Source organism: Molossus molossus, unplaced genomic scaffold (genome assembly GCF_014108415.1).
Source record: "Molossus molossus isolate mMolMol1 unplaced genomic scaffold, mMolMol1.p scaffold_m16_p_14, whole genome shotgun sequence".
Classification (NCBI taxonomy): domain Eukaryota; kingdom Metazoa; phylum Chordata; class Mammalia; order Chiroptera; family Molossidae; genus Molossus; species Molossus molossus.
This window is the reverse complement of record NW_023425349.1, coordinates 33380830-33511236: the sequence shown is the minus strand read 5'-3', so window position 1 is coordinate 33511236 and position 130407 is coordinate 33380830. Positions and strand designations below refer to the sequence as shown.

Below are 130407 nucleotides of genomic sequence, written 5' to 3'. Positions count from 1 at the left end.
ATTAATTTTTACGTGTTCTCTGTCCTTATAGACTGAAAACTGCTTGATGACAAGAGATCATGTCTCTCTTGGTCTTACTGCGTTCCTGACACCCAGCCCAGGGCCTGGAGTATAGTGAGCGCTCAGTCAATGTTTGTGGGAATGGTTGGGTGAGTGAACAAATGGATGGATGACCTCCAGCAGCATAATGACTCAACATGAAATGTTTTTATAAGTTAAAATTTTTATTTTCAAAGTATAGTTAATTGTGGGAAAATGTTCACAAGATGTTAAGTGGAAAAAGTAGGCTTCAACACTTAAAATGACCCTATTATTGTAAGCTATATACATATATATTTATTTATATAGGCCTACAGAAAAATATCATAGTTGGAAAAATATAATAGTAGTTGCCTGGGTAGTAAAATTGCAGATTGTTATTTTCTCATTTATACTTTTCTTAATTTTCTACAATTGGCATATAGCTTTATAATAAAATAATAGACATTATTAAAAATACTAAGCAAAAGAAAATATCACAATACTCGAAGTTTATGGGGGAGTATGGGAGGACAGTCTGTCTAATTCCATGAATCAGGTGATTTAGGTTGAGTTACTAACTTCTAGTTAAGGTGGGAGTATTGTCACTATACAAAAGGAACAGTTTTAACTTACTGTTGCTTCAGTATAACACACACACAAGGAAAGGGCACAGCCCTGGCCAATGTGGTTCGATGGTTAGAGCAGCAGCCCCTGAACTAAAGGGGTGCAGGTTCCATTCCTGGCCCTGGTGGGGCGTGTGTGGGAGGCAACCAATTGACGTGTCTCTCGCATTGATGTTTCTCTGTCTCTCTCTTCCCCTCCCACCCTCCCTTCCACTCTCTAAAAAAAGCAATGGAAAAAATATCCTCTGCTCTGGCCGGTTTTGCTCAGTTGTTAGAGCTTTGGCCCACGGACCAGAGAGTCCCGGGTTTGGTTCCTGCTAAGGGCACATACCTCGGTTGTAGTTTGTCCCTGGCCCTGGTTGGGGTCATGTGGGTGGCAGCCAGTCGATGTGTCTCTCTCACACTGATGTTTCTCTCTCTCTTCCTCCCTCTCTCCCTCCCGCTCTCTCTAAAGGTAAATGCAAAAATGTCCTCGGGTGTGGATTAACAAAAAAGAACAGAAAAGAAAAGGGTGCAAATCATAAGATGTACAGCTCGCTGAGTTATTACAAGGCAAATACACTGTGTAACCATTGCCAGGTCAGAAAAACGGACTGTTACCACCAGCATCCCAGAAGCCAGCTCTAGAACATAGCTGCCTGCCTTCTCCACAGAAGCACTCTCTGGGTTCTGCAGGAACCCAGGCTCAGGCCACCAGGCAAGTTTGGGGAAGCCACTGGGAAAGCAAGTAGGGACACCTCTGGGGGAGGGGGAGAACCTGCTGCCACCCAGCCTGCCTCCCACACTGGGAGCACCTGGCCAATGCCAACTCATGATACCAAGATCTCTAAAGGCGGAATGCAACAACACATAAAATAAAATTTAGAAACACCTCCAGACTCTGTTTCTCTTATCTTCCCTCACTGCGTCCCCCACTGTGACCCCAGGGAAGGGGCGAGGTCAAATGCCACCACAGCAAGGACATGAGGCAGGAAAAGTTCTTGCAAAGACAGAGTAAGTCCACTTCTTCCAGCCTCGCAGACGGGGCAGGAAAACGGGAGGGGCACGTGGGCGATGAGCAAGTGAGCCAGTGAGCGTGACTGTTTCTCCCTCCCAGGCTGAAAGCTGGAGTGTGGCTGTGGGGAGCTGACGGGTTAGAGCGGATGCCAAAAGCAGAGGGGGTTTCACACAGTTTACCATTCGGGACCCCTGTCTTAGTGTGTTCAGGCTGTGTGGCAAACTGCCACAGCACTAGTGGTTTGTAAACAATAGGACTTTATCACGGACGGTTCTGGAGACTGAAGGTCTGAGATCAGCGTGCCAGCACGGTGGAGTTCTGGTGCGAGCGCTCTTTCGAGCTGCAGACTGTGGCCATCTGGACTCGTGGTGGTGGAGAGCAGGGGAAAGCCAGCGCTGTCCCGACTCCTGAACACCAACCCCATGCCCGGGAGAGGCCTGCACCCCCTGACCTCACCTACTCCTAATGACTGCTCTGAGGCCCCACCTCCAAAGCTATCACATTGGGGGTCCCCAGTGTGATAGGGTTTTAACAAATAAATTTGAGGTGGGGGACACAAACATTTAATTCAGAACAATGCCTCACAGGATGGGCCCCCTTTGCCCCCACCCCATCAACATGGGGGGGCTGCAGGAATGAAATAAATGGTCATGTCATTGTTAGGCAGACAGACAGAGGCTTGAGCTAAATTTCCTCACTGAATAGCAAGGGGATGGAGATCCCTCTGGGAGGGGGGATTGTGAAAACTTGAGACGTTCCTCAAATGTGGGGGTAAGTATAACACTATTTTGCAGTGAATAATCCATAGTATCAGTTCCCAGTGTGAGGTGCCATGGGCGTGGCTCCCTCACTCCCCAAGTGCTTCTGTTTCTTTCAGTTTTCCATCAGATTAGGGTGAAAGCTTTAGTTAGGGTGACTTCTTATCAAAGCCCCTGCAGCAGCTCAGCAGGTGGACTTGCCCCCCACTTGCTGGAGACAGAGAACCTCCCCAGGAAACACCGTCCTGTCTCCTCCCCCAAGAGGAACATTTTCTGTGCACAGACGCAGGCTTCTCCTGGCAGACGCCGGAAGGAGCAGGCTGTGGAGTCAGCCAGAGCTGTGTTTGAACTCAGGCTCTGCCACTTACAGCTGATGGATCCTGGACACATTACTTGCATTTTGTAAGGTTGATGATACTTCCATAGAGATAACACTCAGAGGGCTGTAACCGGGTTGAAGGAGATTCCCTATGAAAAACGTACATCCAGCTCCAGAGACCAGGGTGACGCAGGCAATGGTGGAGACAGTGTATCAGTCTGACGACTGCTCTGCTTGTAGTGTTATTTCACTTCCTGAAATCAACATTAATTCATTTTTTTTAACTTAGCCTTGTCCTCACCCATAATATTTGTGAAATCACAGGTTTAATTTTATAATTATATATATTTTCCAATGCACAGTAAATACATTTAGTCACTATTCAAGAGATATTTAAAGTGCCTTTTCTAATCCCAATAGGATTAACATGCTGGTTATAGATCTTTTTCTTTTTTCTTCTTCTTTGTATTCATTGAGAGAGAGAGAGAGAGAGAGAGAGAGAGAGAGAGAGAGAGAGACATCAATTTGTTGTTCCACTCATCCATGCATTCATTGGTTGATTCCCATACGTAACCTGACCAGGGATCAAACTGCATCCTTGGCGTATCAGGACGATGCTCTAACCAACGGGGCTACCGGGCCAGGGCCTAGACCTTTTTCTAACATACATAATGAATGCAACCAGGCAGTCATTCATTCAGCACATAGTAGAGAACATCCTGGCATGGCTCCAGGCTCTTGAGCACCCAGACCCCAGTTTACCCCAGACCCCACTCATCCCTAGGACTGACAAGATGCACGACTTGCCACACTGGTTAGGAAGCTTTGTTTTGTGTTTACCAAGGAGCCCAGTCAGGGGGCACTAAACCCCAGCCTTGGGTTGGGGGCTCTCTTCAGCTCTTCCTTTGCCTGCATGCCATGGGAGGGAAGCTGGAAGGTGTGGGGGAGTCCACTTTAGGGCCTGGGCATTTTGTTCTTGCTTTCTGCCTAATTTTTCTTCAGAAGTGACTGAAAGAAAAATTGACTCAAGCCTGCTCCGTGGGTTTGGCATTGTGAGTGTGTGCGTGTGTGTGTGTGTGTGTGTGTGCGCGCGCTCCCCCTTCACTTCCTCTTTCCAGGCAGCTCTATGCATAAGTTGGCTCAGGAAACACCTCCCCAGGAGGTCTTTTCTTTTTCTCATTCTTCACATAACATATCTTTGGGCTCCAGAGGGCAAGATTCCAAGCAAGGTTCAGATTGGGGATTGTTTCGTTGCCACCTTTAGGCTAAGCCAAGAGCTCCAACCCACCTTTATCAGAGGACATCATACGGTGCACCATGGGACACCCCACACTGCTTCAACGACTACAAGGCTCCCCCTGCAGTGTGACTTGCCAAGCCCCCTCCTTCACTGGGGCTTGGCTTTGTTGATTATCTCCTCTGCCTTTTGCCTTTTCCGTGTCTTCCTTTCCGTAAGGCCCTCCTCTCTGTGTGCCCACATGTTCCTCCAGGGCAAAAACAAGCACAGTGACCCTCACCAGTCCTCGCACGCCAAGGCCATCTCTTCCTTCCCTTCGTGACACAGTACTGGGAGACTGGGTCACACTTAGGGTCTTCGCTTGCCAGCCACCCATTCATCCCTTCATCTGTCCAGTTTGTCTTTAGGCCCCGCCACCCTCCCGAAACTGCTATCCTCAAGGTCAATAGCGACCTTCTCGTGACCCTCATACACCTCTGCAGCCTGTGGCGCGTGGACCCTTGGCGCCTGTACCCGAGGGCCTTGTGTGGCTCCTTTGGAGGCTTTTCCTGCCTCGTCTTCTCCTCCCCCAGAATGAGGGCCCCTGGAGGCTGCTTTCTGGACTCTCTTCCTCCCTCCTGCATCTGTCCTCTCTCGGAGCAACGCCTCTGTGCCATCTTCTGCTTCATCACAGCACACCTTCCGCCTCTGCAAGAGAGAAAGGCTGCAGCACTTGGTTCCAATCTCATTCCCTTTCAAAGCCCAGAACTAAAAATAGAAATGTTGAGAGCCTTATGACAAGGCCTCTGGGAAGGTCAGTGGGAATAACTCGGGGTTTCAGAAAGGAAGCGTGATCCCTGGGAGTCAGGCGGTTCAGAACAAGGAGATGCGTAAAGAATAAGACCTCGCAGACCAGCGGCCTTGCTTCCTATCGACAGGAAGCAAACTGGTCAGCTGTCAGGCCAGCGTGCAGAGGGACCTGGTTTCTGAGAGATGTCAATCAAAGCTTTGCGTAATAGACTTAGAGACTTTGGTCTCCCCTGGGAGACCTGGGGACCAGGTGGGAGTGTAGTAGAACCATTTACCCAGAAAGAGGGGCTCTCGAGCATAGGCTTCGGGAGCACACACCCACCTTTCCTGTCCCCCTCATTCCCCCCAGGCATGTTGCCTTTGCCTTTCTCTCTCCTAAGCTCCAAGTGCCCTTCTTATGCTTCTGTAACTTGTTTCCTGAGTCTAGGCAGCCCAGCTGGCTCACTTCTACTACCTCTGTAACTTTCTAAACTTTCTCTTATAATTTGAAAAAAAATAAAAAGAAGGGCTCTTGAGGCTTCATGTCAGAGTGACCAGAACTCCTCAGATAATGTTGAGGGGAAAACAAAAGCTTGAGAAGTGTTCCAGGAACAGCCCGTGGGCAGGCACTGTCCCTGCTGCTATTTCCGGCTCCCTCAGCACCCCCAGGCTGGTCGCTAGTGCCTCCGAGGGGCCTGGGTGGCCTTACTGATGGCCTTATATCAGGTGATAGCAAAACCTGTTTGACGCCTTTGTAGCCAATTAATATTTGACGAAGGAGACAAAAACACACAATGAACTAGAGACAGTCTGCTCAATAAGTGGTGTTGAGCATATTGGACTGATATGTGCAAAAAAATAAAATTAGACCACCTTCTTACACAAGAATAAACTCAAAGTGAATTAAAGGCTTAAATGTTATATTTGAAACCATAAAAATCCTAGAAGAAAACATAGGCAGTAAAATCTTGGACATATCTCATAGCTATATATTTTTATATCTTTCCTCAGGCAAGAGAAGTGAAAAAATAAACAAATAGGACTACATTAAACTCAGAGTTTTTGCACAGCAAAAAAAAACCAAAAAAAAAAGCAAAAAAAAAAAAAACCCGTCAACTAAATAAAAAGACAAACCACTGGATGGGAGAACATATTCACCAATGATATATCTGAGAAGAGGTTAATATGCAAAATTTATAAAAAACATAAAACTCAACACACACACAACAATCCAATTAAAAATGAGCAAAGGATTTGTGGCCAACAGACATATGAAAAGATGCTCAATGTCACTAATCATCAGAGAAATGCAAATTAAAACCACAATGAGATATCACCTTACACCTGTCAGAATGGCTATCATCAGTAAATCAACAAACAAGTATTAGCGAGGGTGTGGAGAAAAGGGAACCCTCCTGCACTGCTGGTGGGAATGCAGATTGGTGCAGCCACTGTGGAAAGCAGTTACCTCAAAAATTCAAAGTGGAACTTCCTTATGACCCAGTGATTCCTCTTCTTGGAATTTACCAGAAGAAACCTGAAACCCTAATTCAAAAGAATATGTGCACCTCTATGTTCATTGCAGTGTTACTTACAATAGCCAAGATTTGGAAGCAGCTCAAGTGTCCATCAGCAGATGAGTGGATAACAAAGCTGTGGTACATTACACAATGGAGTACTGCTCTGCCGTAAAAAGAAAGAAAATTTTACCCTTTGAGACAGCATGGATGGGAGAGCATTATGCTCAGTAAAATAAGCCAGTCAGGGAATGACAAGTGCCATATGATTTCACTCATATGTGGAATTTAATGAACATATTGAATTACCAAGCAAAATAGAGACAGTCTCATAAATAGAGAGCAGGCAGACATCTCTGGTGGGGGTGGGGGGAGGCACGGGGCATGGGGAGCAGGGTGGGGAGATTGAGCAGATCAGAAAAAAAAGAGAGAGAACTCATGGACATGCGCAACAGAGTGGTGACTGGGGGCTGGAGGGAGGGGGGTGGAGGTGGAAGAGGGCATAGAGGGAATAAATGGTGATGGAAAAGATAACATAAAATTTATACATCAGTGGGCTCTGACTGAGGCCGATAGAAAACTCTCTTATTCAGAAAACAGGGGCCCTTGGAGATAGTGAGGGGCACTTTCCTAGAGCCACCCACCTTCACATGCTGCTGGAATGTGAAGTCCAAATGGCCTGGGCCGACCTGCGCATGTACTGAGGGAAGAGGGAGGTGGGCTACCCGTCTCCCAGTTACAGCCGCCGCCTTCAGAGGCAGCCTGGTGTGTCTGCATCAGGCCGGACTAGGCAGGAACCCCCAGGCTCTGCTTTATTACCAACAGATCTTTGTTAATAAGTTGCAAAACCCTAACACACCAGCCTGAGCTGTGTGTGTGTGTGTGTGTGTGTCTGTTGTGTGTATGTTCCAGGGGGAACATGTTTATGAGACTATAAAATAAAAATCAAGCATGCAGCTTCTGGTACTCACCTCCTCCCACATTCACATAAAAATTACAACTAAACTACAGAACGACTATTATACAGAACCACCTGAAATAGAGCTGAATGGAAGTCTTACAACTATGAAATTAAAGAAGAAGCCACAAGACTGGTAGGATGGGGCAGAGGCGCTGCTGGGTTGGTTCCACACCCACGCATGGAGGGTAAAAATCAGGAGGGACACTTCGGCTGGGAAAGTCTTCCCTGAAGAACAAAGGGGTCCTTGTCACACACCAGTTCCCCCAGCTCAGGGTTCCAGTGCCAGGAAGAGAAGTCCCCATAACTTCTGGCTGTAAAAACCAGCGGGAACTGAGGCTAAGGGAGGCTGAGGCTTCTGGAGCCCCAGGCAGCTCCTCTGAATGGGCCCGCGCACAGACTCACTTGGACTTGCTCCCTCCAGGATCCAGCGTGGGAGAGGCAGCTTGAAAGGCACCAGAGACATACGGGAAGACCTGAGTAGTTTAGCATTGGGGTGAGAGCTGGACAGGCAGCTTTCTCCCTGACAGATGCGCTGACGAAGGCTGATGTTCCTTTGGTGATCCCTTCCCCCATGGGGGAGGCAGATGGCCACCATGTCTGGGACTGCAGCAACCTGCCTCACACTGCTCCGCCCTGGTGATTCCCTAAGGCCCCGTCCCACTCAACCTTTGGGCCCACCCAAGCTGTTTCCAGTGGCTTTACCATAGGATTGGCCTGTCTTGGTTCCTGCTTCAGATTTTCCTAAATTCTCTCAAACAAGCAGCATCTGGCTTCAGCAATCCCCGTACCTCTCGCTTAGGTGGCCCCAGGCCCAGCACTAGAAGCAGCCAACCTTGGTTCACAACTTGTCTTTGCCTGCGCACATCCAAGCCTAGCACAGGAAGCAGCTATTTGCAGATCACTTTGTAGTTCATGCCTGGTGGCCTAGAACACAGGCAGTGGCTGACCTTGCCCCAGAGCCAGCACACCAGTGGACAGCTTCAGACCACAGTGAAGCACCACCACCCAACCATCTCCACAAGCAACATACTCAAGGACTCAGTGGGTACCAGAGCCCTGCTGAAATAAGTCTTGCTCTGTGTGTATGGCCACTGCACAGCTGATCCTCCAAGGGGGTCTGATCAGCCAGTGTAAATCCTTCTTATTGACGTACCAACAGCAATCAAGATTCAATTACAACAGAAGGGTATACAGTCCACACGAGGGGTGTACCTGAAGGGCAAGCTGGGATGATCAGGGAGGCTCTGCCACTGGGCCCTGCAGAACACCTACTAAAATAGGCCACCCCACCAAGCCTAGGAGACATAGCAACTCTACCTAATACATAGAAACAAACACTGGGAGGCAGCCAAAATGAGGAGACAAAGAAACATGTCTCAAATGGAAAAACAGAACAAAACTCTAGAAAAAGAACTAAACAAAACAGAGATAAGCAATCTAACAGATGCAGAGTTCAAAACACTGTTTATAAGGATGCTCAATGAACTTAGTGAAGGCCTCAAGAGCATAAAAAAGGACCAGTCAGAAATGAAGGAGGCACTAACTGAAATAAAGAATAATTTACAGGGAATCAACAGTAGAGTAGGTGAAGGCAAGAAGCAAACCATTGGTTTGGAATATAAGGAAGCAAAAAACGCTCAATTAGAAGAGCAAAAAAAAAAAAAAAAAGAATCCAAACAAATGAGGACAGTGTAAGGCGCCTCTGGGACAGTGTAAGAAACTTCAAGCATGCCAACATTCAGATAATGGGGTTGCCAGAAGGAGAAGAGAGAGAGCAAGAAATTGAAAACCTATTTGAAAAAATAATGACAGAAAATTTCCCTAACTTAGTGAAAGAAACAGACATACATGGCCAGGAAGCACAAAGAGTCCCAAACAAGATGAACCCCAAGAGGCCCACAACAAGACACATCGTAATGAAAATGCAAAAGGTTCAAGACAAAGAGAGAATCTTAAAAGCAGCAAGAGAAAAGCAGTTAGTTACCTACACGGGAGTACCCATAAGACTGTCAGCTGATTTCTCAAATGAAACTTTGCAGGCCAGAAGGGTGTGGCAAGAAATATTCAGAGTGATGAAAAACAACCTACAACCAAGATTACTCTATCCTGCAAAGCTGTCATTTAGAATCAATGGACATATAAAGAGTTTCCCAGACAAGAAAAAAATAAAGGAGTTCATCACCACCAAACCAGTATTATATGAAATGTTGAAGAATCTTCTTGAAGAAAAAGAAGATAAAAAATATGAACAATAAAATGGCAATAAATACATATCTATCAACAATTGAATCTACAAACAAAATGAACAAGCAGAATAGAAACAGACTCATAGATACAGAGAACTTTTTGATGGTTGCCAGATGGGAGGTGGGTTAGGGGGGATGGGGGAAAAAGGCGAAGGAATTAAGAAGTACAAATTGGTTGTTAGACTGATGAACCTCAGAGGGAAGGGGTGTGGAGGATGGGAAGAGATAAACCAAAGAACTTATATGCATATATGCATAACCAATACACACAGACAACAGTGTGGGGAAGGCAGGAGGGGGGCAGGAATGGAGAGGAGGGGGTCAATAGGGGAAAAATGGGGGACATCTGTAATACATTCAACAATGAAGATAAGTTTAAAGACATAAAATAAAAGTAAAATTAAATTTAAAAAATCAAGCATGCACACACGGAGAGGAGGAGAAGATGCGGATGGCAGGGTGGAGTGAGCACTGAAGCCAGGACCGGGGAGCCAGAGGAGGTAGGTAAAGCCTGAAGAGACCTTCGGGGCCTACAGCAGCAGAGCCTTTATGCAGGATCTCTATGAGCCGTCCCCTATTTCCCAAGAGACATGTCCAAGAGCAGGAGGTGTCGGCCAAGTGGAAGACAGAGGACTGTTGCCCAGGCAGGCCAGACACTGACAGAGAGCCCACCGTCTGGGAGCCCGGGGGCAGCTGTAGACCCCGAGCGGTGTTGCAAACACTGCACTGTCTCTGCCTTCCCTTTGCTTGCTCCTCTCTCCTGTTAGAGAGCGGGGCCAAATCAAACAGAACGATTTAAACCTTTTCCCCTCCAGACTGTCTTTTCTTTTTCATAACAATAAACTCATTTTTATGAACTAGAGTGGAGAATAGAGAAGAATACAACCCAGCTTTTACTTTTTAGCATTATGCCATTTCCTATCAGATCCTGTAGTTGAGAGTTAATATCCCAGATGCTGTGGGATATTAACTCATGTTTCTAAGAGGAACTTGATTTCCCTGGCTCTGCGGGGGGGCTGCCTTGCAGCAGTGGGGTACTCTTTGGGAGTCACCCTATTTAGGTCTGGATGTAGGAAGGCAGGCACTGACGTGGACTAAACTTAGCACTAAATTTCCTCTCTCTTGCTCAGGAAGCTTGGGTGTGTCGGCAGGTCAGTTGTTAACTGAGGCCTAAATAAACGGGGTATCTCAGAAAGCCTTCAAGCTGTCCCGTGTAATTAAGGGCACCTGCCAAAGCACTGGCACCAGTTTTTCTTGTTTATGACTTTACTCTCGCTGGCTGCTATTTCACGAACGTCTTTACTGAATTGTACACCCATATTTATGGTGTGAACTTTAACCACTGGGGTTCGTGAATCATTACTATAGTAATGATTCCACTTATATGACTTGATCTACAGATGGATGTTGCCTAACTTACCAAATAGCTCCTCTATTCGCCTACGAAATTAGGACAGTACCTAACACCTATTTCAAAGGCTTCCAGATAATTGAGATAATATATGTAAATCTCACCTAGCACAGTAAATGACAATGTACATAGTAAATGTTTTTTCCCCTTCCTTTCTAGATTCTCATAAAGCATCTGTTTAAAACTCCATTTAGAATTCTCAAAGTGTTGCCAGCAAGACCACAGTTAGGATTTCTGGAAACTACTTTTGGTCCACTAATAAAAATTGTGGCATTTCCTTTCTTCTGATTAACCCAGATGCTGGAAAACCTATAGGAATTAACAGTGTTAAAGTATGACTTTTCAAAAACGTGAAAATATGATTTTTACACAAATATAAAATGACATGTGTCAAAGATTATGCATTATCGATGGGCATCTTACTGGTGGCCCTTCCTTATGAGGGCATCAGTAAGATGTTAAGACTGTGTTGAAGGAGAATTTGAGGAACAGACGAAATGGTTTTGCTAATACATGCAAAACTGGTTGATACCAAAACTGGTTGATACCTAGGTGCAATAAAATGCAATGTTTGAGTTGTTTTTTTTTAAATTTTTATTTATTTTTTTGTTACAGATATTTCACCTTTTTTACCCCATTGGCACCCCCCTTCCCACCCCACCCCCACCCCATCCCCGGCTTAGTTGTCCATGTCCATTGGTCATGCATACATGCATATAAGTTCTGTGGTTTATCTCTTCCCACCCCCCCACCCCTTCTTTTGAGGGATGTCAGTCTGTGCCCTACTTCCATGTTTCTGGGTCTACCGTATTTGAGGTTTTCTTTTCTACAGAGGAGAAACATTGTATCCTTACTAGACAAAATTCATGGGCATCACTATGGACAAGAACTTGTTGCATTTGTCAATTTTTTTCCCATTAATCCTCACCCAAGGATATTTTTCCATTGATTTTTAGATAGAGTGGAAGGGGGGAGGGAGAAAGAGAAAAAACATCCATATGAGAGAGACCTATTGATTGGTTGCCTCCCACATGACCCCAACCAGGGCCTGGAATTGAACCTGCAACCCAGTTACGTGCCTTTGACCGGGAATCAAACCCGAGACCCTTTGGTCTACGTGCTGACACTGCACCCACTGAGGCGAACTGGCCAGGGCTGCATCCATCAACTTTTTACAAGTTTATTTAAACTCTTACAGGGATGGAAAATAGCTTAATCAATAAGAAATCAGTCAAATTGCACAAGCCTCTAGAGTCAGAAAATCAAGAGATTCCAGGAGGCAATGATAAGCATCCCACTGAAAAGAAACCTAATAATCTCTGTTGCCCATTTCCATGTCTTGGACAATTTTCCCCAAAGATACCTATTCTTATAGGATGTGGTCTAGGAGGGTGGCCTTGGAATTTTCTCACTCTGAATTGGGGACCACAAAGTTAACCTGGCACAGCCTAGGTCTAGACGTCCGGGCCCCTATTATAGCCACTTCCTTCCTCCCCGTCTCTGATTACAGGAATTCTCCTCTCCGTGGGCCATGCTGGGCATTAGGGAGAGGGCACATGGGCAGACAGTCCTAACATTAACCGTGTGCTTCCTGTATTTGGTAGCCCAAGGGTATGTGTAGCACTGTGCCTCAAGGTTTCCCTCCACACTCTGCTCCATCAGTCTGCTCTCCTGCTTTGCCCTTGCAAACCCTCAACCCATGCTGAAGAGATCATCAATATAATGTTCCAAAGTTCACGCATTGTTCTGTTAAGCAATTCATCACATGCTACCTTGGAATACTTCTTGTATCATATTTTTCAAACTTGTACAATTTTGAAAAGTGTTATTTCTTGTGTCTTCAATTAAATTGTTCTTGAATAGCTGGAACTATTCCCCTCTACCACCACCCAATATCAGGTGTTAAATGTTCAACAAGTGTTAAATTAGGTGTTTAATTAGATGTTAAATAAAAATTGATTGACGGGATAGATAGAAGGTATTAGAATAGAGTCCTTCACTGCTCAGAAAAAGCCTTTCCCTTTCCAGTGCCTTCAGAACACTATGAGAACTACTTACCAGAGCGCTCACCCTCGCCCCCACCGCCACCTGCCCCTGCCGTGCCCGGTGCTTGCCCCGGTACAACACTGATTTTTGCATCTCTTATCTACTCTCCCGATCTGAAATGCTCTTTTCCTTCACCTTCTGGGCTTAACTCACATGTCTTCTCTTCCATGAACCTTCCAGATCCCTCTGGTTAGAAGTTACCTTGTCATTTGCTTGTCCCTAAACAGCCCTAGTGAGATGAGACGGATGCGGCTGTGGAGCCAGACTGCCTGGGTCCACTCACTACTTTTGTGACCTTTTTGGCAAGTTACAGAACCGTTCTGCGCCTAAGTTTTCTAATATAAAATTTGATACTACTGGTCACCTCATAGGGTTTTGTGAACATTAAATACATTAATACATGTAAAGCACTTAGAGGATGCCTAAACATCGTGATTGCCCAGAAGTTAGTTATTATGATTCCTTTTGGAGGCTGTCATAATTTTTTAAATTTTTTTGACAAATAAAAATTTTTATTTTATTTATTTTTATTTTTTAATTTTTAATTTTTTTAATATTTGTATTTTGTGTCATAATTCTTTCCTGGTGTCTCTTTTGGTTAGTTCACCCTGTCTTATGTTTTTAACTTTTTACATTTCTGTCTCCCTCATTGAAGTAAGCTCCCTAAGGGATGTTTAGGGAACATTGACTAAATGAACGAATAAATTAAACACTGGAAGAATGGTAAACAAATCTTAATAAAAAAATCAGACCTTTCGCCCTGGCTAGTTTTGCTCAGTGGTTAGAGTGTCAGCCAGCGGACCACAGAGTTGCGGGTTCAATTCCAGTCAAGGGCATGTACCTCGGTTTCAGTTCAGTCCCCAGCCAGTCGATGTGTCTCTCTCACATCGATATTTCTTTCTCTCTCTGTCTCTCTCTCTCTCTGTCTTCCTCCCTCACTCCCTCCCACTCTATCTGAAGATAAATGAAAAAAATATTCTCAGGTGAGGATTTAAAAACAAACACAAAATCAGACTTTTTTTTTGCCCTCACTTGAGGACAGTTTTGCATTTATCTTCAGATAGAGCAGGAGGGAGAGAGGGGGGAAGAGAGAGAGAGAAACATCAATGTGAGAGAGACACATCGAGTGGCTGCCACCCACACGACCTCAGCTGGGGCTGGGGACAAACCGCAACCAAGGTACATGCGCTTAGTGGGAACCGAACCCAAGACTCCCCGGTCCGCGGGTCGACGCTCTCACCGCTGAGCCAAACCGGTCAGGGCAAAATCAGACTTTTTGGTCATTGTATATGTGACTTTTGAAAAACCACCTAACTTTTTGAGCCTCTGCTTTGTAATTTCAGGCATCTGTTTGATCTGGAGGGTAATGTTTGGATAGCCCTGACCCCTACAGACTTGGATCTTTACCTCAGAAACTCTCATGGCGTATTTGTTTTCTGGGTGTAAGTCAGAATAGTAACTTGAGAGTCAATTTGTCTTGTCTTCTAAAATCCACACACAGTTAATTATTTTCTAAAATTTACACATTTAGTTAATTTTTTCCAAATAAAAGCCCTAGGTTGGAGAGAAGGAACAATATCTAGCAAGTTATGTGACCTTGAACGATTTGCTTCCTCAACCTGGTTTTCTATTTCCTCATTTAGAAAGGTGATTTTGCTCTGGCTCGTGTGGCTCAGCAGTTACAGCGTCCACCCGCACACTGAAGGGTCTCGGGCTCGATCCCAGTCAAGGACACGTACCTGGGTTGCAGGCTCGATCTGCGTTCGGAAGCACCAATTGATGTGTCTCTCTCACATTGATCTCTCTCTCTCCCCCACCCCCGACTTCACTCTCTCTAAAAATGAATGGAAAAATATCTTTGAGTGAGGATTAACAAAACAAAACAAAACAAAAAAAATAAAAGGAGGTGATTTCACTATTTGTGAGGACTGAAGGGTTTGGACCACACATTCAGCACCCCAATTCTTTTATCCTCACCTGAAGACATGTTTGCATTTATCTTCAGATAAAGTGGGAGGGAGAGGTGGGGGGGGGGAGAGAGAAACATTGATGTGAGAGAGACACATCGACTGCCACCCACACGACCTCAACCAGGGCGGGGACAAACCACAACCGAGGTACGTGCCCTTAGCGGGAACCAAACCAGGACCCTCCGGTCCGCAGGCCAAACCGGTGAGCCAAACCGGCCAGGGCAAGCACCCCAATTTTTAAGACTGTCATTTGACGGACAGGCCCCAAACGACCTAGTTCTGATAGCCAAGGGGACTGCCTCCATGAGTCCCACAGCACTATACCAAACAAAGAAGCAGGGTCTTTTATGTTGTTTTTTTCTCCTTCCATAACCCCTACCCTGTGGCAATCACTAATCTGTTCTCCATTTCTGTGATTTTGTTATTTTGAATATGTTGTGTAAATAGAATCACACAATACATTACCTTTGAGGATGGACTTTTTTTACTCAGTGTATTTTCCTTGCGATCTCTTCAAATTTTTTGCATGTCTCCAGAGTTTTTGTCATCGCTGAGTTGTATTCCATGGTGTGACTATACCACCGTTTGTCTAACCATTCACTCATTGAAAAACATTTGGGTTATTTCTGGTTTGGGGCTATTATATACAAAGCTGCATGAACATTCGTATACAGGTCTTTGCTAAATTATAAAATGCTTATGAAAGAAGTAAAAGGAAACCTAATAACCCATTTTTAAGGGGGAATCAACTCAATTTCTTCAGCTGAAAGTCATAATTGTTAATCTAATATTAGCCGCCTTGAGGACTTTTTATGGGAGCCTCCTCTTAACAGAAGTCCTTCTGCTCTCTGAGCTGAAACTTTTATCCTTTTATTATATGGCAACAGAAAAGATCTTTTACTGTGGTTTAGATCTTCTTCCATCCTGGCCACTGTCCTCATCTCTACAGTTTAGTGTTAGGATCAGTGGGTTTCTAAGGGCTGGGTGTGTCCTAGACCAACATGGTCCAAGAAGCAGTTTTTAATGGGCCACCCAAAGCCATCTATAGATTCAATGCAATCCTTATCAAAATGCCGATGACATTTTTTACATTTCTCACAGAAATAAATACAAAATCTTAAAATTTGTATGGCACAACAAAAACCCCAAAGAGCCAAGGCAATCTTGAGGAAGAATGAAGCTGGGGACATCACCCGTTCTGATTTCAAACTATATTATAAAGCTATAGTGCCCTGGCCGCCACTATCTTACATCACACACACAAAATCAACTCGAAATGAATTATAGACTTGACCCGGAACCATAAAACTCCTAGAAGAAAACATAGGGAGTAAGCATCTTGACATTGGTTCCAGCAATGATTTATTAAACTTGACTCCAAAAGCGAAAGCAACAAAAGCAAAAATAAACAAGTGGGATTACATCAAGCTAAAAAGCTTCTGCATAGGAGAGGAAAGCATCAACAAAATGAAAAGGCAACCTATTGAATAGGAGGAAATATTTGTTAACCATTCATCTGATAAGGAATTAATACCCAAAACATACAAGGACATACAACTCAATAGCATAAAAAACAAACCACACAATTTTAAAAATGGGCAAAGGAGGGGGAAGGGGCAGGTAGAAGAGGGTAAAGGGGGGTAAATGGTGATGGAAGAAGACTTGACCTGGGGTGGCGAACACACAATGCCACATACAGATGGTGTATTATAGAATTGTACCCCTGAAACTTATATAATTTTATTAACCAGTGTCACCCCAATACATTCAAATAAAAATATAAATAAACAAATAATTTTTTAAAATGGGCAAAGGACCCAAATAGACATGTTTTTAAAGAAGACATACAGATGGCCAACAGGTGTAAGAAAAAGGTGCTCAACATCACTAATCATCAGGGAACTGCACATCAAAACCACAGTGAGATATCACCTCACACCTATTATATTGGCTATTATCAAAAAGGCAAGAGCCCTGGACAGGTTTGCTCAGCAGTTAGATCATCGACCTTTGGACCAGAAAGTCCCAGGTTCGGTTCCCGCTAAGGGCACCTATCTCGGTTGCAGTTTGTCCCCGGCCCCGGTTGGGGTCATGTGGGTGGCAACCAGTCGATGTATCTCTCTCACATCAATGTTTCTCTCTCTCTCTTCCCCTCCTTCTCCCTCCAGCTCTATCTAAAGATAAATGCAACAACAACAACAACAACAATAATAAACAAAAAGGCAAGAGATGACAAATGCTGGTGAGGTTGTAGAGAAAAGGGAACCCTTATACACTGTTAGTGAGAATGTACATTTGCACATCCCCTATGGAAAAAAGCATGGAGGTTCCTCAAGAAAATAAAATAGAACTACCATATGACCCAGCAATCTCGCTTCTGAGTATATATCCAAAGGAAATGAAATCACTGTCTCAAAGTGATATCTGTACTCCCTTCTTCATTATAGCATATTCACAATAGCCACAGTATCAGGACAACCTAAGTGTCAGTGGATGAGGGATAAAGAAAATGTGCCATATATCCATATATATTTGGAATACTATTCATCCTTAAAAGAGAAGAAAATTTTGCCGTTTGCAACTACCCAATGAAACTGTAGGGTAGTATGCTAAGTAAAATAAGCCAGACAGAAAAAGACAAATACTAAATGGTGTCACTTATATGTGGAATCTTAAAAAAAAAAAAAAGACAAACTCATAGAGACAGAGTAGTACAAACTCTCAGTGATAAGATGAATAAGGTCTGAGAATCTAATGGGGACTGTATTGCTAACACTCTATCACTGAAACTTGCTAAGAGAGTAGAACTTAAGCATTTGGTGAATGGGTGAAGAATGAATGAATGAATGAGTAAATGAACAAATGAATGCATGAAAGAAAGAAATACCTGAGGCCACCTTGATTCCCTCAGGTGACCAGGTTGTGGGGTGGGGTGCCATCTGAGCCATCCAGAAAAAGTTCTGTCTGACGGACAGGTTTTTAAATCCATTGCAAAAAAGAGCAGAAGCGGACATCTGCCTTTTGTGGGTAGGCGCTTGTTCCGCCTCGGAGCTCTGTGTGCAGGAGAGAGTGTGACCTTTATTTCCCCTGCATCCGGTCAAAGAGGCTTTCTGATTAATATTCAAAGGACACGGAGACAATAAACATAAGCAAGCGTCTGGCCTGGGCAGAGAGAGGTTTCAGGTTGGATCCTTTTCTCCAGTTTTAGTAGTGCCTGTGACAGGAAGGTACTATTCAGTCTTTGCCAAATGACGTTGGAAGCCCCTCCTCTTGGGGTGCACCAGGCGGGGCCCTTGAGGAAGGGACAGGCAAGGCCAGGGGAGCGCTCTGCTGCCCGCCGGGCACTGGCAGCTTTGGAAAGTTCCCCCATCACAGGCCCAACTGCTGCTCTTTGTTTAGACAAACCTTTCTAGAGCTAGAGAGAGGCAGGGACAGTCATTGCTATTCTGGGAGAGCCCCAGGCCTAGTGGATGCTGACAGGCCGGGGCTTGGAGTCTGACACTGTCTGTCTCCCAGCTGGGTCACGGGGGAGTTATATACAATTCCTGCCTCTGCCAAGTCAATCTTAATCTGAAAATGCCAATCCTCAGCGCTGTGGGAACAGCACCGAGAGGCCAAAGGACCGGAGAGAGAGAGGGAGGGGAGAGAGAGGTGGGAGCCTGGCGTGGGGCCCAGGCCAGCACTCCCAGGCCAAGGGCGTGTTGCAGACAGAAGTCTTGACTTGAGGACTCACAGTCAAAGTTCACAGATGGAACTGAGAACGTAGGCCAGCCCTGGTAGGTTTGGTTCAGTGGTTAGAGCATCTGCCCAAGGACCAAAGGGTCCTGGGTTTGATTCCTAGTCAAGGGCATGTACCTGGGTTGCAGGTTCCATCCCAGGCCCCAGTCGGGGTCATGCAGGAGGCAACTAATTAATGTCTCTCTCTCACATCGATGTTTCTCTCTCTCTCTCTCTCCCTTCCTCCCTTCCACACTATCTAAAACATGAAAAAATATCCTCAGGTGAGGAATAACAACAACAAAAACAATGTAGGCCCTGGCCGGTTTGGCTCAGTAGTTAGAGCGTCGGCCCACGGACCGGAGAGTCCTGGATTCAGTTCCCACTAAGGGCACGTACATCAGTTGCAGTTTGTCCTGGCCCCGGTTGGGGTCATGTGGGTGGCAACCATTCGATGTGTCTCTTTCACATCAATGTTTCTCTCTCTCTCTTCCCCCCCCCTCCTGCTCTATCTGAAGATAAATGCAAAAATGTCCTCGAGTGAGGATAAAAAAAACAAACAAACAAGGTAGGCTACACACCATTATTAGAGAACCAGTGACTTTGTCACAACTAGAGTCACAGATACTTTTATATGACATCACAGTTTTTGCAGAGGCCTTGAAATTTCTCTTACATTCATTGCTTCTTCAAAATTACAGTCGTTACCCTGGTTGGTTTAGCTCAGTGGTTAGAGCGTTGGCCTGTGGTCCAGAGAGACTCGGGTTCGGTTCCCACGAAGGGCAGGTACCTCAGTTACAGTTTGTCCCCAGCCCTGGTTGGGTCGTGCAGGTGGCAGCCACTCGATTTGTCCCTTTCACGTCGATGTTTCTCTCTCTCTCTTCCTCTCTCTCCCTCCCACTCTATCTGAATAAAAAATGCAAAAATGTCCTTGGGTGAAGATTAAAAAAAAAAGAAAGAAATCACAGTTGTTATTAGACCTACTGCTAGATCTTGGCACTTAATGCATAAATAAAAGGGCATTTATTTTCCATATCACAAATGTGTTGATATTTCGATAACTGTATTTCCACAAGACTGGTTCCCTCTATAGTCTTTGTGCTTATTTTACGCATCAGAAACATCATTCTGAGAAGTGTCAATAGGCGTCACTATTCTGCCAAAGGAGTTTATGGCCCTCAGAAAGGTCAGGGACCCAGAGCAGCAGCCAGCAAGGGGAGGTTCTGAAAACACAGGATTTGTGGAGTTCCGTTTCAACATCCTTTGCAGAAGCCACAAAGCCCTTTGTTGCTCATGTCCATTGCCCTGGGACAACTGAGAACAGGATGGAGATGGGGAGAAGGGTGGGAGGAGGGCCCTGGAGACACAGAGAAAAGGGAGGTCACAGCTGACACTCTCAACCCCATCCCCCAACACACTGTACAAACGAATCTAAGCACGAAAGTTAGAGCTGAACCAGCGGAGGCTGACAGGCCCCAGCCCTTCCTGAGGTATCTCTCAATCTGCCACATCACCTGGCTCCTTGGCACCTGTCTGCTTAAAACTCTCAGCCCTCCTAACGCCTACCACCTGCTGGGAAGCTGCCCGGTCTATTGAAATACTCCCTCAGGAAGGTAGATGGCCACTGCTATTTGATCACTGAATGAGTGTATGAGCCAAAGCTCAGTTCTGAACATCCAGTTGAACTTTGCGGTTTCTCTGGTTCATTAAGAAGACTGGCCATGTGTCAAGAACATGTTGACTCTGGAGCCACACCATTTCTTTAAGTCAGTCCTGGGGGTTGGGAGGGTGTGGGCCAGAGGGGAGAGGCTGTGCGGGTAGCTGCCTGCCTTAGAACTGCCCTGGATGGCCCAATACCAACCTCAGGGGGTTGCCAAGCTGAGGCCGGGTAAGCAGTCACCAGACTGACTGCACCAATTGTCCCCTAGGTACCCCAGCTGACTGCAGATCAAGAGAAGGGCCTCGTGGGAGGCTGCTGTGGTGCAAGAGCCTCCAGGAGGCTCATCTGGCCAAGGGGAGGTGGACACAGGGCCAGAGTAAAGAGAGTGCTTGCTTCATTTTCCTAGGAATCCAGTGCTGTAAAAACAAACCAAACAGCTCTGCTCCCCACGTACTTGCTGAAGTGCAAACAGGTGCATTGCTAGCGAGGGGAGGGTGAAGGAAGAAAAAGTCCCCTTGCATGAACCACTCATGGAAAAAACATGGTACCAGCTACTAGGAAACCTGGGTCCCAGTCCTGGCTTTGCTTTGACCCCTGGCTTGACCTTGGGTAATGCCCTTGCCCTAGTGTGCTTCAGTTTCCTCATTGAAAAGTGAACCAGCCCTGGCCAGTTTGGCTCAGCGGTTAGAGCATCGGCCTGTGGTCCAGAGAGACCCGGGTTCGGTTCCCGCTAAGGGCACGTACCTCGGTTGCGGTTTGTCCCCGGCCCTGGTTGGGTTGTGCAGGTGGCAGCCACTAGATGTGTCCCTTTCACGTCAATGTCTCTTCTTTCTCTTTCTCTCTCTCTCCCTCCCATGCCATCTGAACAAAAAATAGAAAAATGTCCTCGGGTGAGGATAAAAAAGAAAAAAGAAAAGTGACCCAACCACTGAAGATCAGTGCACTGGGGTTGAGCGAGGAGGCATGAGAAGCTTGAGTTAAGGACGCAGCAGGTGGAGTCTGGAAGCGAGGCTCACACAGGGAGAACGGAGGGAGCAGTGAGGTGAGCAGGTGGTGGGTGCCTAGCCAGGAACAGACAGGACTCTCAAGGTGCCCGTGTCCCACTGACCGAGGTCCTAAACGCAGTCCCGGTCCCCGTCTTGGCTGGAGCCCCCTCCTGGGTGTAGGCGGCCAGAGGGAGAGCCTGGTGCTGGCGGCGCCTGCGCGGAGGAATGAACCTGCGGGCTGCAGTCCCGCCCGGCTCGTCGGGTTCCGTTTCAATGAAAGAGAAGAGGGATATAAAGCTTGTTCTTTCGGTATCTCCTTATTAGTGGTAATTGCTTCTTCACATTATGTCATTTCAGCTTATAAAACGCCCTACTTTCAGAGCAAGGGAAATCTGTCCATAAATGTTCACAGCAGTATTATTAATACTGGCCAACATGTGGGAACAACCCAAATGTCCATCAACTGAGGAAAGAATAAACAGTATCTGATATATTCATTCAATCAAATAGTTGGCTATAAAAGGAAATAAAGTAGTGATACAAGTTATGACATTCATTCATTCATTCAGTGCTGTCTTTGGATAGTTTCCTGCTTCTAAAAATAAAACATTCTTATTGCAAAAATTTCCAACATACTAAAAGCTAAAATCCATGAAAATAATGTTTTCCTAGTACTACCCTGGAGTAAACAATTTGTTCTTAGGTGTTCACTGTATGTACCTTTTTATTCCTTTGTTTTCTCTCTCTTTTTGGGTAACATAGGAACACATTTATTTTGGGCAATATAGAAATATTTGGATTAAAACATCAGTGAGTTCCTTTCCACTCTTTTCGATCCCTACTTCCACTCCCCTCTGCAAGATTACGGCTTCTATCCTTCTAGACTTCCAAATGCAGGGAGCTCGCCGTCTGAACGCCTGCTGTCCAGCACCGGCCGGGAGGCAGCTCCTGCCAGATCCTGCCCCCGCTGTCTCCCAACGTCCAGGGGCTCACGTACGCCCTCTAGTCGTCCCTGAGTATTCCTCTCACGTAGCTTTAGGTGAGGGGGACGTATTTCTCCCTCCGCATTGGGAGTATGGGGGAGGGTGGCGGAGGCCTCCGCGCCCCAACAACCCTCCAGTCTTTCCTCCTCTTGCAGGTTGAACGTGGTGAGCGCTGATGCCAGAGAGGCTGGTTTTCTGGTGTCCTAGCATGTCCTACGTAGGTGGTGCGCCCTTTCTTGGGGCGCAGGGGTACTAAGCATCTGAGGTCGCAACTGAAAAAGAGACAGAAATAATCCTACTTTAATGCCCAGTCACATATACCATCATTTATTTAACCAGCTTTCACTGAGGAACACTGAGTTGTTTCCTGTGAGTGTGTGTGTGTGTGTGTGTGTGTGTGTGTGTGTCCCACCCCAGCGAGGCCACCAGGGGACAGGTCCTCCAGGCCTGCTGTTCAAAACGGGAGAGGCTCCCTACTGCGCATGACCAGTGTACGCCATGGGCCGTGAGAGCACCACGCTGCTTACAATTTTGGGTAAAAACAAAAGGCTGCTGTAACATAATTATTCAGTACTTAATATAAGAAGGATAAATTGGGAGACATCAAGCACATGTGTTCTTTACAGTGAGCTGTTCAGGACTTTGGTGCCCAGGAGATGCCCAGTCATTCAATATCCCCCTGGGGATGTTCTTGCCTTCTCCTGTGCCCCTAGGGGCACCCTGAAATGTACTGCTGTGGTACGTTTCCTCCAAGATGGCTTTCAATGACTCCTACCTGCAGTATCCACACCCTTGAGTAGTCCATTCCCACACTGTGCTAGGTATGGTCTATGTGACCAATAGGATATGGCAAAAGGGATGGCATGTCTCTTTCAGTATTAAGTTATGAGGTTACTAGGTTATAAAAGACTTGAGTTCTTTCTTTCTTGATCATTTGCTTTGAGAAAAGCAAGCAATCACGTTAAGCAGCCCTATGGAGAGGCCCATGGGTGAGGCACTGAGTGCTGCCAACAACCATGCGAATGAGTTTGGAAGAAGATCCTTCAGCCCCAGCCAGCTCTGCAAAGACTGCAGGCCCCCTGACAGCTTGGCCAGCATCTGACGGGAGACCCTGAGCCAGAACCACCCAGCTCAGCCACTCCTGGGTTCCTGACACCCAGAAACAGTGTGATATAATACATGTTTGTTATTTTAAGCTGCTATGCTCAGTTTAGTTTTTTAAAAACTTTATTAAACATATACTATATGATGGGTGCTGGGGACTCAAAGATGAGTAGGTTACTATCTTTGACCTTAAAAAACCAACTGATAGTCAGTGATGGAGAAAATATATAATCAGAGGTAGTAGTGTTATTATATAGAAAGCACCATGCCCTGGCTGGTTTGGCTCAGCGGTTAGCGCATCAGTCTGCGGTCCAGAGAGACCCGGGTTCGGTTCCCGCTAAGGACACGTACCTTGGTTGCAGTTTGTCCCCGGCCCTGGTTGGTCATGCGGGTGGCAGCCACTTGATGTGTCCCTTTCACATGGATGTTTCTCTCTCTCTCTCTCTCTCTCTCTCTCCCCCTCCCTCCCTCCTACTCTATCTGAACCAAAAATGGAAAAATGTCCTCGGGTGAGGATAAAAAAAAAGCACCATGTTAGAGGTGGGAGTGGAGGGCTTCCTGGAACAAATGGCCCCTGGGCTGAGCCTTCAGTGGACAAGTAGAAGTTTTCCAGACAAAGAAAGGTGGAGAAAATGGTCTGGGAAGAGGGGGGTGCATGAGGAAAGAAGTTGGAGCAAGAATGCGTGTTGGGGAATCACAAATAGTTTCCATTTCTAGGGTGTAAAATGAAAAGTTGAGAGTAGCAAGAAATAAGGCTTGGAAGGCAGGGAGGTACAAGAGGGTGCTGGGGACCATGCAAAGGGCCCTGGGCTCTATCTAGGTCATGGGGCTCCAGCAAAGGAATGACACGTCAAGGTTTGCCATATGGAGGTTGGATTCAAAGGAAAAAAACTGGATCATCAAGGATTCACAGACCAGACGGAGCAACCTAAATGGTCAATAGCAGAGGAACATTAAATGAACTGTGGTAGCCCATACAATGGATTGTTATCCTGCTGTTAAAAATCACTTTTGCAAAAGACTACTTATTGATAAATGGGACAGTTTTGACTCCTCCTTTTTATCTAACATGCTGGGTGAGTATCCAGCAAGACTTCAATTTTCTATTAAAAAAAAAAACCTATCAGAAAAAGCAATATATATGATTGAATAAAGTAGTAATTAAGAGAGAAAGGAAGAGGGCCTAAACTAGGGAAATGGAAAAAATAAGGCAGAGAGGAAGGGGCGGAGCAAAGAAACTAGGAGGTACAGTTGCGACGAGGTGACTAACCAGGAGGGGAGTGTGAGGAAGCGGAGGGCCTCAGGAGACTGGTTTGACTCAGTCAGCTTGAGTGGTTTTGCTGATGATGGAACCACTGACCAGTCCTGAGAACACCAGGTGTTCTGAGATGCCTGAGAGGCTCAGGTCATTCCTGAGTGACAGCTAAAACCAGATCCTTGGAGCTTGGTTGAGTCCTGGCCGGGTATATCTCAGTTGGTTAGTGGATCATCCCAATACACTAAGACTGTGGATTCGATTTCCGGTCAGGGCACATACAAGAATCAACCAATGAATGCACAAATGGGCAGAACAACAAATCAATGTCTCTCTCTCTCTCTCAAATCAATGAAAACAAAACAAACAAACAGAAAAGACATTGGGTGAGAGAACTCCTGTGTTTAGGGAAAGATTTGAATGAATGGTCTTTCAACTCAAAACAGTGCTGCTTCTGTTTAAACACTGGCACTGTTCAGACAAATGGCTGTGTTTATGAAATCATGAACCCAGAAGACGTGTGTGTGGTGATATCAGCTAGGATTATTCTGCCAGTTACAAACGGAGCAGCCGGAAGTCAGAGGAGTGTGGCCTCCAGCCCTGCTCGATGCAGCCGTCCACATCAGGGAACATTTCTTCCCAGTGAGCTTTTGCCTTCTGCAGACAGATTCACCCTGAGGCTAATTTCCTTTATGCCTGCAGGGACCTATGCTTCCCTGTTTACATCCAAGGAGACAGAGCATTTCTGAGACAACATCCCAAGTGAGAACCTGGAGCTTCTCCTTAACTTGCACTGGTTAGGCCGTGTAACCTCCTCAAACCCTGTGCCCAGAGGAATGGAAGATGCTCCCTGGCTCCCCCGGCATGGGGCCCACCTTGAAGCTAGGACTGAGGTCAACTCCCTCCTACAGACACAAGGTCCATGGAGAAGAGGGGGCTAGGGACTTTTAGGAAGAAGGAATGATGGGATGGAGATCCAGTAGGCAATGAAAAGTGTTCATTAGACAAAATGTCTAGATCTGCAAACCCAAGAGCTTGCCTTGTCCAGAGAAAGAGGCTGAATCTTCTGTTTTAGAAGACACCGAATGTTCTAGTCCCTTTTGGGAGGAGAGGACAAAAGAATTGATTTTTCATTCAATTCTGGGTTTCAACCACCCATTACCAATGTGTGAATGATTCCAGAATCTTCGCTCCAGAACGTTATCCCTTTGGGAAGGAGTCAATGGGGAAGGTGTCAGTTCGGAGCCTAACATGTGGGTGGCACCATTGTTAGCACGTCTAGTTGCCCTAAATTGTTTTAGTTCCTTTGATCCTGGGAAGCACCGTAGTATCTTCAGTTGACAGATGAAGGAATTATGCCCAAAGAGATTAAGCAAATTACCCACGGACACATAGCTTTTGTGGCACCTTCCCGGTATTAGATTCCTCAATGCATGGGAGTGGTGTTTGCTGAGTCAGAACTTGGGAAATGTCACAAGGTCAAGAGTGGTTCATGGAGCCTGAAAGCTGAGCTGCAGGTAGGACAAGAACCAAGGGCTGAACAGCCATCAAGATTTTCTTCTTTCGTCTCCACTCATCTCTGCGTTTCTACCTCATTCTTCTCTCCTGCGGCAAACAGACTTTCTCTGCTTCTTCAGAACCTGAGGCAGAAAAAGTAGCCACTTAAATCACTGTCCTTCGCTTTCTCCTTCTGTTCCGAATCCTGGAGAAGGCATACCCACTCTACCAGGGTGAGTGCCACCATCCAGATGGGCGCTCCCTGGCCCTCCGCTGGGCGGCGGTCAGCCCGGTAAGGCCCCAGAGAGCTGAGTGGATAACCCAGCAGCACTGTTTTCTTTGCAGACCGGCCACAGGGAGCAGCCTCTGCGCCCAACCAGCAGGTGCGTTGCTGTGAAAGGAGCTTCGGGGCTTCTGCTCCCCTGGACGCTTGCTTTTCCTCTCTCCATGGTATTATGTCCACACAGCCCCAGGAGGGCTGAGAATCCTTAAGGAACTACTTGGTGGGACCTCAGAGTTCCCTGTCACATCACTGTTTGATGGAATTCTGGGCCACTTCCTCCAGCATGGCCTTTGGGTCCAGGTTGGGTTTGGGAGGTGAATTCCGAGATGAGTCATGGTGAGCCAGCCCCGGGGGACCGGCAAGGCCCTCTCTGAACAACGGGCCCTGCTGGACCTGGGCGGTCAAGGAGCTGATGGCATGTGCTCTGTGTACAGGTCAGGGCTTGTCCTGACTGTGGTCTCGTGCGTGTGGTATGTGGAATGCAGCTCTCGCCCTGCCCGGCTAATGGTGACCCGCATCTAACCCACTCAATACACAAACCCGGGAAGAGCAGTTCACTCAGAACTGGGGTCACGGGCAGTCTCAGGAGCCTCGCTGGATGTCTCAGCACAGGGTGTCTGCTCCCCGCTATTGAGAGCCATGCAGAGCTGGGCCCCGATCAGCGTGCTCCAGTGCCTAGCAGAGGCAGAACTGGGCCCCAGCCAGCCCTGAAGGCAGCTCATCTCAGCTGACACAACTAAGCTTCTAACACGCCATGGCCTGGCTCCTCCCCAGAACTCCAGACCTAGTCATGCAACCATTGCCTATCTGTCGTCCGCCCTGGTGTGTGTCCCTCACAGGGTGTCTACAGGCCGAGTCCTCATCTTTCACACAGACACCCCTCTCCCACCCTCACTTTGGTCAAAACCTGCTCCTCCTGCAAGATTTATTCCCTGACTGATTATTCTCACCAGCCGGGGAGTCATTCTCTATTCCTTCGCTCAAAAAACGCTTCTTGAGCCCCTGCCATGTACCAGTGCAGGTCAAGACACGCACAGGCCAGTGGAAAACCCATAAGAACAAGTGCTGATAACACACTGGGGAAGGGAAATGCTCAGCCCAGGTTGTTACTGGAAGAGGAAGGTAGTGTCTGACCTGGCTCACAAGGATCGGGACTGATTTCTGAAAACTGGTGACACCTGAGTTGAGTCATGAGCCACAAGAGAAGAGGGGAGGGAGAGGCCTGCGGGGCAGAGGTATCTCCGTGAGAAAACAGAAAGAAACAGCAGTGTGCCTGGGCAACGGTGAGCAGGTTGATGCTACTAGAGGGTAAAATACAAGGCAAAGGGGCCTTGAGCGTTGAGGCGGGAGCCCCGGTCAGGAGCAGACTAAGGAGGGCTGCCATTGGCTAGGGGCACACTAGTAAGACTGCACTTTGTCCTGCAGCAATGGAAAGCAATGGAAAGGTTTGGGACAACTGGTGGAATTGGTGAGAGCCAGTGATATTTGTATTGCGACTCACTTGGGAGGCTTGGAGAGGTTTGAATATGAGGGCGGAGGGTGTTGCAAAGCTGGAAGTAGTATGACTGTAAACGGGAGATAAAGGAACGGCTGATTAGACGAAGAGGAGGCAGAAGAGGGATGTGTCAGGCACGACTTCCCCTTCTTGGCTGGGGAGTTTCGGTGCACGGTGGGGCCAGCAATGGAGACAGAGAATACGGAAGTAGGAAGTTTGGGAGGAACGCGATGAGTTCATACCTGGATATATTGAGCTTGGGTGCCTATGGAAGGTCCAGGAGGGGAAATGCAGAGGAAATGTTCATCAGGAAGCTGGAAACACAGGCAGAAGCTCTGGGGATAAGTTGGGACTGTTGATATGCATCTATGAGTCATGAGAACTGATCAAATAGTTGAATCAGTAGGAGAGGATGCTGTCACCCCAGCGAGAGTATGCAGAATGGGAAAACCAGAAGCTAAGGAACAAGTCCTTGTGGGCCCTGACATTAAAGGGGCAAGTCAAAGAAAACCTTGGGTGAGAGAAGAAACTCAGAGAGAGGAGAGTAATCATGAAACCCCAAGGCGCAGCTTTTAAAAATGAAGAGAAAAGAGCAGTGTCATGCACCACAGAGAAGTCCAGAAAGAAAAAGGCTGGACCGTGTTCATTCACCTTGACATTTAGGAAGCCACTGGTGAACTTGCGATTGGTAGAGGCAGGTCTCGGCAGTAGTGGCTCCAATCTCAGCACTGTGTGTAGGCGGAAGGAGCATGGGGGTTGAGCTCATATGCAAGAATCGGTCTTGATCAATATAGAGGGAGCTTGATCTTATATATTTTTTAAAATAATTTTTCTTTATTGATTTTAGAGAAAGGGAGAGGAGGAGAGAGAAACATCGATGAGAGAGAACATCGACTGGCCACTTCCTGCATGTCCCCCACTGGGGATTTGGCCCACAACCTGGGCATATGCCCTGACCAGGAATTGAACCAGTGACCTCTTGGTGCATGGGTCGACGCTCAACCACTGAGCCACCAGCCAGATGAGGGAGCTTGATTTTATTTATTTTTTTAATCCTCACCCAAGGATATTTTTCTATTTTATTTTCAGATAGAATGGAAGGAGGGAGGGAGAAAGAGAGAGGGAAACATCGACATGAGAGGGACACATCAACTGGTTGCCTCCTGCACGATCCCGACCAGGGCCAGGGACAAATCGCAACCAAGGTACATACCCTTGACTGGAATCGAACCCGAGACTCTTTGGTCTGCGGACCAACACTAACTGCTGAGCCAAACCAGCCAGGGTGAGGGAGCTTGATTTTAAAGCTAAACAAAGTTGCATTAAGAATAAAACAGAAAGAGAGGGGTAGAGGGTGAGGGAGGGAAGAAGAAAGAAAAAAAAAAAACAATTTAAGTATTCAAAAGCCATTGAAACAGAAGTCCTACTCGGTGTGGAATAAATAAAACATTGCTTATTTTATGAGTCTCTGAGCTATAGTTATCCTGTACTGTTCTGAGAAACAGGTTTCCTTATGTATGCTTTCTGCAAATAAAAACAACATTAAAGCACATTTTGGACGTTTATAACCACATTAAGCCACCTGTACATTAAAAGGCTTTGATTTGGAACTTGATCTTGTACAATAGTGCCCCCTGGTGTGGATGTCATGCATAAATACTTATCTTTTAGTGGCATGAAGGCAATTTTCTAGAAAAATTATTGCTGCTCTCACACTCATTAACTTAAAAAGCAAGTTTAAAACCCAGATGTTTGGGGATAAGAAAGTTTGATTTGGGGAGCTTGTTTAGGTGTTATGTGATGCAACATTGGGGACATCAATGTACCTGGTACGGCTTGCTTAAGATGACAAAAATTAATTTGCCCGCATACTTTGTATAGCTGTGGTTCTTTCAAATGGGTCATGGAGTGAGTGGAAGTATAGAGCACAATACATTTCTTAAACTGAACTTCTATAATCAAGCACATCGACCAACAGAAAACGACTGACAGCTAGATGCCCCCTTCTCCCCTCTGCTCCTTTTAGGCACCACAGTCCCTGCCAAGGATAACACAGATCCAACTTACTTGTTTTTGAACTTTCTATAATTGGAATAATCGGTATGTACTCCTTTGTGTCTTAGTCAATACATTTGTATGTATTTGTATGTATACATTTGTGCATGTTGTTGTCATTTAGTTCCTTCTCTTTGCTGTGTAAACTAAAATGTAACCATAATTTATCAATTTGATAGTTGATAAAAATTTGGATTGGGGCTTTGATAGCTTGCTATGAACAGTCTTGTACATACCTTTTGGTGCATACGTTTCTGTTGGGTATATACCTAATTACTGGGTTCTAGGGTATGCTTAACTTTAGTAGGTAAGCAGGTTTCTGAGTTGGTTGTTCCAAATTATATTCCCATTAAGTGTATGAGAGCGCCAGTTGCTTCATATACTCACCAACACATGGTAGTCTTCTTAAAGAAACTTTAAAACACACAGGTGCAGTGAGCTTGGAGCCACTACATCTGCCAAGACCTGCCCCTACTAATCAGTTTCCCAGTGGCTTCCTAAATGTCAAGTTGAATGAAGTGTTAATTGTTTCTTCTAAAGAAATTTTATTTTCCAACAACCTTATTTCCATTCTGTTTCAGAGTTTGTAAAAGAACAGCTTAAGACTGCTGAGTAGTTGTTCTACCAGTCAGCAGCCTGCGCAGCGGGGCTGCCAAGTCTTTAGCAGGAAAGTGCTGGTCGGCACGGAGGGCGCCTGTGCACTTCAGACAGGGCGCAGCTGTGAACTCGGGAGCTGGAGCGGTCCCTTCACCCTGAAATTCTTCCTTGGTCACAGCCTTTTTTCTTTTTATCCTCACTCGAGGACATTTTTCCATTTTTTGTTCAGATAGAGTGGGAGGGAGAGAAAGGAAGAGACAGAAACATCGAAATATGTGAAAGGGACACATCGAGTGGCCGCCTCCCGCACGACCCAACCAGAGCCGGGGACAAACCGCAACTGAGGCACATGCCCTCAGCGGGAACGAACCCGGGTCTCCCTGGCCCACAGCCTGACGCCCCAATTGCTGGGCCAAACCGGCCAGGGCTGGTCACAGCCTTTTTTAGCAGCAGTCTGCTCTTCCTTTTCAGTCTCTTCAGGCTCTCTGTAGAAGCAGAGATCAGGTCTGACTTCCCATGGGTGATCATGGGAGATGGTGCCGCCACGTGCAGAACTTCCGGGGCCAGCATCCACCACACGAACCCCACTGAGCGAGCCCCCTTGCTGTTGCAGGGACGGCAATGTCCACAGAGCGCGAGGAGAGGCGGTGTCACGCAGAGCAACGGTAGGTAGGGTAACATAAGACGCCTGTCAGAGGCTGGGGCTCAGCCCTGGGATCAGTAACCACCAGAAGTCTTGGCTCCTGGACGCACCTGGTTAGTGAAGGTTCCTGGAGTGAAGTGGCAGCAATAGCAGTGGCTCCAGGGACAGCAACAAACTTCAGCACGGCTCGCTGACCGTGTTCCTGGACGACCGGACACTGACATCAGTAGGACTCCAATGGCAACAATGGCAGGGGCTGCCCGCGGGCGCTTCTCCCAGGCTCTCTTCGGATTTACGATGCACGTGCCTTCACTCTTCCTTTAGATGTGCTGTTCCATCTGGAAGGCAAGGCGGGCACCACCTAAGCGGGTTCCTGCTGCAAGGAATTTGAGGACCTCCTCCTCCTCCATTTGCAGGGCTCGGCGCTGAGTTTCCCTTTAAGTTACATGGGAGCTAAGGACAATGCTGTGTCCCTCCTTCTCAGGTAGTGTGGAAAGGTGTTACATCTTTTCATAGACATTCTGGTGGGTACATGTCATGTTTTTTAAAAACAGATTTACAATGCAATTCACATACCATACAAATCACCCACTATATTAAAAGCCAGTATTTTCTTTTTTTTTAATTTTTTTTTTCTTTACTGATTTTAGAGAGAGAAGAAGGGAGAGGGAGAGAGAGATAGAAACATTGATGAGAGAGAACATCGATTGGCCGCCTCCTGCATGCCCCGCACTGGGGATCGGGCCCACAACCTGGGCATGCGCCCTGACCGGGAATTGAACTGGAGATCTCTTGGTGCCTGGGTCTGAAGCTCAACCACTGAGCCACACCGGCTGGGCTAAAAGCCAGTATTTTCAATATACTCACAGAATTGTGCTTCTATCACAATTTCAAAATGTGTTCATTACACCCCCAAGAAACCCCCCACTCCTTAGCTGTCACCCCAACCCTCCTATTCCCTCAGCCCTAGTCAACTACTTATCTGTCTTTACAGATTTGCTTTTGACATTTTACATAGAGTCATACAGTATGTGGCCTTCTGTCTAGCTTCTTTCACTTACCTTTTTTTTTTTTAATTCATATTTGATTCAACAGAAGAACCATCGTGAATCAAACAGTACATTTGAAACATTGGCTGCAGGTTTGTTCCCATTTACTCACCCGCTTTTAAAAAACATTGCTGCCCAGCCTGTGTGGTTCAGTGGACTGAGCATCGTCCCATGGATTGAGAGGACCCAGTACGACTCCTGGTCGGGCACATGCCTGGTTGCGGGCTTGATCCCCAGCAGGGGGCGTGCAGTATGCAGCCAATACATAGCAAGGTTTCCATCTCTCTCCCTTCTTCTCAAAAAAAAAAATCTATATGAACATATTAAAAAAAACAAAACAAAACACATATTGCCATTGCTTCCTTACTTGATGGTACATTTCCTAGCTAAGTTTCACAGTGATTTTCAAAAGTATACTAGGAAGCTGTGCTACTCTGAGTCAATTTGCAAGAGCACATCTGACGTTTATCCTTGGCTGCAAGAATGAGTCCCTTTAACATTTTTCAGGTCAAAATTATTTTGGTCATGCTTTATAAGAAATGCTGGAGTTTTGAGTTCATTGTTGGAACAGATTCAAACGATTTGCTGAGATAGGATAGATATATCTGGCGTTTCCTAAGGTAACCCTACAACTGACCTTTACGTAGGTCATTCAGTCACATGCAGTTGAAGACGACACAGGGAGAAGTGGAGACGCACAAGACACAGGAAGGGACTGGAGTTACATTTCTACAAGCTAACAAACTTTGAGACGTGCAACAGATCTTCAGAGCCTGCAGAGAAAACCTACCTTTTGTATTTGTACTTCTGGCATCCAGAACTATAATAAATTTGCTCTAGCCACCAAAACTGTGGTAATTTGTCATGGGAGAAACTAATATACTAAATATCTGAACTCCTGAAATCTGAAGCTTTCTGGCATAAGCTGGTGCTCAATAAAAGCGTGTAAATGAGTCCTTAGGAAGGACTTGAATCTCTCATCTAGTGAGGAACAGATACTGACTTTGAACTCACTTCTTCCTTTCTAACTTGTTTCCCCAACTAAAACCTAGTAATTTGGATAGATGGTCCAAGTTTCTTTGAGATATTCTGGGATTACAGTAATGCAATCTATTGTCCTCCTTACTGGGATCAAAATCAGGGCATTCTGAGCCTGAATTTGAATTGCCAAAGATAGTAATGATTTTTTTTTTACCTGCAAAACTGGCCTTATTTTGGTTAAGTCCGGGTTATTTTCCTCTGATTTAGCTGAAGTCTAGTATTAACATGTCCAAAAGCAGAAGGGGAGAAAAAAATATCAAGTACAACATGTGGATACCATATTGCTTGCACTGATTACAGAAATGTTATTAAGAGGATTAAATTTGCACTGTCGAAATGTATCTTGGCAGGTTTGGAGAACTCTTCTTTATCAGATTTTAATTACCAAGAAAGTTGGACAATATTATAGGTCCTTTAATTAACCAGTCACTACACTTTGTTTCCATGTGTAGACCAAGGACCAGAGTTTAAAGGGAATGTGGTTTCCTTCTTCCCAAACAATTCACTTCCTCTATAGTAAGAAACATCCAGACTAGTTCTGCAGCACATTTTCAGACTATAAGGTGATAGTATCCCTGGCTGTCACTATTCACTATGTTGATTTTTTAAATTATTATTCCTCACTCGAGGATATTTTTCATTTATCATCAGATAGAGTGGGAGGCAGAGAGAGAGAAACATCAATGTGATAGAGCCACATCGCTGGTTGCCTCCCACACGACCTGACCAGGGTCAGGGACAAACCGCAACCGAGGTATATGCCCTTGACTGGAATCGAACCCATGACTCATTGGCCTGTGGGCCGACGTTCTAACTGCTGAGCCAAACCAGCCAGGGCCACTATGCCGATTTTTAAAAATTCACTGTTATCCCTGTTTTCCTGCCTGCCAGTTTGGGAGGCAGAGCCACATGAAAAGGTAAGAGCATGTACATGGTACAGCAACTCAATAGGAATAAGGGTTTCAAGTTTCTTTTTTTTTTTTTATCCTCACCCGAGGATATTTTTCCATTTTTTGTTCAGATAGAGTGGGAGGAAGAGAGAGGAAGAGAGAGAGAGAAACATCGACGTGAAGGGACACATTGAGTGGCTGCCACCCGCACGACCAACCAGGGCTGGGGACAAACTGCAACCGAAGTATGTGCCCTTAGCGGGAACCAAACCCAGGTCTCTCCGGACCGCAGGCCGACGCTCTAACCGCTGAGCCAAACTGGCCAGGGCTCAAGTTTCTGATTTAATTCTTCAGAATGTCCAATTTTCTGATTGGCAAGTTAATCATTTAAATATCTCCGAATCCTGACCTTACCAGTTTGGCTCAGCGGTTAAAGCGTCGGCCTGCGGTCCAGAGAGACCTGGGTTCGGTTCCTGCTAAGGGTATGTACCTCGGTTGCAGTTTGTCCCCGGCCCTGGCTGGGTCATGTGGGAGGCAGCCAGCCACTCAATGTGTCCCTTTCATGTTGATGTTTCTCTCTTTCTCTCTCCCTCCCACTCTATCTGAACAAAAAATGGAAAGATGTCCTCAGGTGAGGATAAAAATAAATAAATAAAAAATAAATACCTGTGAATCCTGAAGGTGCTAAGTAAATGGCAGATTAGGGAATCTTCTAACAAGGACAGCTAGCTATATATGATGTTCACATCAACTAAATCTGCTTTTTATGTATTTATTATTTACGTATCAAATATGGCAGCAAGTTGTAGTTGTATTCAACTATACAAAGAGTAAAACGTTTCTAATTATACTGTAGTTCAAGGCATGCAACTGCCAAGTCAAGTCTAGGGGTATCGAGAATTGTGTTTAATTCTTTGGAAACCAGGTAACCTGGCAGTCTCATCCTACACCTGTCCCATCCAACATGGTGGCCACCATCCATATGTGGGTATTTGAGCATTTTAAGTGTGGCAAGTATAAACTGAAATGTACTGTAAATACAATTTATATACTGTATTTCAAAGACTTGGTATGAGAAAACAGAAAATATCTCAATAATTTTTTTTTTAATCTTTACCTGAGGATACCTTCTCAAATATCTTCAGATAGAGTGGGGGTGAGGGGAAGGAGAAACATCGAGTGGCTGCCTCCCGCACTACCCCAACCAGGGCTGGGGACAAACCGTAACTGAGGTACATGCCCTTGACTGGAACTGAACCTGCAGCTCTTTAGTCCGCGGGCTGACGCTCTAACCACTGAGCCAAACCGGCCAGGGCTCAGTAATTTTTAATACAGATCACATACTGAAATATTTGGGGCATATTAGGTTGAATATATTAAAAATATTTCAACTGTTTCTTTTTACTTTTTAATGTGACTACTAAAAGCTTTTAAATCATGTATGTGGCTAATTATACTTCTATTGGACAGCATCATCTATACAGTTTATTAGTCTGAAGCATGAGACCTGAAACACTTGGTGGTGATCTGATCACAAACATTTACAAGAATTTTATTATCTAGTGCACATCAGGTCCTGTGATCTATTAAGAAACAATTGTAGCCAGTGGTATATAATTGGCACATTTGGTATGTTTAAGGTGTAGTATAATCAAACCATAGTAAGAATAAGATGGAAAATTTTTAAGAGGGGAAATAAATTGGTGAAGCTAAGTCCTGAGAGAGTCCACTTTTAACATCTTACTTAAGGATCTCTGCCACTCAAAGAAAATCTGCTGAGAGTCCAGTGCCTTTCTAGAACAGCTCTCTTCCAGGTAAGGACCCAGGGCTGCCATCACCATGGCAAAGGCAGAGCGCTGGCTTTTAAATGCTCCCACATGGCCTATCTTACAGGCCTATCTGTCCGAGCCAGCTGCAGGGGCCTCCCTGCCTTACTGTGGGTAGGGAGATGTGTGAGTGAGTGGGGACTGACTGAGCAGTAAATGCCTCTGCTGTAAGACAGCACAAGCTTTGGGTTTCTCAAGACACGCAAGGTCCAACACAATATTCCTTGAAATATGCTGGAAAAACGAGGGAAACAATCAGAACTTTGTCACTTTTCTGAATGCTTCTGTCAGCTGAGTACTGGAACCAGTCACAGTGCATTACCTTCCCTTAAGCCAAAGAATGACTATTTCCTGAAAGATAGAAGATAATTAGAATCTATTATTTAGCTTCCATTTTTGTTGTATTTTGTTTCTACTTTCCTTCTCAAGTAACACAGCATATATAGAATGTCCCAAAACAATGTATACACAACTTAGAATAATAATAAAGCCAGTGTTTATTGAAATATATTTAATTTTCAAAATGTAATAGAATCCACAGACACCCTGTATACATTTTTTTGGGACACCCTGTATATAAGTAGATTGATTTTATTTTCTTCCTTTTTTAGTCAAAGGAATGGAATTATACAAACATGTATAGAAAACGACAAGCAGAAGCTCCTTTTTCCATTATTATGTGGATAAGTTGGATGTAAGCTGTCACTAATATGGTCAGATATCCCCAATAATCTACTGTAATCCTATTTCCTGCATCTTATGGTTAACATATACAGAAATTGTTACCTTACTTATGTTTCTCTATTATTCAATAAGCTTATGCCACATATGTGGCTGATTTCAGCTGTCTGTTTGGCCTTTTTATATAATCATGTACCACATGTTATAATGCTAATTGCTTTGTGTTTATAAAGTGTTTACACAAATGCAGAAACAAAATCTGAATTATAATCTAAATAGCTCAACAGCCCTATCTTCCTGCTGGAATCCCCAACACCCTTCCAAGCACACACAACCTCTACCCTTCCCTAACACAGTAACATAAACACAACAAAATGTCTTAAGTGTACATCATACATTTATTACCAACAACCCTCTCAACTCCAAAATTGGGCACAGGGATTAAAAATAAAAATTCATTGCACTACTTAGTAAAGCATTACTAGTAACTTTCATAAAAAATGTACAAACTTTTGTTAAAAATTTATCAAGCCTTCAAATGATTTGGTTACAGATATTTATAATACATACATTTAAAACTATGTTAACTGATACAATGGAATATGATTTGAGGAAATGACTCAGCAAATAATTCAAAAAACACCCCTGTAAGCTTTCATAATCTGAAACAAACAGCAAAATGAGGTAACCCAATGTACCAACAGGGGGAAAATTGGTTCCTAATGAAGGCCTAAAGACATTTGTGAAAAAATATTTGCATAAGTGAGTTACAGATCTCATTCAAAATATTTAAGAGGCCCAAATTTAAGAATCTTAACAAATCACATTCGAGAGAGTGTATAAAATGTAAATATGCTTCCACATTTTTCAGATTTTGCTTTAAAAAAAAAAAATCAGGACAGAAAATCCTAGTGAGATCTTGATACCTGGAGGCCTTGACTTACTTATTTCGTTCTGTTTTGGGGGTGGCTGGCAAAAAAAAAAAAAAAGCAAAAAGAAAGAAAAGGAGAAATCAAAGAGAATTCATGCAAAAAAGAAACAAACAAAACCCCCCAAACAAAACCCCCAGCAGAGTTAAGATGGTAAAGCCAATATTGTTTTAGGAGGGAAGAGGAAGAAGGCAACAAACCAACATCTGCTTGCTATCTGGTGCATCACCCAAGGTGACAACAGCTGGGCACAAATCACCCGCTTTCTCTTTGCTAGCCATAAAGCTGCTCACTGTGGCTAGTCTGAGCTGGTTCAGAACACATGCATGTATACTCCTAATATGTACTAACCACTTAATAAGCAAGTCTGCACACACCTCTAAGAGCCCCATGCAAAGAAAAGACATTCCCAAAGAGAGATCAGTCACAAGAGTGCAACAATTCAGAATTTTACCAATAAACCCTACTGCCTCCTAAATATTGCCAACTGCCTCTCAAAAATTTACTGGAAAAGGGATATTATGACAAGAATTCATCGTCAGAGGGAAGAAAGAGCTACTTTTCCTAGTCATTAGTACAATGTGCCTTGTTAATTAGGTATCTATATAAATTAGAAAAAGTGCTTTACTTGCATGCTTCAATAAAATGAATACTGAGTGTAGTAGTGTTACGTTAGATCTGTACAGATATAAATTTTTTGCAGCTATATAAAAGAGTCTATGTATAAGATGGGCTTTTGCCATTTTAAACATGATTTTTTAATTAAAAAAAGATTAAACTATACGTGATTTGTAATGTAGCTGATTATTATGCCAATAATTTTGGTCTTTAACAAACTTTTTATTCATCAGGAATAGGTGGGGGATATCCTAATGATTTTAAAGTAATATGTGCATTTTGCCACTGTTTAGATGTATTTAAGATGCAATGACAAATATAAGGGCAAACAGAAAGTATGCAAAATTCTATCTGTATGAATAGATAGAGGCAACAGTGTCTGGAAAAGGGCAATATTGTGCTTCTGTGTAAATTGACTTTACTGAACTCTAAGCTGTGATGAGCTTATAGAGACTTCAAGGGAAGGCAAGTAGCATGGCAGTAATAAGTAGTCAACACTGTCTGAGAAAAGCGACACAGAGCCAACTGAAAGCTGAGTGAGGCTGGCAGCAAATCATCACAGTCCTGACTGGAACTATGCAGCTTGTGCTACTGCAAAGCAATGACACCAACTGCAGGGAAGAAGCAGACAATGTTGAATGTACAAAGAATGAGAGAGAAATCTAAACACTGCTGGAAAATTGAATTTAAACAATCTGCATTATGCTCAATAAATCTATTAAAAAAAAAAACCCACACTGCTATGTATTGAAATATTTCAGATCAACTAAATGAAGGTCAATTCCTGTTATACAGCATTATTTTTTATACAAAAATCAAATCTTCATTTATACTGCAAGTATTCTGGACACCTGTTATATTAAATTTTTCTCATTCAAACAAAATAAAAAGAAAAGCAATAAAACACCAAAGCACATCAGGTCTAAGGAACTAGAGCTGTCACAGCACTTGATCCATCCTGAAAATCAGGGTTTTGATTAGAAGCACATTTACTGAGAGAAGAACTAGACAACTTTCAGAACTGGAGCTTAGCAGGTGAATTAACACAAACAGAAATACAATTTTCTTAAAACAACTTAGTTGCCTATGGGAGCTTGAACATAGAACACATACCAGAAATCGAGCTGAGAGCTAACAGATTTTGTTCTGGTGGAAGTCAAGGAAGTGAGACTTCATGGGACCAGTGGTATTCTTAGAAATATATTACTCAAATATTTTCAGAATAGACTACAAATCTAAACACTAAAAGAAAAATCACAAATACTTCCTGTAAGAAACTTACTGGAAATGTAAAGGAAAAAAACAAGAAAGTATCAACATTCAAATCACTGATTGAAATGCTAATATTGCTAACTGATGATGTATGATATTGCACCTTCTTTTTGGAAACAGCAAGTTGGAGATTTAAAAAGTTTTCACAACAGAATAAAAAAATCAGGTTCATGGAGTGAGAATCTGTTACACTTTTTTTCTTAAGTGACCCACTTGGACCACCAACGAAGAGAAGGTGACAGCTGCCTGAAGCAAAGGAAGAAGGCTTTTCTCATTCCATTCATTGGGAGGGGAGGGGATGGAGTATTCAATGCTTGTAATTGATGCACCCTTAGCAATCAGTGTGCAACAGCAAACACAAGGGAAAAAAAACCAGTGTACAGTACTAGTGCTGTTTAAATAACACACCAGATTATACATTGCAGCATAATTAAAACTACACACACATTCTTGGTACATGCTGGTATATAGGATCTCATACACACATTAGCTACCATGCCCTCACACAAGTAGTTACACACTCTCTCTCACACACAAAGATACATTTATCACCAACAGTCATACATTGCATTCATTTCCACTCACAGTTTCTGAAGGCTCTATATAAGGTAGATTGCTATATCATCTGGAGCTACCACTTTTTATAAAAGCACATGCTAAAAGATCACGTCCACTGTAATCTTGCAGCAACACTCGGAATGATCACACAAAAACCAGGGAATGTTAGTGCACACACAAAATTAAGCTAAAGAAAAAGTCTTTGGAGTTCCAATCACACGGTTAGTATAACAATCCCATAATTATGAAGACTAATTGTAAGCTTTTATAGTTGATTAAGTCACACAGTGCAAAGAAAGGTCCATTGACCCTTTTGGTAAAGGGAGGGCTGGAAGCCACACAGATTAAGTTCAATGGATAGTCCGTATATACATGTGATGAGGAACACCCAAACTAATTTGTGCTCTTAGGTTGGTCATTCTGAATCCCGATGCACTTCTGAAGCATCAGCTCGGCAAATTGGGCAAGTACGATTTGCCTAAAACACAAAAGAGAAAATGTTTCTGAATTGTGACCTACACAATAAAACATATTAAAAGGAATGGAACTCTTTTTACTTCCATATAGTTTTTACATTCTTTGTTCTTTTAAGAGGGTACAAAGAAATCATTTCCTCTGTCTTTTTAAAAAATACCCCATTAAACCTCAAAAACTGAATAGCCTATGATTTACTTTTTGGTCTTATTGATTTTTTTTTAAAGGTCAATTTCACCACATAGACAACATTATCCATCACCAGGTCAGACAAATGTAGTTAACTGGCTTAAAATTCTATCTGGTCCGAGCCAGTTTGGCTCAGCAGTAGAGCGGCGGCCCGCGGACCACTAAGTGGCAGGTTCGATTCCGGTCAAGGGCACATACCTTGGTTATGGTTCATCCCCGGCCCCGGTCAGGGTCATGCAGGAAGAAACCAGTCAATGTGTCCCTGTCACATCAATGTTTCTCTCTCCCTTTCTCTCCCTCCCACTCTATCTGAAGATAAATAGAAAAATATCCTCAGATGAGGATTAAAAACAGAAACAAAAAACTCCATCTCAACAAATGACACCACCATTTGCTGAATTGCTAAAGCCAGCAACACAGGCATCACCTGCTTCTTGCTTGCTACAACCCAGTATTCATCAATCCTCTCATTTCTTAAGGCGTTGGTGGTATAGTGGTGAGCATAGCTGCCTTCCAAATACTTTCATTTGTTTATCATGATAGCTCTCAAATCAGTCCTTTTCTTTTCATTTAACTGCCACTATTTGGCTCAGACATCCTTATTCCATCTGCCTGTCTCTCAGAAATTATTTTTTGTAGTCAATTCTCTAAACAGTGACCAGTGATCTTTCTAAAAGATGATCTTAATCATGTCCTTCCACATCACTTTCAAGATCAAATCCAAACTCCCTTACACTTCACAATAAGCTGGTCACTGGTTCTATCTCTGAACATCTGTCTCTTCTCTTGCCACTCTCCCTCTTATACTACAGCTATCAGCCACATGGAACTGTGGTTTTCTAATTATTCTCTGTTCTCACATGTCAGGGCTGGGCATATTTAATGCTTTTTCTAAAAGGCTCAGACTGTTAGCCTTCAGGATTCAGTTTGGGCTAAACTGGGTACCCTTAATCTGTGTTCATCTGTCTTTCTCAACAAACTGTGAAGTTATCTAACCCAGAATTATTATTTCCTAATGAGAATACTCTTAAAAAAAATCCCGTACAACATAAAGTTGACTAATTTGTGTCCTTTGGACTTTATTAAAATTTTCATATCTACAAAAAAGAAAAGGGTCCGAATTAAAAGCACTAGAGGTTTATTCTCCCATGTAAAGGAGATCAAGTGAGGTTCCCTTTCCAAACTCTTAGAGGAAATTGGCTTAATGAGTCCAGGCCTTGCCCCTAGATATCGTGACAAAGTTAGGACATAATGATTACCAAGGACAGATAACCCATTTTCAGGTTTTACAAAATCACTCCCACGTTGATAATTATAGTTATTTTTGCTGGTCTTTTCACTTCATTTTCAGAAATCATACTGAATTCTATTTGAATTTTACCCCCTTACCCACCCTCAACCAACCATGGACTTGCTATACACGAAACCATGTTCAATGAAAAAGAAAATTCAATGTTATTTTCTTCTCAGATGTCATCTCTTTACCTTAAGCCATTTGTCGACACACTTGGCATGGAACTCGTGGTTACAGGGTAAAACTCTAAGTAGCTGCCTTGACTCAAAATCACACATGCATACTACACACCTAGAAAAAGCAAAAAGATCATTTAACCATAAAACCAAGTGGTTTTCTATTTTGTTTTTACTGCAGCCCCCAAAACCACTTACCATCTCATTTATCATAATGTCATTTAAATGTTAAGACAAAATAATTTTAAAAATCATGATGTTGGGGACTGATGAGTGTGAAACAGATTGAGGAAGGCTGAGATTGTACATCAGGAGAGATGGGCCATCTTCCAGCTCTGCCCTAACTGGATGTGTGACTCCAGAATCCTTTGCAGATGCTTCACATCAAAGCTAATTTTAAAGATGAAGTTGCTCTGATGATGAAGAGGTGATGGACCTGCATGCTGGAGGGACAAAAAAGATGCCGAGTGGCAGGAGTGCAGAGAGAGGAGGAGCACAGTGGGAGAGGACACTGGAGAGAATTCCCTCGAGTATGAGGTTTGGTAGAATGTGGAGCCTAGCTGTCACCATAGAAGCTGGAAAGGCCAGACTCATCTTTCCAGCCTCTTTTATAACTAGAGCAAGGAGCCCATGACCTTGGCAAGGTGGATCACGCCTCGAGATGTGGATCCAGAGCAGCAGGGTCAGGTGACTACAGCACAGGTTCTCCGTGGCAGTGGCAGCGGTGCCAGTACTAGGGCTTATGGCGGCTGTGTCAGCATCCTCATTGACTGGGCCTCACTGAGTGGTGGATGTTCCCTGGGTTTTTGTTCTGACTACAGATTCCTTCGTTTCCCTCATATTGCAAAACTGAATCTCCAGTCTCCCTAAAAATCCCGTAAGAAATTAATATTTTGCCAATAAATTTATTTTCTGCTTAAAAAAATCATGATGTTAAAACATTTAGTAAAAATGGTTTTCTTTACTGAGAGATCATTAAGAAAATCTCTGGATTAACATCCAAGCCAGTCTTAATACTGAAGGTACCATAACAGTCAACAAAGAGGTGCTAGAATGACTGAACAGCCATATGTAAAAAAAATGAAGTTGGACCCCTACCTCACAAATATACAATTAACTAAAAAAAAAAAAAAATGGAGCAAAAGCTGAAAATTATTAGACTCTCAGAAGACAACATAGGAGTAAATCTTTGTGACTTCAAAATCGGCAATGATTTCTTTGGGTAGACACCGAAAAAGCATAAGAAACAACAAAAAAAGAAAGATAAATGGCACTTCATCAAATAATTTACTTAAATTGTGCTTCAAAAGACACCATCAAGAAAGTGCAATGGGGGGGGGGATAGGGAGGAGGACATATGGGGGCGGTGGAGAAACATCTGTAACAAAAATAAACTAATAAAAATTTCAAAAAAAAAGAAAGTGCAAAGAGCCCTGGCCAGGTGGCTCAGCTGGTTGGAGTGTCATCCTGGATACTAAAAGGTCGAGTATGCCCGGCTAGTGTGGCTCAGTGGATTGAGTATCATCCCATGGACTGAGAGGTCCCAATTCAATTCCCGGTCAGGGCACATGCCCAGGTTTCAGGCTTGATCTTCAGTTGGGGGAGTGCAGGAGGCAGCTTATGGATGTTTCTCTCTCACATCAATGTTTTACCTCTCTCTCACTTTCTCTCTCTTTAAAAAAAAAAAAAAAAATCAAGAAAAACATATTAAAATGAATGAATGAATGAATGAATGAATGAATGAAAGGTTGCAGGCTCGATCCCTGGTCAGGGCACATTATCTAGGGTGCAAGTTCGATCCTTGGTTGAGGCACATAAGGGTGATTTTTCTCTCTTCTCTCCATTCCTCTCTCTCTAAAATCAATACACATATCTTCAAGTGAGTTAAAAAAAAAAAAACTCATTGTTTTGAAAATCAATAAGGGATTTGTTTGTATAATATATAAATAACTTCTACAACTCAAAAAATTAAAAACCCAATTTAAAAATGGACAACGGATGTGAACAGACATTTTCCCAAAGAAGATATATAAACAGCCAATAAAGTACAATAAGAGCTCAAAATCATCAGCCATCTGGGAAATGAAAATCGAAACATCAATGAGATACCACTTCGCCCCCACTAGAATGGCCAGAATCAAGATAGACAATCATAAGCACTTGTGTGATATTTCCAATACAATTGACAGTGCTGCAATGATTGCAAAAAAGTATGACTTTAACACTGAAAGTGCACCTAGATTTAGGGCAGGTCTGCAGAATGAGTGCCTACAAAAAAACCATATAATAGAAAAATCACACAGCAGATGACAAACCCTGACCTCGACATTGAGGCAGGTAACATAGAAGGTGAAGATGTCAGTGACCTACCTCCCATGATGAAATCAGACAACAATGACATGTTAACAGATAACCTTCTTCCCCTCTCCTACACAAGCCCGTTTCCTATACCTCCTACCTCCCCTCCCTCTGATGACTCAGCCCAACACACCACCAGCACCACCTCTCAGCCAGTTTCTGTGTGCTCTCAGTCTTTCCAATTCTGGTAAGTTAAACTACACTGTATGTACATCATCTCTTTTTTATACAGGCTGTGTATTTATCATATCATTCTTGCTTTCACTGTATATTAGTGTTATGTTAGGTTTTATGTGTTTTTCATTGTAACCTGGTAGGTTATTTTTTTTGAACTGTGAATGCTCAAAAACTTTCCATAAAAGTTTGCTTCTTCACATTATGTCATTTCAGCTTATAGAACGCTCTACTTTCAGAGCAAGGAAAATCTGTCCATAAATGTTCACAGCAGTATTATTAATACTGGCCAACATGTGGGAACAACCCAAATGTCCATCAATTGAGGAAAAAATAAACAGTATCTGATATATTCATTCAATCAAATATTTGGCTATAAAAAGAAATAAAGTAGTGATACAAGTTATGATGTGATAAGCCTTTAACACAAGCTAAGTAAAGAAGAAAGACTCAAAAGACCATACATTATAAAATTCTATTTAAGTGAAATATCCAGAATAGGCAAATCTGTAGAGATAAAAGAAAAGTAGTTTGGGTTTGTGCCAGGGTGAAGAGGGTTGGAGAAAAATGGGGAGTGGCTACTAATGGGTAAGGAGTATCTTTTTTGGGGGTGAAGATGATTGCGAAACTCTGAATATACTACCACTATAAATGTGAATTTTATCTCAGCAGAGTTGCTATAAAGAAGATACTATAATAAGCAGAACCTTTAGGTAAAAACCTCAAACTTTACATGTATGAGACTTTTCAATCATGTATAAATATATTATAGTTTGAATTAAAAACCATAAAATTTCCAGGCAACCTAGAAATCCAGAACAGCACTGTAGTACAGAACTTTCTAAAGTGACAGAAATGTTCTACATCTTCCAATACAGCATCACTAGCTAGTGCTACTAAGAAATTTAACTTTTAATTTAAACAGCGCCATGTGACTAGCTGCTACCTAACTAGACAACATAGGCCTCGAGTATGAAATAGACATTACTTATCTTTATCAAGTTATCTGTGATTCTCAAGCTTTTATTTCATAAAAGTAGAAAAGGAAATTTAACACACAGTGATGTCAGAAAAATGTACTTACAAAGTCTGTTCTGACTGGTGGTTGTTAGGATTGAACCGATAAGAAGGAAGTTGTTCAATATCTGCTTTAGTCAGTCCTCGTGGCTTAGCCTCTCCTAGTCGCTCTGCCAGGTTTAAAAGGGCCTGTTGATGAAAGAGGAGACATATTTTAACTTTACTGAAGTAATTTTTTTAAAAACTACTTTTATTGTGGAAAATTTTAAATACATACAAAAGAAGAGATACAGTATAAAATTCCATATGCCCATGACCCAGGCTCAATAATTCATGCTAATTTTATTTCACCTATTAATGTCTACTTCAAATACCAGATGTTCAAACAAAGCTAAAACATGGTATTTCATTAATAAAATAGTTCTGTGTGTATCTTTGCAACAGTCTGTCAACTTTAGCACTTCTGACATTTTGGGCTGGATAAACTTTTATTGTGGGGGGCTGTTCTGTGCACTGAAGGATGATTAGCAGCATCTCTGCTAAATGCCAGTAACACCCACCTCACCACACACTCAGTTGTATCAGAAATGTTTCCAGATGTTGCTAAATATACTCTTGGGGATAAAACTATCCCCAGGTTGAAAACCACCTCTCTAAAAAAATAAGACTTTTTAAAAGAATAAAACCACATCATCATCATTACACCTAAAAAATTAGTAATACTGGAATGTCAAATGTCTGATTGTTTCAATTACTTTCAAAACACTTTTCTTTTTAATCCTCACCAGAGAATATTTTCCTATTTATCTTCAAAGTGGGAGGGAGGGAGTGGGAGAGGGAGAAAGAAACATCAATATGAGGACACATAGACAAGTTGCCTCCCACATGCCCTGGGACGGAGATGAATTGCAACTGAGGTACTGCCCCTGGCCAGAAATGAACCTGTGACTCATTGGTCCATAGGCCGATGCTCTAACTGCTCAGCCAAACCAGCCAGGGCTCAAAACACTTTTAAGAATAGTTTATTGCCCTGGCCAGTTTGGCTCAGCGGTTAGAGCATTGGCCTGCGGTCCAGAGAGACGCGGGTTCGGTTCCCGCTAGGGGTGCGTACCTCAGTTGCAATTTGTTCCTGGCCCTGGTCGTGCAGGTGGCAGCCACTTGATGTGTCCCTTTTATGTCAATGTTTCTCTCTCTCTGTTCCTCTCTCTCTCCCTCCCACTCTATCTGAACAAAAAATGGAAAAATGTCCTCAGGTGAGGATTAAAAAAAAAAAGTTTATTAAAATCAGGATCCAAATAAATCCATCTATTACCACTGCTTGATATGTCTCAAGTACTTTTTTTAAAAAAAAATTATATTTATTAAAGAAAACAGGTCACTGGTCTGTAGAAATTTCCAGTCTGAATTTTGTTGACTGAACCTCCCACCCTGGCGTGAGTTTCCTTGTCCCCTGTATTTTCTATAAATTGGTGGATTTGAGTATTTCGATCATAGCTTATCAAGCCTAGATGTTATGTTAGCAGCCACTAATGGAACACTGCCTAGAATCCATTAATTCATTAAAGATGGCAAAATGGTAATATTATAATTCTATCATTCTTTCTTCACTTATTAGATAAAATACTTCTATACTGACCAGTTGTCTCATACAAAATTGTATTCAGTAGTATAATGTACAGATAAAGTACAGAATGAATAAGACCACAGGTTTTTTAAAGTATCACTATGAATTCATGAATTTTAGCATAGTTGATGTTTCAATATATTGCAGCTATTATGCTTACTGATTTTATACAAGTACCTCCTTCCTCCCAGTTTTTTTTTTTTTATCCTCACCCAAGGACATTTTTCCATTTTTTGTTCAGATAGAGTGGGAGGGAGAGACAGTGAGAGAGAACCATCGACGTGAAAGGGACACATCAAGTGGCCGCCTCCCACACGACCTAACCAGGGCTGGGGACAAACTGCTCCCGAGGTACGTGCCCTCAGCAGGAACCAAACCTGGGTCTCTCTGGACCGTAGGCTGATGCTCTAACGGCTGAGCCAAACCGGCCAGGGCTTCTCCCAGTTTTCAATGGCTCTAATTTATTCACTTGCTTTATCCTAAAATTGGGCAGCTTTTTGTGTGCTGCTTTCCCCTTTATAGGCTGTCACAGGGTTAAGAGAATGGGTAAGAAAGAAATAATGACAGACAATGAGAGGAACAATTAATTTCTCCAAAAAAATCTCAGTAACTAATGCTGTGATAGTTGTTTTAATACGATAATACCACAATACTGCTTTTGGTACAGTTTCATTTGGAGAATTGGGTCACCTAAAATAAACCGCTCCCCTATTGTGAACATAAATGCCCCTAAGTCCTTCTAAATCCTAGGATACATTGTTAAATTTAATTGATGCTGATTACAATTAGCATATAAAATTTAGATTAAATGTATGATATAGTTATATCTGTTACACGCCTATTGTATGTATATACTATAGGACACTTAGGTGAACTAACACAAATATGACAATTATGTTTAATATAATATGTTTATTAAGCCCTTACTGAACGGAGAATGTAATGATAATCAAGTTTATATGACCCAGTGGGCAAGACAACTGAAGGCAGGACATAATTATTATGTATGGTTTTATAAGAACAAAAAGGGAGAGAAACATTTAGATCTGATAAGGGACTAGAAATGCCTTTCATAGAGGTAGTTTGGCTGTTTCAAAATGTAGAGAAAAAGTAATTAGGCAGAAGAATCAAGGGGAGTAAAAGCACATAGTCAAGAATGTATAGAATAGACTAAAAAAATGGTGAGTACCCTGGACTAGAGTACTGTAGGTGTGCACACTATGAGATAAAAGCAGAAAAGCAAGCAAGATTTCTTGATTGAATTAAAGTATAACTTTGCAGAAGGTCAAACATATTCAACCCAAAATACAGTTTAGAAAGGGATTCCGATGCCAAATACAAACTATTTTTCTTACACTGGGATAGTATCACTGGTTTTTTCCATGGGTATGTATATAACCTGTTTAACAGAGAGCTGTCCTTTTAGCAGCATAAGACTTAATTTTAGTACAGATAACCAACTCCTTTTTTTGTTGTTGTTGATAATGCTTACGTGAAGATATTTTTTCATTGATTTTTTTTAGAGAGTGGAAGTGGGAAGAGGGAAAGGAGAGGAAGCAGGGAGGGGAGAGGGAGATGGCAGGAGGTGGGGGAGAAAGAGAGAAAGAAACATCGATGTGAGAGACATCAACTGGTTGTCTCCCACACATGCCCAAACGGGGCTGGGGATCAAACCTGCAACCCAGGTAATGTGCCCTTGGACTGGGAACCTGAGTCCCATTGGCACGCAGACCGAAGCCCTAACCATTGAGCCATGCTGGCCAGGGCCCAACTCCTTTACTTTCTTTCTTTTTTTTCCCCCCAACTCCTTTTCTTACTGCTCTGCACAAAACTAAGATAAACAGTGTTCTAGAAACAGAATCAGGAAATTATTAAACCTCTTTCTCTCTCAAGAAATCTGAAAATGGAAGCCAAAGGACACTGCAGTGTGATTATATATGCAGAATGAAAGTGGTATAATGGCATTTTGAAAACTATAGAAGAATATAGCATTTGGGCTGATCTCTTCCACATGCATTTAAAAAATAAAACAAAGGTGCTTTAAAATTGTGTTTGTGTGTGTGATCTCTCCTCCATGTCCCCAGGATCAATTCACCTAAAAAAAATTTTAAAAAGTGTTCCAGTACACATGTCCCAACTAACGATGGTTTGGCTTATGAGTTTTCCACTTAACAATGGTGCGAAAGCAACATGCATTCATTAGAAACCGGCTAGGCTAAGCTATGATGTTCAGTAGATTAAATACATTTCAATTTATGGTATTTTCAACTTACAATGAATTTATCAGGACGTAACCCCATCATAAGCCAAGGAGCATCTGTATTCATACTGTATAAATAGAAACTAAGTGAGGCTGGGGTGAGAAAGATAGCTGGCAGTATTAAAACCGTCACAGTCACTCACTCACATTCAACATATCCAAATATGAATCTGCCTTCCAATCCCTAAACTGCCCCTCTTATTCCTAACTTCAAATACTATAACACCAGCGTTGTCTAAGCTAGATGATGTCATCTACTTGACCTACTGTGTCATCTTCTGCCTTCTTTGTGGACTACTGCAGTTTTACATAGCATCTTCTTTCGCAACCCTCTCACTCAAACTCCTGTTGATTTGAGTGTTAAAAATGTCTTTGAAGATGTACTCTTTTCTGTTTGCAGTTCCCATAGTTCAGAACTTGCATGGTTTTTATAATTTATTGCCTGACCTATTAAATATGTTTCCCCACCACCAATTTCTTAACCTCTCCCATCTATTCCTTCATGCTACTAGCAGAGTTCTGACTCATAAAGGTAGAGATCTGATGCCATTAACATCAAAAAATTTAGTGGCCCCTTCATCCCACAATATTCAAAATTTTGTCCATTCTCTAGTAGGACACTCAAGGACAACTAGTTGAGCTTTCCAATCAAATCTCATGTTAGCCACAGACTGCAGTTCCTCAAGAATATCCAGCACTTTCCTGCCTCAAGCTTATGCACAAAAGTTTTCTCATCCTTCAAGAACAAGCTCAAACATTTCTGGCTTCCACAACATCTTTGAGAACATCCATTCATAGTTCACTACTTCCTCATTTACATTTTCTCACAAGAGTTGTATGTAATTCTATTAGAGCACCAAAAGTTTGTCTCATTATCAGAGCTGTGTGGTACATGACAAAATATCCTTAAGGATGCTGAACATTTTTTTAAACATATTTGCATATTGAAAGGATTCACCTAATGTCTAATTAGATGAATGAGTTGAGTAGAACAATTCTTTTTATGCACATAATACTCCCCAACTTATTTCAAAGTTCACCTACTAACCTCGTAATTTTCTACTTCTCCATCTTCCACATCCAATTCAAAGCTAAAAGTTGGGCCTACTGCAGGTGGCACTGGAAGCATTGATCTGCAATGAAAATAACCAACACTAGAATTGATACATTACTATATTACTTCAATGAACAGGAAGAACAGGGCCAGTGCTACAGAGAAAAATGGTCAGGGTTAATCATTGGCAATCCTTCAACAACTGACACTTAAAAAATATTCACAATGGCATGAAATATTAGGAATGAATTTAACAAAACATATGCAAGACCTACATAATAAAAACTGCAAAAATACTGCTAGGATAAACTTAAAAGGAACAAAGAAATACACTGTGTAAGTTGACTAGACCAGTCAATATTAATAGGTTAATTTTTTAAAATTGATTTTAGAGAGAGAGGAAAAGAGAGGGAGAGAGAGATAGAAACATCAATGAGAGAGAGAGAACATCGACTAGCCGCCTTCTGCTTGCCCCCCACTGGGGATTTGGCGCACAACCTGGGCATGTGCCCTGACTGGGAATTGAACCAACAACCTCCTGCTGCATGGGTCGATGCTCAACCACCGAGCCACTCTGGTTGGGCAATATTAAGATGTTAATTTTCTCCCAAAATTCATCTATAGATTTCAACCAAAACCTCAGTTTTTTAAAACTAGAAACTAATTTGCTGATTTTAAAATTTATATGGCCCACACAAAGGGTTTAAAATAATTTTAAGAACTAAGTTGGGAGACTTACCTGATTTAAGACTACAACAGAGCTACATGATCAAAACAGTGTAATATAGGCACAAGACCTTATAAAGACAATATTTCCTACCTTTCCTAGCAGGTAGTTACAGACATAAGACTAAATTCAGGCCAATGGGATTTGGCAGGTGTAATACATGCAACTTCTAGGACAAATCCCTAAGAGGAGGCAGGTAGGCAAGAGAGATTCATTTGCATTTTTACTGGCTGAAAAGCAAACATGATAGCTAGAAGCGAAGGAGCCATTTTAGATCATGTAGAGGAAGCCATAGGATGGCAGAACAATTCCTCAGAGTCATGGGGCTGAACAAACCACATCGGAATTGCCTACTTCTAGACTTCATTATATGAGAGAGAAATAAAGTACTATTACGTTTAAACCCACAGTGCTTTTGTTACCAACTTAAATTCTAACAGAGTATTTCTTGTTTTTTTAAACATTGACTTATTCCACTCATTTATGCATTTTATTTATTATTATTATTTTTTAATCCCCACCCGAGGATAATTTTCTACTTATCTTCAGATAGAGTGGGAGGGAGAGAAAGGGAGAGAGAAATATCAACGTGAGAGGGACACATCAACTGGTTGCCTCCCACATGACCCTGACCATGGCCGGGGACAAACCACAACCAAGGCACATGCCCTTGGCTGGAATCAAACCCATGACTCATTGGTCCTTGGGCAGACACTCTACCGCTGAGCCAAACCGGCCAGGGCCATTTAGACATTTATTGGTTGCTTCTTGTATGTGCCCTGACCGGGGACTGAACCTGCAACCTTTGTGTATTAGGACAACGCTCTAACCAACCAAGCTACCCAGCCAGGGCCTTGAGTATTTCTAAGGCACAGAAATAACTTCTCTTTCTCTCTTCCCTTGAGAGAAGCAGCAGCATCAAAAGCTGGATGATCAAAAAAGTTGGCAAGTGATGCCAGTAGTAACAGTAACAAAAATTTTAAACTTTTCTATCTTTAGATTTGGTAAACCTATTTTCTGGCTCACAAATTTCTTTTTCCACATGTCCCCGCCTTTGACTCTTCTCTTTGTTTTGCCCTTAAATGGTCCCATACCCCAACTCCTTAATAGTAAATAAAAACAAATATGTAACAACACACTCTAAATTATATACCATATAGAAGATATTCATAAAGAAAAGAGAATTTCAAGAATGTCAAAATTTAGAACTCATTAAAATAAGAAACAACTTACAACACATATGGTAGTAAGCTGGGATGATAAGGGGGAGGTGGTATTGGCTGCTGGGATCGATATCTACTACGTCCTGTGAGCCTCCGAGGCATAAATGGAGGATAAGGCTGTAGGGGAAAATGTTGAAACGATTTAAGATCATCCCACATTTATAAATATTTAATCTATCAAAGTCTCTAAACACACACACATACACACACACACACACACGAAACCTAGAAAGTTCTTCACCGTTCAAGTGGTATTTAATATATCTTAAATGTTCACACAGACGCAATGCCTAGTTTAAAACATAGGTATATGTCTGAATACAAGTCTCCAACCCAATGATTTCAACAATACATTTAAACTTCTGAACATGCAGAGTTACAATGAAACTGAATTCAAAACAAATTATCAAAGCAAATAATGAATTAATAACATTGAATGAAAACTTACTACTCCAAAGGACACCTCTTGATGCAAAGGATCATGTGTTAAGAACTGCAAAGGAGCTGATGGAGGTAACGTTGGGGGATGGGCTGATGGAGGGTAAGTAAAACCTCCTACTGGAAGATGTTCTCCTAAGAGTTCCACTTCATTTTCTATCCTTTGCAGAGGCTGAGGAGCGGGGAGGAAAGCAAACTAATGTACTTCCAATGTTTATAAAATTGAAATTGAACATGGCATACATTTATTCATAAATCAGAACCAGGGCTAAATGGGATAAGATACAGTAGGCATTATGCTGTAGAAGAAAGTTTACGGGTTTTGGTATTAGAGAGACTCTTGGTGCTGTCACTAATCAGCCATGTGACTTATATAAATCACCTAATCTGAATCTCAATATTGTCATCTGTAGAACTGACATGTTTATAGCCTATTTCAAAAGTGTGTTGTAAACACTGAGTCAATGTACAAGTAACACATACAACACACGGTGCTATGCAAAGCACACAGCATGTGGGGTTTTTAAAAATAGCTTGAGATGTAATTCACATACTGTAAAATTCACCATAAGCAGTACGATTCATTTTTATATATTCACCACTGTCTAATTCCAGAACATTTCTCCCTGCTTTCCCCTCACCAAAATCCCATGCCTATTAGTACTCAGTCCACTACCCATTTCCCCCAGACCTCCCCAAGCCCTGGACAACCACTAATCTACCTTCCATTTCTATAGATTTGCCTATATTGGACTTTTTATATATTCAGAGTCACGTAATACTGGGGCCCTTGTATCTGGCTTCTTTCATTTAGCATAATGTTTTCAAGGCTGATCGATCTTGTAGTCTGTGTATCAATACTTCACTCCTTTTTATGGTTGAGTAATAATCCAGTGTACAGATACATCATGCTTTGTTTATTCATTCACCAGTTGATAGACTTTTGTACTATTTCATATTTTGGCTATTAGGAATAATGCTGCTACGATCATTTGGGTACACATTTTTGTGACAATGTTTTCAACATATTCGTAAATGTTAGTCTGACTTCCTCCTGCATTCAGAGAATTGCAACACATTATTCAAATATAAATAATTACTAACACTTTAATTTGGAAATTTATGTATGCTTGACAGAAATCACAAGTGCTGAAATCTAAACTTCTGTCATAATTGGCTTTTATAGTTTCAGGAGAGTAGCCAGTGCATTAACCCTCAGTAAAGAATAGTTAAGATTTGTTAGAATAGACTGTCATGATTCCTTTCACAGGGCTGAAATCTACCACTTGAACTATTTCCATATGTTCTCTCTCCTAGTCTCTTAACGCCTGATGGTTCAGATGTTCAACTTAGCCTGTACAAAAAACAAGTAGGCCTTCTTCTTGTGCCCTTCCTTCCATTTATACAGTGCTTACCTCCTCCATCCCCTAAAATAATATGCCTCTCAGCTATATTCCAGTCCCAGGACAGAATTAACTATGTTAATAGACTACCTCATCTACCTTTCATGAGAACACATTAAAAAAACAGTCTTTCAAGAAAATCAATTGAGGCTCAGAGGGGTACTTTACTTGTGTAAATGAATATAAATATTATTCTAATAGGTATAAACAATTTTATACATTTTCATTTTCCATTTTAGAAATACATAAAAGGAAAAAACAGGAAATTGAATTTTTCTTCACACTTACTTAGTGAAGGATTGCAGATATGAAGGAACACATTTAAATAAGACAAATGACATAAAATAACTAGAAAATTTTAAGAAACCAAAATAATTCTCGGTTAATTTGTCTATATTAATTTATATGTCTTTGAATTCCTTAATTCTTTTAAGAATCAGAAGAATGTCCAAGTTACAGTTTTTAAATGGCAACAACTTACACCTACTAAATTAATCTGCTTTTTAGGTCTAAACATTCTATGACTATTAAAGACATAAAAGTAGAAATACCTACCGATCGTGACTGCTGGGTTTGGAAAGGGACAAACTGGCCTGGTGGTGGCAAATGAGGAGGATGGTGAGGAGAAAGGTGAGGAGGATGTAAAAGAAATGGATCGCTAGAAATAAGGGGAGGGAATGCAGCATATGGTACTGGTAAGTGCTGAACTGAACATGCTTGCAGCATCTGTAAGAGAAATTGTTATTTTTTGTTGAAAGTATCAGAATATATAATTAAAAATAAATAAATAAATAAATAAATAAACCATGAAAGCAAAATGTCATTGCCATATCCCCTCCTATATCAAACCAAAATGTTTTAATAACTTATATTAACAATGAAATACTAAAATAATGGTAACTAGTAAGTATTCTACATTTTATATAGCTCTTACAAATCAGTCAAAACACCTAACTTTTACTTTAGCCTTATTAGCAACTATGAAAAGAAGGAAAGTAATCTTTCTCTACTTGGTTTAAGATGTAGCAGACACTGTTTTCCAAGAAGTTTGTGTAAACTTACAGAAATTTTTTATTTCTAAGATTTTGGTATTTATAGGAGCCCAATTCACAACTAATTGATTTATGATCTCTCAGTATTTTAAGTCTGCCAATTTAGCACACTGGTTCCATAATCTACTACTGGGAAATCAAGCTTGGGCAAATTAATCTGTTAAATTTGGTTGGCATTTGTACATGCGTGTGTTTGTTTAAATCTCACATTCAAACAAAGGTATTAGAGTTATATTAATAGATTTACCAAAGTGCTTTACTTTGACAACATAATTGACCTTAGACAAGTCATTTTAATCCCTTGGATTTCAGCAACCTCATTTGTGAAACAGAGAGGCTGATCTAGTGGACAGGGGTGGGGTGCAGGTGAGTTGGTAGATATTAAGTTTAAGAAGCAGAAAGAAGTGGGTGTGAATCCCTGTTCTCTCATACTAACTGTCTCCATGACATTAAGCAAGTCATTTTCATTTCATTATAGAAAATGGGGATATCATTTTCATCACAGGCTTCTTATAGCAAGGAATGAAGAGACCAAGTACTCAAAGTGCTTGTTAAAATGCAGTAAGTGTTGAGACTATTACCAATGATCACTAACTAGACTTTATCACTAACTAGTCCAATATCCTATGTTAATACTCCAAGGCCAACATAAATTAAGATTTAATGATAAACTGTGCTGATTATATGAAGGAACATGCTTTGACCTTTAGTACAATTTAATGTAAAAATAAAATTTTAAAGCTAATTTCATTAAACTGTTATTATAACAAAGCTATTGAGATTGCCGTTACAATAAAATAACCTTTTTTAGGTGGAAGTGAAAAGCTACAGAAAGCAATCTCTTAAATTGTTTACTAATATTCCACATTTAGCTATTCTAAAGAGGGAGGCACAGACTTACTGGAGGAGGCACACTACAGACAGGGAGGTGCTGTCCACTGAAAACAACAGAGCATCCTGGGACCTGTTGTGTATTGCATGCAGGGATGTGCTGGCCTGTGCAGAGTGGAATCCCATGTGGTGCCACTGTTGTTACTGTATAAGAAACAGGGACGGTGCCCTGATGGAGCTATTAGGAAAGAAAAACAAAACATAAGAATTTTAGCTGTCTGGATAAAACATGAACTATTAAAAATCAAAATCTGGTCATTGACTGACTCCTCAGGGACAGATTTTCACAATGTATTTCTCCAATAGTTTCAACTAAACTATTCTCTCATTGGATAGAAAGGTTGTCTGTTTCAAGAGTAGTATGTGATGCCCAGAGAACTGGGACTAAACTTCCCCAAAAAAGATTTCCTGAAAAGACCAGGAAAAGAAAGAATTGCTATTAACTCTTCTAGACTGCTAAAAACGTTTCTAAAGAGAAAACTTGGGAAAATGACAGCTTATATTTCTTAATACCTAGCCACCTCCAAAAGGAAAAAAAAAATTGTTCAATTGCAACCAATGAAACAATGAATAATATTTTATTTACTTTCCCCCCAATAACCATGGGAGGTAAGTATTATCTCTCTTTTTCACATCTTTGTTGCTGAAAGTATTATAGCTGTCCCCATTTTTCTCCCCCATTGGTCCCCTTCCTTCCCGTTCCTGCCCCCTTTTCCTGCCTTACTCACACTATTGTCTATGTCCATTGGTTATGCATATACGTACATAAGTTCTTTGATTTATCATTCCCACCCCCAAGTCCCTCTTCCCCTTTCGTTCATCAGTCTACTAACGAATTTGTATTACTTTTTTTAAAAAAATATCCTTTTATTGTTTTTTTTTTTTAGAGAGTGGAAGGGAGGGGCAGATAGAAACATCAATCGGCCCTCTACTGGGGATCGAGCCCACAACCCAGGCATGTGTCCTGACCAAGAATCAAACCAGGACCTCTCAGCCCATGGGATGACACTCAATCCATTGAGCCACACCAGCTGGGCCATTTTGTACTTCTTAATCCCTTCACTTTTTTCACCCATTTCCCCTACCCCCCTACCATGAGGCAACCAACAAAAAGTTTTTTGTATCTATGAGTCTGTTTGTTCTAGTTCATTTGGTTTGTAGATTCAATTGCTGATAGGTACGTATTTATGGCCATTTTATTGTTCATATTTATGACCTTTTCCAAGACCCTTCAACATTTCATATAATACTGGTCTGGTGGTGATGAACTCCTTTAGCTTCTTCTTATCGGGAAATTCTTTATATGTCCATCAATTCTAAATGATCTTTCTCCAGGATAGAACAATCTTGGTTGTAGGTCCCTGCTTTTCATCACTTTGAATATTTTGTGCCACTCCCTTCTGACCTGCAGAGTTTCTTTTGAGAAATCAGCTGACAGTCTTAAGGGAGCTCCCTTGTAGGTAACTAAATGCTTTTCTCTTTCTTTTAAGGTTCTCGGTCTTTAACCTTTCGCATTTTAATTATGAATGTGTCTTGTGGGCTTCTTTGGGTTCATCCATGTTGTTTGGGACTGGATGTGTATGTCTGTTCCCTTCAACCAAGTTAGGAATATTTTCAGTCATTTTTTCAAATAGGTTTTCAATTTCTTGCTCTCTCTTTTCCTTCAGTGGGCACCTCCATGATGCGAATGTGCTACACTTCAACTTGTCCCAGAAGCGCCATACACTATCCTTTTGTTTTTTTATTCTTTATTCTTTTTGCTGTTGTCACTGGGTGTTTTTTGCTTCCTTATATTCCAAATCGATGGTTTGCTTCTTGACTTCACCTACTCTTCTATTGATTCCCTATAAATTATTCTTTGAGCTAGTGCCTCCTTCATTTCTGACTGGTCCTTTTTTATGCTCTTGAGGCCCTCATTAAGTTCATTGAGCATCCTTATAACCAGTGTTTGAACTCTACATCTGTTAGACTGTTTTGTTTAGTTCTTTTCCTGGAGTTTTGTTGTTTTTCTCATTTGGGACATGTTTGTCTCCTCATTTTGGCTGCTTCCCTGTGTTTGTTTCTATATATTAGGTAGAGTTGTTATGTCTCCTAGGCTTGGTAGGGTGGCCATTTGTAGTAGGTATCCTATATGATCCAGTGGCACAGCCTCCCTGATCACCCAAGCTGTGCCCTTGAGGTACACCCCTCGTGTGGACTATACACCCTTTTGTTGTAATTGAATCTTGACTGCTGTTGGTGCATCAATAAAGGGATTTACCCAAGCTGATCAGCTGTAAGAACTGGCTGTGGCCACTGACCACCTTGGAAGATCAGCTGTGCAGAGACCCACCACACAGAGCAAAACTTACTTCAGGAGGGCTCTGGTACCCACTGAGTCCACTCCTGTGTCACTTGTGGAGGTGGTTAGGTGGTGGAGCTTCAATGGAGCTATACTGAAAGACACAGGCCAAGGTCAGCTACTGCCTGTATTCTACCTGGGGTAACCAGGCATAAGCTACAAAGCTATTTTCAGTTGGCTGCTTCTTGTGCTGAGCTTGAAGGTGCTCAGGCAAGGCCAAGCTGTGAACCAAAGCCTGCTGCTATGAGTGCCAAGCTTAGGGCTACTTATCAAGAGGTATAGAGCTCGCTGAGGCCAGCTGTCGCTTGTTTGAGAGATTATATGAAAATCCAAAGCAGGAGCTCAGACAGGCCACTCTTAAGGTAACGCCACTGGAAACAGCTTGGGTGGGCCTGAATGTTGAGTGGGGCAGGGCCTCAGGATATCACCAGGGTGGGGCAAACAGTGTAAGACAGATTGTTAGAGTCCCAGATATGGCACCCATCTGCCAATCCCGTGGGGGAAGGGCTCACCAAAGGAACAACAGCCTTCTGATATCATGTCTAAGGGAAAGCTGCTCTTCCAGCTCTCACCCCCATGCCAAAAAACTCAGTGCTTCACAGTATGTCTCTGGTGCATTTTCAAACTGTGTCCACTAAGCTGGAGCCCAGAGGGAGCAAGTCTAAGCAAGCTCACGTGCAGACCCTTTAAGAAATGCCTGGTACACCAGAAGCCTTAGCCTCTCTCAGCCTAAATTCTTGCTGGGTTTATAGCCAAAAGTTATGGAGTCTTCTCTTCCCAGTACTGGAACCCTAAGCTGGGGGGAGAGGGGGCTGCGGCTGGTGTGGGACTGTGACCCCTTGCTCCTCAGAGAGGACACTCACAGCTGAGGTATCGCCCCTGATTTTTATCCACCCCAGGTGGGTGTGGGACCAGCCCTTCTGAGCCTCTACCTTTCCTTCCAGTCTGGATGTGGCTCCTTCTTTATTTTTGTAATTGCAGGACTTCCATTCAGCTTGATTTCAGGTGTTTCTGAATGTTTAGTTTTTCTGTAGTTTAGTTATAATTTGACGTGGTTGTGGAAGGAGGCGAGTACTGTGTTTACCTACCACCACCATCTTGACCAGAAGTCCTCAAGAATAGTATTTTAGCCCCGGCCGGTTTGGCTCAGCGGTTAGAGTGTCAGGCCATGGACCAGAGAGTCCCGGGTTCAGTTTCCACTAAGGGTACATACCTCGGTTGCAGTTTGGCCCCAGCCCTGGCTGGTGCCCTGTGGGTGGCAACCACTCGATGTGTCTCTCTCACATCGATGTTTCTCTCTTTCTCTCTCTTCTTCCCTCTTTCCTTTCCCCTCTATCTGAAGATAAGTTCAGAAATGTCCTCAGGTGAGAATTAAATAAATAAATAAATAAATAATAGTATTTTAAAAAGTGAAATAATTTTCTTCTCTTTTGGTCAGTCTTATTCTCATCCTACCTATCTATTAATGTTAATAATACATCTTCCGCATCTTTCTCCATGAGAGTACAAACATACATAAGCACAATTACCCACAAATTATTGTCATGTATGTATGTTTTTGTTTTCTTAATAGAAATTGAGATTAGCCCAGCTGGTGTGGCTCAGTGGTTGAGCATCGACCAATGCACCAAGAGGTTGCTGATTCTATTCCCAGTCATGGCACATGCCCAGGTTGTGGGTCAAATTCCCAGTGGGGGGCATGCAAGAGGCAGCCAATTGATGTTCTCTCTCCTCGATGTTTCTACCTCTTTCTTTCCCTCTCCCTTCCTCTCTCTCTAATATCAATAAAGAAAAAAATGGGATCATATAGCCTATGTTATAAGAAAAAAAAAACAATAAAAACACCCTGGCCGATTTGGCTCAGCGGTTAGAGCATCAGCCCTCGGACCAGGGAGTCCTGGGTTCAGTTCCTGCTAAGGGCACGTACTTTGGTTGCAGTTTTTCCCCAGCCCCAGTTGGGGTCATGCAGTGGCAGCCACTCGACGTGTCTTTCTTACATCGACATTTCTCTCTCTCTCCCCCCCTCCCGCTCTATCTGAGGATAAATAGAAAAATGTCCTCGGGTAAGGATAAAAAACAAAACAAAACAGAAATGAGATTCTATTTCCCTACAACTTATATTTCAATTAATGTTACGGATATCTCTTTAAGTGAGTTAAATGCAATCATTCTTTTTGATACTAGACGGATATTTCAAGTAAACTCACTTAACATAGTCCTATCATTCCTATACTAATGGACATTCAAGCTGTTTCCACTCTTTTGCCAATACAACTGTAAAAAATACCAATGAATAATATCTATATATATTAGCAGCTTCATTTGTTTCACAGGTATTACTGGGTAAAAGGACAAATATATTTCCCTGACTAGTATGGCTCAGTTGGTTAGTGTTGTCTCACGCACCAAAAGATCGCCTGTTTGATGCCCAGGTTGTGGGCTGGATGCCCAATACAGGAGGCAGCTTATCGATGCTCTCCCTTCTTTTCTCTCTAAAATCAATTAAAACATATTTTTAAAAAGAATAAATAAATGTATTTTAAACTTTTGCAAAAGGCTGGAGGGAGTACGTTACAATTCCAACAGTAATAATAGGGCTCATTTCCCAGCACCTCCACTCAATATAGATATAGTTGGGTTACAAGCGTGCTTATCTACCCAAAGAATGAAAAAAATAGTGTCAACATGCTTGCTTTATATTTGCATTTCTCTAATTAGAGAGGCTGAACATGTTAAAAAAATGTTTATTAATCATTTAGATTTCTTTTCCTGTAAGTAATCTATTACCTTTGCTCACTGGCATTTTCTATTATATTGTCTGTACATTCAATTATAGTTTTGTTGTTTAATTAGAAATAAGCACCGCTGTGGCCGGTTTGATTCCAGTCAAGGGCACATACCTCAGTTTTGGTTTGTCCCCAGCCCTTGGTCGGGTCATGTGGGAGGCAACCAGTTGATGTCTCTCTCTCTCTCCCCCTCCCTCCCTCCTTTCCACTCTATCTGATGATAAATGGAAAAATATCCTAGAGTGAGGATTAAAAAAAAAAAGCACCTATTAGGCGGTTGGGCACACAATGCAGTGTGTAGATGTTTTATTGAGTTGTACACATGAAACCTGTATGGTTTTGCAAACCAATGTCACCCCAATAAACTCAATAAAAAATAAAATTTAATTAAAAGAAAAAGAAATAAGCACCAATTGCTTGTCATATATATATATATATCCCAATCTATGGTTTATCTGTTGCTAAATGCTGTAATGAAATTTGTCTTTCATGATCTTCTATTTATTGAATGTGGTTTAAGTGTAGCTTTTGTAGTTTCCTTTATGAAATTATACAAGGTGGTGCAAAAGTAGGTTTACATCTATGAGTACACAAAACAGTTTTTTTTTTTGTTTGTTTGTTTTTGTCCAGCTGGAGTGGGAGGGAGAGAGAGAGAGAAACATCCATGTGAAAGGGACACATAGAGTGGCTGCCTCCTGCACGACCCAACCAGGGCCAGGGACAAACTGCAAGTGAGGCACATGACCTTAGTGGAAATCAAACCAGGGTCTGTCTGGACCACAGGCCGATGCTCTAACTGCTGAGCCAAACTGGCTAAGGCAAAAATAGTTTATTCTTGTATTATTATTTATTAATTATTGTATTATTTCCCACATGAACTGTAAACCTACTTTCACCCCACCCTGTACATGTATGCTCCTAAACTTTTCAATACTTTTATTTTTTATATTTAATTTATACCCCAACTAAAATCTATGATTGTTTATAGTGTGAAGTAGAGCTCTAATTTTTCTTGCAATTATACTTGTTCCATTTATTAAACCATCCTTTCCCCTCTAAACTGAATACCATCATTTTTCTATTCAATAACGTCCCACATACACCTGTAACAATTTCATGCCAAATTTGTGCTGTTTCAATGACTATATAGAATCTTACTAGAAAGGTTAATATCTAGTAAGACAAACTCTTCATTACCATACTTTCTTTTTATTTTTTTGGTCGTCTTCACACATTTATTCTTATGTAAATAATTTTACTCAGTTGCAAAACCCACTGATATCCTGATTTGTATTCATTTAACTGTGTTCAAGGTTATGTTACTTTACCAAGGACACAATTTGTACTAAGGCTTTGTTCACTGAAACATTTTATTACCACATGTTCAATACTATGGTACTATCCCCTTCAAGAAATTAGTTTCCTTCATAAAGATATTATGCTAGTATTAAATTTTATCCTTCAAGAAATTAGTTTTCTTCATTATTATATTATTATTAAAGTTATTCCTCAAAGTTCTCTTGTAAGTTTGTGGGTTTGCTATATTATCGATAGATTATTTTTCTCTATTTTCATTTCATTTATGACCTTTTAGTAGAAATGATGGAGATATATATGTGTGTGTGTATATATATGTGTGTGCATATATATATATATATATATATATATATATATATATATATTGCACTGGGATATGTAAAACCCATAAAATATACTTGGAAACTTTCATTTACTATGATATGGAATACTTTAAATTGGAACTTAATAAATTACTGGTTCTTTAGAGATTAGACAATTCAGATGGTATTTCTAAAGACAGGTGTTTTATTTCTTTAATTTCTGCCATGGCTATTGGTCTGTTAAGGTTTTCTACATCTTGGGTTGTTCTGATATTTACATATGTAACTGTTTCACTTCTCAATACATACACCCAACATATAATTTATCTTAAATGAGATCTCACCTCTTCTGAAATATAGCCTTTTCTTTGATTCCATTTTTAACTACCTTCCTATTCCCTTCACTTTAGCACACACACCCCAAGTGCAGTATATATATCTTCGTATTTTCCTTTGTGTTCATAGTTTGACATATACACGTTATTTAATCATCATGCTTTACAAAACAAGACATAACATTGTCCTCAAATTTGCTTCTATTGCTCAATATCTTGCAGATATTGCTCATGTTCCTGGCATAAATATAATTAATTCCTTGTAATATTACATTCTAAGGTATGAGAAAATTATTCTACTTTTCTACTAATGATAAGCAATCAGTTTGTTCCTATTTTCTGTTTCTATGAATATGCCTATTCTAGACATTTCATATAAATGGAATCTACAATCTGTGGCCTTCCATGACTTGCTGCTTTTACTTAGCATGTTTTCAACATTAACCCATGGTATAGCATGAGTCAGTACTTTATTATTTTTTGGAGTAATAGTCATTGTATGGATATAACATATTATATCTACACATTAGTTGATCAACATTTAATTAGCATTTAGGTACCATGTCAACATCTTTCAAAGTAGAATCTGTGTTTTCTTTTATAATTATATAATGAGGGTGAGAAAGATATAATTATTTCAATTTTTTTATTATTATTTTTTATCCTCACTCGAAGACATTTTTCCATTGTTTTGTTCAGATAGAGTGGGAGGGAGAGAGAGAGAAGAGAGAGAGAGAGAGAGAGAGAGAGAGAAACATCAACATGAAAGGGACATATCGAGTGGCTGCCACCCGCACGACCAACCAGGGCTGGGGACAAACTGCAACCGAGGTACGCGCCCTTAGCGGGAACCGAACCCGGGTCTCTCTGGACAACAGACTGATGCTCTAAATACTGAGCCAAACCGGCCAGGGCTCTTTCAGTTTTTTATATCCATTAATTATCTTATTGCATTTGGTAGAACTTCTAATGTAACATTAAATAAAAATGGACACAGTAAAGTAAGCTTCTCCGTAGTTGCTGATTTGTCTCTTAGCAATTAGGATACTTTGTTAGTTTTACTTATTATATTTAAGTAATTTCCTTCTTATTCTAATTTATTCCAGTTTTTATTAAATTTTAACTGACTAGAATTTAATTTTATTAAATTCTAACATCTTTTTATTTATTTTTCTTTATTGATATTAGAAAGAGAAAGGGGGGGGGGGAGAGAGAGAGATAGAAACATCGATGAGAGAGAACATTGATTGCCTGCCTCCTGCGTGCCCCACAATGGGGATCTGGTCCACATCCTGGGAATGTGCCCCAACCAGGAATCAAACCGGTGACCTCTTAGTGCATGGGTTGACGTTCAACCACTGAGCCACACTGGCCAGGCTCCAACATCTTTTGATAAAATCATGTATGATTTTCCTTCTATTATTTTTTGACACAATATACTTTCATATTAAACTATCCTCTCTTACTTGGGAATAAATCTTATTTGGTCATAGGCTGTTATTCTTTTGATACATTGCCAGACTGTTTTTTCGAAACATCTGTTAAGAAATTCTTCCTATGTATTCCAGACTTTTTTTTTTTTTTTATCCGTACCAGAGGACATTTTTCCATTTTTTGTACAGATAGAGTGGGAGGGGGAGAGAGAGGAAGAGAAAGAGAGGGAAACATCGACGTGAAAGGGACACATCGAGTGGCTGCCACCCGCATGACCAACCAAGGTCGGGGACAAACTGCAACCAAGGTACGTGCCTTTAGCGGGAACCGAACCCGGGTCTCTCTAGACCGCAGGCCAACGCTCTAACTGCTGAGCCAAACCGGCTAGGGCTTTTTTTCTAGTTTTTTGGGGGAGATTACCATCTTTATTTGCTTTTAGTATTAAAATTACGCTTGCTTCATGAAATCAACAAAAATTATCTTAAGAGCCCGGCTGGTGTGGCTCAGTGGTTGAGCATCGACCCATGCACCAAGAGGTCACCAGTTCGATTCTCAGTCAGGGCACATGCCCAGGTTGTGGGCCTGATCCCCAGTGAGGGACATGCAGGAGGTGGCCAATCAATATTCTCTCTCATCAATGTTTCTATCTCTCTCTCCCTCTCCCTTCCTCTCTCTCTAAAAATCAATAAAGAAAAAAAAAATTATCTTAAGAGAAAAAAAAAAAAAGCCTGGAATCATTTGACTGTTAATAAATGAGTACTCCTTGAAGGGTAAAAAAAAACAGCTGTGAAGCCATCTGGTCATTGTGCCTTTTTAATGGTAATTTCTAATTAGCTTTCACATTTCTGTGGTAATTCCAATTTCCCTATTATTCTTGGATAAATTTTTGTTCCCCCAGTGTTACATACATAATTTCATTATCATAGTTAATAATGAATATAATTGAGCACCCATCACTTGTATTAGTTGAACTGCTCAAAATAGATTGGACTCCTTTTTTTTTTATCCTCACCCGAGGACATTTTTCTATTTATCTTCAGGTAGAGAGAGAGGGAGAGAGAGAAACATCGATGTGAGAGGGACACATCGACTAGTTACCTCCCACACGACCCCGACCAGGGCTGGGGACAAACCACAACCTAGGTACGTTTCCTTGGCTGGAATTGAACCCAGGACTCATTGGTCTGTGGGCTGATGTTCCACCACTGAGTCAAACTAGCCAGCGCTGGACTATTTTTAACAGAAGTTCAGGAAGAGGTTTTTTTTTCTTTATTGATTTTAGAGAGAAAGAGGAAGGGAGAGGGAAAGACAGAAACACTGATGAGAGAGCATCGATTGGCTGCCTCCTGCATGCCCACCACTGGGCATTTGGCCCAGAAGCTGGGCATATACCCTGACTGGGAATCAAACCAGCGACCTCTTGGTGCGTGGGTCGACTCTCAACCACTGAGCCACATTGGCGGGGCTAGACTGACTCTTAATTCTCACAACATCTCTAATGAAACAGGAGCTATTTTCATTTTACAACTGAAGAAAATTATCTGAATGTTTCCCATGTGTGGATATATGTCTTTTAGTCATTCCTAGTCTTCTTTACATTTGTCCTTTTCTTCTTAACCAAGCTCACAAGAGGTGTGCCACTCTTATCAATTTTTAAAACACTTTGATTCTAAATTTTTAAAGTTCAACTTTCTTCTAAGAAAGCTGTGTAGAATTTACATTTCATTCCTTATGAAAAATGATGAGCTTGTCTAAAACTGCTTCATATTAGGTAAAATTGTTTCCTTTTAAGTAAAATTAAAAGAAATTTCAAAATATAAACAACCTCGCCTGGCTGGTGTGGCTCAGTGGATTGAGTATCGTCCCATGGACTGAGAGATCCCAGTTGAATTCCTGGTCAGGGCACATGCCTGGGTTGCAGGCTCAACCCCCATTAGGGGGCGTGCAGGAGGCAGCCGATTGATGTTTCTCTCTCACATAGATGTTTTCTCTCTCTCCCTTCCCCTCTCTCTAAAAAAATCAGTAAGAACACTTTAAAAAAACACACACACACAAAATACAAACAACTTCAATAAACTGCCACCAACTTTTAGCATCTGTACTTCTTGGACATTCTGTTACTATACCTGATCATGTATGTCAACCATTACTGCATTCTGCTGGGGTGGATGAGCAGCAGGGTGTAACAGACGAGGGGATACATTCGGAGGGTGGAAGGCTCGAGGTTCTTCTATTGCTTGCTGCTGTGCATAAGGGAGATGGTGATAATTTTCATCTTGACTAATGGAATTATGTCGAGACAGACGATCCCTTCTTCCTCTCTGGCGTCTGACAGGAGGACTAACACAGCAAAGATCAAAAAAGGTCATTATAATGTTTACTGTAGTGAAGTATCAGGATTCTGCATTGTCTCTCTTTACAATCCATTAGTAGTTTATGCCAAGGTAAGCATGAGTATTAAATAATTGCTGTAGTACTCATTCAGCTATAAAAACTTACAAATTTAAATAAAGTATGTTTTTAAATTAAAATATAGTTAATGTACAATATTATCTTATTTCAGTTATTCAAAACTTTAATACCAAAAGAAGTGATTACCATGAGTCTAGTAATCATCTGACAATATACAAAGCTATCACAATACTCTTGACTATATATCCTATTGCTGTACATTAGATCCCTGTGATTTACTGATTTTAAAACTGGAAATTTGTATCTCTTATTCTCCCTTCACCCTTTTTGCCCTCCATTCTACACCTTTCCCCTCTGGCAACTATCAGCTTGTTACATTGTATTACATATGTTACTATATATATATATATATATATATTTTTAAAAACTGAATATTCAGCTCTAAAAGTCTTTAGAAACTAATAGGCAACCAGTGTCATTTCTTTCTTTTTCTTTTGGTTTAACTGTATGAAATTGCTCTTTTTATAGACAAAAAATAGTAAAATATCAATAATTTCATATGGTTTAAGCTATTATTTGTCTCCCTTTATTTTATAAACATTATATAACAAAACGTAACCAAATATACCTTGTCAATATTCATTCCACATATACTTAATGGGAACTTTTACATTTGTCTGTCTGGCTACAATATACAGACAGACTGGTTCTTACATGTCCCAAATGACAATTTTTAAAAATGAGTAGAAAATATATGAAATAACCAAAGAACATTTGTTGACAACTACAAATATAACAGTAACTGAGTAAATGCTGAGAATGAAAATAATTGAGAGATAATGTGAGCATAAAAATTCCATTAACATATAGGAATTTTTAGTTAGAATCTGGTTATTGAAGGAATCTACTTTTATTCTCCATGCACTAGTCATTTATGTAGTTTAACACAAATTTAACAAGTTTTTTTTTTTCTTGTTATGTGCCGCTAGAGGGAACTGAACCTGGGACAATCTGGTCCACAGGCTGACGCTCAACCGCTGAGCCAAACTGGCCAGGGCCAAATTTAACAAGTACTTTGAGTAGACTTCCATTCTCTTAATTCCACAATTTATCTCCACTGCTTTTTACAATGGCTCAGCACCAATGCAATTTGAAAAAAGCAGCAGGCCTCATTAAAATGTACTTCACACTGGTAAAAGAGGCTAAACAACCTCCTCCTAGACACAGTTGCACACAGCCACCTCAGCAATCTTTACTGAGGTCAGATTACCTTTCTCTCAATTGTCCCACTTTGCACCTCTAAATCTGTTTCTTCTCACTCCCAAATGCTCAATCTTAAAGAGAACAAGGAACACTCCTTTGTGACATTAACTCTTCAACAGTGCTCTTGATACCATTCCCCAGGTTCTTGCTCCTTTAATTGCTTCTTGCACCTTATTTTTAGCATCTTTCTCTCTTTTTTTTTTTTTTGCATTTTTCCTTCAAAACCTACATACTGTACTTCATTGAATTTAAGAGCTATCCACTTTAAACTCATTTTTTAAATGTTTTATCCTGAGACAATTTTAGTAGTTTCTGCAAAACCTCTAGTTTTCCTTCATACTAATTTCTTCTATTAGCATAGGAAAATTATTAAAATAAAGAAAGAAACCTTGGTTTCACACTACCAATTAAAAAACAGGATGTGCCCTGGCCGCTTTGGCTCAGCAGTCCAGAGAGACCAGGGTTTGGTTCCCGCTAAGGGCATGTACCTCGGTTGCAGTTGGTCCCTGGCCCCAGTTGGAGTTGTGTGGGTGGCAGCCAGTCGATGTTTCTCTCTCTCTCTCTTCCCCCCTCCCTCCCTTCTGTTCTGTCTGAAGATAAATGCAAAAAATGTCCTCGGGTGAGGATAAATAAATAAGATTAAAAAATAATAATAAAAAACAGGATGTATTGAGATTTCACCAGTTTTTCCACCAATGGCCCTCTCACTGTTTTGAAATCCAATACAGGATCTCATTATTCCATACAGTTGTTATGTCTCCTTAATTTCTCCAGTTTGTGACATTTTCTCAGTCCTTCCTTGTTTTTCATGACCTTGGAACCCCTGAAAACACACATAGCCTTACTCAACAGAATCCCCCTCAACCTGGGTTTGCCTGATGTTTTCTCATGACCTGCCTGAGGTTATGAAATACTGGACAGGATACATAGGTGACATGTCCTTTCACTGCATCGCTGACCACTTGACTAACCTGGTTTCTGCCAACACCCCCTACTACAAAATCATTCTTCCCTTTGTAAATATTACTCTGCTTCTACTGAAAGTTTGCCAATTTAGTATGCATGCATGAATGAGCAGCAATCATTATGATATTCTAATAGTGATTTTCTTCTATTCCCTTTTTCTACATGTATTAATTGGAATTCTATAGGAAGAGCTGTCACTTCTTTCCCATTGATTTTATTCATTTATAATCAGTATGTGCTCATGGATATTTATTTTATTCTCTTGGTTATAATATACACTATTGTTTTATTTTGTAGTTCAAATTATTTCAACTTTGTCCAATAAGAGCACTTTCAGTTTGGCTCCTGTGCCCTTTCATTATGTCCTTATCCTTTTGAGCACTTCTTTAATATCTGGTACCACAATATGCTGTGATTTACCTTATATTTTCCCTATACCAGTTCTGGAATTAACCAGTTCTCCAAAGAGCCTTGGAACCTTTAATTGCAGAGTGAATGATATTTTAAAGCTAGTTTATCTCACTGCTGCACGAGAGTCACTATTTCTAGTCTCTTTAAGAAAACAGAACAGGAAATTTTATCTATGCATACTAACTCATATATTTGCACATAACAGATCTTTACATTAGAGTGGGAGGAGAGAGAAACACTGATGTGTTGTCTCTCCCACACACCCCAACCAAGGACCAAACCTGCAACCCAGGTATGTCCCCTGACTGGGAATTGGACCCACAATTTCTGATCTACAGGACAATGCTATAACCAATTGAGCTACCCGGCCAGGGCTACCCTTACATTTTTAAACATACACTTCCTTCCAATTTCTAAAAACATTTAGATTTACTCAGCATTAGTAGGGGGAAAAATAAAAATTCAGTTTTACTTTGCTCTGCTGCATCTCATGTTCAGATCTTTTCAGTTTCTTTTTTAAACAATAATCTTGAATTCTACTTCTTGCATTTATTCTTCTTTCTAGACAGAGTAAAATATTTAATAATTCTTTCACCTGGCCAGTGTGGCTCAGTGGTTGAGTGTCAATCCATGCAGTAAGATGTCACTGGTTGGATTCCCTGTCAGGGCACATGCTCAGGTTGCAGGCTCAATCCCCAGTAGGGAGCATGCAGAAGGGGGCCAATCGATTGAAGTTCTCTCTTATATGTTTCTATCCCTCTCTCCCTCTCCCTTTCTATCTAAAATCAATAAAGAAAAAAATATTTTAAAAAAACTTTCAGGGGGGATCTTACTGGTCAACTTTCTTTGACTCTGTTTGAAATGCTTTTATATTTTGGCTTTATATACTTAAATGATTAATCAGCTGGTAGAACTAAAGATTTCTGTCTTGGGATGTTTGTAAATTTTTATTCTTGGTGTATGTTCTGAAATTTCCCCAAGGTCTTGCTCAACATGCAGTCTTCCTTCAATTCTGAAAGATGATTTTGTATTCTTTTAAAAAAATTCTTCTCTTATTGTCTCCATCTGAAAATACTAGACATATTTAGAAATGATGGTTTTGTGTCTATATATAAAAACTTTCTTTCATTTTTATTTTTTAATCCTCACCCAAGGATATGTTTTTGTGATTTTAGAGAGAGGAAGGGAGAGGGAAAGAGAGAAGGGGGAGGAGAGGAGAGAGAGAGAGAGACAGACACCCATCGGGGTACCTCCCATTCTCGTTTCGTCCAGGGATCAACCCACAACCCAGCTATGTGCCCTGACCTGGAATTGAACTTGCGGCCCTTCAGTGCATGGGACGACACTTCAACTAGGTTAAGTGCTACCCCCTAATTTCCGCCAAGATCCCTCCTTTGTGTTACCATGAAGGTAGAGTATGATGCTTCTCTTCAATTTGAGAACCCATAACTAGCTGTTACTACCATGTGGCAACAGACACTCTAACTCTCCCTTTCTAGTCCAGAGCATTTCTTATGATTTAGCAATTACACTCCTCGGCTTATATTCTAATAAAATATTTGCACATGTACACCAGGAGATGCATGCATAAAGGTTCCTAAATAGCACTGTTTGTAATAGTAAAAAACTGGACATAATCATTACCCAACAATAGATGGGTACATAAATTATGGTACATTAATATAACAAAAGATTATATCACAGTAACAATAAATGAACTACTGCTACTCACATTAAAAAACAGAATGTTTAGTAAACAAAGTAAAAAAAATATTTAAATGAAAATAAAACAGGCAAAACCCAAAATTATTATTATTTTAGAATACATTCATAGGTACTAAAAAGTATAACAAGGGAAGGACGACAAATCACAGGAAAGGGCTTATTCTTCAGAAAGAAAGAGGGGGTGCTTTTTGAAGTATTAACAATATTTTATTCTGACCTAGCTGTTGGGTATAATTGTGTGTGATCCTTTTAAGTGTACATTTGTTGTAAATATTCTTCTGAATGTGTGACACATTTCACCATAAAATAGGATAGATTACAGTAGGTGTTCAAGCTGTAATCTTGAAATAACCATATTTCTCTACACTCATATTAACAGCTATAAAATATTTTACCTGGTTGACGTAATTTTTTTTACTTAAACATTCTCATATAATTGAGAAATAAGGCACCAGGTAATGTAAAAGTCTTAGTGTTTCAATAGAATATAGCTCAGAAACAGGTTTATTCTGTTTCACTTGGAATAAAAAATGGTGGTTTTAAGACCCCTTCAGTATTGTTTCCAGGGTTGCCATAACAAAATACCACAGACTGGGAGGTATAAACAATAGACACTTATTTTCTCACAGTTCTGAAGACCAAAAGTCCATGATCAATGTGCCAGTATGGTTGGTTTCTGGCAAGAGTTATCTTCCTGGCTTGTAAGTTGGCTACCTTCTCGCTGTGTCCTCACATGCTAGAGAAAGTGAGCTCTCTGTTACTTCTTAGAAGAACACTAACCCTTGCCTTGGCTGGTGTGGCTCAGTGGTTAGATGGTCGGCCCATGCACCGAAGGGCCCTGGGTTCGATTTCCTGGGTTGCATGTTCCATCTCCAGACACATGCAGGAAGCAACAAATCAATGTGTCTCTCTCATATCAATGTTTCTTTCTCTGAATACAGCCACACTGGAGGTAAGGGCCTCAATATATGGATTTTGAGGAGACACAAACATTCCACCCATAAAATCTTAACTCCAAGATTAACAATATTTCTTCAGTTATCAACAACCTGTACATGCAAACAGCTGTCTCACCCCAAAGATACACTATTTCCCTGGAGGAAGAAATGTTTGACCTCAGACAACAACCCTCTAAACAAGCTCAGGAAGAAATGTATTCCCCTGGAAAGGAAAGGCAAAGGCCAACTCCCATGAAAGAATACTGAGAATTGAACTAAACTTCAATCATTCTTCATAATAGAGTTCACACTTTTAAAAGAAAGCTAATTATGCTCCCAATTGTCTTAGAAGATACATAAGAAATAGGAATAGAGTGGAGAAAAGGTAGTTTATTTCTTGGATCTCCTTAGTTCCTTACTGTTGTGAACAATAAAATGCATTTTCCCATATTCAGATTGCAGACTGGTCTGCGAAAAGTCTTAAACCATAAGGTAGTTGAATTCATACATAATGGTATAGATTAATTTTAGGTAAATCACTTTAGCCTCTATTAATTTCTTTATCTGTCAATCACAAGCTAAATGAACTCTCATGATCTAATGTAGGAATCTAAACTTGTAAAGTCATTTTTCATGTTTGAGTGAATAAGTACATATGTGTTTATATGATTATAAAATGTCTACATCTACCAATGGAAAAAATTTAAGAAATAAATTGTAATCAACTAACCTTCTTCTGTTGCGTGCAGGTGTGTTGCATCGTTCCCCTGAGAAATGATGTTGACTTGGTCGAACTGAAGGGGGCTGCCTATTTGATGTCATCTCCCATGGTCGCATTGGTGGTGATGGAGCTGGTGATGCTGATGTATAATCAAAGACTGAATGAGAGAGGCGCTGTCTCTTGGGACTCGGACTATCTTCACTCTGCCAATACAACAAAAATCAATCAATTGAATAAGACCTTTTAAGGATTTTAAATTACTGTTTATGTATAGATATTTAAATATATTTATCCAAAAGTGCAAAGGAGAGAAAAAAATACACTATTAACCCAAATTAAATACCTTCAAAGAAAAAAAACGCAGGGGAGGGGGCAAGGAGAAAGGAAGATGAACAGTAAATAATATCAAAAAGTAAACTCTGTTTCTTAAAAATCATCATAGCCCTAGCGTGTGTGGCTCAGTGGATAGAGTATCAGCTTGCTCACTTAAGGGTCTCAGGTTCGACTACCAGTCAAGGACACGTACAGTCATCCTTCATTTATCGTGGTTAATCCGTTCCAGACTCTAGCGGTTGCACCTGGCATTGAAGGAGTCCTGATGTGCTTGAATACACAGGCCTACAGTCCATACGTACAGTAATTTAAATTGTAATACAGGGGTGTATAATTGACTCAGACAACCGAGCGCACCTATATGATTTTCACTGTCTCGATCAACTTTTTTTTTTTTTTTTTCCCATTCTTTATTCAGACAGAGCGGGAGGGAGAGAGAGGAAGAGAGAGAGAGAGAGGGAGAGAAACATCGACGTGAAAGGGACACATCGAGTGGCTGCCACCCGCAGGACCAACCAGGGCCGGGGACAAACTGCAACCGAGGTACATGCCCTTAGCAGGATCCGAACCTGGGTCTCTCTGGACCACAGGCTGGCGCTCTAACTGCTGAGCCAAACTGGCCAGGGCTCGTTCAACTTTTTAATGAATATATTTGAAAAAATTGCAACAGAGTGAAGCTGCAAAGTGGCAAAGGATGACTGTACCCGAGTTGCAGGTTCAATCCCAGGCTCTGGTCCGGGCACGTGTAAGAGGCAACCAATCAATGTCTCTCTCTTTCGCTCTCTCCCCCTCCCTCCCTCTCTTCCACTCTCTCTAAAAATCAATGGAAAAAATATCCTCAGGTGATGATTAACAACAAATCATCATAAAATTCATCAGGTAACAACATACAAGGTACACAATAATAGGGCAATAAGCAATTGTATGGTATTTGACCATTTCTTTAAAATTCCCATTCAACTGAGAAATTCCACTATGCTCTCCCTTCCATTAACAGTTACTCTTTTAGGAATCAATTCTTAGCTCAGAGATCAATTTGGAAGCAGGGTATAATTTAAGTGGGCCCTTGATTTGATTCTAAACCACATTCTTCAGCATCCTTATTTTTGTTGTTTAACGCCATTACATTTATTTTCTTTAATAAAAATTACCTGGATAAAATAAGATTTATATAAAACAGATAAAAAGAAATAGTCTACTAACTGATCTACATTAGTGATTTTAAACCGGTGGGCTGCAATAATTTTTTACTTTTATTTTTGAAATCCTCACCCAAGGATCCTTTTCCATTTATCATTAGACAGAGTAGGAGGAAAGGGGGTGGGGAAGAGAGAGAGAGAAGGAGTAAAGAGGGAGAGAGGGAGAGAGAGAGAAACATTGACGTGAGACACATCATCTGGCTGTCTCCCGCATGACCCTGACCAGGGCCAGGGACCCAACCACAACCGAGGTACATGCCCTTGACTGGAATCGAACCCACAGCTCTTTGGTCTGCAGGTGGATGCTCTAACCGCTGAGCCAAACCAGCCAGGGCTACAATAGTTTTTAAAACATGTTATACCTGACTATTTAGTCAGGGGCACTGACCTTTTTTTCTTTAGATTGTCAAAAAAAAAAAAAGAAAAAAGACAGCCAACACAATAATAGCTATCCGGTGTGACTGAATCAAAATTAAAGATTTTTTTTGTTAGATCAGTAAAAAAAAATATTTTGGGGGGTACCACAGAATTTCAGTAATTACTTTCTGTGTGTCATGAGATAAAAAAGGTTAAAAATCGATGATCTAGATGATCACTTCTTAACTAGAATGTCACAGCATTTGGGGAAAGACTTGGAGTTTCAGGTAGATCATGGGAATGGATAATTCAAAACTTACATATGTTACATGCTGGCACATAGTCTCAAGTTTTCAAGCGTAACAGCACTGCTTATTAGCTATAAAATTGGTATGAATCACTTAATTGAATTAAATTAACTCTCCAGGAGTCCCCATACAACTCAATTTCCGAACTGAACCTTACCAAAACTGTCGAAATTACAAATTAAATCAGAGTCTGATGAGGGCTTTGTGTTTCCGAAGAGAATCTCTACTATCTCCAATCTACTCCTGGCAAGTTCCAATTATTTGTGTAGTATGGCATTTTTGATTATAAAATAATTGGTACCTGCTGATGGCACAAAAATCATGTTAAAATATTAGCTGAAGAGTATATGTTCCTACATATTATAACGTTAGATTTTGAGAGGTAACAAAGACACAGAATAATTGATTAAACTGATAGAAAAGAAGCAAACTGCTAAATGGTTATTTTTGATCATTCCAAATTATTTTAACAGAGATGTTCCAAAAACGACATAATTTTCCTTCTATATTTATGAATATTTTTTCAAATGTGTCATTATAACTAAACCAAAATAGTTGTCAGAACCATATACTCGTTTTTAATGTTTTTATTGATTTTAGAGAGAGAAAGATAGAAACATTTGATATAAGAGAGATACATCAAATGGCTGCCTCCTGCACACCCCCTACTGGGGATCTCAAGCCCACAACCCCGGCATGTACTGACTGGGAATCGAACCAGGACCTCTCAGTCCACGGGACAACACTCAATCCACTGAGGCAAACTGATGGGGCAACTCTTTTGTAACTCTTCACCACACTAACCTTTTCTCCCTAGATATAATAGTGCTATTAAAGTATACTTATTTTTACCCCTTGATTTTATTAAGAAAAATCCTTTATGTTCTGATAATCCTAAAACTTAAAAAAAAAAAAAATCACCAATGAAATTTAGATACTTTGATTAAAACAAAACATAACGGCAGAATGAGCAACATTTAGCAAACTCATACATGAACTACACATAGCACTAGAAATAAGTGATCTCCAGTTATTAAAACAAATTTACTAACACTGACTTTTTTTTTTTTTTTTTTATCCTCACCCGAGGATATTTTTCCATTTTTTGTACAGGTAGAGTGGGAGGGAGAGAGAGGAAGGGAGAGAGAGTGAGAAACATCGACGTGAAGGGACACATCGAGTGGCTGCCACCCGCACGACCAACCAGGGCCGGGGACAAACTGCAACCGAAGTACGTGCCCTTAGCGGGAACCGAACCCGGGTCTCTCCGGACCGCAGGCCGACACTCTAACCGCTGAGCCAAACTGGCCAGGGCAACACTGACTTTTTAAAAAGTACCAAACACTAGTAACCAATCATAATCATTAGCTTTCATATGCATATACTATACTGCAAAGTTTAATACAAGCGAAAATATGGAACTCTGGATACTAAAATTTCACTGCCTAAAATGTAGGATAAAATGCTACAAATCCAAAAAAATTACCTTTTCAGGTTATAGATATTTAGGCTATAATCTTTATATATTTTCAGTGATGTTGAAATTGTGGGTTAACACTGTTATTTTACAACAAATGAACTGCTTTTAAGAGCAGAGACAAGGAAAGGTGACCTAAAAAGTTCTCCATTTCTCCTCTTTGTACTGTTATAGGTTCACACTACTGAATAAGAGGAGACATTAGGTGAAGAGAAGTGATGTCTTCATCAGTAGTATAGTAATTAATTTACACAAAGCAATAGAAAACCACATTGGATACGTAAAATACAGGGAAGTATTAAAAAGTTAGTTTTACTATATGCAACATGGTTTCATCACATTCCTCTTCAATTTTAGCACCCTGAGGGAACTCCAAAAAATCCTCAGTTTCCAAAGGGAAGAGGGAGTAACCTAAAGAAACAATAATTAGATTAGCATTAGACTTCCCATAAAAAAAAAAAGCTACAAGTGCTCTGAGGGAAAATAATATTGAACCTAGAGGTTTATGCTCTAGCTAAACTATTAATCTAGTGTGAGGGCAAAAGAAAGACCTTGCCAGATTCAAAGTTACTTCTCACACCCTGGACAGTGTGGCTCAGTTGGTTTAGCGCATTGTTCTGAGCACCAAAGGTGTCAAGTTCAATTCCCAGTCAGGGCACATAGCCAGGTTTCCGGTTCAATCCTAGTCAGGGTGTACATAGAAGGCAACTGATCAATGCAAAACATATCCTCAAGTGAGGATGAAAAAAGAAAAAGTTGCTTCTCACATATCTGTTCAGAGGAATTTAATTTTGTGTGTGTAAACAAGCTATTTCTCTCTTTCACAAGTACAGGATCCAATAAACAGTAGAAGTGAAAAGAAATCCCAGGTTAATGGCCAGTCTGAAAAGTAATCATTTCAAATTAGAACAAGAAGTCAGAGGACTTAGAAAAATACCCTAAATAATGTGGATTCAAAAACAGTGTGATTGAGAAGTTGGAAGTTCTTAATAAAAGGTAAGCACATGGCTCTCTTAACACATTTTTTACCGCTCACGAGTTAACTCGTGTTTTCCTGCCCAAACGTTGTGGACTGCGCACAAGTTAACTTGGGTTTGCACTTGCATTAGCTATTTCAGTTTTTGAAACTCAGGGTAATATAGGATTATTGTATTTGTGACTCTTCACCCTGAGGGTCGAAGTTCAAAAACAGCACACTGTTCTATATTCTTGAAGTAGCTAGGGAATGGATATCTGCTAGTTCAAATGAGTGCAGCTCAGAACCTAACGTGCAGTTTGCCCAAGAACGTGTGGTTCCTGGCGTATGTCTTAAGAGATTTCTATGCGGTACGCAATGTGTTAAGAAAAATAAAAGGCAATCAGAGAGTCTAGGAAAAACAAATCAATATCATTATGTCACCTAAAGCATTCTTTGAGATTACATCTCCTCTTCCTCCATGGGCCAAACATGCTACTTGGTTCTGCAATGACTATATAGATACTGCTAATACTATGAAGAATGTTTAATGGTTTTCAGTTATTAAATTAACCAAGGACAAGGAATAAAAGATCACTATTATAGTTATAAATAGAACAGCTCTAGTCGTGTAAACTCCGTTGGTTAGAATGCTGTTCCGACACACCAAGTTGGTAGGTTCAATCCCTGGTCAGGGCACATACAAGAATCAACCAATGGCCCTGGCCAGTTTGGCTCAGCAGTTAAGAGCGTCGGCCTAAGGACCAAAGAGTCCCAGGTTCGATTCCGGTCAAGGGCATGTAATTCAGTTGTGGTTTGTCCCTGGCCCTAGTTGGGGTCGTGCCGATGGCAGCCAATCGATGTGTCTCTCTCACATGGATGTTTTTCTCTCTCTCTCTCCCCCTCCCACTCTGTCTGAAGATAAATGTAGAAATATCCTCAGGTGAGGAGGATTAGAAATCAACCAATAAATACATAAATACAGGGAACAACAAATCGATGTTCCTCTCTTCCTGCCTCTCTCTAAAAAAAAAAAAAACCACGCAATCAATAAATTAAAAAAAAAAAAGAATAGAACATAAATATTGCAAACTTTGATATGCTATAAAAACTTCTGTGCCCTACCCAGTTTGGCTCAGCGGTTAGAGCGTTGGCCTGTGGACCAGAGAGTCCTGGGTTCGGTTCCTACTAAGGGCACAGGGACATACCTTGGTTGCAGTTTGTCCCCAGCCCTGATTGGGGTCATGTGGGTGGCAGCCAGTTCATGTGTCTCTCTCACATCGATGTCTCTCTCTCTCTCTCTCTCTTTCTTCCCCCCTCTTTCCCTTCCGCTCTATCTGAAGATAAATGTAAAAATGTCCTTGGGTAAGGTTAAAAAAAAAAAAAAAAAAGACTTTTGTTGCGATAAATTATGATCTAAATGTGAAAATCTCAATATAAACATCTAGAAATAATGGCTTAAATACAACAAAAATACTTTTTAAATGCATTGCTGAACTCAGAAAAAAGAAGTTACCAAAGACCAGAAAGAAAACTGACAACCAGGTTTGTTTTTTCAATGGTCCCAGGAAGGACAGAAGACAAGGTCTTATTATCAAGACCCCTGCAGAGCCAAAATTTCCAAAGTAGTATACTTTCAATAAAAGAGAGGACTAGAAAATGTCAGCCCACTGGTATACAGAGTCAATAAGGATAAAGATGTCTACTTGGTAATTGAAAGAGGTATTACTCCTTTATGAATTCACACCAAGTTTGGAATTCAAATTTTTCACTGCCTATGTTGTCTATGAACCTCTAAACTTAGAATATAATATAAAATTGGTCCAGAACTATGCTACCACAAGGACTACTGACAGAAGTAAAAGCAAAACAGAATCTAAAGAGATACCCCCACTAACCTAAGCCAGCCATTTTCAACTGGCGTGCCACAAGAATTTTTAAACCATGCAATATCTGACCTCTTTTCACTTAGACTGTCAAATTGAAAAATGACAATAGGCAACACAACAAAAGCTGCCCAGTGTGAATAAAAATTATACCTATTTTTTGTCACATTGAAAAAAAAATGTATTTTTTTTGGTGCACCACAGATTTTTAGTAATTAGTTTGTGTGTGCCATGAGATGAAAACGATTGAAAATTGCTGACCTAAGCCAGTGGTTCTCGAACTTTTGCATATGTCAAAAATGCCAGATTATTGGGCTCACTCCCCAGTCTTGATTCATAAAGTCTGAACTGGGGCCCAAGAATCTGCATTTCTAACGTGATCCCAGGTGATGCTTGCTACACCTGGGACTACACTCTGAGAATCAATAAACTAAGAGATAAGGAACTCTCTTAGGGAAAGTTCCTAAGAATAAACTCACCATGATAGAAAAATTTGTTTTGCATTCTCAGCATGAGAAGTTCTGCCTCTCCTTGATTCTGTGCCAGTGGGCTGAATTTTGAAAGTACTAGATGTTGACAACCTAAATTTGTAAGATGTTGATTCAAACCAGGTACAAGTACTATACTGATTGAGTACTAGAGAGATATTACAGTACGGAATTTTAGTGCAGGTTTAGGGATCAAGGGAGGGAAGAGAGGGATGAAGGAAGAATGGGAGCAGGGATAGCCAGTTTTTAAACTCAGTATTTAGCACCTGATAAAATGAGTACAGGATTATACCTCTATTAATACCAAATCATTATTAAAAGTGAAAACAACCCTGGAGACACAGAATGAATTCCATGATTCCAAAAAAGCTAATCAGAAATTTTTAAGCTAAATGCTATGGAAAAAATATTAATACACATGTGCATATATATACAGCTGACCCCTGAACTCGGGATAAGAGTGCTGACCCACTGCAGTGGAAAGGCTGCATATAACTTAATCAGGTCCTCCACATACATAGATTCCCAGCTGTGAATAAAAAAGCAGTTGATCCTTGAACAACCTGGGCTTAAAATGTGTGAGAGCACTTACGCTAGGCATCTTTTGAACAAACACCTGTACTGCTTTTGAGCCATGGGTGGAAGTCCGTGGATACAAAGACCCGACTGTGTGCACTGATCTAAGCCATTTTATACAGGAGACATTAGCATCTGTGGATTTTGCTATTTGAGGGGGTTTTAGAAATAATTCCGAGTAGACACTGAGGGACAACTTAAGTTTCTGGGGAGTCAATAGTTCTAGGGAGATTTCTGACTGTGCTGGAGTTGGTACCCCTAATCTCCATGCTTTTCAAGATTCAACTGTATGTAGCTCCACCGAACCACTAGATTTTATACATCATGAATCTATAACTATAATTTTAAGCTATACACATATGTCAATAAAATAAAAAATGAAGCATGAAACTAGAAAAGATATTAAGAACAACTTGAAATCAAGGGATTCTTCTGAGATAACCACGTGGAGTTGTTCTGTCAACAGCTAAAGCTCAGAGACTAGAAATATTAACTTAGGAGTTTTTGGTATATAGATAGATAGGTTACTGAAGCTGCAAGCATGGACAAAGTTTCCCAAAATATTTTATACAGTGAAACAGAGGCCCAATACTGAACCCTGAAAAACTCCAACATTTTATGCTGAGTAATTGATGAGAGGAGATGCAATGTGGTGGTGGAAGCCAGATGAACGAACTTTCAAGAATTCAACTGAGGTGTCATGTAAAATCAGGGCAGCAAAACATCCACTGTATTTAACAACAGTTAAAATTTCACCAACATGAAGCTATTTCTTTAATAATCTTCCTTATGAATTTAAGGATAATTCTAAAGTTCTAAAATAAAAACATTTCTGATATTTTGGTTGGTACTTTTTTTTCCTTTGGCTGGATTTTTATTCAATTTATAAATTGCACACATATCTGAAATCAAGGATTATGCCAGACATAAAATTTCCACAATGTATCTATTTCATGAAAGCATACTTTCTTCAATCACAATCACTAAATTGGATAGTAATACAGAAACTGCTAATTTTTAAAACTGTAACGGGTTAACAGCAAAAAAAACGAGAGGGAATTTTTGGGGGTGATGAAACTGTTGTTCATCTTGATTGCTGTGGATCCACAATCTGTATGCATTTGTTATAATTCAGCCCTCTACATTAAAAGGGTGAATTCTACTGTATATAAATTATACCTCAATTTTAAATTTAAAAAAATTATAGGAGGCACTTCGATTCTAATTTTAAATACAGCTTATTTTTTTTAGAGATGCGAATGCACCACTTTTGCAAGAAAACCCTGAACGATAAATATAAAGCCATCACTTTTACAGAAATATTAAAATACCAACTAAATGTACATCAGGAAACATACAAGCATATTCGTGGCAATGTTACTTGTAATAATAGTAAAAAACTGGAAACTACCCAAATGTCCATCAAAAAGGGGAGATAAACTACAGTATAATCATATAATAAATGGAATACTAAAAGAAGGAAACTGATTCATCTACACAGCCAACATGCATCAATATAGATCTCAAAATGACAAAAATATACAAAGTATGACATCATTTATATTAAGAAACTAAACAGTATAGTATTGAGGGATACTGTATCTGGTTAAGGCCATATAGAAATACAAAGGGATACTAAACACAAAGTTCAGCAGAGGTTTATCCAAGGCATAGGTAAGGACAGCAGGTGGATGTGATATGGAAGGTCACATGGAGACTTGAGGGTGTCTGTTTGTTTTTTTAATTAGACATATGTCTGCCTTATACTCTAGAGCTTGCATATGTAAAATATTTCATAATTTAAAAAATCAAAGCGCGTGCAAAATTGGAAAGGTATTGACTAGGAGTAATACAATATAAAGCAAACAAGTAAAAAAGAACCTAAGTGCAAAAGTCTTTAATAAACAAGGACAGTGACAAAACTGATAAAACAGTGAAGATGAATGACAAAAAGAGATAAAAAAAAAGATGAGGGTTTTGTTCAAACACTGAGTTTGGAAACATGGATCCAAGAGAATATCTACACTTTCTTTCTCCTCTGTCACCACCATCCCACTTACCCAAACCTATCCTTGGAGTGGGAAAAATCAATAATTTCTTTCCCCCTAGAGAAGCCTGCAGGGAAAATGATGTCCTCAGTAATGATACTAGTTTCAGCTAAGATAAGGAAGTAGAGGTGCTTTAAGAAAAAAATGGAATACGTAGGAGAGTCTGTTTAAAACGAAGTATTCTAAAGGGGAAGGAAAAGTAGAAAACGGTTGGGAGGGAACAAACCTGGGGAAAAAGCCAAGAATAAGCAAATATGAATACATTAAGGAAATAACTTTCTGAGGATAGGACATGGCTTGGTAGATTCTCATTTAATGTGACAACTAAGTTTCATAAGGATGAGAAACATAATCAGAAGTAAGAAATCACACTAATTTTGTTATCAATTAGTTGATGGTATATGACAGTATCTCAGAGGGGATGGGAGAAGGATTTACTACTTTGCTTCCTGCAGAAAAGTGGGAGTGCAGTAAATGGGCAAAGAAAATTTACAACCTTCTTTGGGAACAAAGTACAATGAGGGGGGTGGGGGGTAGGGGGAAAAGGCTCCGTGTGTGCGGCTTGTACACTTGTTCTAAAGTTAGAGAAAAATAAGATGTAAGTTAAATTAGGACTATAAATAACAATACCTTTCAACTTTTTGCAACATCCAAATAGAATCAGCTCTAAATCCTAATTTATTTTCAAACCATGGGTTTAAATCTATTGTATTTGGCAGTTACTCTGAGTTTAAAGTTAATGTTGAGTTAAAGCCTGAAGACTCAAAGTATAACGAACACAGAAAACGTCAAGTAGCTATTTATGGTGGCAGTAGTGAAGATACTAAGTCAATTTTTCCTTATTAGTCTACTACTAAACATCAAGGTATTACAGGCTAATGCTATATCAAAAATGGCATTCAATATGCCATTTAATTCAATACAGACAACTACATCTCTTAACATGTACTACACTGTGTTTAAAAAAATACTTATTGATATCTAAAGGGCAGTAAGTGGGAAAATATAGTAGATAATAGTTAAAAACTGGATTTGAATCTCTGCTCTGCCAATAACTAGATATGTAACTGGGCATCTTGGTGTTCTTTTCCAATTCTTCTTCTGGAAAACCACCCATGATTAGTTTATTATGAGGGTTAAAAACAAAATGAGATAATACATGCAAAGCAGAGAACCTGGCACAAATTCCAATAAGAAATATCAGATAGAAGAATCCTGAATCACCTACACAGCTAGCCTCAGAAATTCGACATCTCCAATTTAATGTGTCACAAGCATTCCTCTTTCAAAACCAGTCCCAAACTGCAACCTGTCATTCCCACACAAACAGAAATTGAGCTGGCTCTGTCTAAAAGTTCTAGCCTTGATTAGCAACTCACTACCTCAGATTTACATACACATGTACAAGTATATAACATGGGCAAAACCCTACCACCCAAGAAGCAATTCTGCAACTGAATTTCCTTTGTGATACCTATGGATTAATGAATTAAAAGTATAGTAGTTAATGATTTATATGAGCATATTCTAGTAATCTTGTTAATAACATAATAATGATTTCAATCCATTCACATCTCATTTTCACTTAATACGTAACAAAATTTTAAGTCACATTTTACCCAGAGGTATCAAAAGTCACTGAAGGCAAGTAATCATGTTTTCTCTCTGAAATATGCATTACTATATAACTCTGAGCATAAACAAATAAATAGTGACAGCTTTAAAAAATATCTTACATGCTTCCATTTTCCTTTCCAACACAATTTCACATATTCTGTAGTATTTTCTATTTTCCTATAGAACTTGGCCTATTAGGACAAATGATTAAGACAAAAAGATAAAAAATACAAGAATATTAAATGGTCAAAAAGTAAACAGCAGCTCAAGAGAAGACAAACATTCTTCAGAAAAGCAGGCTGAAAAATTTATATTAAAGAAGTCCTCTAAGAAGAATACTTATTCCCACATACAACAGAATATAAGAAGAGGGAAGATATTGAGAATTTTGTTTCAAGCCTTCCTAGAAACAACTTAGAATGTTTTCTGCGATTTTCAGCCCTATGTAGGGAAAGGGTAAATATATAAGAACCTGGAAGAAAGCTTTGAAGTGAGCATCCTCTTGAACGGTAGTGTTCTGATCACTTGGGAGGAGAGGGAACAGGCTCTGAAGTCTCACCCTTTCACAAATCACCTTGTTAGGATGGCCAGGTAGAGGTGCTGTATTGGCCCCGGGAGATATCTGGGAAAAAGAGGGAGAAGAAAAGGATAGTTCATGGCTAGCTGCACCAATGTGGAGAATCATGCCTATGAAGAATAGTCTGGATTTCCTAGGTATTTGATTTAGCAGAGACTGGAAGGAAATTAAAAATTAATCTTAAACATCAAAACAAATGTTAAGGATGACAAAGGTTGCCTCTGGCAATAGATCTCTCTTACAAAACTTTCAAAGCAAAAACAGCACTGCTCAAGAACACAGACTCCCCTTCCTACTTTTCCCATATAATTTCTATTGATATCTTTTCTGTTGGTATTAATTTCGAAATCCTAAAGGATACAGACAAGACTTCATGCTAGGAAAACCTGACGTAAGAATTATATATCTTGCACACTGAAAGAAAAGTGTCCACCTGAACTAAGATTAATATATTTTCACATTTTATTTTTTAATTAACCTTCCAAATGATGGTGCAAAAGACAACGAATACTTACAGAACATTTGTGGCAAAACTTCTAAAGAGATCACAGGTATAAAAAAATAAGACCACGGTAATCTCACCTCTATTCAACACAAAACTAGCAACTTTCCTAAGGAATAAAAGACCAGATCATAAGCCCCATATTTTAAATTCATGAGTTAGTTGATTACAGGTTAATCCCCTTAAACTCATATGTAAATATACTTAATCCATAACATTTTAAATCATGGACATCATAAGTATCACCTATTCCACGGTGCTGTGGCATGAACTGTCCCCTCAAGAGGTGAGGGTTTGTGGACCTGCCTGTCCCTACACTGAAGACTATGTGCTTTTTTTTTTTCTTTTTTTCCGTTAACCCTCATCAGAGAAGATCTTTAATTTTTAGAGAGTAGAAAGGAGGGAGGGAGGGCAGGAGAGGGAGAGAAAGAGACACATCAGTTGGGGCCGAAGATCGAACCTGAAACCCAGGTATATGCCCTTGACCAGGAATCAAACCTGAGACCCTTCTGTGCTTTAAGGCTGCCTTATTTTTAGAGCTTCATTTCCTCATTCATTCCCTTACATGTGTCTATTCTGAGACAGGCAATAAACCAAGAAGATAGGCATGGTTTCCTCCCTTTAAGAAGTATATGCTATAAAAATAAAAAAATAAAAGCAAATCACTGTATAATATAAAGAGTAACATCTTTCTGTGATAACTGTAGGTACTGGGTCTATGGAGGGATACCTGGCAAGAGACAGCAGTCTAGTCAGGAAACTGCAAAATGTTCAGTATGGCTAGTCAGTAAGGAAGCAGCCATAGAGCAAGGCAGAAACAGAAACAGTGGCATGCAATATATCAATCATCCTGCTATAATAAACTTTCTTAGTTCCTCTATAAATTTTTGTTTCTGATTTGCTATGAGCCTGGTAAACAGATAACCATGCCTGCTGGTAAAAGTAAAACTACTTCCAAAGATCTTCCTAGGAGTAAAAGCAAAACACTTGAGGGTAGTTAACTTTAGAATTCATTAGTACTGCTACACAGTGTTTTGAACATAAATTTAAAGCTTATCTCTGCACTACAAACATGAATGTGCTAATATCCTTTACCACTATGATGAAGTACGAATTGCTGAATCAAGGAATACTTACAGACTGCCTCCTAGAAGCAAAAAGTTATGTTAGGAAGGAAGATAAAGCATGAATCCCACCCTCAAAAAGCTTATTCTAGTTGAAAAAAAAAAGCAAGTAGCAACTATAGGATAATGTTTTAAATGTCATAATACAGGGGGAAAAATTAGAATAGAGGTAGGAGCCTTGGGTTTATTTGAGGGTAAGAGTAAGAAAAACTTTCATAGGAAAAAGTATATTTCGAATTCCTTATTCCTCATTCAATCTAAGGAGTGCTTTTCACCACTTCAGCAATTCTCTCCTCTCTCAAAAGGGTCTATTCCTTTATATCAGCTTCATATTATTTCTGCAATTTTCTTAAACTTATAATTTGCACAGTAAGTACCTTTGAAGAGCTTTTTAATAAGGCCATCTGCCTTCAACTATCATACCTGAAGCAGTCTGCATGAATAGCACTCTTACAACAAACTGCTCGTACAAGTAGCTGGCTTGGAAAACAGAATCTGACGATCAGGTTTCCTCTCAATTCTTTGTTCCTTTGAAAACTTAAACTGGCAAACCTGGGTCGCTATGGTTACAGTTGGTAATTTTGAAACATATTCCTCTCTACCCACAATTTCCTTTGGTCGGAAGCTCCATTTGTCTATAAAAAGGGAGGATAAATGAATACAATGGAGAAAGGCTATACTCAATTCCTGTAGTTAATACAGATCTGGGACAAAACTGACAGATGAGTTTGATCAATACCAGATGCCCCCACTGGATAAGATAAAATCATACACAATCATTGTGTATGTGTGTGGGTAGGGGGCAGTTAGAATTCTAAGATGGCATCCAAGATTCCCACCACCTCTGTATACATCTGTATAAACCATCTTTTCCTGGTATATGGGAAGGACTGTCAATACAGTGAATTTTATTCCCATGACTAGGTTAAATTACATGACCTAAATTATACAAACTCTTTCACAGAGGTGAAGGGATTGTCAGATGTAATTAAAATTCCAGTCAGGGTTGGGGGGGGGGGGATTCTGGTCAGTTGGTTTTAAGTTAATCAATCACGAAGAGGAGATTATACTGGGTAGGTCTGACTTAATCAAAGAAAGCCCTCAAAAGAGGAACAGTCTTTCCTGAAGAGATTCTGTAGTCAAACCAGTAGACTAAGCTGCTATGTTGTGAGAAGGCACATTAAAGGGGTCATGTGGGAGAGACCTAATGGCACTCTCTAGGAGCTGAGAGCGGTCACCAGACAGCTAGTAAGAAAAATCACAAGAACCATATTATACCAACAACCAGTGAGCAGGGAAAAGGACATCAAGTATCTGATGAAATCACAGCTCCCATTAGGTAAGACCTTAGCCCACAGCTAACCCATACCAGAACTCCTGATCCATGGAAATGCTGAGATAACAGATTCATGTTTTAAACTACTAAATATGTGGTACTTTATTACACAATAGAAAATTAACACTATATATATATATATATATATATATATACAATTGTTATATCACACTCAAAGTTTCTTCTCCAGAATTTTAGCTATATTAATTTGATTAAGAAAATATAAATTAAGACATCTTTAAGCAATACAGTTTTTAAAATCTCAATCTTTTTTTTTTTTATCCTCACCCAAGGACACTTTTGCATTTATCTTCAGATAGAACGGGAAGGAGAGAGGGAAGAAGAGAGAGAGAGAAACATCCATGTGAGAGAGACTTATCGAGTGGTCGCCACCCATACCCCAACCAGGGCCGGGAACAAACTGCAACGGAGGTACATGCCCTTAGCGGAAACCGAACTTGGGACTCTCTGGTCCGCAGGCCGACACCCTAACCGCTGAGCCAAACTGGCCAGGGCTAAAATCTCAATCTTGTAATAGCTAATCTTATACCAGAAAATGAACTAGGATCTCTGATCTTTACACACTGCAAGTCAAGGTTAAGTGGCTTGCTTATAGACACACATCTCATAAATATCAACAGTCATAATTTAAAGCCAAGCCTGCCCCGCCAGTATGGCTCAGTAGTTGAGCGTCAACCATGCGCCCAGAGGTTGCTGGTTCAATTCCCGGTCAGGGCACGTGCCCAGGTTGTGGGCCAAATCCCCAGTGAGGGGCATGCAGGAGGTGGCCAATCACTGTTCTTTCTCATCGATGTTTTTCTCTCTCCTCTCCCTTCCCTTCTCTCTAAAAATCAATAAAGAAAAAAAATAAAAAATAAAGCCAAGCCTATCACCTCTAAAGTTCATACTGAGTCCACTAAACTACCTTGTAGTTTAAGAATTTTAAAAGTAACATTCTTCTTTATAACGTAGTTGGATTAAGAACAAACAATTATTCTGCAAGGCCTATGTAAAGCTATATGAAGTATTTTAAAATGTATTTGTTTCCTTCTAAATTGTTTCTGACATAAATTTCCACTATTGGTCCCAATTCTCCCTCAGCAAAATAATACTAGGTTATTGTATCTGAAAATTGATACAATTCTTTTTTTCTCTAACATGGCAAATGTTGAACATTACCAAGACATGGTAACTTAGCCTTCTCTCAGAATGCAAATTATATTTAAAAATTCATGCCAAGAGAACATCCCTTAAACCTGCAACTCACCCATTTCTCATTTTCAATGTTTATTTACATATAATTGAATGACTAATTCACTCAGCATAATAGAGAGAAGCAATGTTTCACAAAACTAAAGTTATATAAAACAATTTAATCTTTTGAGCACCAACACATTACTATTTTAAGACATCTTTTGTTTAATGTGGCTTTCCCAGTCTTCCCAGTCTTCGTAACCATAATATAACCAAGAATTTAACCTTTGTCTTGGAGAGTGTAGTAATTATTATCAGTTATTGTGCTAAAAATAACATACGACTTAGGTCGAGATATTGTGCCAGAACTTGCTTCCTCCAAAATAGCTTCTGACTACAGCTTCCTTCTTCTTTCATTTACATTTTTCTGATAAAGGGAGGCACAGGATGTGCAGGTGTATTAAGTAATGTGTTTTCTACACAATAAATTGCTCAAAGGCCCAAACAGCCTTCTCCAAAATAGCTACATTACTCTCCAGAAAAAGAAAAAAAAAAAACATTGTTCACTGTTACTTGCTATAATATCAACTGGTCAGCAGCATTCAAATCATAGCCTAATAGGAGAGAAAAACAAAAGATGACTCAAGTGCTTAATGCTGACTCCAAGTCCCTTCCTCCTGTCCTGTAGTTCTAAGTCTGGGTATCTAAAAATGAAGAAGTCAAATCCAAATTATCTAAAATTCCAAAAAAGTCTCACTGCTTCCAGGGGGGCAAATATTAATCACCTGAAAAATAATCAGGCAGATTTTTATTAATAAATCAAAAGTTTGAATCAGTAATATTTCCTCTGATAAATTCTCAGGTTATTCTCCAAAATATGGAAAATATATGTAAAATGTTCATCACAGCACATTAATAGCAACAATTTAAAAGGGAACTAGAAGTAACCTAGCCCTGGCCGGTTTGGCTCAGCGGTTAGAGCATCGGCCTGCGGTCCGGAGAGACCCGGGTTTGGTTCCCGCTAAGGGCATGTACCTCGGTTGCAGTTTGTCCCCGGCCCTGGTTGGTCGTGCGGGTGGCAGCCACTCGATGTGTCCCTTTCACATCGATGTTTCTCTCTCTCTCTCTCTTCCTCTCTCTCCCTCCCACTCTGTGCAAAAAATGGAAAAAAATGTCCTCGGGTGAGGATAAAAAAAAAAAAAAAAATAGAAGTAACCTAAATGACTAACAAGTAAATTATTTGTTAAGTAAGATTATGGTATCTGTGCTTGGTGGACTATTTATGCAGTCATTAAATCATTCAAGGACTGGTACCACCTATGGAGTATGTATGGGATCATTATTGTCCAGCACCGGGGCAATCTTTTTTCGTTGTTGTTAATCCTCACTTGAGGATATTTTTTCCTTTTTTTAGAAGGCATGGAAGGGAGAGAAGGGCAGAGAGAAAAAGAAACTGAGACAGAGGGAGACAGACAGAAACATCAATGTGAGGGAGATACATCAATTGGTTGCCTTCTGCAGTTGCCCAAACCAGGGTTGGATAGCAAACCAGAGACCCTTCAGTACTTGGACCAATGGTCTATCCAATGAGCCACACAGGCCAGGGCTGAGACAATCATTTTTTTTTTTTTTAAATCCTCACCCAAGGACATTTTTGCATCTATCTTCAGATAAAGCGGGTGAGAGAGAGGAAGAGAGACAGAGAGAAACATGGATGTGAGAGAGACACTTCGAGTGGTTGCCACCCACAGGACCCCAACAGGGGCCAGGACAAACTGCAACCGAGGTACTGCCCTTAGTGGAAACCAAACCTGGGACTCTCTAGTCCCTGGGCCGACACTCTAACAGCTGAGCCAAACTGGCCAGGGCTGAGACAATCATTTAAAAAAATGAACTACTATTCCCATTCTTGTGTTAAGTACCCATGTTTTTCTGGAAGCAGAGTAGAGCCAGGATTGGTGAAAGTAGCCAAAAGGCTCTACTCTACCCTTTTCCTCACCGGAAAGTCCCATAAATTAATGGGAAGAAGGGGAGAAGGCAGGGACATTATATGTATTGAGAAGGTGGACACAAAGATAGGAAAAATAAGAGTTACACATTGTTTTAATAAACTGTCTCTTTCCTTCCCTTCACAATCCAGATTTACCTGACAAAGATTATCATCCCCTCAAGAAACTGTGCCTAAAATCATTTTACTTAGGCTGGTAACCTCTTAGTAGATTGCTCTAAAGTATCTTTTCAAGTTGTAGCTCTAAGAATGATACAGATTGGAAAACATCCATACTATGGCCAGTCCAAATCAATACAAAAATTATTTGTACGTGTATTTGAAAAGACCAAGTGTGACTGAGTTCTTTATTCTTTTTAAATAAAAATCATAATTAATTCAAATATTTATTGCATGTCTACCATGTGCTAGATGTGAATACAATGGGGGAAAAGAAATAGTCCTTGGCCTCAAAGAGATTCAGTCTAGTGAGGCAATTCAACAGGAACTAAAAGTGAAGACAATAGGGACCCCTAACAGAGGGGATGAGAGGTAGGTAAGATATTCAAATTAGAGGGAGGGAAGGTAAAGTGTTTTAATCCTTAAAAAAAGGAACATGAAAAGATATGAGTGTGGGTGGGGACTGTATGCATGTCCCCTCTCCATCTATTTACACAAATTTCTCGCTAATTTACTATATATTTGCTTGATCTCCTCGCAGATAGTATCACATTAGGAATTTAACATTTGCTTAATGAACCAAACTACTGGGTTCAAGTATATATTTACAATCTATACGCCCTCAAATAAAGCAAGTCGTGAGTTAACCAAAGAACAGAAGTGAAAATGAACAGAGGTGATTTAGAAACAACCAGAAAACCAGTAAGTAGACTCAGATACTACAGAACAATCACAGGATCAATCAAGAACTACCTTTTTCCAACAAAATGGTGGTGGCCTAAACAAAACTGGTGGCAGCAGAGAGAGAAATAGATGGACTAGATTAGAAATAAAAGACAATCTTGATCAATAATCTTTCCATGCTGATGTATCATTTCAGAGATTTTTTATCTAAAGATTTTTTTCATGCTTCCCACCCCGACCTTGGGGAAAAAAAGGAAAAACGGAGCACAAATAAAATGTAACTAAAAGCCTGATCCAAAGCTGTTGGCAGAGAGACAATAGAACTACACTCTACATTATGATGCTAACAGACTCAGTTATATCTAACTACCTAGAAAAACAGATGGGTACATAAACTTCAACAAGTACAGAATCACAAAATATATCAAGGGTGGGGAAACAATGAAAATCATTTATATCCAACTCTCATATTTTACTGAAGAGGGAGGACCTGAGGCCCACAAGGCTAGTCTGTGGCAAAACTGGTTCAACTATATCTCTTCTAAAAGGCCACAGATTCTCTTAGAAAAAGCATTACAGAAAATGATAGAAATCAACTTAAACTAGAACTCCTATAATAAGCAGATTGAAGATTTAATAGGTTTTCAAAAAGTGAAAAATATTATGCCAGTAAATTTATGAGCTAGCGAAAACTGGAGAAAGCGGTAACTGAAGTGATACAATTCCCACTTGAAAACCCAGCTATTAATTTCATCTTTTGATTGCAGGTACATACCAGCTTCACTGCAACTGATCTGATACCTATATTTGTTCTTGTATTGTTACTTATATATAAGTCCCATTTCTATTAGCCTGTGTTCTCCAAAAACAGGAACAACTTTACCTTGATTTACAGTCCCTAGACCCTTACTGTTTTGATTTCATAAAAACTGTGTGAATGAATTGTCTTAAAATTTAAGCCTAGTTACCAGAGATGATTGCTATTTGAAGGAATTTTGTGGTAAATGTGTTAACTGTATTGCAATCAAGGATCTAAAAGGGTATATACTTAAATTTTCATACATTTAAGTGCGCCTCCTTAAGAAAAAAAATGCAATTCATATGTTAGCAATAATTAATTACATGCTAAGTATTCATGTTTCTATTTATGATGGAAGAATTAGCATACCCAACTTTTACTGAATAACAGTATACATCATTTTTGCAGCACAAAGAAAAAGTGAGGTCCCTTTTCAAGTCCTATAACGAAAATAAAAACTTTATTCTTTAGCCTTCAATAATTTGAAAAACCAACCTCTCTCATTCTTCAGCCCTGAAAGGAATAACTTTTATCCCCTGAGAACAAAACACAGCCTGGACAGAAACCCCCAGCAGCAGAAGGATGTGTGAGAGGACCCTTCCGACTGGTTCCGCGTTCTCCTGGGTGACATCATTTCACCTGCGCCTTGGCAAAAAGGGAGGGAGCCAGAGAGTGAGGCCATCTGCCAGGGGCAGCAGGCCAGAGCTCTCGTTCTCTGTGCCCACTCATTCTCACTGCCGCCTGGGAAACAAAGAGTGCTGGACGCCCCCGCAGAACACCGGACAACCACACCTCCGCCCAGCCGCTGGGCGCGCCCGCAGCCTCCCAACGGCCTGCGGCTGGGCCCGTCCCACCCTTGCGCGCGGGAACCAACGGCCGCAGCTCCTAGTACCTGCGAGGGAAGGCTCCGCCCTGCGGAGTTGCCCCCGTGGCTCCTTGCGGGCCTGCCACCTCCTATTGTGACTGCTCGCCCAGCCAGCGGCCTGCTCGCCAGATCCCTCGTCCCCCGGGCCTCCTCGCCCCCGGAACCCGGGCTCCGAACAAGGCGCTGTCACGGCGCTTCCTTCCTCCCTCCTAGTACCATCACACGGCCGCGCCAGGAAACGAAGGCTGCACGCCCAGAGCTGACAGTCGGCTAATGCCTCGGGGGCTCCATGCTCTCTGCCCCCGCGCCCTAACTGCCTGGGCCGCCGCCCCGCCCCACTGCACCCCTCCGCAGGGCTTAAGGACCGGGCTGCACGCGCGCCGGCGCACTAACTCTTCGCTGCGCGCGCAGGCGACGCCCCTCGCTGCTAGGCCGCTTGATGAGTGAGCACGCGGCCCTCCCATTCCCCTCGGAACAAACCTAGCGGGCCCTGGGCGCGAGACCGACAGACGCTCCGCCTCTTTTCCCCTTGGTTCAGTGCAGAGCCCCCTTTGTTTCCACCCCGAGGGGCAGGGGGCGGGGCGGAGCTGTGCGCATCCTGGCGCGCCACTCGGACTAGTTCCGGCAACAGAGTCCGTGGCACCGCGCCCCTACGCAGCTCCGCCCTGGCCCGCCTCCCTCCCCGCCTCCACCGTTCGGATGCAGGACAGGGTCTCCCAATTCCTACACTCCCTCCCTAAATTGTTGCTGCTGGTGGGTGCCTCCCACCTCCAAAACTCAGCAGTCAATAAATACCTGACCTCACTTAAATTCACAATACGTATTTATGTGGCCTGAGGAACTTTTATTGATGTAGAGGCAAAGTGTCTCACAATGGAGCAAGCAGGTTCCAACCCAACGTGTCCGACTGTAAGGCTTAAAAAGCGACAATTATTCAGACCTTGCTGATGGGAAATGAGATAAGTATGAGGACCTAAGCCAGCTTGGTGACCTGATCAAGTTCAAGATCTAAAAGAGGAAGTAAGGCCTTCCATAAAAAGCACAATGAACACAGGGAAAAGATAGTTAAGTGGTATCCGAGGAAAGGAGAGCAGTCAAGGACATTATGGACGAAGTGGGCTTTAAACAGACAGGGATTAGATGTCTTCAAGGGCAGTGATGATTATTTTACAGTGGTCCATTGGCGGGAGGTAACAAAAAAACAATGGGTTTTTCAGGCAACCCATTTATTTTCAGGTATCAAATAAACAATGGGTTATTTAAATCAGTCTCCTTCCTGGTAGAAGCCTCAGCCTGCTTCTGGTAGATTAGGGAATCAGACTAAAATGATGTTCCAGGACCATCTGAACCTCTATGTATGAATATGGTAATTAGTTGTATATATCTTGTCTCCCATATCAGGCTCAGCACTGGAACCGTTTGGACTCTATAACCCCAAGGTCCAAACCTACAGCCTGAAACACAACAGCAGGTGCTTAGCAACTGTTGAATCAAAGTTCCAGCAATAACATCATAGGCTTTTACAATTCCTGGACAAAGAATAGCCCCTTATGAACACAACCCTTCCCCCAGCCCTAAACACCATTATATAGCTTAGTTACATAGTTGATTCTTCCCTCAAAGCCCTCTCTACCAGTCTAATAAAGCAGCCAATTTGTAGATAATTACATCCAATTTTTTATGTTTTTATTTTCCACTTCATGGTAAAGAGTCATAATTCCCATCCACATCTTTAGATGTATTCAATGCAATCCATTTCTAACATCTGAATTCCTCACAACTCCTCTACTGCTATGGATTGACCTGGCATTACAGATCTTCAACCAGAATCTCAGCTACACAAACAGAGTTTCCTGTGTACTTGGATATAGAGTATGTGATGAGAGGTGAAAATGGGGGGAAATACTGGGAAAGGGGAGAGAAATTACCATTTGAAAGTTGTCCAATCATAAGAGTTAGATTCTTCAAGTGCTGAATCTCAGCAGCAAAAATCTACTATAGTCCTCCAGGGTTCCTAAACCTTTGGTTTATCTGAATTCCCCTTTGTGAGGCAAATTCATTGAGAACCTTCTCAAATGGTTAACATCTTAGCTACCTGAACTCTTAGGGCTTAACCCAAGAAGTCTGCCTAGATGTAAGCAATGCTCCCTCCCCTCAAGGTTGGATAGTTTGAAATTTGTACTGCAATTTCTTCTTTAATTGATTTTCTTAACCAAAAACTATGGTACTAGTAAACACCCAAGGATAAGCTTTAAGGTGGGCCAAATTATACCAGAGCAGTTGCTCAACTCCAGTCCACCTATAATTTTATTTGGTATTTGACCAAAAAAATGGAGAGCCTTGTTAGAGAGGTGTCCCATAAAATGTTTTGCAATGATGGAAATGTTTGACATCTGCACCATCCAAAAGGGGGTCACAGGCTACATTTGGCTACTGAGCACTTGAAATGGGGCTAGTACAACTAATGAGATGACCAGGATCAGGTGGCTAGAGGATGGCACACCACTTGTAGAAATAGTTGCTTGTGAAAAGAACTTCTTGAGAATGCTGACTCTAAGAATGCCCTTTAAAATTGGTTTTCACAACAGATGTGAAAACTGTGAATGACTACTAACAACTTCTTCCTGAGGTACCCGTCATTTAAGTCCCCTCACTTGTAAAATAAAAATCCCACTTTTTGAAAGCCTGCTTTATACCACTTCACTTTTATGAAAGAACTACATTACTGCCTGTTTTTGCTAACTGAAAGGAATATGAAGATGATTTAGCAAAAACAGGGTTCAGCATTTGTTTTTCTGTGAGCACAGCAGTACACACCTGAGCAGCAAGAGTGGCACCACCAAGCTCCTTCCTGGGCAGCCTACACTCAGCATCTCAGCAGCAAGCTACCATTGCTTTGAACTGTATCTGTGCTTTATCTCGATTTACTTTGTGCATTCACTTTATGCCATTTTGACTTATGAAAAGTTTCATAGGAATGCTCAAGATTGTGGAGGAAACCTATATGCCATTCAATATACTGCTTACCAAATAGGAAAATATGCAAGTTCTTTCAAATGTGTCTGGCCACTGAGGTTGTCTGTTCTGGTGTCCGACCATTCTAATATGTGTTGATAACATCTGAGATTTTGATTGGGCTGCACTGGATCTAGAGATGATCTAAGAAGTGCTGATATATTTACAATATTGTATCTTCAATCTATTAGCAAGATGCATCCTTATACTGAGTAACTAATTTTTTTCCATTATGCTTCAGTTTTCTGTAGAGGTCTTGCACATTTTTGTTCTTAGGTTTATTCTAGGTTTTATATGTAATTATTAATTCTAATAATTTACCTTGATTCTTTTGAATTTTCTATGCATACAATCCTGTTGGCAGAAAAGAATGACTATTCAATTTCTTTTTTTCCAAAACATTTTCCTTTATTTGGGTCTTGATTTACTGCACTTGCTAGGACCTCTGGCACAGTGCTAAATAGACACAGTGAGAGCAGGCATTTCTGTCTTATTTCAAAAAAAACCCCAAACATTCAATATTTCACATTTATGTATGTTTGCAATAGGTTTTCTTGTGATCTCTTTAGCAAATTATAGGTGTTCTCATTTATTTCTACTTTGCTTAAAGTTTATCAGAAATGGATGTTTAACTTTATCAAACCTTTTTGTATCTAGGAGTGAATTATATTATTTTTCTGTTAATGTGTGAATTATATTGACTAGTTTTTGGATGTTAAACCAACTTTACATTTCTAATTTTAAAAATACATATTATTGAATAACCCCTTTTATATATTGATGGATTCAGTTTGCCAGTATTTTGTTTAGGATTTTTACATATGTGTTCTTGACTGAGATGAGCTGTTATTTCACATTTCTGTAATGTCTTTGTCAAGTTTTGTTACAAAGATTATGCTAGTCTCAGAAATTGAAATCTGGGAGTGTTCTCTTTTTCTATTCTCTGGAAGAGTTTCTATAAGATTGGTGGTATACTTTCTATAAATGTTTGGTAGAATTTGCTGGTTAGTCAACTGAACTTGGAATTAAATTTCTTTAATATTTATGGATTTCTTGTGTTTTCCTGCCTTTTCCTCATTCTGAAACTCACAATCTACTTCGAGAAAACTATCTCGCAATCTTGTCAATTTGAAGGGTACTACTGCTGGAAATACATTTTCAAACATACTTTATAAATAATAATTACAAACAAATTTTATGTAAGTAATAGTAGTCTACCAAACAGTAAATATAAAATTTGGTTTTGTGCTCAAATTTTCATTTCTAGACATCAAATAATAGTTATCTGAAGGATCCTTATACAAAAGAGATGATGATAGGCTATAGGCTTTCTTACCCCTCTACACACTTCTATCATAGCACCTTACAGTATTTATTAAATATCTATTCTCTCCTATTAAACTGTAATAAGCTCCTCTGGAACAGGTCCCATTTCTCCTCTGTATATCACTGACATCCACATTGGGAGAATGCTGGCTGATAGAGAAGACACAAAAAAGGTGGGGCATCTCCTAGTTTAACATATTGAAAGGCATGACTGAAGAGCTGCAGATAAAGAACCACACACATGAAGGAAAAATATCAGGAAAAGAAAAGCTATACACTGTTGGGCCCTGTCCTGCCAAAGAAGGTGCTGGGTAGAGAATGTTAGAAGTCTTTGACCTCTATAATGAAGAGGCAGTTTCCCACTGTTAACACTGTCAGAAATGTGGCTGTGCTGCCATCTTATTCACTGCCAAGTCTCCTGACTATAACCTCATTCCAAACCCTACCACTACTGCTGAGTTAGTGGCCTCTACTCTGTTCCAAAAGAGCATTAATCCTCCTACCTTGCAAGTACATAGTATTTACTTGACTTTTTTGCCCATTAGACAGTAAACTCCTTGAAGCTATATAGCCCCGTGGTTCTCAACCTTCCTGATGCCGCGACCCTTTAATACAGTTCCTCATGTTGTGGTGACCCCCAACCATAAAATTATTTTCTTTGTTACTTCATAACTGCAATTTTGCTACTGTTATGTCTTGGGCAACTCCCGTGAAAGGGTCGTTCGATCCCCAAAGGGGTCTTGACCCACAGGTTGAGAACCGCTGCTATAGACTAAGCCTTGCTGTTTCTGGTAAGGGGTCTAGCACATGGCAACAGCTCAGTAAATAGTTTAATGATATGTAAATACAGCAATGGTATTCTAATGTATTTATCAATAGGTAAATTCCCAAGGAGAAATGGGACACAGAGACAGAGTAGGTAGTAAAAGAGAGGAACAAGGACACACAAAATAAATTTCAAAATTTCCTGAAGGAGCTCTGCTCACTTTCATCCCCTAAAAGTTCCCTTCCTTCTACCAAAACCAGCTAAAAGGACTTTATAAGATGAAGCTACTCAGGGGAAAGGTGAATTGGCCTAGTACTATTCAGGCTATGAGGCATCTACAAGCATTAACTATAAACTCAAAAATGGTTAAGATGGTGCCTGGGTGGCTGAGGTGGTTGGAGCATCATCCCGTACACCAAGAGGTTGTGGGTTTGATTCCAAGTCAAGGCACATGCCTGGGTTGCAGGTTCGAACCCCAGCTGGGGCACATGAGGGAGGCAACCAAGCGATGTTTCTCACATCAGTATTTCTCTCCCCACCTCTTCCTCTCTCTCTCTCTCAAACCAATTTAAAAAAAAAAAGACTAAGATGGTAAATTTTATGTCAGGTAAATTTTACCACAACTATAAAAGAAAATGTTATCACAGCAGTAAAAGGGATGTTTTTAAAAATATAAGCCAGATTATGTCACGCCTTTGCTTAAAACCTTCCAAATGTTTCCCATAACCAGCAGAATAAAATCTAAAGTTCTTTCCCAGGCTTACCAAGATCCATGTGATTTGTCTCACAACTGCCTCTTCTCATACCACTTCCACCCTCATTCACCTTGCTCATGCACATCAGCCTTATTTCTGTTTGCACAATCTTTCTAGCCTTAGAGCCTTTGCACAGCTGTTTCTTCTCCTTAAAATGTGTTCATTCTTATCATTTATATCTTAGCCTCAGTGTCACCTTCCCTAAATACCTTCCCTAACACCTAATCTAGAGGAGCCAACTGCCCAATTACTTGCACAGCACTTGAGTATCTGATTATTTACTGGTTTACATATACAGTTCACTTTCTGCATCTTCCACAAAAAAAAAAAAAAATAGCCACCAGAAAAACAAGCATCTTCTTTGTCAGTCTTTTCACCACTGTATCCTGGTGACTCAACAGTGCCTGGCATATAACAGGTACTTAATATTTGCTGAATGAATAAATGCAAGAGTTTTTTTTAATGATCTAAAGTTTCACAATTAAAGACATGTTAAATTACCATAAAGCCTTAAGATGGAACATCATGCAGCCATTTTTACTGATGTTTCAGGTAGATATACTGTGCAGATCATATTTTCCAAGATGGCCATAGTAAGTTCTTCTGCCTTTCATTCTCTTCTTATAACATTATGTTGACATTTCTGCCCAGTGGTAGGATCAATGTTCCCTTCTCTTGACTTTGGGCAGGCCTGTGACTGTGGTGGAAATGATGCTTTGTGACTTCTGAAGCTAGGTAATATAAGGTCATACAGCATCTGCCTGGTCCTCTTGGGACAGTCACTCTTGGTATCAAGCCACCATGCTGTGAGAAGTCCAAGCTACATGTAGGTGCTCAGGCCAAGAGCTCTATTTGAAATGCCAGCAACCACCATCAAACACGTAAGTACTTCAAAATGACTCCATCCTCAGCCACCATTTGACTGCAAATGAATATGAAAATCCACACAAGAGCCACCTAGCTGAACACAGGAAACCACAGAACCATGAAAGATATGCTTTGCACTACTGTGTTTTAGGGTAACCAATTACACAGTCACAGATAATTAGAACAATTTAGTTTTATTTTAACCATGCAGAGAATACAGAGGAAAATTTGGGGGTGGGGGGAAGCTATGTTAAGAGTAATTATCTAGTCCTGGCCAGTATGGCTCAGCAGTTAGAGTGCCAGCCTGCAGACCAAAGGTCACAGGTTCAATTCCCGGTCAAGGGCATGTACCTGCAGGTTTAATCCTCGGCCCTGGACTGGGGTTGCACAGGAGGCAACCAATTGATGTGTTTCTCTCACATTGATGTGTCTTTCCCTTCCTCCCTCCCTCCCTTCCACTCTATCTAAAAAATCAATGGAAAAATATTCTTGGTGAGGATTAACAACAAAAAAAGAGTAATTATCTACTGAAATATGGTGAGTTTGCTTATGACACAGTCTATTTCTATGTTATTTCCCCACATTTCCATAATGGATACATGTAACTATATAATTGGAAGCACGGAGAGATTTAATTTTTTTTTAAGTACAAGTGGCAAGAATAATCAAAGATCCTTAACTGGCTTTTCTTTAACGGACCATGCAAGATTTAGGAATGGCCAATAAGCATATAATATAACCAGCATCATTAGTTATTAGAGAAATGCAAATTAAAACCAGAATAAGATGCCACTTCACACTTACTACAGTGGCTATAATTTAAAAGACAATAAAAAAATACTGGCATGCCCTTCCCAACCAAGGGCACATACCTAAGTTGCAGGTTCGATTCCCTGCCTTGATTGGGCCCTGGTTGTTGTGAAGAAGGCAGCCAATTGACGTGTCTCTCACATGGATGTTTCTCTCTCTTTCTGTGTCTGTGTCTGTATCTCTCTCTCCCTTCCTCTCTCTCTCCTTCCCTCCCTCCTTCTACTCTATCTAAAAAATCAATGGAAAAATATTCTCAGGTGAAGATTAAAAAAAAAAAAAATGTTGGTGTATTTTCTGGAATGCAAAATGGTGCAGCTACTTTGAAAAATAAACAAATATCCATCAACTTGTGAAGAGATGAATTAAATGTGTTATACCCATACAATGGAATATTATTCACCCATAAAAAAGAATGGCATGCCATGGCTGGTTTAGCTCAGTGGTTATTGTCAGCCTGCAGACCAATAGTCTCAGGTTCAATTCTGGTCAAGGGCATGTATCTCGGTTGCAGTTCATCCCCAGTCCTTGTCAGGGTCATGCGGGAGGCAACCAGTTGATGTGTCTCTTTCACATGGATGTTTCTCTCTCTCTCTCCCACTCTATCTAAAGATAAACAGAAAAATATCTTCAGGTGAGGATTAAAAAGAAAAAAAAAGGAATAGAGTACTGATTCATGCTACAACATAGATGAGCCTTGAAATCATGATGCTAAGTGAGAGAAGTCAGACACATACTGCCAAATATTGTGATTCCATTTATATTAAATGTGCAGAACAAGCAAATCCATAGAGACAGAAAGATTAGTGATTGGTAGGGTCTGGGGTGGAAGGTTAGTGAAATAATGGGGAGTGACTGCTAATTAGCATTGATTTTTATTTTTTCCAACTTCCAATATAATTTATTTTTCCTAGAATCTGGATACAATTAACTGTAGCAAGACAGTGACCAATATTATTTAAGCCTCACTTTAGGTTTTTGAAACTACCTCAGTATTTGTAAATGTGAATTCACATTCCAATAAATTAGAAAACTAAAATTTGACATACCAACAAATTTACTCAATATTGATGTAACCACAAAATTTTATATGTAGCATGTGACTTTAATATAATCAAATTTGGTCTTTATAAACCAGCTTACACATAAACAAAGTTACTCATTGCTTACGTGTTCTAATCTATTTAGTGTAGTGTTACACCAACAGACCTCCTCCTATAGCTTTTACTATGTAAACAGATGATTCTTCCCCTAAGACAGAGTGAAAATAAACCAAAGTTCCCACTTAGAAAAAACATGAACAGCATTATCCAATTTTAAAGTATCACCAGCTATAACACCAGAAATAGATTATGGGCAACTCTTACATCTTTTACCTAAGTAGTATAATAGAAAGTTATGGTATTGTTCAAAAGAACACACAGGTTTCTCGTTAAACTTTGTATTAATGGGCCTCAAAATTCTGTAACAGATTTTTGGTCAAGTTGTTTCCATTAAAAAGTATTAATTTAAAACTAGTAACTTTAAAACTGCTACATACACAAAAACTAAATGGTCCACAAAACATTCTCCTTTCTCTCTAAGGGTTTTACAATGCACTGTAATCATTAACCAGGCTTTTACTATTAAACTTAAATGGCCAATTGAGACAAACAGTTCTGGGACTGTTCTTCCACCACTGATTAAGACTGGGGTGGCAGGTACTGGGGATAATTAGCTTTCTGAGCTTTCTAGGCAGACTTGGTGTCTCTGCCAGCTCCAGCTGCCTTTTTGTCCACTGCTTTGATGACACCCACAGCAACAAAATTTGTCTCATGTCACAAACAGCAAAATGGCCCAGAGGAGGATAGTCAGAGAAGCTCTCAAAACACAGGGGCTTGCCAGAAACCATATGCATGATGGCAGCATCACCAGATTTCAAAAACTCTGAGACATTTTCCAGCTTTTTCCCAGAATGATAATCAATCTTCTCCATCAGCGCAGCAAATCTGCAAGCAAGTGAGCTGTGACAGTCCAGCACAGGTGTATACCTAGCACTGATTTGGCCTTGATGGTTCAGGATAATCATTTGAGCTGTGAAGCCAGCTGCTTCCATTGGTGGGTCATTTTTGCTGTCACAGCCAAATTACCATGACGAACATCTTGGACAGACACTTTCTTGACTTTGAAGCTCATTGTCCCCAGGAAGAGCTTTACTCAAAGCTTCATGGTGCATTTCAACAGACTTTTACGTCAGTTGTAACAGTGACTAGAGCGGAAGTTACCACCATGCCAGGTTTGGAAACACCAGTCTCCACTCAACCCACAGGGACAGTAACAGTACCACCAATTTTGTAGTTATCCTGGCGGGGCAGGTACAGGGGCTTTTCAGTTGGACAAGTTGGGGGTAGGATGCAATCCAGAGCTTTGAGCAGCATGGTTCCACTGGCATTGCCATTTTTAGCGGTAACTTTCCATCCCTTGAACCAAGGCATGTTAGCACTTGGCTTCAGCATGTTGTCCCCATTCCGAATGGAAATTGGCACAAATGCTACTACATCAGGGTTGTAGCCAATTTTCTCAATGTAGGTGCATGCTCACAGGTCTGCCCATTCTTGGAGATACCAGCTTCAAATTCACCAACATCAGCAGCAACAATCAGGACAGCACAGTCAGCCTGAGATGTGCCTGTAATCATGTTTTTGACGAAGTCACTGTGTTCTGGGACATCAAATATGGTCACATTAATACTTGCTGGTCTCAAATTTCCACAGCGAGATATCAATGGTGATACCATACTCACATTTAGCTTTTAGTTTATTCAACACCCAGGCATACCTTCCCCATCTCAACAGGCTCCTTCTCAAATTTTCAGTGGTTCTTTTCGATCCCACCACATCTGTAGATCAGATGACCAGTAGTGGTAGACTTGCCAGAATCTACATGTCCAATGGCGATGGTATTGATATGAATCTTTTTCTTTCCCATTTTGGGTTTTAGTGGTGGTTTTCACAACATCTGTGTTCTGGAGGCAAACCCATTGTGAAAAAGCTAATTGGTATTGGTTTTTGAGGGGATAAAAATATTCTAAAATTAGAGTGTGGGGATAGTTGTTCAGCTCTTTAAATATACTAAAAAACACTGAAATATATACTTTAAAGCAATGAATTTTATTACATATGACTTAACAGCTCAATAAAGCTGTCAATTAAGTTTTTTAAAGAGCAAAATATTTAAAGCATGTTTTCGGATGTTATAGGAACTATTAAATCAGCTTACTGATTATGTTATTCAAATTACTCTTATTTTTTGGCCTACTGTGATGGACATAATCTACGGTGACCATTAATGTGTCATGCCCTACTGTAATCCCCTCCTACTGATGCAGTCAAAACTTGTGACTTGCTTCTAACCAAAAGAATACAGCAAAGGTGATGGGATGTCACTCGTGCAATTATGTTTCATTATATAAAACACCATCTTAGCCAACTGGAAAGACTCTCCTTCTGGTCTAGAAGAAGCAAAAAGCCATGTCATAAACTGCATATGGATAGGAATAACATGGCAGGCACTGTGATTAGTTTCTGGTCAATAGCTAGTAAGAAGCTGGGGTCCTCAGTCATATATCCTCACCAAAACAAATTCTGCTAACAACATGATAGAACTTGGAAGAAGAAGATTATTCCCTAAGCTGAGGCTCCAGATAAGAATAGAGCCCAATCTACAACTTGACTGCAGTCTTGTGACACCCTGAGCAGAGGACCCAGTTTAGCCTTGTCTCAACTCCTGACCCAAGGAAACTATGAAATAATAAATGTGTGTAGTAAGCTGCTACATTTGTCATAATTTGTTACATAGCAATGAAAAATTGCCCTGGCCGGTTTGGCTCAGCGGTTAGAGCGTCAGCCTGCGGTCTGGAGAGACCCGGGTTCGGTTCCCGCTAAGGGCACGTACCTCGGTTGCAGTTTGTCCCCGGCCCTGGTTGGGTCGTGTGGGTGGCAGCCACTCGATGTGTCCCTTTCACGTCGATGTTTCTCTCTCTGTCTCTTCCTCTCTCACCCTCCCACTCTATCTGAACAAAAAAAAACAAAAAAATGTCCTCAGGTGAGGATTAAAAAAAAAAAAATTATACCTGTTGTCAACATACTGACCTCTTAACTGGTATTCCTACTTCCACAGCATCCGTACACCTCTACAGTTATAATTTTGTCAATTTATTATTGTACTTCTATGATCTTTGGTTTAAATATCTGAAGTGTGATGGTTCATGACTGTTCTACCAGATTAATAACCTTTGCTTTGAATTGTATAAAAAAGTCATTCCTGCTTTCTTCCTGTCTGCATATGCTTGATATTATCTTTGCTTATCTTTTACTTTCATTTTTCTGTATTTTGTTTTGGGTATGTCTCTTATATAAAGTATATAGCTGACATTTTGCTTTTTAAACCCAGTTCATCATTTAACAGCCAAATAGATAACTCATATCTATTATAACTGATTGCCTTTGTCATATTATTGTTTATCCTTATTATTTTCCTAAAGGTTTCTAAAACCTTTCATTAAAACCTGTTTTTCATTAATAAATCATTTTATGCTCCTCTTTATTTTTACTTTTGATTTAAAATTATACACCTTAGTTGGATTCCAGTACTAGTGAACATAAATACCAAGAATAAAACAATTTTATGAATTAGACCCCTTCCCACTACTTTTTAAGTCGATAAACAATGCTCAATTTTAAAAATTCTAATTCCAATCTTAAGTTAAAGGATCTTTCTCTTAAGTAGACATTTGTATTTTTAAGAAACTACCTATAAAATAATTTTCTCCGTGTTTTAATTTTTTGTTGTTTTTTTTGTTTGTTTGTTTTTTTGCATTTATCTTCAGATAGAGCAGGAGGAGGGGGATAGAGAGAAAGAGAGACAGAGAAACACACTGATGTAATAGAGCCACATCAACTTGCTGCTACCCACATGACCCCAACTGGGGCCGGGGACAAACCGCAACCGAGTTACATGCCCTTAGTGGAAACTGAACCCGGGTCTCTCCGGTCCGTGGGCTGACACTCTAACCGCTGAGCCAAACCGGCCAGGGCTGTTATTGTTCTTTTACCAAGACTCTTGTGGACTGTTTGAGGCTTCAGAATCTAATTACTATTAAAAGCTTATTATCCCCTCAACCTGGAATCATAGAGTGATAGACCTGGATTGAGTTTTAGAAACAATCTAATCCAAACTTAACAGTTTTTCTCACATACCATCCCCATCTGTTGGTCATTGAAAGCCATGTTAAGAAAGGTTTGAGGCTGTGTCAAGTTAGCAGTGACTAATCAGTGATATTTGCCAGGGGTGTTGAAGGGAGAAACAGAAGCCCATATGTCACAAATCTATTCTCCTTATTCTGGTCCAGTAGCCCTACTACCCCGACTCTAAATGTAAAAGAGAATTGTCAGGCCCTGGCTGGTATGACTCAGTGGTTAGTGTGTCAGCCCACAAACTGAAGGGTCTCTGGCTTGATTCCTAGTCAAGGGCACGTACCTGGGCTGCAGGTTCCATCTCTGACCTAGCTGGGGCCGTGTGTGGGAGACAACCAATCGATTTCTCTTTCACATTCAATGTCTCCCCCCAACACCCTGCTTCCACTCTAAAAAATAAAAAAAATTAATGGAAAAAATATACTCGGCTGAGGATTAACTAATTAACTAAATAATAACTGTCAGGATCAAAAAAGACCTTGTTTCCTAACATATTATACAATACTAGCTTTTAAGAATGGTAGAGCAACAAAGCCTGAAAGAAACCTAAACCTAAAAAAGAAAAACTCATTTAAAAAAATGAAACAAAATAAAAATTTTAACATACTGGCTAGCAAAAGATAGGATATGTGAATCTGAAAACTCTGTTAAGTGAGTCATTAGACACTTAATTTTTACTACACTCCCTAATATGTGTTTTGAATATAAAATGTCAAAATTAGCAACAATTACTAATTATTAAGCACTATGAATGGGCCAGGCTCTAATATGGGACTTTATATATCTAAGAGTGGATTTGGAATCAAAGTGCCTGAGTTCAAATCTTAGCACTACCACTTGCCAATATATGGCTGTAGCCAAATTATTTAAATTACTTTCTTCCTCATATGTAAATGTGGATAGTAACAGTGCTCACTTCATAAGTGGGTAGAGGATTTAATGCAGAACACTTACAGAAGTGCTTGGAACATAGTAAAGAGCTCAGTAATATCAATTGCATTATTATTGTTAATCTTTTATAATCACGATAGAATGTACCTATTTATTCCTACTTTACAGATGAAGAAAATGAGGCTTGAAGAACAACTTGCCTAAAGTCAAGTGGTAATTAAGTGGTAGAGCTGGGATTAGAACTTGGGTCTTTGACTTCAAAGCAAATACTCTTTCCATGCTGTTTCCTGAGAACACTTCACAGGATAAGAAATATGATAGAGTTATATTTTCTTAGTGATCTTATTTTTCCCTTTTCAGCATGATTTCATGTCTACTAAGACAAGTTATCTATTTTAGAGAATTTAAAGTCAAACGTGTGTATATTTGTGACTTGAGTATGTGTTTCACACAGGTACATTTCCTGTTAATAAAATACTGACTGAAAAGATGAAAAATATTTTATACAAATATACCTTTTAAAATCCCGTTATTACTAAAATTCCAATTATTGTTATTACTGGGGAGAGGGAGTAAAAGTAGTGCTGCATATCTTTTTACAGTTAATATGTAATTTTTTAAAAACCTGAAAACTTTAAAAGATCAAGATAAAAGGAAGTATTCAGTCACTGGAGAAAAACCAGAAACACATTTCCCACCTTCCTGAAAAGCAAGGTGCATGGGATTACCTGTACACAAACTGGACTAATGCCTTCCCCTGTGGAAATGGACTGAAGGCTAGCATAAGGAAGTTTTGTCTAAAACAGACTTCTGCTCTGAGTAGCCATTCACAAAGATGCAGTTTAGAAAATGTTCTAGAAAGGTATACCATTGAGGCTACAAATCAATTGACCTCACCTAAAGAAACAGTCTCCCTTTATCAAATTGTTTAGTACTTTATTTCATCCTCAGGACAGACCTATTCCCCCCTACCAAGCTTGTTCTCACTATAAAGACGTGACTATTTAATCCCAAATTTACATTAGTTGAGTTAGGTTAATATTTCAATATCTAGGTGAAACAAATATGCTATCACAATTACATTTTGTGTTATACTTGATAACTTTTAAAGTACTTCTACATAACCATCACATTTGATTAGTGCAATGCAACAATGCACAATGTGAAGTTTCTTATAAAGAAGCACAGAATTCTGAGTATGAAGTAAGGCAGGGCTGTCAGGTTAGAGAAGCCTAGAGTAACATATAGTCATGAATCACAATGGAATCCAAAAGGAGATGGGCAAGAAAAAAATGAAAAGCAAAGACTGCCTGCCAACTGACATGGTTTCACAATGATTCTTGAGGTCCTTCTTCACTTGCAGATATATTTTTCTCTAAGCATGTCATAGCTGAGTGAGTGAAGTTAAACTAGAAATGTATTTCTTCAAGTTGCAGAGTATAGACTCTGGAACTAGGCAGCTGGGATCTGAATCCCAGTTTTACCACTTACTGTGTAAGCACAGGAAAATTACTTAACCCATGTCTCTCATTCCTTACCTACAAATAGGAGTAAAACACCCCTAGTTTAAAAGGTGGAATCACTACCCCGTTTTAGAAGGCATCCTTCTCCTAATATCTCTAAAACCTTTCCCTGATTATTCTTTTTTTTCATCCTCACCCAAAAACATTTTTGCATTTATCTTGAGACAGAGCTGGAGGGGGAGAGAGAGGAAAGGAGGAAGAAACATCGATGTGAGAGATACACATATAGTGGTCGCCACCCACACAACCCCAACAGGGGCAGGGGACAAACCGCAATGGAGGTAGGTGCCCTTAGCAGTTCTCAACCTGTGGGTTGCGACCTCTTTGGGGGTCGAATGACCCTTTCACAGGGGTCGCCTAAGACATAACAGTAGCAAAATTACAGTTGTGAAGTAGCAATGAAAATAATTTTATGGTTGGGGGTCACCACAACATGAAAAACTGTACTAAAGGGTCATGGCATTAGGAAGGTTAAGAACCAATGCTTTATCAGGAACTGAACCCAGGACTCTCTGGTCCGTGGGCTGACGCTCTAACAGCTGAGCCAAACCAGCCAGGGCTCCCTATTATTCTTCATAGCACAAATGACCAATTAACAATCTCTTCATTTTTTGTCTCACCCTCTCCCTAACCCACTTACAGAAAGCAAGCTCCATAAGAGTAAGGACTCCCCTCTGTTTTGTTCAATGCACTGTCCCCAGTGCCTAGAACAGTGTTTGGTATAAAGTAGAAACTCAAATATATAATAAATAAATAAGTGTTCACTACTTGGAAATTGTGGGGTATGGCACTATGAATTAATATAAAAATATTGCTGGAGGGCTTGTATGAATTGCTGTGCCCAATATAAATGGACAAATATGAGTTTGCAACTCACAGTATTTAATAGTAAACCTCAGAGCTAGAATCAGCTCTTTTCCAGCACTATAGACTACAAGCCAATGTATACATCAGCAGAGAAACCTAAATTGGGAAACAGGCCAAGCCATAAAATGTAGGAACTTGCTACCACTTCCAAGGCTGTAGAAGAAAGATTCAAAAAATGGACTGGCCCTCTTTCTCCTTGCCTGACCCCTGGTTCCACCCCCAATCACACATGGTTAGTTAAAATTGAAGCAACTTTTGAGTAATCACCTTTTATTCCAAAATCTGAGAAATGAGCTATGTCTGAAAGTTAGATGAGGATAATAAGCAAAGCATCAACATGTGTTTTGACAATGTGTTCAGAATAGCTAAGGAATTATTTTACCTGACTTGTATCGGGTATAGAAGATCTGGTCTAGCCCCAGCACTGTAGGTTGACTCCTGAACAAGTCATTTCTCCCACAGAGGGTTGGATTAGTTGTGCTCTACAATCCCTTCAATTCTGAGAGGGAGAGAGGGAGGGAGTGAGGGAGAGGGGGAAAAGGAGAGAGAAAACACCCATACATCCAAGCCATATATATCAGGTAGCAAGTTCATTTTTGTTTTTGCAAAAACAATACCCATTTGTTATACAAGGAAATGTCAGAAGCTGTTTTAAACATGCTATCTACCACTCTACTCCCCAGAAAGATGCCTCATGATCCTATTCAAGGCAATTAGTACCATCCATTTCCTGGTGGTCCTCATCCCACTTATTCTGCTCTACATTTTCTTTAATCCACTGTGTTTACTGTTACACTCTATATAATCTACCTACTACATTTATTTTATTATCTGCCACCTCCAGTTAGACTGTACACTCATGGGAAAAAAGCAATCTTTGTTTAGTATCATGATGTATTACCTAAATGCAATCAATAAATATTATTTACTGATTGAATCAGTTGAATAAATTATATAGTCAAGAGATCCTAATCCATTCTCTTCATTTCCCAAGTATATACATGGTAGGCAAGAGATTGAGGAAAGTATCTCTGAAAATTCTTTAATCTACTGATTAAGTGACAACATCTCTTAAACTTCTCTTCCCCTTCCCCATGTATTTCAGGAAAAAAAAAAAAAAATCCCATCTTTTAAAAGCACAAAAACAGCCATACAAAGATTTAGAAATTAGAGGGAAAAACCTTTTTTAAAGTAGAAATTATCTGGCAGAGGTGGACAGAAATCTCATTTCCAGACTCTAAACCAGGAGACAGAATTTGGCTTTCCCACTGTAAATGAACAAATGGACAGAGTCATATTATACTTAGTAGGAGAAAGAAAATTTAACCCCAAAATATTGTGATATTATTGACTTAAAGTGATTTGGCCTTTCCCAAACTCTATTATCACTCTTTATTTTCAAATGCTTATTTCTAAAATTTGTGGTATACTGAAGTTTATGGAGCCAACTACACATAGTCCAGAAGTTTCTTTCAGTGGCTTGCTTGTAAAAAGTTAAAAGTTAAACCCATGCCTCTGGATTACTGTAATAGTAAAAGAGAATCTGGAATGCTAAAAACATATCACTCTCTTTGTAAACAGGATGAAATTTCTGAGCAAAGCTCACAAAGACAGAGATCAACACACAGAACAGAGAAAGCTATTTGGAAAATCCCAATGATCAACCAACTTCTTGATTGAGCTCCAACAGGATGAGGGAGGAGGATCTTGATTAAAACAGCAGAGAAAAAGATCACCTGGATTGGTCTGCCTTGGAAAACCACATTCCTGCATACAAGACACAGGAAATGGGAGGGAAGATACTAGAAATTGATGATGGAAAAGACTGAATTTAAGCCCATCCAATATCAGCAGTCAGATGTTCCAAACACCAAGCCCACATTAGTATCTACTGAAGGGCTAGGCCATCAAGGGTGCTAATGAGTACTGGAAAACCCCCAAAGACCAAGTTTCTCAGAGATTAAAAAGAACAGAAACAAAACACCAAAATGAAACAAAACCAACCAAGAGTTTGAACCTGATTTAAAAAAAAAACAAAACAGACCCAAAGTTTTTGTTTTTTGTTTACATGAATCAGACTGATTCCATTCTCAATCCTCAACATTTAAATTGAGCTTTGGAAACAGAGTCCCCCGCCCAAATAAATGAGAAGAAATCGTAATCTAACACAATCAACTATAAAATGAACCTAATCAGAATGTCTAAGATATTTTAAATTGGAAACACACAAATTGCTGAGAAAGTTGTCAACTTTAAAATACTTGTTCATATATTAAGATAATCCATTCAGGCTGCACAAGAAAAGAGGAAGCATGGTAGTAGGGACAGGGATGGGGTAAGGAAATGGAGTGTTTGCCAAGAGTCCAGCCCACATCCTGGGAATTATCCTCAAGTTTTCTGAAACAGTTTAATTGTATGACACACAAACATTCAAGGCCCTCTGCATCTCATCACTGTGCTCTGCTAGCCACACTCTCCTGGCCCCTATTTCCAGTGTTAATCAAGTGGATCCCCCATATAAGGGCAGCATGCATTTCACCATGTTAAACATCAACACGGACCTCACCTTGTCACTGTCATCATGACAAATGTGGTCGTGATGGATGGACTGGCACTGAAAAGAAGCACCAACACTACCTACAAGAGAAAGGGAGGAAAGGTTAAGATGCAATAATTCCTTATTTACACTGCTGCTTTCCCAATTAAAAGTGCTTTTAAATCCATTATCCCATCTAATCCTCAACAATACTCGGAAGTCAGCAGGATAAGGATTATTAGTGTAGTTTAACTCGGCAAAACAAAACAAAACATAGACAGACTCACTTGCACAAAATAGCAATCAGTGAAGTGGCAGGTCTAAGACTAAAACCCTGTTATTCAGACTTCTAATTCAATACTTTCTACTATCTGAGTGGTTACCTTTTAAAATAAATAAGCACAGCAGCCCCTCAATAAGGCAAACTTCTTTTAAAGAAAAAAGTATACTCCTTTTTACACTATGCATGCTTGGAGAAGAAAAAACTGACCGTATAAATTTTCAGTATATAAATACTATAATATTGCAATCATGATTATAAAAAGATTTTATTACTTTAAAAGTATACATTTTTATATACCCAACCATTTGTTAATTTGAAGAACTATCTCTTAATAATAACTGCTCTATGATAACAGTGACATTTCTAAGCAGTAGGAAAACAAATGATTATTCAATAAATGATCGTAACTGATTAGTCATTTGAAAAACAGTTTTGGTTCCTACCTCATACCATACAGAAAAATGGTGGCTCAACGATCTACTGTTTTAATGACAAGTTACAGTTTCTGTCCTACACCTTTCTGAATAAAGTGGTGCCAAGTGAGACCTATCATGTTTTTATCAGTGTGAATGTATAAATGTTTAGAAACCTAAGGATATCCCACTGCCACCCCTGAGGACATTACATTGGCAAATACCATATTTTGTAAAATTTATGATGCCATCAATTCAGATGTCCAAATATTCCATATTGAGAAAGAATGTTGCCAACTAAACTTTGACACCTTTCTTCTTAACACAAAAATATTTTATTTCATACTTAATGAAATTACTCTTTTAGTCTTGTTTATATGTTGATTTTTATCATGTATTACTCAAACATTCATTAAAATAAAATGAGAAAGTAATTAAATTAGTCATAGCACAGAAAATGAGAAAATTAATTTTAGAACTTCGATACATAAAAACTCCTTACTAGATAGGCTTACCAGTTAATTTCTTTAAATGTACAAACACAATAATCCCAGTGACAGTGGCTATTCCTAACCTATCCAGTAAAAACTGTTTCCCAACTCACTTTACATGACACTGATTATAAAATACAATAAGTATTAAAATAAGAAAACAAATTAAACTCACTCAAACACAGGAATAAAAATACTAAATGAAATTGCAGTATAGACTGTATATATACATGGCACAGTGACAACATATGTAATTAAGTGTCACCATAAGCGACTCATATTTACCTAAGGAAAGCCTGATTCCTTAACCTGATTCAATAAAAGAAAATGTATCAACACAGTATTAGGGGGAAAAATTTTTTTTTAAAGTTTGATCACATCAAGAGATGCTAAAAAATCATTTGTTAATATTTATTATCAATTTCTATTTTTCAAAAATAACTTTATTAATAAGTGTAACAAGTTTTTGCCACTGGATAACAATTCTGGGAAGGATGAGGTGGGGAGGAGGTACAGTTGCCAAAAAGTTACAATTATAAACAAGAATAAAAAAAAAACATAGTGTTCCCTCTAGTACTAGTATCTGGTAACATCATTTAACATATTCCAAAAACATGATTTAGAAAAAAGAATACATAATAATGTTCCCAAATATTAAAATCTTCTAGAATAGTAGAATGACAAATCAAATCACAGCATAAATTATTGTGTCAAAAATCTGGTAGATAGCCCTGGCCAGTTTGGCTCAGCAGTTAGAGCATCGGCCCGCAGACCAGAGAGTCCCAGGTTGGGTTCCAGCTGAGGGCACGTACCTCAGTTGCAGTTTGTCCCCACCCCGCTTGGGGTCGTGTGGGTGGCAACCACTTGATGTGCCTCTCTCACATCAATGTTTCTCTCTCTCTCTTCCCCCTTTAAAAAAAAATCTGGTAGATGTGTTTCAAGGAGTTAGTAAAAATTACACTTTCAGTCTCCTATTAACCTAGCATTATGGAATACTAAAGTTATACTGGTGAAAAAAACCCTAAGAACTGATTATTATAAATAAGCATCAGAGCCCTGGCCGGTTTGGCTCAGCGGTTAGAGCGTCGGCCTGCGGTCCTGAGAGACCCGGGTTCGGTTCCCGCTAGGGGCGCGTACCTCGGTTGCAGTTTGTCCCCGGCCCTGGTTGGTTGTGCGGGTGGCGGCCACTCGATGTGTCCCTTTCGCATCGATGTTTCTCTCTCTCTCTCTGTTCCTCTCTCTCCCTCCCACTCTACCTGAACAAAAAATGGAAAAATGTCCTCGGGTGAGGATAAAAAAATAAATAAATAAATAAATAAGCATCAGATACCTACCAAGAGGTACCAAAACAGACATTATTTTATTCTTATACAAACTCTTGTATTTAAAAAAAAATTTTTTTTATCTTCACCTGAGGACATGTTTGCATTTATCTTCAGATAGAGCAGGAAGGAGAAAGGGAGGAAGAGAGAAAGAAACATCGACGTGAGAGAGACACAATGAGTGGTTGCCACCCGGGTCGGGGACAGACTGTACCGAGGTACGTGCCCTTAGTGGGAACCGAACCCGGGACTCTCTGGGACTCAGGCTGAAACTCTAACCACTGAGCCAAACCGGCCAGGGCAAAACCCTTGTATTTAACATAGCATGACATGTGTGACTATTGGACACAGTTAAAGAAAGATGAAATTGTGCTGGAAACCGATCATATAATACCATCTAATGACTATGGGGGAGAACATTACTTTGAACCATCGCCAAAAACTTAAGACTCCATGAGAGCTAGAAAGATAATAACATACATTATTTAGCAACTTAAAAACCTCTTCTGAAAAAGAGAGTACTAAAAATAAATGAAAAGACATTCGCATACAAAAAAAACCTAGACACTGACCTTACACCTTTCTCAAGAATTAACTTAAACTAGATCACAGACCTCAATATAAAACACAAAACTTAAAAACTTCTAGAAGATAACACAGAAGAAATCTAAGTGACCTTGGGTTTGACAACGAATTTTTAGATGCAACGCAAAAAACAAACAAAAGAATAAATTTGGTAAGATAGACTTCATTAAAATTTAAAACTTTTGGTCTGTGAAAGACACTATTAAGAGAATGAAAAGACAAAGCCAAAGAGCAGTAGAAAATATTTGCAAAAGGCATATCTGATAAAGGATTGGTATCTGAAAACATTCAAACAACTCTTAATACGCAACAGTAAGCCCCGGCCAGCATGGCTCAGTTGGTTGGAGTGTCATCCCGTATACTAAGGGGTGGCAGTTCAAATCCAGGTCAGAGCACATGCCTGGGTTGCAGGGTCAATCCTGGGTCAGGGTGCATGTGGGAGGTAATCAATTGACGTTTCTCTCTCACATCCATGTTTCTCTCTCTCTCCCCTTCTCTCTAAAATCAACTAGAAATTTTAAACACACACACACAGAAATCTCAACAGTAAAAAAACATACAACCCAATGTGAAAATGAGCAGGGTTTCTCTTTGACCTTTTGCCCTGAATATCAGAACTCACTCCTTTGCCACTAAAGGAAGGGCTATTTGCTGGGAAACAACAAAGAAGCATCTTAGAAGTTAATGAATGCACACAAGCACCAGCCTCCCTTTCCAGTGGTCCTTGCCCCATAAGACAAAAGATGTAGGCAGATAGCTCAAACTGAACTTCTGAAGAATGAAATACAGATTTTAAGGCAGCTTTGGATAAGCTAATCAGAAAATGAAGTACTCAGCAACAAAAGAAACCTTCTGTACTAGAACAAAGAGGCAACTTGAAAGAACAGCCAAACATATTACATTAAATGACAGTGTTTACCACAAGTGTTCCATTTTTTTCAAATACATTTTATAAAGTTACTATTCCTGTTCAAAAACCTAATTCAGCACTCTACTCAAGGCATAAAGTTCACATCTGAATCCTCTCCCCATGACGAAAATTGCCATATATTTTCATATAATACAGTTGCTGTAGGTATATTAAAATATCATTTACGCATCACTACTATGAATTTACAGTAACAATTAGGCACACTGCTAGAATGTTTTATTTAATGCATTAATAAAGATGCAAATATTTTATCACAAATTAGTTTTAATATTTTGATAACCACATTACAGTATAATTGGAATCCTTTGTAATGTAATGTATGTTATTTTATGCAATTAAAAATGTTCTCCTGGAAAGGGGCCTATAAACTTCATCTGAGTACCAAAGGAGTCCCTGATACACACCAAAAATGGTTATAAACCCACTTTATCAAGCAAAAGATGCTGGAACCAAAGGAATAAACTAAGTCAGAAGTACTGTAAGTGAAAAGAGACAACATCCTGGGAAGAGTGAGAAAAATGAATGGAATCAAGGGAAGAAAACAGAGATGAGGACTAACATCAGGGTATAGAGCCCAAAGTTTAAAACTAGGGAATTAAAAGATAAAAGAGGTCATAATTGAAACAGAGTAACTGCTAAGAATATCTGCTCGTGTTTTTGGTCCACAGGGGCAAAGTAGTGATATAAAGCTGAGGCACTATTTGTCATGTTTCCCAAGACCATTACACTGCAAAATCCAATAGTCAATCCTGAATCCTCATCTTTCTTGATCTAGTGGCAGCATTTGGCCCAGGTGACTCTACTCACCTTCTTGAAACCCTTTTATTCACTTTGCCTCAGGGAAGTTTCCTATATCACTGACTGCAACTTCTCAGTCCCTTTTGCTGGATTCTCCTCATATCTCCAATTTCTAAAGGCTCAATCCTCTTTTTTATTTATATTTCCTCCTTTAGTGATCCCAACTAGTTCCATGGCTGATGACTCCAAAATCTCTATCTCTAAGCCTGACTCGCCCACCCCAACGAAATTCATATTTCTATATCCTACTACCTAGTCAGTATCAACTAGATATCTAACCAGAATCCTAAACATAACATGCCCAGAATTGAGTCTTGATCTCCTCCAAACCTAACCCTCCTCCAGTGTCAGGAAAAGGCAGAACTATTCACCAGCTGCTCTGGACAAAACTTTTTTTTTTATCCTCACCCGAGGACACTTTTGCATTTATCTTCAGATAGAGGGGAAGGGAGAGGGGGAGGAAGAGAGAGAAACATCAGTGTGAGAGAGACACATCGACTGGTTGCCACCCACAAGATCCCAACCGGGGCCGGGGACAAACTGCAACCGAGGTATGTGCCCTCAGCAGGAACTGAACCCGGGCCTCTCTGGTCTGTGGGCCGATGCTCTAACCGCTGAGCCAAACCGGCCAGGGCCTGGCCAAAACTTCTGTTAACATCCTCAACTCCTCTCTTTCACTGACATCATACATTTGATGAGTTAGCAAATCCTGTTGGCCCCATGTTCAAAATATGCCTGAAATATAATTACTTAACATCATCTCCACTGCTACTACCCAAATGAAAGCCTGAACTAACGCAACAGTGGTCTCCTTAGTTCCATTCTTTTCCTGTGAACTTTTATTACCTACCTCCTTCCCAGTTTGTTCTCCACATGGTAGCATGAATGACCCTTTTAAAAGTTCAGATGGATCATGTCACTTCTACTCTGAAACCCTAGTTCCTTCTATCACTCAAAATAAAATCTAAAGTCCTTACATCTTGGTCTACATGGTCGCACATGACCTGGCTATCTATCCTACACCTTTCTGATCATATCTCCTGCCACTTCTTTCCAAAAAGAAAACTAAAACACAATAAACACACTCATAGCAAATTATCATGGCAGTATGGAATATATTTAAAACACTGCCAAACAATGTCCTTAACAGTTCTCTGTATTGCAGTAATATGGCCACTTAGTGCCAGACTCATACAGAACTCACATTCCCCTTTGTTGACATGCAGCATGATTTTTTTTAAAGATTCCTCGTTTGTTTGTTTGTTTCTTTCTTTCTTTATTTTTAATCCTTACCTGAAGATATTTTTCTATTTATCTTCAGATACAATAGGAAGGGGAGAGAGGGAGAAAGGAAGAGAGAGAAACATCTATGTGAGAGAACACATCAACTGGTTGCCTCCCACATGACCCTGACCAGGGCCGGGATGAACCACAACCAAGGTAGACATCCTTGGCCAGAATTGAACCCACAACTCATTGGTCCGTGGGTCAATGCTCTACGGTTGAGCCATACTGGCCAGGGCATGCAGCATGATTTTCTAAATGACATAGTCTATCAGGGACAGCTGACACGTAACTGAGACTCTTCTATACATTACAAAATAAAAAAAAAATTGTAAAGTTGTATTGAGTTTGAGAACATAAACATACAATATTGTTACATAAACATCAGTAGAAAACATTGTTGAGACATATGCATATTCCTCGAACTCTGGGTGCAAACCACAAGAAGCATTAAATCATGAAACTGAACTGCAGAGATGTGGGCAGAGTGTACACAAATGTTTAAAAGTGGTTAGCTTTCAGTTGTCATAAAAATGTGGCATTTTGAGCACTGTTAGAATTTTTCCTCAATGTGCACATCTGAGACAGGGGTTTACACTATAACGTGGGTCCCTCTTAAGCATTACCTAGACTCAAAGCCAACCTGCCTGTCACCTCAGAAACAAAGATTTGAGGGTTTAAAAGTGGAGGTTTTCGCCTGGCTGGTGTGGCTCAGTGGTTGAGCACTACCCTCTGCACAAAGAGGTCACCAGTTTGGTTCCTGGTCAGAGCACATGCCCAGGTTGTAGGCCCAATCCCCAGTGGGGGCCATGCAGGAGACGGCCAATCAATGTTCTCTCTCATTGATATTTCTATCTCTCTCTCTCTCCCTCTCTAAAATAAATAAAGAAAATAAATTTTTAAAATAAAAGTGAAGGTTTTGAAGTATATAACTGGTCAATAGCACCAACCTAAGCATCACATGCTCTCTAAGACCTATTCCACATGACAAAAGTAGCAGCTCCCACTGGTCAAAATTTTACCAATTTAAGCATTAAAAAAACAACAACAAAAAAGACTGTACCTAACCAAAACATATCATATCACTGAAAATCCATGAATCCCCAACAGTCTAAAAAAAAGGGGGGGAGGGTAATGTGCCCTGGCCAGTGTAGGTCAGCTGGTTGAGCATCATCCTGTGTACCAACAGGTCACTGGTTCAATTCCCTGTCAGGGTACATACCCATGTTGTGGGTTTGGTCCTGGTCGGGGTACAGAGTTTACAAGAGGCAACCGATCAATATTTCTCTCTCACATTGTCTCTCTCTCTCTAAAAAAAAAAAAAAAAAAAAAAATCAATGAAGGACAAACATCTATAACATTAATTAATTAATTAACTAATTAATTGATTAATTAATAAGGAACCTCTATAGATAAAGTTATCCTACACTAGGAACTGATTTTCAGTATGAGGAGAGAGTACAGAGTAGTAGAAGAAAGAGTTCAGAGTCAACCTAACTGGTTAAGCAGAAGGATTTAAATCATGCCCATTCACCAACGTGCTGTATATTTTTAGGCACATATATATCATTCAGCCTCCATTTCTTTGTTAACAAAATGGGAATAACCACTCTGGGAATAGGAGTTAAACTATAGAAAATCTTGCTAAATAGTTATCAGTCAGAGTTCCTACTCTGGCCAGTGGGGCTCAGTTTTTGAGCATCATCCCATGCAACAAAAGGACAATTCCCAGTGAGGGCACATGCCCAGTTGTGGGTTTGGTCCCTGGTATGGGAGGCAACTGATTGATGTTTCTCTTTCACACTTATGTCTGTCTCTCTCTCTCTCCCCCCCTCCTTTTCACTCTCTCAAATCAATAAAAACATATTTCAAAAAAAGAAATAATAAATAAATTTTAAAAATCAATAAAAACATATTTTTTAAAAAGACTTAGCCCTGGCCGGTTTGGTTCAGTGGTTAGAGCATGGGCCCACAGACAGTAGAGCCCCGGGTTCGGTTCCCACTAAGGGCACATATTTTGGTTGCAGTTTGTCCCCAGCCCCAGTTGGTGTCCAGTGGTGTCTCTCTCACATTGATGTTTCTCTCTCTCTCCATAGATACATGCAAAAAAAAAAAAAAAAAGTCCTCGAGTGAGGATAAAAAAATAAAATAAAATAAAAAGACTTAGAAAAGGGGGATGGGGAATGTAAAACCTCAACTGTCACTTCTTGAAGTGTCTATTAAAACAGCTTCTTATGCCCTGGCTGGTCTGACTCAGCAATTAGAGCATCAGCCCAGAGACGAAAGAGTTGTAGGTTTGATTCCAGTCAAGGGCACGTACCTTGGTTGCGGTTTGGTCCCTGGTCCTGGTCAGGGTCATGTGGGAGGCAACCAATCCATCTGTCTCTCTCACATCGATTTTTCTCTCTCTCTCTTCCTCCCCCTCCAACTCTATCTGAAGATAAATGGAAAAATATCCTTAGGTGAGGATTAAAAAACAAACAGCTTCTTACTTCAAAAATTGGTAATTAAAAACAAAACATTATGCATTTATCCTACCTTTTAGAGTAACCAAAGAGGGCAAGTTCTACCTAGTTCTTCATTATAGAAGAATGCTAGGTAAGACATGTAGAAGGAATTTCAGAATTAGAAAACATCATTTGCAAACCCCAAAAAACTACTGATTCAGGTAAGGGTAATAAATTAGGTTAAAATCATTAAGTGAATGGAGATGGAGATTTGTCCAGTGCCTAAGTAACACTATACAGGTTATTTACAAGTTAGAACCACCTAACTACACAATGGAGATCAACTCCCATCACTGTAATCCAGTGGACACTCTTAGCATAATTAACAGTGGGTCAGATATGATTACTGATATGATAAACTATGAAATTCAGACATAATCTCTATTTGGCATTCAAGCAAAAAATACTTCATTTGGATGCATCAAACTATTGGATATGCTTTCCAGTTTACAAAAAATATAGGAGATAGATGAACAAATGACATCACAAGGAAGCAATCACCTTATTCAAAAGTTGTTTTGAAGAACAACTGGCTTAGGTTTTCAATTAAGTCAGTGTTATTATTTTAAATGGAAAAAGAAAAGCTAGAAACCATACTAGGTTAAGAGACTTAGGGAAAATACACAGATATAATATCTTATATAAAAGTTATTGACCAATGCTACCCCAATAAATTTAATTAAAATAAATCACATACAATGTGCATAACCAGATTGCATATTAGGTTTTTTATTGGGGATGGGAGGTTTTTTTGTTTGTTTGTTTGTTTTTTATTGTTTGTTTGTTTTTGTGGGACGTACATTCATTTGATTCAAAGTTCACAAAGCCCTGGCCGGTTTGGCTCAGCAGTTATAGAGCGTCGGCCTGCGGACCAAAGAGTCCCGGGTTTGATTCCAGCCAAGGGCATGTGCCTGGATTGCGGTTCATCCCAGTTCAGGTTGGAGTGGCAACCAATCAATGTGTCTTTCTCACATCGATGTTTCTCTCTCTCTCCCCCCACTCTGTCTAAAGATAAATGTAAAAATATCCTTGGGTGAGGATTTAAAAAAACCCCACAAATGACAAATTCACAAATTACAAAGTGTCTCCCTCCCTCTTGGTCCCAAGCCATCCAGTTCCTCCATTCCCTGCAGCTGTGCACATTCACAAGCAAGTACATGCCTATCCCTTCTGTCCTTTTTCTGTACATGGTACAAAACTTCACATATTGTTCTGTGCATTGTTTTTTCCATATTGCAACATAAATCAGAAGATCATTATGTATTAAGTACTTAAAGAGCTTCCTTGTGCTTAAGGTTGCCATTTTTTAAAAAAATTTATTTTTTTAAACTTATCTTTACTGTTGAATGTATTACACATGTCCCTCCTTTATCCCCTACTGACCCCATCCTCCCCACTCTCGCCCCTCTCCTGCCTTCCCAACACTACAGTCTGTGTCCATTGGTTATGCATATACATAGAAGTTCTTTGGTTTATTTCTTCTGCACCACCTCTCTTCCCTTTGAGGTTTGTCAGTCTATCAACCAATTTGTACTTCTTAATCCTTCACCTTTTTCACCCATTCCCCCAAACCCACTCCAATCAGGCAACCAACAAAAAGGACTCTGTATCTATGAGTCTGTTTCTGTTTTGCTTGTTCATTTTGTTTGTAGATTCAACTGTTGATAGATGTATATTTACTGCTATTTTATTGTTCTTATTTTTTATCTTCTACAAGAAGACCCTTCAACATTTCATATAAGACTGGTTTGGTGGTGATGAACTCCTTTAGCTTTTTCTTGTCTGGGAAATTCTTTATATGCCCATCGATTCTAAATAATAGCTTTGCAGTAAAGAGTTATTTTGGTTACAGGTTCTTGTTTTTCATCACTTTGAATATTTCTTGCCACACTCCCTTCTGGCCTGCAAAGTTTCTTTTGAGAAATCAGCTGACAGTTTTATGGGAGCTCCCCCTTTGTAGGTAACTAAATGCTTTTCTCTTGCTACTTTTAAGATTCTCTCTTTGTCTTTAATCTTTTGTATTTTGATTATGATGTGTCTTGATGTGGGCCTCCTTGAGTTCATCTTGTTTGGGACTCTGTGCTTCCTGGACTTGTATGTCTGTTTCCTTCACCACGTTAGGGAAGTTTTCTGTCATTATTTTTTCAAATAGGTTTTCATTTTCTTGCTGTCTCTCTTCTGGCACCCCCATAATGTGAATGTTGGTACACTTGAAATTGTCCCAGAGGCTTCTTACAATATCCTCATTTTTTTAAAAATTCGTTTTTCTTTTTGCTGTTCTCATTGGGTGTTTTTTTTTTTTTTTCTTCCTTATATTCCAAATCGATGGTTGCTTCTTGGCTCCACCTACTCTTCTATTGATTCCCTATAAATTATTCTTTATTTCAGTTAGTGCTGCCTTCATTTCTGACTGGTCCTATGCTCTTGAGGCCCTCACGAAGTTCACTGAGCATCCTTATAACCAGTGTTTTGAACTCTGCATCTGTTAGATTGCTCATCTCTGTTTCGTTTGGTTCTTTTCCTAGAGTTTTGTTCTGTTCTTTCATTTGGGACATGTCTGTCTCCTCATTTTGGCTTCTCTGTGTTTGTTTCTATGTATTAGGTAGAGTTGCTATGTCTCCTAGGTTTGGTAGGGTGACCAATTGTAGTATGTGTCCTGTAGGGTCCAGTGGCACAGCCTCCCTGATCACACAGCTGGTGATCAGAAACCAAGCCCGCATACAACAAAAAGAACATCAGATCTGAAAGGCCACGAAGAAGAAAGGCACTACCTCCTAGGACAGAGAAAATGGCTGTTGACCAGAACTGGCCTAGTGTTTACCCTGTTGCAGCATCATTTAAACCCTCTGCAGTACCTCTTCCTGTTGGAATGGGTTATCCAGTAAAGAGCGGGTTGCCCATGGCAAAGGAGGCAAATCCAGAACTCTTAAAGATTCCCAATTTTCTGCATTTGACTCCTGTAGCAATAAAAAACATTGTGAACCTCAAAAAGATTTCCACACTGATTGGCCAACAGCACTGGACAGTGATGAAAAATGTGAGAAGCATTTTCCAGCTGAAATTGACTCAGCTGATTATGTTTCATCAGGACCATCTATTCAAAACCCCAAAGTACGAGTAGTAACCTTAAAAGTTAAACTTTCCAGTTTGAATTTAGATGATAATGCAAAGAAGAAACTTATTAAATCTGCAAGAACAGAAATGTGCTTACCATCAAAACAGATAGGTATCCTTTAAAGAGACAAAATTATGATTATGCAATGTATCTGCTAACAGTTTTATATCATCAGTCTTAGAAAATTGAGGAGTGGGAGAAAAATAAGACTGAAGCAGACATGGAAGAGTATATGTGGACAAATAGCTCTTCAGAAAAAAAATATCCTAGCAACATATCTCCAAATTAAAGCTGCAGAGAAAAACCTGGAAGTAAATAAAGAAGAACTCTTTGGTACCAAAGAAGTTAAGGATTACAAAAAGTCTGTTGTTAAAGAATGAGGGGGGACAATGAAAATACCCTTTCTCAGTACAAAAAATCAGTGAAGAGACTATTAAATTTGATACGAATTATGTAAGAAAATGAGCTTCATTTATTAATTTTATGGTTTATATGTAATTGTTATTAATTTGATATAAAGTTCAAAATTTTTAAAAATAAAATAAAAAAGCAGGTATAGCCCTGGTGGTGTGCAGGAGGCAACCAATTGATGTCTCTCTCTCACATTGATATTTCTCTCTCCCTCCCTCCCATTCTATCTAAAAATCAATGGAAAAATATCCTTGGGTGAGGAAAAAAAACAACAAAACAAAACCATTTTGCCTTCTATCCTGAAAGTTCTAATCTCATTCCTACTCTAGAAATTTCTCTTCTCTACAACTGTTTCACTCATTCAGTAAATATTTATCAAATCCCCACTATGTATCAAGTCTATCCTAGGCACCAGGGACATGGGAATAAATAAATAAGACAAAGTCTCACTTATTTTATATTTTAAACAATTCTATAATGATGCATTTCCCGGTCAATAATTCTGTAAAATACCAGCATGTAATAGTAACATAAGTACACAAGTTTTTAAAAAAGTAAAAAAAGAAATAGTTGGAGACTTCCGGTCAAGATGGCGGGTAGGTAAACGCAGTATCGCGTCCTCCCACAACCACATCAAAGTTACAACTAAACTACAGAACAACCATCATTCAAAACCGCCTGTAATCAAGCTGAATGGAAGTCCTACAACTACGGAATTAAAGAAGCTGCATCGAGACTGGTAGGACGGGCAGAGGCACGATGGGCTGGTCCCACACCCACGTGTGGCGCATAAAAATCAGGAGGCTACCTCAGCTGGAAGGTCCTCTCTGAAGACTGAGGGGGTCCCTGTCCCACACCAGACTCCCCGCTCAGGGTTCCAGTGCCAGGAAGAAAAGTCCCCATAAATTCTGGCTGGAAAAACCAGCGGGAACTGAGGCTCAGGGAAGCTGACGCAGCTGGAGCCCCAGGCATCTCCTCTTAAAGGTTCCACGCACAGACTTATTGAACTCACTCTAAGCTTGGAGAGGAGGCAGCTCGAGGGGCACCAGAGACATACAGGGAAGAACTGAGCTATTGGGCACTGGAGCGAGGGCTGGAGAGGGGGCTTTCTTTGGGACAGGCGTGCTGTCAGAGGCCTTTGTTCCTTTGGTGAGCCATTCCCTGGGGCGGCAAACAGCCGCCATATCTGGGACTCCAGCAACCTGGCTCACACTGGTAGCTCCGCCCTGGTGATTCCCTGAGGCCCCGCCCCACCCCACCCAAATTTCAGGCCCACCCAAGCTGTTGCCAGTTGCTTAACCATAGGATTGGCCTGTCTTGGATCCTGCTTCAGGTTTTCCTAAATTCTTTCAAACAAGCAGCATCTGGTCTCAGATAGCCCCATACCACTCGTTAAGTAATACACAGAAAGAAACGCAGGGAGGCAGCCAAAATGAGGAGACAAAGAAACAGGTCCCAAATGAAAGAACAGAACAAAACCCCAAGAAAAGAACTAAGCGAAATGGAGATAAGCAACCTAATAGAGGCTGAGTTCAAAATACTGCTTATAAGGATGCTCAGTGAACTTAGTGAGGGCCTCAAGAGCATAAAAAAGGACCAGTCAGAAATCATGGATGCACAGTTAGAAACAAAGGAGGCTTTAACTGAAACAAAGAATAATTTACACAGATTCAATAGTAGAGTACGTAAATCCAAGAAGCAAACCATCGATTTGGAATATAAGGAAGCAAAAAACACCCAATCAGAACAGGAAAAAGAAAAAGGAATCCAAAAAAATGAGGATAGTGTAAGGAGCCTCTGGGACAACTTCAAGCGTGCCAACATTCGCATCTTGGGGGTGCCAGAAGGAGAAGACAGAGAACAAGAAATTGAAAACCTGTTTGAAACAATAATGGCAGAAAACTTTCCTAACTTGGTGAAGGAAACAGACATACAAGTCCAGGAAGCACAGAGAGTCCCAAACAAGATGAACCCCAAGAGGCCCACACCAAGACACATTATCATCAAAATGCAAAAGGTTCAAGACAAAGAGAGAATCTTAAAAGCAGCAAGAGAAAAGCAGTTATTTACCTACAAGGGAATTCCCATAAGGCTGTCAGCTGATTTCTCAAAAGAAACACTGCAGGCCAGAAGGGAGTGGCAAGAAATATTCAGAGTGATGAAAAGCAAGAACCTACAACCAAGATCACTCTATCCTGCAAAGCTGTCATTTAGAATCGATGGCCATATAAAGACTTTCCCAGACAAGAAAAAGTTAAAGGAGTTCATCACCACCAAACCGTTCTTACATGAAATGTTGAAGGGTCTTTTTGAAGAAAAAGATGAAATATATGAACAAACAAAATGGCAATGAATACATATCTATCGACAATGGAATCTACAAACAAAATGAACAGGCACAACAGAAACATTCTCATAGATACAGAGAACATTTTATTGGTTGCCAGATGGGAGGGATGGGTGAAAAAGGTGAAGGGATTAAGAAGTACAAATTCATTGATAGACTGACAAACCTCAAAGGGAAAGGGGTTTTGGGGGGTGGAAAGAAATAAACCAAAGAACTTATATGCATAACTGCATAACCAATGGACACAGACAATAGTATGGGAAAAGGTGGGAGAGGGGTGGGACAGGGGAGGAGGGGGTCAATGGGGGAAAAATGAGGAACATCTGTAATACATACAACAATAAAGATTTAAAAAAAAAAAAAAAAGAAATAGTTGGTAATGAAAAAAGAATTCCAGTACCTCCTTTGTCCCCAGTCTCCCTTCCCAGAGGCAGGTATCCTCAAACCTTTTAGGTATTTCCTCAAGTACTGACCTCAATTTTTCTAAGTAATAATATGTTTATATGACTATTTCTTGGCTATCAAATTTTATGATTTATTAGATTTCTGCCATGCTACTTAGAGGACTAATCTCTTCTATCCCTCCTATTCCAGTTCCCATCTCATCTAGTCCTGCAACACAACTGTCACTTTTTGTACTTGTATCAAAATTACGGTCATTGAAACAAGAAAGATATAAGAATCTGTAGCCAGAGAAAAACAGATAGCCTAGAACCTAAATGTTCTGAATTTTAGTTTTAGAGGTTGAAGGGGGCTTAGTTAATAAGGGAGATAGAGAAACAGGAAGAGACAGAAAAAAATAAAGACAAGGTAATATATTTGGGGACTATAGAAGGAGCAAGAAGGAAGTGACTGACTTAATTGATTTTCTTGAGTATTAACAAGAGGCTAGTATTAAGGGAATAGCTCCACTTTGTACTTTTTAAAATTTGAGTGGAAATATGAGAACTTCAGATAGGAGGGGTGCAGGGGAATTCAATTTCCACAGCATCTCCTTATTCTTTGTAATGGGAAATAAGAGAATGCAGAAACTGAGAATCTGAACAAAAATATGGCCTAAATGTGATCCATTCCTTGGTGATAAAGTAATCTAAATTGGTGCTTTCTACATGTTCTCCCCTCAGCTTTAAAATAATCTAAGTATTTACTTTATCAATTCATTACCTCCCATTTTACAAGGGATAAAGATGAATTTGACCAATGTTATTTCAGTCATTCAATAAAAAATGTCAGGTATACACACATATGCTAAGCATAGGTGATCATCTAACTCCTCTTCATGATAATCAAACACAATAACATAAAACACTTTTATTTTACACTTTAGTTCTTATAAATTTAAATATTTGGCCTAAAGCACTTGAAATCTCTAACATTTTCCTTAAATAATAAAAGAGAAATTAAACTACTGCTATAATTTCTAGTATAGACACAACATTGATATTCATATATAATATTCCATTCAATAATATTTAAAGGCTTGATAAGAAAAAAATTCTCACATTTAAGGGTCTAAAATGAATGAATGAGCCCGGCCAGTGTGGCTCAGTGGCTGAGCGTTGACTCACACACCAAGAGGTCACCAGTTTGATTCCCAGTCAGGGCACATGCCCAGGTTCCAGTGGGGGCATGTAGGAGGCAGCCAATTGATGTTTTCTCTCATCAATGTTTCTATCTCTCTCTCCTTCTCCCTTCCTCTCTTTCTAAAAATGAATTTAAAAATATTTTTAAAATAAATGAATGAATTAATAAAAATGTAGTGAAGATGCAGTAATCTTATTTATTTATTTATTTATTTTTAGAGAGAGAAGTAGGGAGAGGGAGAGAGAGATATAAACATCGATGAAAGAGAACACTGACTGGCCGCCTTTTGCATGCCCCTCACTGGGGGTTTGGCCCACAACTGGGGCATATGCCCTGTCCAGGAATCGAACCGATGACCTCTTGGTGAATGGGTCAATGCTCAACCACTGAGCCACACCGGCCGGGCAAGATTCAGTAACCTTTAAAAGTCCCCTAAAATAAGGGAAAAAAACTCAACAAAAATAATAAATAAGAGTCTCAGAAAACATAAATGGCTTTTCAAACCACACAAATGGTAACCTTTATTCAAAGGAAACATGCAAATGAGTGTTCCACTGACATACCTTTCCTACCCATCAGACTGGTAAAGATCAAAGTTTAATAACACACTGTGCTGGAAAAAGTATGGGATAACAGGCATTCAAACACTGCTAACAGTAGATATGTAAACTAGTACATCTAAGAAGAGCAACTGGGCAGTTAACTACCCCGATGAAAAAAAAAACCCTTTAAATCAGATATTCCAATTCTGAGTTCATTTTATAAGTATACTGGCATTTAGGCAAATTGACATATGTATAAATTATGCATCATAGTTTATGATATGTCCTCAAGATTAGAATTGGCTCCATAGGGCAGAAAATTCCCCCTGCTTTATATGTTGTTATCCTAAGTGCAAAGAATAGTGCCTGGCATACAGCAGTTGCTCAATATCAGTCAACATAATGAGTAAAAGCCAAAATTTTAAGAGTTTCAATGTCTATCAATAAGGGAATACTCTGCCACTGTAAGAGGAAAAAAGAGGAATTTCTTTGTGTACTGATAAATAATGAGCTGCACTATATACTATATAGGGAAAAACATAATGTGTGGAACAGCATAGTAGGCCATAAAAATGATGGAGTTGGGTGGTATAGAAACTGATCACACTGTCTCTAGGTGTAGGAAGAACTAGAAGGCTAGAGGACAGCTGTCAAAGTCTTTTCACTATATGTTTTTGTATATGTTTTGACCTTTAAACCATGTGAATATATTACCTATTCAAAAAATAAATTGTAGCCCAATCCTCGGTAGGGGGTGTGCAGGAGGCAGCTGATCAATGTTTCACTCTTATACTGATGTTTCTCTCTCTTCCTTCCTCTCTCTAGAAAAAAATCAATAAAACATATTTTTAAATAAATAAATTTTAGAAAAAGATCAGTCCTACTCTAAATTACAGGGGTTGTAAAATGAGGCAGTGTCTTAAACACACTTGAGGTTAGCAAGTTGAAAATGTGAGGCAAACACTAAAGTCATAATGAGAGTTGTGACTTGTACCTAAGAATTACTTGCTTTCCAAAACAAAAGTAAAAAGTAAATAGAACAAAATTTCTCTAATAATTTATATTATTCTGTAAAGTCTATATAGTTGTATTTGGATAATAGACCATCATTTAAGGGGAAACAATTTGAAAAATAAATAATAGTTAATGCTCAGTTCTGATTCTTAAATGTTCAAAAACAGCTGTTGATGCCTTGGTCTTAATCTTAATGAGAGGAGTTTTCTAGGCAGCAAATAGTATAATCTAGTTCTTTGCAATTCTGTGTTTTCTTATCTACCAGGACTCATAGACTTTTAATTCCTAAGAACTATCACCTGTTTTAAAGTGGCAAAACAATTCATTTAATGTTAAGCTTCCCATACGATGCTGTCAACTCCTAATGCTAACGTTAGTCTCTG

At 40.1% G+C, this 130407-nt stretch overlaps 1 protein-coding gene and 2 pseudogenes across 12 annotated transcripts; 1 reads left to right on the top strand and 2 right to left on the bottom strand.

Moving 5' to 3' along the window:
* Window positions 1-37020: 37020 nt before the first annotated feature.
* RNF38 (ring finger protein 38) lies at window positions 37021-112473 on the bottom strand. 12 transcript variants are annotated; one of them, XM_036261957.1, is made up of 13 exons: window positions 112428-112473; window positions 85035-85184; window positions 84682-84753; window positions 73328-73521; window positions 67009-67222; window positions 56378-56545; window positions 54980-55150; window positions 53032-53193; window positions 52594-52700; window positions 50628-50712; window positions 45763-45884; window positions 42162-42261; window positions 37021-40491 (listed from the first exon to the last, which is right to left on the bottom strand). In XM_036261957.1, exons 4-13 carry the CDS (start codon window positions 73432-73434, stop codon window positions 40429-40431), a joined length of 1299 nt encoding a protein of 432 aa, XP_036117850.1. In that variant the 5' UTR covers window positions 73435-73521; window positions 84682-84753; window positions 85035-85184; window positions 112428-112473; the 3' UTR covers window positions 37021-40428. The 12 variants fall into 12 exon arrangements, with proteins under 12 accessions (XP_036117850.1, XP_036117845.1, XP_036117846.1 ...); XM_036261952.1 differs by lacking the exons at window positions 84682-84753; window positions 112428-112473 and adding an exon at window positions 94291-94386; XM_036261953.1 differs by lacking the exons at window positions 84682-84753; window positions 112428-112473 and adding an exon at window positions 93838-94155.
* LOC118630190 lies at window positions 102913-110857 on the bottom strand (annotated as a pseudogene).
* Window positions 112443-124583, top strand: LOC118630072 (annotated as a pseudogene).
* Window positions 124584-130407: the final 5824 nt, after the last annotated feature.

Coding starts and splice junctions, on each gene's coding strand:
- RNF38 (XM_036261950.1), bottom strand. Junction 67,223..73,327: donor CCTGCACGCAACAGAAGAAG/GTTAGTTGATTA, acceptor TTGCTGTGTTAG/TCCTCCTGTCAGACGCCAGA. Junction 45,885..50,627: donor GAGAAGTAGAAAATTACGAG/GTTAGTAGGTGA, acceptor TTTCATCAACAG/GCCCTTTTAAACCTGGCAGA.